The sequence below is a fragment of the Procambarus clarkii genome, chromosome 24 (assembly GCF_040958095.1).
Source record: "Procambarus clarkii isolate CNS0578487 chromosome 24, FALCON_Pclarkii_2.0, whole genome shotgun sequence".
NCBI classification, from domain to species: Eukaryota; Metazoa; Arthropoda; class Malacostraca; order Decapoda; family Cambaridae; genus Procambarus; species Procambarus clarkii.
The window spans coordinates 41,956,789-42,100,967 of NC_091173.1; the positions used below are offsets into that span (position 1 = coordinate 41,956,789).

General features: G+C 43.8%; 3 protein-coding genes across 3 annotated transcripts; 2 read left to right on the forward strand and 1 right to left on the reverse strand.

The window, feature by feature from the left end:
- Positions 1 to 26,029: 26,029 nt before the first annotated feature.
- Positions 26,030 to 68,492, forward strand: LOC138368047 (uncharacterized). The gene is made up of 6 exons (XM_069330345.1): positions 26,030 to 26,054; positions 46,371 to 46,513; positions 47,562 to 47,652; positions 50,583 to 50,695; positions 52,507 to 52,641; positions 65,856 to 68,492. The coding sequence occupies exons 1-6, from the start codon at positions 26,030 to 26,032 to the stop codon at positions 68,490 to 68,492; spliced, it is 3,144 nt and encodes a 1,047-aa protein (XP_069186446.1).
- Positions 68,493 to 69,920: 1,428 nt separating this feature from the next.
- On the reverse strand, positions 69,921 to 83,717 carry LOC138368048 (homeobox-like protein HDP1). Its single transcript, XM_069330346.1, has 2 exons — positions 83,548 to 83,717; positions 69,921 to 70,725 (listed from the first exon to the last, which is right to left on the reverse strand). Exons 1-2 carry the CDS (start codon positions 83,715 to 83,717, stop codon positions 69,921 to 69,923), a joined length of 975 nt encoding a protein of 324 aa, XP_069186447.1.
- Positions 83,718 to 84,588: 871 nt separating this feature from the next.
- LOC138368258 (macrophage mannose receptor 1-like) lies at positions 84,589 to 95,532 on the forward strand. The gene is made up of 6 exons (XM_069330811.1): positions 84,589 to 84,829; positions 85,901 to 86,022; positions 89,678 to 89,842; positions 89,985 to 90,053; positions 90,458 to 90,616; positions 95,337 to 95,532. The coding sequence occupies exons 1-6, from the start codon at positions 84,825 to 84,827 to the stop codon at positions 95,387 to 95,389; spliced, it is 573 nt and encodes a 190-aa protein (XP_069186912.1). The 5' UTR covers positions 84,589 to 84,824; the 3' UTR covers positions 95,390 to 95,532.
- The last annotated feature ends 48,647 nt before the right edge of the window (positions 95,533 to 144,179 follow it).

Sequence of the window (144,179 nt, forward strand, 5' to 3'; positions counted from 1 at the left end):
GTGTGGCGCCACAACATGCTCCCACACCAGGTGTGACGCCACAACATGCTCCCACACCAGGTGTGGCGCCACAACATGTTCCCACACCAGGTGTGGCGCCACACCATGCTCCCATATCAGGTGTGGCGCCACAACATGTTCCCACACCAGGTGTGGCGCCACACCATGCTCCCATATCAGGTGTGGCGCCACAACATGCTCACACACCAGGTGTGGCGCCACACCATGCTCCCACACTAGTGTGACGCCTCCACGCTGCCCACAGCTTCAGCGTGCGGTTGGGACTGGACAGAGAACCCGGTGACGGGGGAGTGTTACCGCCTGGAGCTGGAGGAGCTGACCTTCGCTGACGCCCGCGCCGTGTGTCTGGAGCAGTGGTACGGCGAGGGACAGTCCTCGCCAGACCTCGTCTCCCTCTACTCTTCACAGGAGCAGTCATTTGTTTTCGGTGAGTTGCTTCTCCACTCCTGTGTTTACTGTGTTAGTGAGGACAATATCGTACACTTGGACGTGACTGTTGCACCAGTTAGTGGGGATAATATCGTACACTTGGACGTGACTGTTGCACCAGTTAGTGAGGACAATATCGTACACTTGGACGTGACTATTGTACCAGTTAGTGGGGACAATATCGTACACTTGGACGTGACTGTTGCACCAGTTAGTGGGGATAATATCGTACACTTGGACGTGACTGTTGCACCAGTTAGTGAGGACAATATCGTACACTTGGACGTGACTGTTGTACCAGTTAGTGAGGACAATATCGTACACTTGGACGTGACTATTGTACCAGTTAGTGGGGACAATATCGTACACTTGGACGTGACTATTGTACCAGTTAGTGGGGACAATATCGTACACTTGGACGTGACTATTGTACCAGTTAGTGGGGACAATATCGTACACTTGGACGTGACTATTGTACCAGTTAGTGAGGACAATACCGTACACTTGGACGTGACTGTTGTACCAGTTAGTGAGGATAATATCGTACACTTGGACGTGACTGTTGTACCAGTTAGTGAGGACAATGTTGTACACTTGGACGTGACTGTTGTACCAGTTAGTGGGGATAATATCGTACACTTGGACGTGACTGTTGCACCAGTTAGTGAGAACAATATCGTACACTTGGACGTGACTGTTGTACCAGTTAGTGAGGACAATATCGTACACTTGGACGTGACTGTTGTACCAGTTAGTGAGGACAATATCGTACACTTGGACGTGACTATTGTACCAGTTAGTGGGGACAATATCGTACACTTGGACGTGACTATTGTACCAGTTAGTGAGGACAAAGTTGAGTGTTGTACACGTAGATGTGACAGTAGCATAATGGTCTGAGTAGTGGGTTCGCAACCGAATGGTCCCGTGTTCGAGACGTTTGGGCATATTTTCTAATAATGTTCACCTAGCAGCAACTAGTTACCCGGGAGTTAGTCAGCTGTTGTGGGTTGCATCTGGAGAACGTCAGTAGTTAACCTAGTGGGACCTCAAGGAGTCTAATAGACTTCCTGGCCCCCTGGCAATGGGAAACCACACATAAAAATACCGCAGCAGGAATATACCTATTTCACTCTTATTATGAATAACGGAATTTACGTAATTACTAACGGGGTTAAACCTGATAACACATTGCTTTAGTAAAGGAAGGGAACTATTAGGGGAAAGCGCCAAGCCATTATGACTATATAGCACTTAGAAGAGATCAGGATTAAGCTTTGGGATGGGACGGGGGAAGGAATGGTGTCCAAGCACTTGGACGGTCGGGTATTGAACGCCGACCTGCATGAAGGAGAGACCATTGCTCTTCCATCCAGCCCAAGAGGTTGGTTGCTTTAGTAAAGGTAACGTTCACAAACCAACCAACAGGCACCGCACGAACGGTGTATCCCCTCCTGGCATAATAACATCACTTCATATCAAGAGAATAATTCAGCTATTTTAGTGACTCATGTTTGTGGAATAACTCCTATGTACACGAGGCTGGACCTTGCAGACCTGGTGGCTAGACAGGACCTGAGCCAGACGGGGCTGTGGATTGGCATGAAGAACGACATTGACGGCAACAGATGGATGGACGGAACACCCGGAGCTTACTTCAACTGGGCTGACGGTGAACCCAGCAGCTATGATTTCGACGAGAACTGTATTGGTAAGTGGTCCGTCTCACTGTGATGGTAAGTGGTCCGTCTCACTGTGATGGTAAGTGGTCCGTCTCACTGTGATGGTAAGTGGTCCGTCTCACAGTGCTGGTAAGTGGCCCGTCTCACTGTGATGGTAAGTGGCCCGTCTCACTGTGATGGTAAGTGGCCCATCTCACAGTGCTGGTAAGTGGCCCGTCTCACAGTGCTGGTAAGTGGCCCGTCTCACTGTGATGGTAAGTGGCCCGTCTCACTGTGATGGTAAGTGGCCCGTCTCACTGTGATGGTAAGTGGCCCGTCTCACTGTGATGGTAAGTGGCCCATCTCACAGTGCTGGTAAGTGGCCCGTCTCACAGTGCTGGTAAGTGGCCCGTCTCACTGTGATGGTAAGTGGTCCGTCTCACTGTGATGGTAAGTGGCCCGTCTCACTGTGATGGTAAGTGGTCCGTCTCACTGTGATGGTAAGTGGTCCGTCTCACTGTGATGGTAAGTGTGAAATTTTATATGAATGATTCTTGTACATCCGTTAACTTTAAACTGAAAGTCTAGATGGGCCTCTGGTGGAAGGGACTGTTTAGCTGACACATTAAGTGTAGTAAGCAGCTCATTCCCTACTCTAGAGACCATAGAAAAATCATGAGGCGCGAGCAAACGCCGAGACCTCAAAAGTTTGAGATCCCTATCACTAGGCCGTCGACCTCCGTCATTCGCTGGAGCGAATCTAACGGGTAGGTCACGGTACTCACATCAATATTCATTGATGTGTGGTGCTATGAATTCTGCTCGAGGCTCAAGAAGCAGTCTCAGATTAATAGCAATAACTTCAGGTAGCGTTGCAGAATATATGTAAGTCATTAATAGTGCGAGGTGTAACAAAAGACAGCGTTCAACTTTAACAACACAGTTTATTCAACAAGTACTAACACCTACAACAATGAAAATATCACTGACGTTACTCGAAATCCTTCTTGTGACACCTTTATGACAGCTTGACACCAGCCACGAGTATAACCACTGGATCCTGTCTGTAATTGCGTTGTGCTGGATAAATGAACTAACTTGAACAGTACTGAATGTTCATAGAGGATGCACTCAAGCAATAAGATACTAAGGCTATAATCACAAATTGCAACAACCACAAGGTAGGTTAGGAGACAAGTCTCCAGTAATCTCCCATCAGTTACTTTACGCTCTTTGCAGCCCTCCTGCAAGGCAGTTGCTATGCAATCAAACTAGTAGCCTTCAATGATATCACAATGACTAGTGGGGTTACTGGTAACTTCAGCAACCCTCTTTGTTAAACTCTTACGTTAACACCTCGTCTCTTGGACGATCAACAATCAATGACTAATTGATTACGTTAATACTGATTCTTGAGGTTATCTTGAGATGATTTCGGGGCTTTTTAGTGTCCCCGCGGCCCGGTCCTCGACCAGGCCTCCACCCCCAGGAAGCAGCCCGTGACAGCTGACTAACTCCCAGGTAGCTATTTACTGCTAGGTAACAGGGGCATTCAGGGTGAAAGAAACTTTGCCCATTTGTTTCTGCCTCGTGCGGGAATCGAACCCGCGCCACAGAATTACGAGCCCTGCGCGCTATCCACCAGGCTACGAGGCCCCTTATAGTGACAGTTACGGTAATTTACTGCCAACAGCAGTCAGCAACAACTACTTACGTTAACTTAACCTTGTCTCCCACAGGCAAGTCAAACTGTCACTCGTAATTCGAAATTACACTTGACTTGACCCATCAAGCATGCAGTGAGTAATTCCCTTAATTACTGTACTACGGAAAGATAATTAATTCCGGCACGAGTTACGTTATTCAATACTATATTCCCATTCGATTGTGTACTACAATTCTATGTCCAAAGTGTTATGAGGACGTCAATTACCCTTAACTGCCCTGAGCAATAAATTAGTATCTCACAGATCAATAATTATTTATACACGTATACATTACACTCATCACTGGCTCAACAGTTACAACATCAGCGAAGTGAATTCTCGTTAGGGTACTACTTACCCCGATTAACTCAGGTGACTAGTTAACTGTCCCATAAACCGATAACTAATCACTATGTCTACGTTACTTATTAATGACTTTACTCTCCTGAGAGTCAATCAAATTACCTGTCCAACTGACAGATACTAATAACAGGCATTACGTTAATGCAAACAATGTAGCCTTCGTGTGAGTCGATCAAACCCTGGTCAGAGTTAATTACCGTGATTTCCGTGAACCCTTAATTACCTGTCCAACTGACAGATAATTTGCAACAGACGGTTACTTAATGCAAGCCTTCAGCCCTTCCGGCGTTCCTACAACACTGACTTCGTCTTAAGTTTTTTTTTTATGTTTATTTTTACATGCAAAGCATGCAAATTAAATACAATAAAAACAACACAGAAAACAGAACAGAACAAATTAAAACAATAGACCACCGGCCAGAAGGGCCGACAGCACAGCACAACAAAACACAAACATGATAAATGCATAGAAAAATACAGCATACATCGAGGCACAAAACATAATACAATGGCAAACAAGCAAGCACAGTAACATCACAAAACAACACCTTCATAAAACAAAACATACATCAAGAGGCATAACAGGAAACATAACAGGACAATCACAATACATTCCAAACAAAACAAAGAACAAACACGTACAACAGGTAAAGCAATATGAAAACACCAGTGCAAACGTACAGCACAGAAACAATACAGGAAGCAAGTACGGGGTTGCCGGGCATAAAACACCCGCACGCAGTACCCCCAACAGCCGGACAGAGGACGGTATGTCCGATCTCAGTCGCATCCCGAGGGTCCGAATGTTGGTCTTCACACCCGATTACGTGCCAGACGACAGTGAGTTTATCCGCACACTGATGACGGAGCCGTACCTCTGGAAGAATCGCCGGAGGAGAGTCTCAGGAAACTCCATGGGGGCGCCATGAACACTGACATACGTCACAGCACCACTACGGTCTGAAATGGTCACAGACCCGGTGCCGTCCTGTAGCTGCAAAGTACGTCCCTCGTACCTCTGTAAGAAAGCACGGTACACCGCCTCACCCACAAACTTGATAATGACACAGTGAGCAGTGGCCAGCTCAATGCCATATACGTCCCCAACCGGGACACGAAGCATGTCACTCAATACCACATCCACCAGCGGGTAACCAGCACGGCCAGTAAACTCCAATCCGATGGAGTTTAACCGCACGACAGCGGGAATAGGGCCGCCCATCACAAAACACCACACGTCCCTACCACCAGGAACAGCAAGGAGGGTAGAGACTCCCACACCCCCTACTGGCGAAAACGTCAATCACCCCAAAACTGCCAGAGCGGGCAAACGACACGTCCACACCGCTCGGCAGCCCACAGGCAACTCCTACTTCGTCTTAAGTGGCTGATTGGACCCAATCCCGTGATCAGCAATCAGCTGTCCCTTGGAAGATAATTAACCCAAACATATCTACGTTAACTCAAACTGTCTTGCATGACAGTACCTCTACAAACAATGGGTGTTCCCTTGGTGACGTGACGTTAATTACCCTACTCAATTAACGCTCACTGAATCCTTCACTTCGATAATAACCAAATTTACATCCCAGTACTCGTCACACGGACGAGTTCACTCACGACGCAGTAACACAACACTCGGTGATCTAATAAACTATATTACAATCACAGCTCAACAATTGCAACCCGTTGCTATGACAATTACTGAAAACCCATTAATAACACACTTGGACTCGGGACACTATAATTATATATCGTACTTACTGACCTCTAGGAGCCGGTCGGCCGAGCGGACAGCACGCTGGACTTGTGATCCTGTGGTCCCGGGTTCGATCCCAGGCTCCGGCGAGAAACAATGGGCAGAGTTTCTTGCACCCTATGTCCCTGTTACCTAGCAGTAAAATAGGTACCTGGGTGTTAGTCAGCTGTCACGGGCTGCTTCCTGGGGGGTGGAGGCCTGGTCGAGGACCGGGCCGCGGAGACACTAAAAAGCCCCGAAATCATCTCAAGATAACCTCAAGAAAATCATCTCAAGATAACCTCAAGAAAATCATCTCAAGATAACCTCACCTGTTGCTCTCTGCTATTAAACGCTATGTGGAGCACTAAGGATATAATCACTCTCCTAATCAACTTGGAGAAGTGATTAACGATCCCACGGATCGATAATTAATCCCCATGAATTTACACTACTCAACAGAGCTCTCTCCAGACAGCGGCGTCAATCACTCTTCATCACAAATCCACCGAATTACGTTAAACAGGTCAGCAAAGTTTATATAAAAATTACACTTGTCACAGCCCAGAAACACACAATACGCATGTAAATAAACACACACTGGTAACACTTTTTTTTTGAGAGAGATATACAAGAGTTGTTACATTCTTGTACAGCCACTAGTACGCATAGCGTTTCGGGCAGGTCCCTGGAATACGATCCCTGCCGCGAAGAATCGTTGTTACAACCAAGTACGCATTTTACTGTTGCGTTAAACAGAGGCTACAGTTAAGGATTTGCGCCCAGCAAATCCTCCCCGGCCAGGATACGAACCCATGACAAAGCGCTCGCGGAACGCCAGGCGAGTGTCTTACCACTACACCACGGAAACTGTACGACACAATATTCTATGCCAGGAAATCTCCCAGGGTTACAACATTCTTACACTACCGTAACATGATGACCGGAACTGGATCTCCTGAAATGGCCTTCACATGTGGACTTAGGGAAATGTCATAAACATTTACATATAAGAAATGTAATAATACATAACCCCACACCAGTATGGAGTATAATAACTCTTGGACGGCCCTCACCTGTTGGACTTTATTAAACAACTGAATGTGTTTCCTGTGTGACCAAACACACACTCGTCTGCACACATACACTCAGTTCAAGCCCTTCCTTGACTGACAAGACGTTAAATAAGTGAAATCTCATGTGCTCTGCACTTCCTGTTCATCTATCAGGTGCTAAAAGGACAATGCTGGCGGACCCTTCTGACACGAATCAGGGTTAGAGATAATAATCACCAATACAACATAAGGGATACTTACTCAATTATACTGGCCAGCCTACAGACATACTACCCCATGTAAACATGAAGACTGAAGCACTGTAGTCTCGAAGATCAGCGGCGGAACGGCTCTGGCTAGGAGTAGCCTGTGCGGAGCACAACGCGGCTCGGTACAGTTTGTACCCACCTGCACTTGCTAGCTTCTTCCTTCTCTCAGGGCGGAGCATCGTGCTTGTCCGAAATGCCGGCAAATATGGCGAACGACAATGTCCAACACTAAGATCGAAATTCCCACGAGTTTCTAGTGGAAAAACTGCCATGAACACTGGCGAGTTACTCCTAGATATCTCAACTGCTCAGTGACTTAATAAACAGGATGATGACTGGGGATGAGGATTCACGACACAGTCCGTTACTCCTGCACGTGTGGTTTACCCACTGCTACATTTCCAGTCGTGTACACTTTCTTGTAATATACGCCAATACGAGGAGTTCCCGGATTCTGCTCATTCCCTACGGACACACGTCGGTATCGCGAGAATATAAAGTGTACTCGGATGCTACTGCCGACGGGTCCCTTTACTTAGCTTGCCGACTAAGCAAAGATTACGTCAAACACGGGCAGTAGCTTGATGCAGAATGGCGTCTTGGATCCAGGACGGGAAGATGCTGGCCTACTAACCAATCATAGAGTGGCGCACCTCGGCCTAAGGCCCTTAGCCAATCACGGCTTCCCCTCGCTTGCCACTCTGGGGAGACGTCACGGCAGACGGCTTGGTTCCCATGGGAACAGCCCGGGGTGGCTGCCTCTCACTCCTCTGGACTCACCCAAGCTAACAGTAAAAACTGCTACACTCTATAACTATTTCTACAAAGGGGGCACGGATGGAAGCTTGAGACTCAGACTCACTTGAGATGTGTCATAGAAATGTTAGAAAGTTTTCCTTTAGCGTAAGGGTAGTGAGTAAATGGAAAATATGATAGCAAAATAGGCCAAGAGTCATTGCATTACACAACCAACGGCTAGAAAAGCAGGATGCAAGAGCTAGAGCTCGATCCTGCAGGCACAAATAGGTAAATAGGTGAGAACACACACGCGTGCTAACCCATTTGTAACCTTGCAGAGATGTACTCAGACACGGGCAAGTGGAATGACATCGACTGCGCTCTCCGCTTTGCATTTATATGTGAGAAAAAAGGTAAGTGATATATTTTACAAAGTACTTGAGGTGATATATTTTCCAAAGTACTTGAGAGAGAGAGAGAGAGAGAGAGAGAGAGAGAGAGAGAGAGAGAGAGAGAGAGAGAGAGAGAGAGAGAGAGAGAGAGAGAGAGAGAGAGAGAGAGAGAGAGAGAGAGAAAGACAGAGAGAGAGAGAGAGAGAGAGAGAGAGAGAGAGAGAGAGAGAGAGAGAGAGAGAGAGAGAGAGAGAGAGAGAGAGAGAGAGAAAGAGAGACAGACAGACAGACAGACAGAGAGAGAGAGAGAGAGAGAGAGAGAGAGAGAGAGAGAGACAGAGAGAGAGAGAGAGAGAGAGAGAGAGAGAGAGAGAGAGAGAGAGAGAGAGAGAGAGAGAGAGAGAGAGAGAGAGAGAGAGAGAGAGAGAGAGAGAGAGAGACAGAGAGAGAGAGAGAGAGAGAGAGAGAGAGAGAGAGAGAGAGAGAGAGAGAGAGAGAGAGACAGACAGAGAGAGAGAGAGAGAGAGAGAGAGAGAGAGAGAGAGAGAGAGAGAGAGAGAGAGAGAGAGAGAGAGAGAGAGAGAGAGAGAGCGAGAGAGAGAGAGAGAGAGAGAGAGAGAGAGAGAGACAGACAGACAGACAGACAGATAGACAGACAGAGAAAAGTGAATGAATTAGTTAGTATTAACTGAATGTTGTGATACTTGATGTTGAGAATTAACCATTGAGAGTAAAGGTGACTAGTCGGTATAGTTCTATCTGTAACTGTGATCAATTATCAAGCCCATGAAGGTAATGGCTGTTAGTTGGAGTTAATGTACCTTTGCCCGCCCTCCTCCCTACCACGGGAGCCCAGATCCAGGTGACCATGCATCCGCCGGACACAACACCATCGCTGAGATAAACCAAAAATAATCAAAATATTAAAACTTTTGAGTTTCTCAAAAAACACATTTGTACAGAGCATCCTATACTAATTGGTGCTAATCAGGTCAAAGGGTACATATAGCAGGTCAATGGTTGAGCATCTCATCCTCTCCAGTTCTAACAACATCACAAAAATGATGTACTAAATTGTACTAAAATATTCTAAAAATGTACTACAACTGATGAAACGAACCTAACCTAACCGACTCGGAACAACGAATAGAAAACGGGACAGCCCGTCAATTTAGTGAGCCGCTATGATGAATGAGGATATATACGTCAAAAATCAGACGTACTGTTGGAGAGGACGGGTAGAGAGACAGGCGAGAAGTGACGTAACGAGGCATTATAATTCCTGCTAACACCCGTCAACACCTGCGGGCAGGAAACATGGAAAGTGTCACAACACCTGTGGAGTACCTGAGGTCACTACTATCCTTCACACTTGTTAAATGGAACAAAACAACAATATAAAATATGATATAATTGTACCACATTGGAACTACTTCATGTAAGCTCTCTACGGAACTATTGGTGTTGTTCAGTGTTATGGTGACAGGTGAGGGTCTTGTGGTGACAGGTGAGGGTGTTGTGGTGACAGGTGAGGGTGTTGTGGTGATAGGTGAGGGTTGTGGTGACAGGTCAGTGTGTTGTGGTGTCAGGTGAGGGTCTTGTGGTGACAGGTGAGTGTGTTGTGGTGTCAGGTGAGGGTGTTGTGGTGACAGGTGAGTGTGTTGTGGTGTCAGGTGAGGGTGTTGTGGTGACAGGTGAGGGTGTTGTGGTGACAGGTGAGGGTTGTGGTGACAGGTGAGGGTTGTGGTGACAGGTGAGGGTTGTGGTGACAGGTGAGGGTCTTGTGGTGACAGGTAAGGGTGTTGTGGTGACAGGTGAGAGAGTTGTGGTGACAGGTGAAGGTGTTGTGGTGTCAGGTGAGGGTGTTGTGGTTACAGGTGAGGGTGTTGTGGTGACAGGTGAAGGTGTTGTAGTGACAGGTGAGGATGTTGTGGTTACAGGTGAGGGTGTTGTGGTGACAGGTAAGGGTTTTGTAGTGACAGGTGAGGGTGTTGTAGTGACAGGTGAGGATGTTGTGGTGACAGGTGAGGGTGTTGTAGTGACAGGTGAGGGTCTTGTGGTGACAGGTGAGTGTGTTGTGGTGTCAGGTGAGGGTGTTGTGGTGACAGGTGAGGGTTGTGGTGACAGGTGAGGGTGTTGTGGTGACAGGTGAGGGTGTTGTGGTGACAGGTGAGGGTGTTGTAGTGACAGGTGAGGATGTTGTAGTGACAGGTGAGGGTGTTGTGGTGACAGGTGAGGGTGTTGTCGGAAAATCCGACACCATTTAATATCATACAGACAGATAAGAGCTGTGTTGTACAAACAAGTTACCCATAGAAAACGTAACTTGTAGTGGAATTACCGTCTAAAGAAAACGGGATATCATCACCACATACTATTATAATTCACCAGCTATTCTGCTGGGAATTATTCTTAAATACATTAGTCTTTGGACTTTACCATTATAAAAACATCTTATATAAATTAACTTAATTATCAATATTAAAGTAGAGTAAATGTGACCCTTCTATCACTTTCTGAAATCTGGACAAAGTAGGCCAGGCGTCAGAGAGGAAGGAGGGCAGCCATTGTTATTCGAGACCAGAGGCTCACACGGGAGCAAATTCGGCTCCTGTTAATTTTACTTGGACGTAGTGTTATGGATACCAAAGGTGTACCATTTGTCAACACGCTGTCAACAAATCAAGTTAAGTGTTCTTTCCGAAACCCATTATTTATCATTAGTGGCCATTAATGTCATTATATAGGGTGATCCGGTTAGATCACATGGAAGCCTCAAACTAAAGGTAATTAAGCCAGGTCTTCATGTTCCATGTACTGTTTTCTCTGATATACTTGTCATATATAGGTATCTGGCTTCACAGTTAGCGCCCTTTTGACAGGTCAAGACGAGGAAGAGTTTGTGCACCAGTTACTGGGTGATATGGAAGCTACCTCAAAGAGGATAATTTGGTGTCTACACCCTAGTTATACCTGGTGGACTAACCTGCTGTACTATAAGAGAAGGAACCTCATCAATGTATGTAGCTATTACTGTAATTTGATTGGCTGCATATGTGTAATATAAACCCCCCCTAATGTGTAGAGGATCGATTTGTGAGATTAAGAGATTATTGCAGAAATACAGTCCACTTAACATTATACAAATTGCTATCGAAGTATATAAATTAACGTAAATATAAATTCATATAAATTAAATAAATATAAATCTCACAGGTCGGTTCCCACATTATTTGGACCTTCGGAACCGGAATATTCGGTCCTATGAACCCACATTTGGTCATCTTAGTACCGGATGAACCAGTTAACCAGTGGATTCATTAAATATACTAGTGCAGTGTTATTTAAACAAAGCCAGCAGTCAAGACGGTAGCGTAGCCTCGAGGGAGCTCAGGAGCCTCCCTCAGCCCAGTTTAGCTTCGTCAGCGGTTTCATGCACACCCACAGATATTTGGTGGCGTGTTATTTCGTGAAATGACAGCGCTAATATAGAATCCAGCCAAATTAGTGACTGTGTCTTCGCGAGATTGTTCACGGATTTCGTGGTGTTACATTTCGCGAGAGATTATCTACGAATTTTGTGGACTTTATTTCGCGAGGTCACTAATAATATTTAATACTTCTAGATAATATTAGAAGTTTCATAGAGGCTAATTAAGAGGCTATTATCAATAATTGTGTATATTATTTCTCCAAATAGAGAATTATTTAATATATATTGCACTAGTGATCTCAATATAATATTTACTAATTGCCAACCCACAACAGGGTAGGATATTAACCATTGACTAGTTGAACTATTATCGTTCACCCTAGTCCCATTATTACCATAGTCAGTTGTACTATATTGAACAACCTAACACCATTAATGAATGGTGCAGACCCTATTTTGGGTGTAATTTTTTTCAACTCGAGTTGAGTTGTGTATATATAATAATTTACTTATGATCATTACACCTTTGAGTGATTAATTAGTGTCTCTACCATCCTAGGGTGATATAGAAGAGCTAACCTAAAGGTACTTCCAGTGACACTGGTTTATCACTTAAATCATTAGTGTGTATGATTGTATATATATATAATGTGTATTAATTTTAAGTGCTAACCTCTAGTAGAGGTAGGATTATTGCCTAGTGAGTGCAGAATTTACCCTAGGCTATCATTAGTGTTTGTTCAGTATTATGAACAGCCCAAGTACAAGCCCCACAAGGCTTCACCAACTAGCCAGTATGGATAATGCAGGGAGAATGAAAAGAACCCTTGCAGGTCTTAAAGGCCACTTAACAAGACAGATCAAGAAATGTGAAGATTTGTCACAACAATCTCAAGTTGATTATGCTGACCTGGAAAGCTATTATCAAGCAGCTGCAGGTAAATTTGAGCAAATCAAATGTCAAATAGCAGCATATGTGGCTGAACTTGCCAATACCAATTTATCAGAAACAGAAATAGACGACATTATGGTTGATCTTGCGAATTATGAAGATCACACTCAGGCCACGTTACAGCCTTATGTCAAATTAATTGCCCAGAACGAGGCAACAGCAACAACAACAACAGTTGCATCTAATACGAGTCAAGCAGAAGCTCGACTCCCTCCAATTAATTTACCCACTTTCTCAGGAAAAGATGAGGAAGATTGGGACGAATTTTGGAACAAATTCGTTGACCTTGTAGACTCAAAACAATCTTTACCAAAGAGTAGTAAATTCTCTTATTTGCAAGGCCAATTATCAGGTGAGGCTAAAACAGTAGTATCCCATCTGAGATTAACTAATGACGGCTATGATCTGGCAGTAAAACTCCTCAAGGATAATTATGCTGATCCAGAAGTAAGAACATCACATTTAGTTCATGAGCTGTTGCATTTACCCCCACCGGAGGCTTCAGCTGATTCACTCCAAGTCTTCAAGCTGGAGGTAGAATCATTGATCAATGCCCTCAGCCTGACAGCAGATACAAACGGGGCTGAGTGGGTCTTGAAAATAATTGTCCAGGAGAAAATACCTAGGGACATATTGAGACAAATGAGTGCTCATTACAATAAAAGTATCTTATCCATGAATGAAATATCTGAAGGTTTAAAGTCAGTAGTTCATCAATTACGAACACATGACAAATTAAAACCACCAAGTAAACCCTCAGAAACCAATAATAGTAAACCACAGAGTACCAAAGGTACTCCAAATCAATCTAGACAATATAATTCAACACCAAAGTGGAACAGTAGCAGTGTGGGCGTATATGCAGTGGGACCCTCCAAGCCTATAGTTACTGTGTCACCCAAGAACGTGACACCAAAGGGTACTGGAAGCTATGGAACATGTTTGTTCTGCAATGAGAAACATTCAATGTACCACTGCTCTAATTTTCCTGATAGTGACGCCCGTGTTGAGCGACTCAAGGATTTGCAACATTGCACGAGGTGCCTCAGGAAACATAACATCAAGGACTGTGATACCCAATTACACACCTGTAATAGGTGTAACAAAGGTCAGCACCATGCAGCATTGTGCAGAGACACCAAAACAACGTCTCCAAACCCCAAGGTGGAAGATAGCATTCCCACCACAGTACAGTACTGCAAGGTGCAACCAACAAAGAGTGTCCAATCGGCAAAGTCTAAAGGTAATACGACTTTGCCTACTGCCCAAATTACCATCCTGAATAAGAGGGCCAAGGTCCATACCCGTGGGTTGTTTGACCAAGGATCCCAGAGAACATATATCACTAAAAAGTTGGCAGATGAATTACAATTAAGGCCTGTAGCCCAGATGTCATTCAACATCTCAGGGTTTGTAACAGATGCAGGACCTCAAGTCTACCAGGTGGTACAACCATCAGTACGCTTAGGCAGGTACGTCTGTCGAGTACAAGCCATTGTGGTGGACAAAATACCAGTAGACCTACAAGTTCAAGGTCTGAGAGCAACAGCCAAATTCCTGAGAAATAGAGGAATAAAATTGGCAGATAATATTAAGTCTGATCACCTCACTGACTTGGCTGTCCTTGTGGGGACAGACTACTACCATCAATTCATCGGTAGCCCTACTAAATATCAGGGTATAACCATGTTAAACTCTGCAGGAGGTAAATTACTCTCAGGCCCAGTATCATGCCTGAGGAGACCTATGGCTGCAGATAAACAATACCAATAGAAATCTAAATTTGTCAGCTGATTATATTTCTCCAGTAGCATTATACTAAGGAGATTACAGCTGACTATAGTAACAGAGGTTGATGTTAGTATCATCATTTGAAGCTGAAGATGAGTTCATGAGGCTTCAGTGGCAAATCAGTGAACAGTAGCCTAAAACAGCTACAAGTCACTGCGACCAATGTCACTGAACCCACTGCAGTCTCAGAACCATACTTTACTTCAATGATGAGCTATTCAATCTTCTGAATCAATTAATTAAATTAAACCCCAGTAAATCTGATGACTGATTTGATACATTTATTATTTAATCAAGATGTATTCCATGGGCCTCAGTGTTTATATATCAGTGACCAGTTACCTGAAGAAACTTCAAGTTATATCTAATGTCACTGATCTCACTGCAGTCCCTGAATCATACTTGACTGTAGTACTTGATCACATTCAGTCTTCTGGGTTAAATAATATGTAATAAGGCTTGAATATTAGCCTTTCAAGAGTTGACAGGGAAATGAAATCGCATTAGACTTCTAACCCCTGCAACTCTAGTACGGGACATCCGTCCTGTACGAACAGACGCACAAATGTGTGATTACTAACTACTAACATCAAATTAATCTAATAATTCGAAGGAGGAGTATCGGTGTTCGTCTGTTCTAAAGAGGACTTCGACCCGTGAGCAGCCCCCTGGGGAATTATGTCGGAAAATCCGACACCATTTAATATCATACAGACAGATAAGAGCTGTGTTGTACAAACAAGTTACCCATAGAAAACGTAACTTGTAGTGGAATTACCGTCTAAAGAAAACGGGATATCATCACCACATACTATTATAATTCACCAGCTATTCTGCTGGGAATTATTCTTAAATACATTAGTCTTTGGACTTTACCATTATAAAAACATCTTATATAAATTAACTTAATTATCAATATTAAAGTAGAGTAAATGTGACCCTTCTATCACTTTCTGAAATCTGGACAAAGTAGGCCAGGCGTCAGAGAGGAAGGAGGGCAGCCATTGTTATTCGAGACCAGAGGCTCACACGGGAGCAAATTCGGCTCCTGTTAATTTTACTTGGACGTAGTGTTATGGATACCAAAGGTGTACCATTTGTCAACACGCTGTCAACAAATCAAGTTAAGTGTTCTTTCCGAAACCCATTATTTATCATTAGTGGCCATTAATGTCATTATATAGGGTGACCCGGTTAGATCACATGGAAGCCTCAAACTAAAGGTAATTAAGCCAGGTCTTCATGTTCCATGTACTGTTTTCTCTGATATACTTGTCATATATAGGTATCTGGCTTCACAGTTAGCGCCCTTTTGACAGGTCAAGACGAGGAAGAGTTTGTGCACCAGTTACTGGGTGATATGGAAGCTACCTCAAAGAGGATAATTTGGTGTCTACACCCTAGTTATACCTGGTGGACTAACCTGCTGTACTATAAGAGAAGGAACCTCATCAATGTATGTAGCTATTACTGTAATTTGATTGGCTGCATATGTGTAATATAAACCCCCCCTAATGTGTAGAGGATCGATTTGTGAGATTAAGAGATTATTGCAGAAATACAGTCCACTTAACATTATACAAATTGCTATCGAAGTATATAAATTAACGTAAATATAAATTCATATAAATTAAATAAATATAAATCTCACAGGTCGGTTCCCACAGGTGTTGTAGTGACAGGTGAGGATGTTGTGGTGACAGGTGAGGGTATTGTGGTGACAGGTGAGGGTGTTGTAGTGACAGGTGAGGATGTTGTGGTGACAGGTGAGGGTGTTTTGGTGACAGGTGAAGGTGTTGTGGTGACAGGTGAGGGTGTTGTGGTGACAGGTGAGGGTGTTGTGGTGACAGGTGAGGGTGTTGGGGTGACAGGTGAGGATTTTGTGGTTACAGGTGAGGGTGTTGTAGTGACAGGTGAGGGTGTTGTAGTGACAGGTGAGGGTGTTGTAGTGACAGGTGAGGATGTTGTGGTGACAGGTGAGGGTGTTGTAGTGACAGGTGAGGGTGTTGTAGTGACAGGTGAGGGTGTTGTGGTGACAGGTGAGGGTGTTGTAGTGACAGGTGAGGGTGTTGTGGTGACAGGTGAGGGTGTTGTGGTGACAGGTGAGGGTGTTGTAGTGACAGGTGAGGGTGTTGTAGTGACAGGTGAGGATGTTGTGGTGACAGGTGAGGGTGTTGTGGTGACAGGTGAGGGTGTTGTGGTGACAGGTGAGGGTGTTGTAGTGACAGGTGAGGATGTTGTATTGACAGGTGAGGGTGTTGTGGTGACAGGTGAAAGTGTTGTGGTGACAGGTGAGGGTGTTGTGGTGACAGGTGAGGGTGTTGTGGTGACAGGTGAGGGTGTTGGGGTGACAGGTGAGGATGTTGTGGTTACAGGTGAGGGTGTTGTGGTGACAGGTGAGGGTGTTGTAGTGACAGGTGAGGGTGTTGTAGTGACAGGTGAGGGTGTTGTGGTGACAGGTGAGGGTGTTGTGGTGACAGGTGAGGGTGTTGGGGTGACAGGTGAGGATGTTGTGGTTACAGGTGAGGGTGTTGTGGTGACAGGTAAGGGTTTTGTAGTGACAGGTGAGGGTGTTGTAGTGACAGGTGAGGATGTTGTGGTGACAGGTGAGGGTGTTGTAGTGACAGTTGAGGGTGTTGTAGTGACATGTGAGGGTGTTGTGGTGACAGGTAAAGGTGTTGTAGTGACAGGTGAGGGTGTTGTGGTGACAGGTGAGGGTGTTGTGGTGACAGGTGAGGGAGTTGTAGTGACAGGTGAGGGTGTTGTAGTGACAGGTGAGGATGTTGTGGTGACAGGTGAGGGTGTTGTGGTGACAGGTGAGGGTGTTGTGGTGACAGGTGAGGGTGTTGTAGTGACAGGTGAGGATGTTGTGGTGACAGGTGAGGGTGTTGTGGTGACAGGTGAAGGTGTTGTGGTGTCAGGTGAGGGTGTTGTGGTGACAGGTGAGGGTGTTGTGGTGACAGGTGAGGGTGTGTGGGTGACAGGTGAGGATGTTGTGGTGACAGGTGAGGGTGGTGTGGTGACAGGTGAAGGTGTTGTGGTGTCAGGTGAGGGTGTTGTGGTTACAGGTGAGGGTGTTGTGGTGACAGGTGAGGGTGTTGTAGTGACAGGTGAGGGTGTTGTAGTGACAGGTGAGGATGTTGTGGTGACAGGTGAGGGTGTTGTAGTGACAGGTGAGGGTGTTGTAGTGACAGGTGAGGATGTTGTGGTGACAGGTGAGGGTGTTGTGGTGACAGGTGAAGGTGTTGTGGTGTCAGGTGAGGGTGTTGTGGTTACAGGTGAGGGTGTTGTGGTGACAGGTGAGGGTGTTGTAGTGACAGGTGAGGGTGTTGTAGTGACAGGTGAGGATGTTGTTGTGACAGGTGAGGGTGTTGTAGTGACAGGTGAGGGTGTTGTAGTGACAGGTGAGGGTGTTGTGGTGACAGGTGAGGGTGTTGTAGTGACAGGTGGGGGTGTTGTGGTGACAGGTGAGGGTGTTGTGGTGACAGGTGAGGGTGTTGTAGTGACAGGTGAGGGTGTTGTAGTGACAGGTGAGGATGTTGTGGTGACAGGTGAGGGTGTTGTGGTGACAGGTGAGGGTGTTGTGGTGACAGGTGAGGGTGTTGTAGTGACAGGTGAGGGTGTTGTAGTGACAGGTGAGGATGTTGTGGTGACAGGTGAGGGTGTTGTGGTGACAGGTGAGGGTGTTGTGGTGACAGGTGAGGGTGTTATAGTGACAGGTGAGGATGTTGTATTGACAGGTGAGGGTGTTGTGGTGACAGGTGAAGGTGTTGTGGTGACAGGTGAGGGTGTTGTGGTGACAGGTGAGGGTGTTGTGGTGACAGGTGAGGGTGTTGTGGTGACAGGTGAGGGTGTTGGGGTGACAGGTGAGGATGTTGTGGTTACAGGTGAGGGTGTTGTGGTGACAGGTGAGGGTGTTGTAGTGACAGGTGAGGGTGTTGTAGTGACAGGTGAGGGTGTTGTATTGACAGGTGAGGGTGTTGTGGTGACAGGTGAGGGTGTTGGGGTGACAGGTGAGGATGTTGTGGTTACAGGTGAGGGTGTTGTGGTGACAGGTGAGGGTTTGTAGTGACAGGTGAGGGTGTTGTAGTGACAGGTGAGGATGTTGTGGTGACAGGTGAGGGTGTTGTAGTGACAGGTGAGGGTGTTGTAGTGACAGGTGAGGGTGTTGTGGTGACAGGTGAGGGTGTTGTAGTGACAGGTGAGGGTGTTGTGGTGACAGGTGAGGGTGTTGTGGTGACAGGTGAGGGGAGTTGTAGTGACAGGTGAGGGATGTTGTAGTGACAGGTGAGGATGTTGTATTGACAGGTGAGGATGTTCTGGTGACAGGTGAGGGTGTTGTGGTGACAGGTGAGGGTGTTGTGGTGACAGGTGAGGGTGTTGTAGTGACAGGTGAGGATGTTGTGGTGACAGGTGAGGGTGTTGTGGTGACAGGTGAATGTGTTGTGGTGTCAGGTGAGGGTGTTGTGGTGACAGGTGAGGGTGTTGTGGTGACAGGTGAGGGTGTGTGGGTGACAGGTGAGGATGTTGTGGTGACAGGTGAGGGTGTTGTGGTGACAGGTGAAGGTGTTGTGGTGTCAGGTGAGGGTGTTGTGGTTACAGGTGAGGGTTTTGTGGTGACAGGTGAGGGTGTTGTAGTGACAGGTGAGGGTGTTGTAGTGACAGGTGAGGATGTTGTGGTGACAGGTGAGGGTGTTGTAGTGACAGGTGAAGGTGTTGTGGTGTCAGGTGAGGGTGTTGTGGTTACAGGTGCGGGTGTTGTGGTGACAGGTGAGGGTGTGTGGGTGACAGGTGAGGATGTTGTGGTGACAGGTGAGTGTGTTGTGGTGACAGGTGAAGGTGTTGTGGTGTCAGGTGAGGGTGTTGTGGTTACAGGTGAGGGTGTTGTGGTGACAGGTGAGGGTGTTGTAGTGACAGGTGAGGGTGTTGTAGTGACAGGTGAGGATGTTGTGGTGACAGGTGAGGGTGTTGTAGTGACAGGTGAGGGTGTTGTAGTGACAGGTGAGGATGTTGTGGTGACAGGTGAGGGTGTTGTGGTGACAGGTGAAGGTGTTGTGGTGTCAGGTGAGGGTGTTGTGGTGACAGGTGAGGGTGTTGTGGTGACAGGTGAGGGTGTTGTGGTGACAGGTGAGGGTGTTGTAGTGACAGGAGGTAAGGATGTTGTGGTGACAGGTGAGGGTGTTGTGGAGACAGGTGAGGGTGTTGTGGTGACAGGTGAAGGTGTTGTGGTGACAGGTGAGGGTGTTGTAGTGACAGGTGAGGGTGTTGGTGTGACAGGTGAGGGTGTTGTGGTGACAGGTGAGGGTGTTGGGTGGTGACAGTTGAGGGTGTTGTGGTGACAGGTGAGGGTGTTGTGATGACAGATGAGGGTCTTGTAGTGACAGGTAAGGGTGTTGTGATGACAGGTGAGGGTGTTGTGGTGACAGGTGAGGGTGTTGTGGTGCCAGGTGAGGGTGTTGTAGTGACAGGTGAGGGTTGTGGTGACAGGTGAGGGTGTTGTGATGACAGGTGAGGGTGTTGTGGTGACAGGTGAGGGTGTTGTGGTGACAGGTGAGAGAGTTGTGGTGACAGGTGAGTGTTGTGGTGACAGGTGAGGGTAGTGGTGACAGGTGAGGGTCTTGTGGTGACAGGTGAGTGTGTTGTGGTGTCAGGTGAGGGTCTTGTGGTGACAGGTGAGGGGTTGTGGTGACAGGTGAGGGTGTTGTGGTGACAGGTGAGGGTGTTGTAGGTGACAGGTGAGGGTGTTGTAGTGACAGGTGAGGATGTTGTAGTGACAGGTGAGGGTGTTGTGGTGACAGGTGAGGGTGTTGGGGTGACAGGTGAGGATGTTGTGGTTACAGGTGAGGGTGTTGTGGTGACAGGTGAGGGTTTTGTAGTGACAGGTGAGGGTGTTGTAGTGACAGGTGAGGATGTTGTGGTGACAGGTGAGGGTGTTGTAGTGACAGGTGAGGGTGTTGTAGTGACAGGTGAGGGTGTTGTGGTGACAGGTGAGGGTGTTGTAGTGACAGGTGAGGGTGTTGTGGTGACAGGTGAGGGTGTTGTGGTGACAGGTGAGGGAGTTGTAGTGACAGGTGAGGATGTTGTAGTGACAGGTGAGGATGTTCTGGTGACAGGTGAGGGTGTTTGTGGTGACAGGTGAGGGTGTTGTGGTGACAGGTGAGGGTGTTGTAGTGACAGGTGAGGATGTTGTGGTGACAGGTGAGGGTGTTGTGGTGACAGGTGAATGTGTTGTGGTGTCAGGTGAGGGTGTTGTGGTGACAGGTGAGGGTGTTGTGGTGACAGGTGAGGGTGTGTGGGTGACAGGTGAGGATGTTGTGGTGACAGGTGAGGGTGTTGTGGTGACAGGTGAAGGTGTTGTGGTGTCAGGTGAGGGTGTTGTGGTTACAGGTGAGGGTGTTGTGGTGACAGGTGAGGGTGTTGTAGTGACAGGTGAGGGTGTTGTAGTGACAGGTGAGGATGTTGTGGTGACAGGTGAGGGTGTTGTAGTGACAGGTGAAGGTGTTGTGGTGTCAGGTGAGGGTGTTGTGGTTACAGGTGCGGGTGTTGTGGTGACAGGTGAGGGTGTGTGGGTGACAGGTGAGGATGTTGTGGTGACAGGTGAGTGTGTTGTGGTGACAGGTGAAGGTGTTGTGGTGTCAGGTGAGGGTGTTGTGGTTACAGGTGAGGGTGTTGTGGTGACAGGTGAGGGTGTTGTAGTGACAGGTGAGGGTGTTGTAGTGACAGATGAGGATGTTGTGGTGACAGGTGAGGGTGTTGTAGTGACAGGTGAGGGTGTTGTAGTGACAGGTGAGGATGTTGTGGTGACAGGTGAGGGTGTTGTGGTGACAGGTGAAGGTGTTGTGGTGTCAGGTGAGGGTGTTGTGGTGACAGGTGAGGGTGTTGTGGTGACAGGTGAGGGTGTTGTGGTGACAGGTGAGGGTGTTGTAGTGACAGGAGGTAAGGATGTTGTGGTGACAGGTGAGGGTGTTGTGGAGACAGGTGAGGGTGTTGTGGTGACAGGTGAAGGTGTTGTGGTGACAGGTGAGGGTGTTGTAGTGACAGGTGAGGGTGTTGGTGTGACAGGTGAGGGTGTTGTGGTGACAGGTGAGGGTGTTGGGGTGACAGTTGAGGGTGTTGTGGTGACAGGTGAGGGTGTTGTGATGACAGATGAGGGTCTTGTAGTGACAGGTAAGGGTGTTGTGATGACAGGTGAGGGTGTTGTGGTGACAGGTGAGGGTGTTGTGGTGCCAGGTGAGGGTGTTGTAGTGACAGGTGAGGGTTGTGGTGACAGGTGAGGGTGTTGTGATGACAGGTGAGGGTGTTGTGGTGACAGGTGAGGGTGTTGTGGTGACAGGTGAGAGAGTTGTGGTGACAGGTGAGTGTTGTGGTGACAGGTGAGGGTAGTGGTGACAGGTGAGGGTCTTGTGGTGACAGGTGAGTGTGTTGTGGTGTCAGGTGAGGGTCTTGTGGTGACAGGTGAGGGTTGTGGTGACAGGTGAGGGTGTTGTTGGTGACAGGTGAGGGTGTTGTTGGTGACAGGTGAGGGTGTTGTAGTGACAGGTGAGGATGTTGTAGTGACAGGTGAGGGTGTTGTGGTGACAGGTGAGGGTGTCTGTAGTGACAGGTGAGGATGTTGTGGTGACAGGTGAGGGTGTTGTAGTGACAGGTGAGGATGTTGTGGTGACAGGTGAGGGTGTTGTGGTGACAGTGTGAAGGTGTTGAGGTGACAGGTGAGGGTGTTGTGGTGACAGGTGAGGGTGTTGTGGTGACAGGTGAGGGGTGTTGGGGTGACAGGTGAGGATTTTGTGGTTACAGGTGAGGGTGTTGTGGTGACAGGTGAGGGTGTTGTAGTGACAGGTGAGGGTGTTGTAGTGACAGGTGAGGATGTTGTGGTGACAGGTGAGGGTGTTGTAGTGACAGGTGAGGGTGTTGTAGTGACAGGTGAGGGTGTTGTGGTGACAGGTGAGGGTGTTGTAGTGACAGGTGAGGGTGTTGTGGTGACAGGTGAAAGTGTTGTGGTGACAGGTGAGGGTGTTGTAGTGACAGGTGAGGATGTTGTGGTGACAGGTGAGGGTGTTGTAGTGACAGGTGAGGGTGTTGTAGTGACAGGTGAGGGTGTTGTGGTGACAGGTGAGGGTGTTGTAGTGACAGGTGAGGGTGTTGTGGTGACAGGTGAAAGTGTTGTGGTGACAGGTGAGGGTGTTGTTATGACAGGTGAGGGTGTTGTAGTGACAGGTGAGGATGTTGTATTGACAGGTGAGGGTGTTGTGGTGACAGGTGAAGGTGTTGTGGTGACAGGTGAGGGTGTTGTGGTGACAGGTGAGGGTGTTGTGGTGACAGGTGAGGGTGTTGTGGTGACAGGTGAGGGTGTTGGGGTGACAGGTGAGGATGTTGTGGTTACAGGTGAGGGTGTTGTGGTGACAGGTGAGGGTGTTGTAGTGACAGGTGAGGGTGTTGTAGTGACAGGTGAGGGTGTTGTATTGACAGGTGAGGGTGTTGTGGTGACAGGTGAGGGTGTTGGGGTGACAGGTGAGGATGTTGTGGTTACAGGTGAGGGTGTTGTGGTGACAGGTGAGGGTTTTGTAGTGACAGGTGAGGGTGTTGTAGTGACAGGTGAGGATGTTGTGGTGACAGGTGAGGGTGTTGTAGTGACAGGTGAGGGTGTTGTAGTGACAGGTGAGGGTGTTGTGGTGACAGGTGAGAGTGTTGTAGTGGACAGGTGAGGGTGTTGTGGTGACAGGTGAGGGTGTTGTGGTGACAGGTGAGGGAGTTGTAGTGACAGGTGAGGATGTTGTAGTGACAGGTGAGGATGTTCTGGTGACAGGTGAGGGTGTTGTGGTGACAGGTGAGGGTGTTGTGGTGACAGGTGAGGGTGTTGTAGTGACAGGTGAGGATGTTGTGGTGACAGGTGAGGGTGTTGTGGTGACAGGTGAATGTGTTGTGGTGTCAGGTGAGGGTGTTGTGGTGACAGGTGAGGGTGTTGTGGTGACAGGTGAGGGTGTGTGGGTGACAGGTGAGGATGTTGTGGTGACAGGTGAGGGTGTTGTGGTGACAGGTGAAGGTGTTGTGGTGTCAGGTGAGGGTGTTGTGGTTACAGATGAGGGTGTTGTGGTGACAGGTGAGGGTGTTGTAGTGACAGGTGAGGGTGTTGTAGTGACAGGTGAGGATGTTGTGGTGACAGGTGAGGGTGTTGTAGTGACAGGTGAAGGTGTTGTGGTGTCAGGTGAGGGTGTTGTGGTTACAGGTGCGGGTGTTGTGGTGACAGGTGAGGGTGTGTGGGTGACAGGTGAGGATGTTGTGGTGACAGGTGAGTGTGTTGTGGTGACAGGTGAAGGTGTTGTGGTGTCAGGTGAGGGTGTTGTGGTTACAGGTGAGGGTGTTGTGGTGACAGGTGAGGGTGTTGTAGTGACAGGTGAGGGTGTTGTAGTGACAGGTGAGGATGTTGTGGTGACAGGTGAGGGTGTTGTAGTGACAGGTGAGGGTGTTGTAGTGACAGGTGAGGATGTTGTGGTGACAGGTGAGGGTGTTGTGGTGACAGGTGAAGGTGTTGTGGTGTCAGGTGAGGGTGTTGTGGTTACAGGTGAGGGTGTTGTGGTGACAGGTGAGGGTGTTGTAGTGACAGGTGAGGGTGTTGTAGTGACTGGTGAGAATGTTGTGGTGACAGGTGAGGGTGTTGTAGTGACAGGTGAGGGTGTTGTAGTGACAGGTGAGGGTGTTGTGGTGACAGGTGAGGGTGTTGTAGTGACAGGTGAGGGTGTTGTGGTGACAGGTGAGGGTGTTGTGGTGACAGGTGAGGGTGTTGTAATGACAGGTGAGGGTGTTGTAGTGACAGGTGAGGATGTTGTGGTGACAGGTGAGGGTGTTGTGGTGACAGGTGAGGGTGTTGTGGTGACAGGTGAGGGTGTTGTAGTGACAGGAGGTAAGGATGTTGTGGTGACAGGTGAGGGTGTTGTGGTGACAGGTGAGGGTGTTGTGGTGACAGGTGGTGTTGTGGTGACAGGTGAGGGTGTTGTAGTGACAGGTGAGGGTGTTGTGGTGACAGGTGAGGGTGTTGTGGTGACAGGTGAGGGTGTTGTGGTGACAGGTGAGGGTGTTGTAGTGACAGGAGGTAAGGATATTTTGGTGACAGGTGAGGGTGTTGTGGTGACAGGTGAGGGTGTTGTGGTGACAGGTGGTGTTGTGGTGACAGGTGAGGGTGTTGTAGTGACAGGTGAGGGTGTTGTGGTGACAGGTGAGGGTGTTGTGGTGACAGGTGAGGATGTTGGGGTGACAGGTGAGGGTGTTGTGGTGACAGGTGAGGGTGTTGTGATGACAGATGAGGGTCTTGTAGTGACAGGTAAGGGTGTTGTGATGACAGGTGAGGGTGTTGTGGTGACAGGTGAGGGTGTTGTGGTGACAGGTGAGGGTGTTGTAGTGACAGGTGAGGGTGTTGTGGTGACAGGTGAGGGTTGTGGTGACAGGTGAGGGTGTTGTGATGACAGGTGAGGGTGTTGTGGTGACAGGTGAGGGTGTTGTGGTGACAGGTGAGAGAGTTGTGGTGACAGGTGAGTGTTGTGGTGACAGGTGAGGGTGTTGTGGTGACAGGTGAGGGTGTTGTGATGACAGGTGAGGGTGTTGTGATGACAGGTGAGGGTGTTGTGGTGACAGGTGAGGGTGTTTTATTTATATATAAAACATTTTATTATATTTATTTTATATAAAACATTTATTTAAGCCATATTTTTACAATTAATTGTTGCCTTAGTAACAGGAATCAATAGGCTTAATATTCAGCAAAATAAGACGACAATTGTTTAATAATATGTTTTGGTTGGATAAATGTAAGGATAAAATGTCATCTTACTCTCACTCATTCACTTACCACCAATCTCAAAAAAGACACATTGTTGATCCTGCGCATTGAGAGCGTCAGTTCTGTCTTGAGCCGTCATCTTGGTGAAGTTCTTACTGTCCATAGTAGTCCCGTCCGTCCAGTAAATGTTGTCATCCGGTTTACCTGTCCAAATCCAAATTACCTGTCAATTTACCAATCCACATTTCAGAGAAAGCTGTGTAAATGTTAATATTCTCTCTTTAAGTGTATGACACTTTAGTGAGAAGGTCTTCCTTATTCCTTACATGAGACAAAGTAATGAGGACTATGGCATATATCAGCCATAGAAATGGAAGATATATCGTGCCAAAGATGGGACTATATCTTTGTGGTTACCACTAAGTGAGTATTATCCTGGCAGTGACATTATCCAGCCGAGTGATCAACCCACTAAATTATATAATCACTCACTGTAAAGGCCAATCCAGAGCTGGTCTGACTCCGGGATGTGGCTGTAAAAGAAGGCGTCCTCCTGCTCAGTGTCGAGGACGACCAGGGCGGCACCGACGGCTTCGCAGGTACTCTTCGCGTCCTGCCACACCACCAGGTCCTCCACCTCCGTGTTGAAGTAGTAGCAGAAGTTCTCGAACACCTCCCAGCCCGGCAGACACGCGCCTGTGCTCACACAAATGTTCCGTTATGGTTGGGTCCTCGGTAAGTGTGTGTGTGTGTTCGCGCGCGCGGCGGAAGTGGGTACTAGCACTTAACTCAAAGTAATGATTGTAGTTGTTGGAAACAGACGAGAGCAAACTCCCAGAATCAAGCTGATAGCACAACTAACCTGTATCCGACAGCGCCCATCAAGCCAGGACCACCCTTGAAACCACATCAAGCCTGCACCACTTACTATACCACATCAAGCGAGCACACTTACTATACCACATCAAGCCAGCACCCTCTATACCACATCAAACCAGCACCACTTACTATACCACATCAAGCCAGCACCACTTACTATACCACATCAAGTCAGCACCACTTACTATACCATATCAAGCCAACACCACTTATTATACCACATCATGCCAGCACCTTCTATTACCACATCAAGCCAGCAACACTTACTATACAACATCAAGCCAGCACCCTCTGTACCACATTAAGCCAGCACAACCTACAATACCACATCAAGCCAGCACCACTTTCTATACCACATCAAGCCAGCACCCTCTATACCACATCAAGCCAGCACCACTTACAGTACCACATCAAGCCAGCACCACTTATTATACCACATCAAGCCAGCACCGTCTAACCACATCTAGCCAGCGCCACTTACTATACCACATCAAGCCAGTATCACCTATACCACATCAAGCCAGGTCCACCTACAATACCTCATCAAGCCAGTATCACCTTCTATACCACATCAAGACAGCACCACCTACAATACCACATCAAGCCAGCACCACTTATTATACCACATCAAGCCAGCACCGTCTATACCACATCAAGCCAGCACCGTCTATACCACATCAAGCCAGACCCACTTAATATACCACATAAAGCCGGGTATCACCTATACCACATCAAGCTAGCTCCACCTACAATACCTCATCAAGCCAGCACCACCTTCTATACCACATCAAGCCAGTACCACCTACAATACCACACCAAGCCCGCACCGCTTATAATACCACATCAAGCCAGCACCGTCTATACCTAATCAAGCCAGCGCCACTTACTATACCACATCAAACCAGTATCTCCTATACCAGTTCAAGCCAGATCCACCTACAATACCATATCAAGCCAGCACCACCTTCTATACCACATCAAGTCAACTCCACCTACAATACGTCATCAAGCCAGCACCACCTTGTATACCACATCAAGCCAGCCCCACCTTCTATAACACATCAAGCCAGAACCACATTCTATACGGCATCAAGCCAACACCACTTATTATACCACATAAAGCAAGCACCACTTTCAATACCATATCAAGCCATAACAACCCACTATACCACATCAAGCCAGCACCACCCTTTATACCACATCAAGCCATAACAACCCACTATAACACATCAAGCCAGCACCACCCTTTATACCACATCAAGCCACACACATACTGACACACCACACATGCTGACACACACCGCACATACTGACACACCACACACATATTGACACACACCACACACATACTGACACACACACCACACACACATACTGACACACACCTCACACATACTGACACACACCACACACATACTGGCACACACCACACACATACTGACACACAACACACACATACTGACACACCGCACATGCTGACACACACCACACACATACTGACACACACCACACATACTGACACACCACACACATACTGACACACCACACACATACTGACACACACCACACACATACTGACACACACACCACACACATGCTGACACACCACACACATACTGACACACACACCACACATTTTGCCCGAAACGCATTGCGTAATAGTGGCTTTAGGCATTGTATGTACTAGCTCTATCTATATATCAATCCATTAATGTAACATCACTTGTATGTATATACCTTACCTGAATAAACATCTGAATCTGAATCTGAATCTGAACTGACACACCACACACATACTGACACACCACACACATACTGACACACCACACACATACTGACACACACCACACACATACTGACACACACCACACACACATACTGACACACATCACACACATACTGACACACACCACACACATACTGACACACAACACACACACATACTGACACACACCACACACATACTGAAACACACCACACACATACTGACACACACCACACATACTGACACACACCACACACATACTGACACACACCACACACATACTGACGCACCACACATGCTGACACACACCACACACACACAATGACACACACCACACATACTGACACACCGCACAAGCTGACACACACCACACACACATACTGACACACACCACACATACTGACACACACCACACATACTGACACACACCACACATACTGACACACACACCACACACATGCTGACACACACCACACACACACTGACACACACCATACATACTGACACACACCACACACATACTGACACACACCACATACATACTGACACACACCACACATACTGACACACACCACACACATACTGACACACACCACACACATACTGACACACACCACACATACTGACACACACCACACACATACTGACACACACCACACACATACTGACACACACCACACATACTGACACACCGCACATGCTGACACACACCACACACATACTGACACACACCACACACATACTGACACACACCACACACATACTGACACACCGCACATACTGACACACACCACACACATACTGACACACACCACACATACTGACACACACCATACATACTGACACACACCACACATACTGACACACACCGCACATACTGACACACACCACACACATACTGACACACACCACACATACTGACACACACCACACATACTGACACACACCACACACATACTGACACACAACACACATACTGACACACACCACACACATACTGACACACAACACACACATACTGACACACACCACACATACTGACACACACCACACATACTGACACACCACACACATACTGACACAAAACACACATACTGACACACATCACACACATACTGACACACAACACACATACTGACACACACCACACACATACTGACACACACCGCACATACTGACACACCACACACATACTGACACACAACACACATACTGACACACACAACACACATACTGACACACACCACACATACTGACACACACCACACACATACTGACATACCACACACATACTGACACACAACACACATACTGACACACACCACACACATACTGACACACACCGCACATACTGACACACCACACACATACTGACACACAACACACATACTGACACTCACCACACATACTGACACACACCACACACATACTGACACACCACACACATACTGACACACAACACACTTACTGACACTCACCACACATACTGACACACACCACACACACACTGACACACAACACACATACTGACACACACCACACACATACTGACACACAACACATATACAGACACACACCACACACACACTGACACACAACAAACATACTGACACACACCACACACATACTGACACACACCACACACATACTGACACACACCACACACATACTGACACACACCACACACATACTGACACACCACACACATACTGACACACACCACACATACTGACACACACCACACACATGCTGACACACACCACACACATACTGACACACACCACACATACTGACACACACCACACACATACTGACACACACCACACACATACTGACACACACCACACACATACTGACACACAACGCACATACTGACACACACCACACACATACTGACACACCACACACAAACTGACACACACCACACACATACTGACACACCACACACATACTGACACACACCACACACATACTGACACACACCACACACATACTGACACACACCACACACATACTGACACACACCACACACATACTGACACACAACACACATACTGACACTCACCACACATACTGACACACACCACACACATACTGACACACCACACACATACTGACACACAACACACACATACTGACACACAACACACATACTGACACACACCACACACATACTGACACACACCACACACATACTAACACACAACACACATACTGACACACAACACACATACTGACACACACCACACACATACTGACACACACCACACACATACTGACACACACCACACACATACTGACACACAACACACACATACTGACACACACCACACATACTGACACACACCACACATACTGACACACCACACACATACTGACACAAAACACACATACTGACACACATCACACACATACTGACACACAACACACATACTGACACACACCACACACATACTGACACACACCGCACATACTGACACACCACACACATACTGACACACAACACACATACTGACACACACAACACACATACTGACACACACCACACATATTGACACATACCACACACATGCTGACACACACCACACACATACTGACACACACCACACATACTGACACACACCACACACATACTGACACACACCACACACATACTGACACACACCACACACATACTGACACACAACGCACATACTGACATACACCACACACATACTGACACACCACACACAAACTGACACACACCACACACATACTGACACACCACACACATACTGACACACACCACACACATACTGACACACACCACACACATACTGACACACACCACACACATACTGACACACACCACACACATACTGACATACAACACACATACTGACACTCACCACACATACTGACACACACCACACACATACTGACACACCACACACATACTGACACACAACACACACATACTGACACACAACACACATACTGACACACACCACACACATACTGACACACACCACACACATACTAACACACAACACACATACTGACACACAACACACATACTGACACACACCACACACATACTGACACACACCACACACATACTGACACACACCACACACATACTGACACACAACACACACATACTGACACACACCACACATACTGACACACACCACACATACTGACACACCACACACATACTGACACAAAACACACATACTGACACACATCACACACATACTGACACACACCACACACATACTGACACACACCACACACATACTGACACACACCGCACATACTGACACACCACACACATACTGACACACAACACACATACTGACACACACAACACACATACTGACACACACCACACATACTGACACACACCACACACATACTGACATACCACACACATACTGACACACAACACACATACTGACACACACCACACACATACTGACACACACCGCACATACTGACACACCACACACATACTGACACACAACACACATACTGACACTCACCACACATACTGACACACACCACACACATACTGACACACCACACACATACTGACACACAACACACTTACTGACACTCACCACACATACTGACACACACCACACACACACTGACACACAACACACATACTGACACACACCACACACATACTGACACACAACACATATACAGACACACACCACACACACACTGACACACAACAAACATACTGACACACACCACACACATACTGACACACACCACACACATACTGACACACACCACACACATACTGACACACACCACACACATACTGACACACCACACACATACTGACACACACCACACATACTGACACACACCACACACATGCTGACACACACCACACACATACTGACACACACCACACATACTGACACACACCACACACATACTGACACACACCACACACATACTGACACACAACGCACATACTGACACACACCACACACATACTGACACACCACACACAAACTGACACACACCACACACATACTGACACACCACACACATACTGACACACACCACACACATACTGACACACACCACACACATACTTACACACACCACACACATACTGACACACACCACACACATACTGACACACAACACACATACTGACACTCACCACACATACTGACACACACCACACACATACTGACACACCACACACATACTGACACACAACACACACATACTGACACACAACACACATACTGACACACACCACACACATACTGACACACACCACACACATACTAACACACAACACACATACTGACACACAACACACATACTGACACACACCACACACATACTGACTTACACCACACACATACTGACACACAACACACATACTGACACATGCCACACACATACTGGCACACCACACACGTACTGACACACACCACACACATACTGACACACCACACACATACTGACACACCACACACATACTGACACACCACACACATAATGGCACACACCACATACATACTGACACACAACACACATACTGACACACGCCACACACATACTGACACACCACACACATACTGACACACCACACACATACTGACACACACCACACACATACTGACACACCACACACATACTGACACACCACACACATACTGACACATACCACACACATACTGACACACACCACACATACTGACACACACCACACACATACTGACGCACCACACACATACTGACACACACATACTGACACACCACACACATACTGACACACACCACACACATACTGACACACCACACACATACTGACACACCACACACATACTGACACACACCACACACATACTGACACACAACACACATACTGACACACACCACACATACTGACACACACCACACACATACTGACACACAACACACATACTGACACACAACACACATACTGACACACACCACACATACTGACACACACCACACACATACTGACACACACCACACAGATACTAACTCACACTACACATGCTGACACACCACACACATACTGACACACACCACACTTACTGACACACACCACACACATACTGACACACCACACACATGCTGACTCACTACACACATGCTGACACACCACACACATACTGACACACCACACACATACTGACTCACCACACACATGCTGACACACCACACACATACTGACACACACACCACACACATACTGACACACCACACACATACTGACACACACACCACACACATACTGACACACCACACACATACTGACACACCACATATGCTGACACACACCGCACATACTGACACACCACACACATACTGACGCACCACACATGCTGACACACACCGCACATACTGACACACCACACACATACTGACACACACATACTGACACACCACACACATACTGACACACACCACACACATACTGACACACCACACACATACTGACACACCACACACATACTGACACACACCACACACATACTGACACACAACACACATACTGACACACACCACACATACTGACACACACCACACACATACTGACACACAACACACATACTGACACACAACACACATACTGACACACACCACACATACTGACACACACCACACACATACTGACACACACCACACAGATACTAACTCACACTACACATGCTGACACACCACACACATACTGACACACACCACACTTACTGACACACACCACACACATACTGACACACCACACACATGCTGACTCACTACACACATGCTGACACACCACACATACTGACACACCACACACATACTGACTCACCACACACATGCTGACACACCACACACATACTGACACACACACCACACACATACTGACACACCACACACATACTGACACACACACCACACACATACTGACACACCACACACATACTGACACACCACATATGCTGACACACACCGCACATACTGACACACCACACACATACTGACGCACCACACATGCTGACACACACCGCACATACTGACACACCACACACATACTGACACACCACACATGCTGACACACACCGCACATACTGACACACCACACATGCTGACACACACCGCACATACTGACACACCACACACATACTGACACACCACACACATACTGACACACCACACACATGCTGACACACCACACACATACTGACACACCACACACATACTGACACACACCACACACATACTGACACACCACACACATACTGACACACCACACACATGCTGACACACCACACACATACTGACACACCACACACATACTGACACACACCACACACATACTGACACACACCACACACATACTGACACACACCACACACATACTGACACACCACACATGCTGACACACCGCACATACTGACACACCACACACATGCTGACACACCACACACATACTGACACACCACACACATACTGACACACCACACATGCTGACACACACCACACATACTGATACACATCACACATACTGACACACATCACACATGCTGACACACACCGCACATACTGACACACCACACACATGCTGACTGTTAAGTACTCCTAGCAGAATACGTATATAAATTTAAAATAACTTGTTTTATTCTATTATGTCATTGCCTGTATATGTACACACATTGTGTTTTTGGTAAATTATCGTGTGGTGTGGCAGCGTCAGTGGAGACAGGAGCGCGTTTGCTTTGCGCACGTCTAGTACCTGTTAGATTTGGGAAAGCTGGCCCTGTTCAGTTTGGGAGTTCCAGATGTCACTTTTATTAAGTTTATATAAGTATTTATTTACTGTAATTAAACAGGTGGCATTATACTTATATATTTTGTAGGTAACTATTATCTGTAATTTGCATTCTTGTGTGTTTTGAGAACAAGTGGTTGTTCAGTTAGTTTTAAATATTAAAAAGTCCTTAATTTCCATCCCTCATCCTGGGATGAGGCAGACGGGAGAGAATTGTGGGTTGCGACGGAGCGAGAGTTCAGTAGCTTCGGGGGACCAGGAAGAGTAACATGTGGGAGATAAGTCTGTTACTTCTTGTTGTGCCATATTTTATTATACTATATTAGGAGAAGGACAATACCTTTTGTTTGTTGTATAAGTTAACTTGACCATCTGTGTTTTTATATTATACTGTCTTGAATATATATCTATATAATATTTTGTATCTATTCTTCAGTCCTAAAGGAAGATTTTTATTTATGTGCTCATTACTTATCAAGGGGTTATACTGGTGACCCGCTCTTGAGAACAGCAGTTTTCTCGTATCCCTAGACGTAATTAAAGCTTGGCTGCTGTAGGGTCACGTGCCGTAACGAACGATAGGTAACAAAGAGTTATGGGGGCCTGTCCGGGATATTGTTCCCACGTAACCTTAATTATGCTAATCTAACCTTGCCTTCCTAGGTACCAGTGTGTTAAGTGTCTGTGTGTTTTATAAGAACTATTCCATGTGCCAAGCAAGCTTTCCTGTGTGTCAAGTAACAACGTTTCATGATTTTGAGGTAAGTCATCCTATATATTTTGTTTGTGCAGTGAGGCCAAGCGAATTTTCAGTGTGGTGACAATTTTACAGTGAAGTGTAGTGCAGTGCCATTGTTTTTAATTATTGTTGTGAATCAAGTGCCAAGTGTTAGTAACGATGGAGGAGAAAGTTGCAGCATTGGTGGCTCACCCAGACTTTGAAAGGATTCAGAGCCTTAAAAAAGACTGAGTTAATACAAATGGCAAATCAGTTGGATTTGACCGCCAACAATAGAATGGTTAAAGCCCAAATATTGAAAGTCATTGTGACACATTTTGTTGAGAATGGGGAGTTAGATGAAGAAATTCTAGAAGAGTTAAAAGAGGAGTCGAGTGATCAGATGACGTTAAAGCGTCTTGAGTTAGAAGCGCAAATAGCCAATGCTAAGCTTGAAGCTCAAAAAGAACAGAGAATATTAGAACTTGAAGCTCAAAAGGAACAAACTAGGCAATTAGAGATTCAACAACAAATGGCTGACACTAACTTCAGGCTTGAATCACAGCGTATGGCAGCTGGGCATGGAAATACTAGTAATGTTTCAATAAATAGTGATAATAATCCCATCAGGACACATAAGTATATAGAGTTGCCCAAGTTCAATGAGGAGGATCCTGAGGTTTTCTTTGCCCATTTTTATAAAATTGCCATCAGTATGAACTGGCCAAGGGATCAGTGGGTAGCCATTATGCAGTCTCAATTTAAGGGGCGTAGTCAGGAGGTTTTCACATCCCTACCTGACGCTCATAGTTTTGAATATGAATTTGTAAAGAAAAGCATCTTAAATGCGTATCAGTTAAATCCAGAGGCACACAGGCAAAAGTTTAGAAACCTAAGGAGGATAAGTGATCAGACAATAGCAGATTTTACTCGTCAGAAGACGAATTTTTGCAACAGATGGTTAAAGTCACTTTCAGTCACTGACTTTGATGCTCTAAAGAATCTTCTTATAATGGAAGAAGTATTGTCATGTCTCCCAGACCAGTTGTCTACTTTTATGGCAGAACAAAAGAATGTAACAGACATTTATGAGCTGTCAAAGCTCGCGGATGAGCATGAGTTGTTGACTAAGGCCCAGTTTACGGCCACTTCACCTAAGTCTAGTCGTAGAGTAAATTATAATGCTCCCCGAACTCCTTATCAGAATCCATCCCGTCCTAGTGCTCCAGTTACTCCCATGAGCTCTTCTCTTACAAAACCTAACCCTGCTACTTCCTTGTCAGGAATGTCAAATAATAATAAGGTTATTTCTAAACCTACAGTTGGTTCTACCAATGTGTCCACTGTAAGGTCTTGTTCCCATTGTAAGAGAAAAGGCCATGGAATTAATTCATGTTTTATATTGCACCCTGAGTTACGACCAACTGGTCTCATTTATTGCAGAGGTGTGCAAAATAAACTTACTAATAAACATGTAACTGTAAACCCCAATTGGGTGAAACAGTATTCACCATATATGTCTTCAGGTGAAGTTTTGTGTATTAATGGGAAGTGGAAGCCAGTGGTTGTTCTTCGTGATACAGGTGCTTCCTAAACCATAATTTCATCCAGTATTCTTTCTGATGTTGAAAAGAAAGAGACAGGAAAGTTTGTTGTTCTTCAGAGTGTTGCAGGATGTAAAACTGTACCTCTAATAGACATTAATTTCAGATCCACCATTACACCAAGTTTATGCACTGTGGGTGTTAGTACACAGTTGCCCATCCCAGGTGTGGATGTTATATTGGGTAATGATGTGGCCATAAATCATGTTGTGGGTGAGATTGATCCCCGTTTGTGTAAACAGCCAGTTGCAGACCATGTTTATAGTGCCTGTGCTGAAGTTAGTTCTATGAATGAACCTGTTGTAGAAGATGGTTTTGTCCATTCTACCTGTGCTGATGTCAGTACTAATATAAATCCAGTTGTCAGTTCTGATGTTACTCAAGCATTTGTTCCAGTAACCAGTACCCCTTCAGTGGAGAAGTGGGATGTGGTTGTTCCAGATTCCTGTGTGGCCGACCTAGTTGTTGAGAGTAAGCCTGATACTATGACTCTGCTTTATTCCAATAAATTGGGAAAGGATGTCCATGTACCATTGTCTTGCCCGCTCACTACGAACGTTGTGCCAGGAGTTGAGAGAAACTTAAAAGCCACGACTCTGTATTCCAGCCAAGTGAATGGTTTAGGACAAGATGTCGGGTTGGCAGAAGTATTCCCGCTCACTCCAAGTTTCGAATCAGTTGTCGAGAGTAAGTCTGTTGTAGAGGCCCCGCCTCACCCTAGTCAAGGTGATAGTATAGGGGAGGAGGTCAAACTACCTGTTACTTGCCCGCTCGTTTCAGATTCCCTTCATTTAAGTGCTTTGAGTAGAACTGACCCTAAGATTTCAGAGAGAAGCAAGGAGACAGTCTGTACTGTAGATCCAGTTTTGGAGAGTGTGGGAAAGCAGCCAGAGGATCAGCTTCTGTTGAGTAGATGGAGACCCATTGAGCCTCCCTCTTCAGTTGTCTGTGAGGATGTGACCCAGCTTGGTAGTGATATTATTGATTGTGAGCAGACAGTACTCCAAGCAGCTCCAGAAGTCATGGGAGGAAATTTTGGTAAAATCATTGAGAGTGGTAAGGTAGCATTTGGATCTAAGTTGCGGAGTTGTGATTCTTATTCTATGTGGAGTAAGTATTTCTCATTGTGTACATTGAGTCAGAGTGTGTGTAGGATGTTGAAATCTACTTTTATTCTGCAGCCATTTTCTTGTGAAGTAATGGACTGTGGGACATCTTTGTCAAGCCTTGTGGTTGAGCAGAGAGAGTTTACTCAAGTAGGTTGTGCATCCAGTTCTGAGGAAGTGGTGAGTTATGCTAGAGCAGTGTCTCTATATTCAGATCCAGTTAATTTTGATGCACGAGTGATAAAAGTGTATGTTCCACTCAAGTGTGGTGTTGACTTTCAGAGTCATATTGGAGTTGACTTTCAGAGTCATATTGTGGGTGAAGGATTAAATCATACTGGGGAGCAGATGTTTGAGGCTCCAGGTGTGTATTTCAAGTTGGGGGATAAGGTTATCCTACCTAGAGTTAATCATTGTGAAGGGTTTCAGATTGTCCTTGGGTGTTTCCCAGGTAATCTGCTGTTCATCTTCAAGATGTTAAGACCCTTAAACCTCTTGGTTGATTGGTTGTCATCAGACGTAAATCACTTGGGAAGTGAGGGTGAGGGTTGTAAAGTTTTCGGCATGTTTTATTTAGTCTCTTGGAAGACTAGACGGTTGATGAACGTGTGTGTTGTGTTCAAGTTCACCATCAGGGGGTGTGAACTTGTCTTCGGAGTTATGATTGAGATATGGTGCCTAGGCATATGCCTGTTTTCTTTCACTGATCGTTATGACAGAGTTATGAGGCAATTGATTTCTGTGTTTCTTATGGATCATCTGAGTCAGTTCGATCAGGTAGTCTTTGCACTTATCTTGGGTTGTATTTCTTGGTTTGAAGGTCAAAGGTTTGCTAAGTCGGTGTCTTGTGTTTCGGAAGGTTCTATGAATGGGAAAGTTTTATACATAATTGTGAGGTTTAATGCTAATTTCTCTAATTTTAGTATCCATTGGGCGAGAGTATGTGTTCCACAGAGGATCAAGAGTGATGAAGAGCAGATGTCTGTGTCAGAGCATACCCAGGAGAAGTCCCAAATCTACTCAACATCCAGTCAGCTTCAATTAAGCAGTTCAGCTCCAGAAAAGGGGAGAAATGGAAAATGGAGTCTGTCTTGGAAAACTTCACCATGTGGAAAAGGGATCACATGGAAATATGGGACTGATCTTAGAGAAATAGTAGAAACAAATGAAAAGCTAAATTGCCGTGATAACTGTGTGAAAGCAGCTACCTTTATTGATAATTCTATTCATGCTACTAATGATACTGTTGTAGATAGGAGTGTGAAATATGATCTGAAACAAAGTGAAATAAATGAGATAGTACCTTGGAGAGATAAATTTGCATACTCCAGTGACACATATGTAGAACATAGTCATAAGACTGAAATTTCTGAGTTTCCTGTAAGACTATATTTGGAGTGTTTTCATTTTTGTCCAGAAATGTGTTCTAATTACTTTTACATGTTTGGTGTAATCAATACCATAAATCTCAAGTGTCATACATTTTACTTTGAAAAAATGCCATTGATCTTCAATCTATTGCATTTTTTTTCTTGGAGGTGGAAGTGTTACGTACTCCTAGCAGAATACGTATATAAATTTAAAACAACTTGTTTTATTCTATTATATCATTGCCTGTATATGTACACACATTGTGTTTTTGGTAAATTATCATGTGGTGTGGCAGCGTCAGTGGAGACAGGAGCGCGGTTGCTTTGCACACGTCTAGTACCTGTTAGATTCGGGAAAGCTGGACCTGTTCAGTTTGGGAGTTCCAGATGTCACTTTTATTAAGTGTATATAAGTATTTATTTACTGTAATTAAACAGGTGGCATTATACTTATATATTTTGTAAGTAACTATTATCTGTAATTTGCATGCTTGTGTGTTTTGAGAACAAGTGGTTGTTCAATTAGTTTTAAATATTAAAAAGTCCTTAGTTTCCATCCCTCATCCTGGGATGAGGCAGACGGGAGAGAAATTGTGGGTGGCGACGGAGCGAGAGTTCAGTAGCTTCGGGGGACCAGGAAGAGTAACATGTGGGAGATAAGTCTGTTTACTTCTTGTTGTGCCATATTTTATTATACTATATTAGGAGAAGGACAATACCTTTTGTTTGTTGTATAAGTTAACTTGACCATCTGTGTTTTTATATTATACTGTCTTGAATATATATCTATATAATATTTTGTATCTATTCTTCAGTCCTAAAGGAAGATTTTTATTTATGTGCTCATTACTTATCAAGGGGTTATACTGGTGACCCGCTCTTGAGAACAGCAGTTTTCTCGTATCCCTAGACGTAATTAAAGCTTGGCTGCTGTAGGGTCACGAGCCGTAACGAACGATAGGTAACACTGACACACACCACACGCATACTGACACACCACACATGCTGACACACACCACACATACTGACACACCACACATGCTGACACACACCGCACATACTGACACACCACACACATACTGACACACCACACACATGCTGACACACCACACACACACTGACACACCACACACATACTGACACACCAGACACATACTGACACACCACACATGCTGACACACACCGCACATACTGACACACCACACACATACTGACACACCACACACATGCTGACACACCACACACATACTGACACACCGCACACATACTGACACACCACACATGCTGACACACCACACACATACTGACACACCACACACATACTGACACACACCACACACATACTGACACACCACACACATACTGACACACCACACACATAATGACACACACCACACACATACTGACACACAACTCACATACTGACACACACCACACATACTGACACACACCACACACATACTGACACACACCACACACATACTGACACACCACACACATACTGACACACACCACACACATACTGACACACCACGCATGCTGACACACACAACACATACTGACACACACCACACACATACTGACACACCACACACATACTGACACACACCACTCACATACTGACACACCACACACATACTGACACACACCACACACATACTGACACACCACACACATACTGACACACCACACACATACTGACACACACCAATCACATACTGACACACAACACACATACTGACACACACCACACATACTGACACACACCACACACATACTGACACACAACACACATACTGACACACAACACACATACTGACACACACCACACATACTGACACACACCACACACATACTGACACACACCACACACATACTAACTCACACTACACATGCTGACACACCACACACATACTGACACACACCACACATACTGACACACACCACACACATACTGACACACCACACACATGCTGACTCACTACACACATGCTGACACACCACACACATACTGACACACCACACACATACTGACTCACCACACACATGCTGACACACCACACACATACTGACACACACCACACACATACTGACACACCACACACATACTGACACACCACATATGCTGACACACACCGCACATACTGACACACCACACACATACTGACACACCACACATGCTGACACACACCGCACATACTGACACACCACACACATACTGACACACCACACATGCTGACACACACCGCACATACTGACACACCACACATGCTGACACACACCGCACATACTGACACACCACACACATACTGACACACCACACACTGACACACCACACACATGCTGACACACCACACACATACTGACACACCACACACATACTGACACACCACACACATGCTGACACATGTTGGGGTTTCACCTCTCTTCTCTCTAGTCTGGGGTGAGCAATAGTTATGCTCAAGGTAACTCATTGTAGCCCTGCGGGTCTTCACTCGATCCTCACGGCGCCACTGCACGCCAGGAGAGTCTCCCAGTCAATCTTAACGGCCTCTTATTAAGAAAGAGTGAGAACACGACTCGTTCACATCGACTGTCGTGTGCCCTCCCCAACAATAGGGCTCTACGGTTATCCACAAGATCGCCAACTGGTGTTTTAGGTGGCCAGTAACACTATCAGTGGACTGGTGTATTCAGTGGTAGCCTTGGCAAGGTCACACTCAAAGATCAGGAATCAGGCAGGTACTTATTGTTATCACTATGTTTACCAGTATAATATAGCCACAAGATCAATGGAGGGGATGATAAAAACACAAAGAGAGTTTTGTATTTTACTTAAAATGTATGAAAGATGTCACAAGGCCACACAATAATCGATAAATCAACTGATCCTGACTCGGCCGGTAATTCCCACGGATATTATGCGATCACTAGAGGGCAACATTCTCCCCTCCTCATCAAGTGTCAAGAACAGCTGATCGCAATGGTCTCTCCGCGCGAACTTTGCTTGTTTTCTAGATTCACGCGCGCTGTTTCTTTAAACTTTCCAATATTACTAGAAACTCGCACACTCGATATTGGCTAAATAAACCGGATTACTCAGTTACACTGTACTCAGGCTCAAACAGTCTTTTCTACAATCAATGCTATAATGATTCACTGTAATGGCTTTACATTGTTCTTCACTCAACCATATATTATGAAATATTAACACTGGAGTTTTCAGTACTTTCTCTCGTGGGCGATAACGCAATAATTCACTGTACTCACAAACGATTATTCACTGAATGAACATAGACATATATATGGTATATAAATCAATCATCAATACATGGTAAATAAATAGTTTCTGGGCACATAGCCTAACCTCCAAATACTGGCATAATATTATTTATAATTTACCACTATATGTTCATATCAAAAATCTATAGAAAGATATACACAACACAGTAAATTTATCACTGGTTCCTGGTGCCTGTACACACCAATAATCAACATGAATATTACAAGTACTCTTGATAGTACTGTCTAGCACACTGGTGCTTTATCGTGACATGGGTGAGACTTGCTCACGACATATAAAATCCTCAGGCTAGATAATATAGCTGAATAACATTGCTAACTAAAGGGGAATGGGGAGGGAACTAGAAACACCTACTTCACCCTATCCTCCGATGAGAGTCGAGATGTAGCTCCTGGTCCTCGTGTCGGGAACGCCCCCACACTACACGTCGTCGTGTCCTACCAGAGCCTCTCGTCGTCCCACCGTTTAGCGCGTCGTCTCCGTGCCTCCTCACTGCAGGTCCGTCCTCCTTCTTGACTTCTTGAAGGTTGGAGTCGGTCTCCTGGCCGTCGTCTTCTCCCAGCAACGGCTGTCGCCTACGTCTCAGCTACAGTCGTCCGGTTTCCCCAAATAGTCCTCTCTTCCTCAGCTACCCAGTGGCTCTGTCTGCCACTACGCTGTCACGAACTGGTGAATCGCCACAGACGTCACTGCACGGCTTCACTGCTTCTTGCACAGCACCTGACTGGAGCACTTGTTGCTCAAATAACCGTCAATTCCCTCTTCTGGTTCAACACATGAACTAGGGAAGATTTCTCAGAGTACTGGCGGACTTCAGGTGACGCGTAAATCCACGGGAGCGGGAACAACTGTCCTACTGACAGGACCAACCGTCGCACGTCCGACCTCTATGACGTGTCGTGTCTGACTGCTGGCGCCAGCTCGGCGCGCTGGCCGGACCCCCTTCCTTCGTGACGTCACTTTCGCTACGGGAAGTTTTCGTTGGCTCCCGGTGCCACATTGCTGTCGGTGACCAATCCGGTGCCACTGACGTCACACGGTTTTGGCGGGAGATCAGGGAGGCCAGCGCCATCTTGGCTCCCTAAAGGGCCTAAACCACAGGCCAAAACATTACTATTTCACAAATTTCTCGGCTCTCCGAGAACACTTCACTCTCTCCCATATATCAAAGTGTAGCCTGCAACGTAGAGAACGCTTGGGAAAAGTAGACATGACTCTTACTGCAGGCGTGGGAGAATTATAAAGGGGGGGAACACCGTCACACACACCACACACATACTGACACACCACACACATACTGACACACACCACACACATACTGACACACACCACACACATACTGACACACCACACATGCTGACACACACCGCACATACTGACACACCACACACATACTGACACACCACACACATGCTGACACACCACACACATACTGACACACCACACACATACTGACACACACCACACACATACTGACACACACCACACACATACTGACACACCACACATGCTGACACACCCTGCACATACTGAAACACCACACACATGCTGACACACCACACACATACTGACAGACCACACACATACTGACACACCACACATGCTGACACACACCGCACATACTGACACACCACACACATGCTGACACACACCACACACATACTGACACACACCACACACATACTGACACACCACACATGCTGACACACACCACACATACTGACACACCACACATGCTGACACACACCGCACATACTGACACACCACACACATACTGACACACCACACACATGCTGACACACCACACACATACTGACACACCACACACATACTGACACACCACACATGCTGACACACACCGCACATACTGACACACCACACACATACTGACACACCACACATGCTGACGCACACCGCACATACTGACACACCACACACATACTGACACACCACACACATACTGACACACCACACATGCTGACACACACCGCACATACTGACACACCACACACATACTGACACACCACACACATACTGACACACCACACACATGCTGACACACCACACACATACTGACACACCACACACATACTGACACACACCACACACATACTGACACACACCACACACATACTGACACACCACACATGCTGACACACACCGCACATACTGACACACCACACACATGCTGACACACCACACACATACTGACACACCACACACATACTGACACACCACACATGCTGACACACACCACACATACTGACACACCACACACATACTGACACACCACACATGCTGACACACACCGCACATACTGACACACCACACACATACTGACACACCACACATGCTGACACACACCGCACATTCTGACACACCACACACATACTGACACACCACACACATGCTGACACACCACACACATACTGACACACCGCACACATACTGACACACCACACATGCTGACACACCACACACATACTGACACACCACACACATACTGACACACCACACACATACTGACACACACCACACATACTGACACACCACACATGCTGACACACACCGCACCAACTGACACACCACACACATACTGACACACCACACACATGCTGACACACCACACACATACTGACACACCACACACATACTGACACACACCACACACATACTGACACACCACACACATACTGACACACCACACACATGCTGACACACACCACACACATACTGACACACCACACATGCTGACACACACCACACATACTGACACACCACACATGCTGACACACACCGCACCAACTGACACACCACACACATACTGACACACCACACACATGCTGACACACCACACACATACTGACACACCACACACATACTGACACACACCACATGCTGACACACACCACACATACTGACACACACCAAACACATACTGACACACACCACACATACTGACACACACCAAACACATACTGACACACCACACATACTGACACACACCACACACATGCTGACACACACCACATGCTGACACACACCACACATACTGACACACACCAAACACATACTGACACACACCACACATACTGACACACACCAAACACATACTGACACACCACACATACTGACACACACCACACACATGCTGACACACACCAAACACTTACTGACACACCACACATGCTGACACACACCACACATACAGACACACACCAAACACATACTGACACACCACACATACTGACACACACCACACACATGCTGACACACACTAAACACATACTGTCACACCAAACACATACTGACACACCACACATGCTGACACACACCACACATACTGACACACACCAAACACATACTGACACACCACACATACTGACACACACCACACACATGCTGACACACACTAAACACATACTGTCACACCAAACACATACTGACACACCACACACCTCAACATAAAGCATACAGAGAGTAATGTGTGCCTGGTTCAACAGCCTACCTGACGGCGCTGGTGGGGGTCGAGCAGCAGGAGGTGTGGCTGGGGATGCAGTACATGGGAGAGTTCATATGGGTGGACCAGACCTCCGTCTCCTACACCAACTGGGCCTCGGGGGAACCCAACGGAGGACCAGACTGGGTGAGTCGACCACCATCCTCATTTCGTATCATATTGTTTCGAATATATATATATATATATATATATATATATATATATATATATATATATATATATATATATATATATATATATATATATATATATATATATATATATTATTCCCTCTTTCTGTCCGCTTTAGAATATTGTTCCACAAAGATATTGTTTTTTTATATGTAAAAATTGTCAGCCCCTTGGCCCTTCCTGGATCATTATCAAGGGATGAGAGGAGATGCCATTCACCCCTTGCTTGACGGGTGATCACCAACCCGGGAGACGCAACAGCTCTGCCACAACGACCTGATTGATCACGTCGCCCGGCGCCTAAACAAAAGTTAAATCACGACTTGATTATACGATTAGTGGTGTAATCTGGGTGGTAGTAAAGCTTACCCGCTTCGATAATGGTCCGGGACGACCCGAGACGTCGACTATTCTTGCAGTTTCAGAACTGTGGGTTTAGTGTCTACAATATGACGGGTTAATACATGCGTAGAGTGAGTGTAATGACCTCTCAGAGGGACATTACACGTCTTCATTATTGACCACACCTTCATCTGTCGCTTCAAATGTACTTTGTTTTGTGATTTATAAAAGTCATTTACATTTAAATGCAAATTAGGGTTTCAAGCACCTTCAGCTCCTGGGAGGCTCTCCTTGAGCTCCTGGGAGACTCTCCTTGGGCTCCTGGGAGACTCTCCTTCAGCTCCTAGAAGACTCTCCTTCAGCTCCTGAGAGACTCTCCTTGACCTCCTGGGAGACTCTCCTTCAGCTCCTAGAAGACTCTCCTTCAGCTCCTGAGAGACTCTCCTTGACCTCCTGGGAGACTCTCCTTCAGCTCCTAGAAGACTCTCCTTCAGCTCCTGAGAGACTCTCCTTGACCTCCTGAGAGGCTCTCCTAGAGCTCCTGAGTGACTCTCCTTGGGCTTCTGGGACATCTATGGTTATAGTCACATCATCATTATTGTTGTGGCTGTAATATAGCAGAAGACGAAGGCGACTTTCCCTGATCCTGCCTGTGTTGCAGAACCTGTGTGTGGACGTCTCCCCTGCAACAGGCCGCTGGAATGATGTCTCCTGCTCCGACCTCTATGGTTATGTCTGCATGATGAAGCAAGGTAGGTCTCTCACATGTATCATGATGAAGTAAGGTAGGTCTCTCACATGTATCATGATGAAGCAAGGTAGGTCTCTCACATGTATCATGATGAAGCAAGGTAGGTCTCTCACATGTATCATGATGAAGCAAGGTAGGTCTCTCACATGTATCATGATGAAGCAAGGTAGGTCTCTCACATGTATCATGATGAAGCAAGGTAGGTCTCTCACATGTATCATGATGAAGCAAGGTAGGTCTCTCACATGTATCATGATGAAGCAAGGTAGGTCTCTCACATGTATCATGATGAAGCAAGGTAGGTCTCTCACATGTATCATGATGAAGCAAGGTAGGTCTCTCACATGTATCATGATGAAGCAAGGTAGGTCTCTCACATGTATCATGATGAAGCAAGGTAGGTCTCTCACATGTATCATGATGAAGCAAGGTAGGTCTCTCACATGTATCATGATGAAGCAAGGTAGGTCTCTCACATGTATCATGATGAAGCAAGGTAGGTCTCTCACATGTATCATGATGAAGCAAGGTAGGTCTCTCACATGTATCATGATGAAGCAAGGTAGGTCTCTCACATGTATCATGATGAAGCAAGGTAGGTCTCTCACATGTATCATGATGAAGCAAGGTAGGTCTCTCACATGTATCATGATGAAGCAAGGTAGGTCTCTCACATGTATCATGATGAAGCAAGGTAGGTCTCTCACATGTATCATGATGAAGCAAGGTAGGTCTCTCACATGTATCATGATGAAGCAAGGTAGGTCTCTCACATGTATCATGATGAAGCAAGGTAGGTCTCTCACATGTATCATGATGAAGCATGGTAGGTCTCTCACATGTATCATGATGAAGCAAGGTAGGTCTCTCACATGTATCATGATGAAGCAAGGTAGGTCTCTCACATGTATCATGATGAAGCAAGGTAGGTCTCTCACATGTATCATGATGAAGCATGGTAGGTCTCTCACATGTATCATGATGAAGCAAGGTAGGTCTCTCACATGTATCATGATGAAGCAAGGTAGGTCTCTCACATGTATCATGATGAAGCAAGGTAGGTCTCCCACATGTATCATGATGAAGCAAGGTAGGTCTCTCACATGTATCATGATGAAGCATGGTAGGTCTCTCACATGTATCATGATAAAGCAAGGTAAATCTCTCACATGTATGATGAGGAAGCGAGGTAACTCTCTCATATGTATCATGCAAGTTTGCTTTAACGTTATTGTATTTATTTCTTGAACACTTGTGCGTTCTCTATCGCTGTAAGAAACTTATCGTTACAGGCAGTAGCTGATAATTAGAATGGTTTCTCCTCGTCGATGTTCATCCCAGCCAAGATACAGCAACGTTATTGGGTGTAAATTGACCGGGAATAATAGTTACTCCTGCCATTAACTATGGCAGAAACCGGTTTCTTTGCTGAACCAACTTTTTTTCAAAAAAACGCACATGTTTTCTCTAATGTAGCTGAAGCTATGACTTTCCTTGTTCATGTGCACTTGTGCTGACTAATGTAACCCAAACAATGACCTTCCATGTTGCTGTGCACTTGTGCTCACTAATGTAACCCAAACAATGACCTTCCATGTTGCTGTGCACGTGTGCTGACTAATGTAACCCAAACAATGACCTTCCATGTTGCTGTGCACGTGTGCTGACTAATGTAACCCAAACAATGACCTTCCATGTTACTGTGCACGTGTGCTGACTAATGTAACCCAAACAATGACCTTCCATGTTGCTGTGCACGTGTGCTGACTAATGTAACCCAAACAATGACCTTCCATGTTGCTGTGCACGTGTGCTGACTAATGTAACCCAAACAATGACCTTCCATGTTGCTGTGCACTTGTGCTCACTAATGTAACCCAAACAATGACCTTCCATGTTGCTGTGCACGTGTGCTGACTAATGTAACCCAAACAATGACCTTCCATGTTGCTGTGCACGTGTGCTGACTAATGTAACCCAAACAATGACCTTCAATGTTGCTGTGCACTTGTGCTGACTAATGTAACCCAAACAATGACCTTCCATGTTGCTGTGCACGTGTGCTGACTAATGTAACCCAAACAATGACCTTCCATGTTGCTGTGCACGTGTGCTGACTAATGTAACCCAAACAATGACCTTCCATGTTGCTGTGCACTTGTGCTCACTAATGTAACCCAAACAATGACCTTCCATGTTGCTGTGCACTTGTGCTCACTAATGTAACCCAAACAATGACCTTCCATGTTGCTGTGCACGTGTGCTGACTAATGTAACCCAAACAATGACCTTCCATGTTGCTGTGCACTTGTGCTCACTAATGTAACCCAAACAATGACCTTCCATGTTGCTGTGACCTTCCCGTGTGCTCACTAATGTAATGCGAACTGTCATACTCTGTTGAATCTGTCTCAATTGATCCCTGTTGATCAATTGATCTAAATTAATCACGTGTTTCCTGTTGCTTTAGTAAGTTTAATCGCCCAACTTTACGAAGTACAAGGAAAGTATTGATGTGCGAGATATCCGGACCAACATTGCAATGTAAATCTTGTTATCATTAAAATAGGTGAAACGTCACTTTATGATATATATATGATGCAATCATCAGGACACATATGAGGAACTTTGACAAGCCCCCGGCTTCCTGTCTTCGTCGAGGCCACTAGAGATATAGTGGCCCTCAGGTAAAGTTGTGTAAATAAGTGGCGTTCCACGTGCAATCTGTTATTCAGCAAGTCCACTACGGGCTCACCATAGCCCGTGCAACTTGCAACTTTTTGTTCCAAGAAGCTGATTCTAAAACAACAACAACACCAGTTTCTACAGTAATATTCAAGTTTTACTAATTCTATGGTAGTTGTCTCTTCAGCATTTACAATAATGAATGAAGAGCCATGGTTGAAGAGAATGACGAAGTTCTCTTAACAGACCCGAGCCTGGATGACCACCACCCGCCCCCGGCCTGCACCTCCCCCTACGACCAGTACATCGCCTACAACGACGGCTGCTACAGACCCTCCAACGTTACTAAGTCCTGGCAGGTGGGTACTTTCTCCATTTTCTGTCGTATGGAAGATGCTCAAATATGATATTTTGATTATTAGAAATTTAAAACAATTAAAACGGCTCAGTTTAGGAGTTTTGTAACCACAAGATCAACTCAATGAATACGTTTGCTAAGTTTCCCTAACTTGACTCTGGTGTTCCATAGAGTATTAAATTTAACATTCTTGTTATTTCATTGATTTATTATTTTATAAATGCAATAATTACTGTGAGAATATTAGTACGAACTGTAAGGAGGATTCTAGCCTATCCTCTGGGTTCGAATCCTAAGCAAACGCCTTCATCCAATATATCGTGACATTGTGAAAAGCATTGGAACGTGGGAGTCAAAATAATCTTCCAGAGTACCTACAAACTTCCACTGAAGACTAATCAGGGTTTCACACAATGACCTTCCATGTTGCTTGTAGCCATCCACTCTGGCATGTAGTCCAGGAATTCTACCTCCTTCGCTTCTCTTCAAATTCACAAATAAATCACATTAACCCTGATTTCACTTGATTAACCCTAATGAGGTGAAACGCTGATTAGGCTTCAGTGGACGCCTCGCGAACCCTCGTTGATTCAGTTGAATCCCAGGTTGCAATGTTTTCGCCCATGTCGTGGTGTAGTGGTTTAAGGCGTGTGCTTGGGAGCACACGTTCAAAGCCTACTCACGGCTCCTGTTGATTTTCCATTGATACTTCACGTTAATATTTCTTTATGCATCGCCATTCAGTATCTTTTACATTTACATGGCTGGTTTTCACATTTTTAAAAGAGCATTTTGATTTCACATTCTTGCCAGTCTTTCTCTCCCCCCCCCCCCCTTGTTCTCGAGAATTTTTTCGAACTTTATTTGGAACTGAAGTAATGTGTTGGCATTAACGGATTCGGCGGGTAGGTAGTTCCATGGGTTTAATCCCTATGGGTGAAAACAAAAACATCTGTTTCTGTCCTACATTGTGTCTTGAAGAACTTGAAGCTGTTGTCCCTTGTAGGTGTTACATTTGACCTTTTAAAGAAGTGGTCTGGATTAATATCCTCCAACTTATGAAGCATTTTAAAGGTTTTAATAAGATCCGCCGTCCAGCCTGGTTTGCAGTGTTGTTAGTCCTGTGGCCCTCATAGGTTCCTGAGGAGTTTATGTCAGGGGTCTTAGCAGGTTTGAAATCTAAACCATATTTCAACCTCTGAATACTTTCTCTGAGCCATGTCTTAAATAATATCTATGAGATAATCCACAACTGTAGAGATACTATGGTAGGACTGGCAAGACTTCCAATATTTGATCTCAAAACAAGTGATTGTTGTATTATAACCAAGCGTGTTTGTCCATCCGTTCCTGCTATACCATCGGCTGTCGTTTTCCTTATCCTGGGCATATTTATGAACTATTTCATCTTAGTGATCTTGAAGTTGTTCCTTATACACCAATAAAAGGTAGACATATGACATTGGTGCTTAGAGAAGAAGTTGATGGTGACAGGAACAGCAAGTAAATCATTTACACATTGTAGTGAACAGCAAACACATACATTATATGTAATAAAACATTTACAGAGGAATTAATGATGATTACAGTTTCGAGAGAAATACCATTAATTGGAGAGAACGTTAAACATCTCTTTTCTAACGAGTAAAATGTACACTGTGGGATGAAGGAAAGGGAACTATCAGGGGAAAAGCTCCAAGCCATCACGACTATATAGCGAACTCGAACAGAGACGGCTGATGTCTAACATAAAATTGTACTAATATTAATAATAATTCTAAATCAAATATTTATATATCTAATGTGTTTCAGGAAGCAGAGTCGACTTGTGTGAATGAAGGAGCTCACTTGGCCTCAGTCCATGACCTCGCTGAGGACGCCTTCATGTGGGTCCTGGCTCAAGAGATCTCTGTTGATGACGCATGGATCGGTTTCAATAATTTACAGGTACTGTACTTTTGTTTGAGTCCACCCTGTTATTGATTCAAGTTTCAATGAGCAAAAACTTGTGTGTCCTCTTGTCATATTTCAGTCCAGCATTATATTTATAAATAACAAATAATAAATAAATAAATAAATTTTGGCCATCGTCTTTTGTACGGTCACTGATGGTCGATAGGTTAAGGTACCATGTACACCAGTTAAATTGTGCTCCTGGCGGTCTGGGTTCGAGTCACTTCTGGGGTGTGGCGTTTTCATTCTCATGTATGCTTGGGGGACCATTTAAGCTTGTTTGCATTTGTGTTGCTCACGTGGTCCCACAAAGTGAGGTGATTCTATGAAATAACTATGCCCAAGATTACCATCAAGTGCCGTCGGGACGGTGGGGAAAATAGCCTCAGCTACCATCGTCTTTTGTACGGTCACAGTTGGTTGAGTGCTTAAGGTACCATGTACACCAGTTGAATAGTGCGCCTGGTTGTCTGGGTTCTGTCACTTTTAGGGTGTGGAGTTTGCAGTAAGATATATAATATGTGTGTATATCACGAAAGTAAACACGTGATTAAAAATGTGACAATGTCAGACCACGGAGGAAAAATGAAACAGGAATTTCCTTAAGTACTTTCGTATATTAATACATCTTCAGAAGGAGTGATTTTACAGATCGAGTGATGGTTATAAATAGGCAGGAGAGAATGGTGAAGTGAGGTGAGGTACAATACGTGGACAGCGCAGACGGCCCATTGGCCCATCAGATGCAGCCAATTGGCCCATCTGATACAGCACACATACACAGGCACAATACATAGATAATTATAGCAATAAAATGGTAAATATATACAATTAATTAGTGAGACAAATGCGTTCCAATGATCCTACTTAAATCGCCCTTTAACTGATCTATTAAAAATGGATCTAAGTTATATAGACCACTGCTAATATTCAAATTACTTTCTTTTGTGATCTGTATCAAAGCAGATTCAATTATGTTTCTGTTATAGGTGCTTTTACAATTTGTTATTGAAGAAGCACTCTCCCAATCAATTTGGTGAGCATTTTCTGACAAATGAACAAACAAAGCATTAGACAATTGGCCATGTCTTACAGAGTATTTATGTTGCGATATTCTACATTTTAAATCTTTAGATGTTTGGCCAACATAGAACTTATTACATTCTTTACAAGGTATTTTATAAATAACACAATTATCACTACGAGGGCTGTTCCTAACTAATAGCTTACCAACAGTGTTTTCGTAGCTAAACATTACATCTATATTAAAAAGTTTCAAGGCCTTGACAATATTCTCAAACCCAGAGAAATATGGTAAACATAACACATTCTTTGGGCGAATCCTTTCACTGCATACATTATTATAATATGTACGACGTGCTTTGTTACGGCAAACTTCCAAAAAATTCAGTGGGTAACAAAGCTTAAGACCAATCGAATCAATATTCTTAAACTCATCGTCTAAGAATTCTGGACTCACAACTCGAAGAGCTCTTAGATACATTGAAGAGAAAATTGACTTTTTCACATTGTATCTATGCCCTGAAAAATAATGAACATAAGATAAATTATTCGTAGGTTTTCTGTAAACACTAAACTTTAATGAAGAGTCTTCCCTATGAATAAGCACATCTAAGAATGGCAAACATTTATCAATTTCAGTCTCCATAGTAAATTTTATGGAGGTGACTTGGTCATTAAGTTTGGCTACAAATTCGTCTGTGTTGACATCTGAAGGCCAAATACACAAGATATCATCAACATATCTAAACCATGGAATGATTCCAGGAGTTATTTTTGAAACAAATTTCTTTTCGAAGAATTCCATGTACAAGTTTGAAAGCAATGGCGATAGAGGATTCCCCATTGCCATTCCAAAAGTCTGTAAATAATACTCATTATTAAAGGTAAATTTACATTCTATAATGCACAACTTAACAAGACATTCCCCAAGGGTGTGTGGCATTCCCCAAGGGTGTGAGGCAGCGGCTCATGCAGCTAGAGCCTACATTGCCAACATTACGGATGAAAAAGCCCTGATAAAGCTGGACTTCAAAAATGCTTTCAATCTGGTTAGAAGGGATGCAGTACTCAGTGCAGTTCATCGCCTTTTTCCTTCCCTCTACCCGTTTGTAAACTCATGCTATAGCAAGAATCTAACTCTGCTTTTTGGAGAACATGAAATTGAATCACAAGAAGGTGTCCAACAGGGTGACCCCCTTGCTCCTTTTCTTTTCTGCCTAGTTATCAAGGAAGTCACCGATAACCTGTCCAGTGAGCTCAACATTTGGTTTTTGGACGATGGTACTCTAGCCGGCTCCCCAGCCTCACTCTTGGACGACATAAGAATAATTCAGGAGCAAGGAGCAAGCCTAGGCCTCACTCTGAACCCTTCCAAGTGCGAAATAACCTCCACCAACCAGCACATAATAGAGCAAATAAAGGTTGTTTTGCCTGACATTCATACAACCAACCCTGAGGACAGCACACTCCTAGGTGCTCCTCTTGGAAGGAATGCCATCGACGGGGTCCTTGGTAAGAAGATCACTGACCTGAAGAGGATGAACGAGAGGATTGAAGACATCGATGCTCATGATGCACTTTACCTCATCACCAGATGCTTGTCCCTCCCCAGGCTGACCTACTTTCTAAGATGTTCGCCATCTTTCAACAATATTAAATTAGAAGAGTATGACAGCTTGCTGAAATCAACACTAGAAAAAGCCCTCAATCTTTCCCTCAGCGACTCACAGTGGAAACAGGCCTCCCTTCCTGTCAGACTCGGGGGCCTTGGCGTGCGCACAGCAACACAAATTGCTGTACCAGCGTTCCTGTCCTCTTCAGTGGGGTCTGACAACTTGGTGAAGGAAATCCTACCTGAGCACCTAGTTCAACAGGCAGGGGTACATGATCCCAGCTTCACAGACTGCACAACCAAATGGGTCCCTCTCGCAGGACCAGCACCCCAACCACCGCCTTCTGAAGCCCATAAGCAATCCAGCTGGGATCGCCCCATTGCCGACCAAGAAGCTGCGACTTTGCTAGAAGCTGCGACAACACCACATGACACTGCCTGACTTAGAGCTGTAGCAGCTCCCCATGCAGGTGATTTCCTATTAGCAACCCCAATGTCAGCAACCAGCACCCGTCTCACACCGCAGGCCCTCCGAATTGCCGTGGCTCTCCGCCTCGCTGCCCCAATCCACACCGAATACAGGTGTATTTGCGGCAAGGCAGAGGCCGACAGGTACGGACGGCATGGCCGTCAATATTGTAACTTTTTTTGTGTAATGACATTTTCAAATAAAGTTATATATATATATATATATATATATATAACTTGTGACGGTAACGCGTTGGTGTTCGGCTGTTTAAGGCTAGGGGTATGGCCTCGTCACATAGTTATAAAAAAAAATAGAAAAAACTGGAACTTCGTCTGTGGTAAGGTAAGGAGAAGACACACAAAACACAAGTAAACTTTAACAATGAAATTTTAATTACGTTAATTAAATCAAAACATGAATAAAATGCACAAACAAATTCTTATAATAAAATCAATCAAAATAATAAGAATAATTAAATGACACAATGAAAAGTTACGTTAAGGCAAAATAACAAGAAGTGCAATACCAAAGTAAATGGGAGATGCTGGAATATTGGCTTTAAGCCACCACTTCTCTCAGTACACGCTAGCGTCTAGCCGGGAGTAGTGGTGACAACGAGAGCACTGAACATTCTGAGGTAGGAGGTTGGGGCGACCCCAGACATCAAGTAGTATGGGGGGGCGAGTGCAAGTGCAGCCAGACCGGCGACCAATCAGCGGAGCCGGTAGCGATCAACATGTAGTTTGGTGGTTTGAGTCCGAACAGGTGGCTGACTGCATACGTTTTGCTCACCCTGGCAAGCCTTGCTGGTGTTGTTGTTGTTGTTGGACATGTCTTCCATAGTCGTTTTATATAATTTCGACGACGTAATTATGGAGGGAAGAGCAGGCTCAATCTCTTGAAGGAGATTATCGTCACAACTCTCCCCCGAAGCCTGCGGTTCTGGAAGAAGTACGTCGTTATGTGGTGGAGTAATGGATGGAGTCGCTTCTACTTCATAAACTCTGGAGAGGGCATCGGCTATGGTGTTGTCAGACTCTTGGTATAGCGTGTCTCCAGGTTGAATTTCTGCAGGTAGCAAGCCCATAGTAGAAGACGTTGAGATGAGAAGTGGGCGTGCTGCAGGAGGTGTAGGGTGGTGTGGTCCGTGTTGATGGTGGACCGAGCACTTTTCAGGGGTGGAGTGAAGTGCTGAAGCTTCAGGATGAGGAAGAGTAGTTCCTTGCCAATTGTTCCGTCGTTCCTTGTAGCAGGAGTCGCTGACAGGTGTATTCTTCTCGCCTCGTTGCTGCATCACGACACCACCATCGTCGGTACCATTGGCGTCGACATGGAGGATGAAGGGCTTATCTGACGAGGTGAGAGTGGAATTAGAAGAGGGCAAAGGAGCACGATTATTATCCTGAAAGCATTTGGGAAGATCATTAAGGATTTCGGAATTAGAAAGCGCTGACTCCTTGTCAGTGCTTTCGGGAGGAGAAGCTGGGAAGGTCTCACTGTGGATGTAGGGTTCTGTGAATGTGGAATAGTTAGTCAAGACAGTGGGAGGAGTACCATTATATTGCTTCAGGAGGTTGACGTGGCACAGCTGGGTCTTCCGCCGCCTATCTGGAGTCTCTATGACGTAAGTGTTGTTGCTTCTGCACTCTTTGACGCAGTAGGGTCCTGAAAATCGGTTTTGTAAAGGTGAACCTGGGATTGGGAAATAGGCAAGGACGAAGTCTCCCGGCTTGAATTTTCTTACTTTGCTGGTCTGGTCGTAATGAGTCTTCATTCTCACCTGGGCTTTCAATAGATTATCATGGGCAAAGCGGTGGACTCTTTCTAGAATGTGTTGAAGGTTTTGAAGAAACTGGGGCACATTCTGATGCTCACTGAAGGTGGCATCTCTGAGAGAGTCTTTGAAAGCCTTAAGGGGAGTACGGCACTTACGGCCGTAGAGCATCTCATAAGGAGATACTCCTAGGGACTCATTGGGGAGACTTCTGAAAATACACATTATTAGGTCAATATGCTTATCCAAATCCTTTGAGGTTTCACTACAAAACTTTTTCAAGAGTGCTTTGATGGTCTGATGACTACGTTCAAGAGAACCCTGTGAAGCAGGATGATAGGGGCTGGACAATACCTGTTTGATGTTGAACTCCTCCAGTGTCCTTTTGAAGAGATCACTGGTGAAGTTGGTGCCACAGTCACTTTGAATCTCCCTGGGAAATCCGTATTGAGTGAAGATCTTCAATAGATGTTTTATAACCGTAGCAGCCGTGATGTTCTTCACTGGAACTGCTATGGGAAATCTGGTGGTAGGACACAGGATGGTTAGGATGTAGGCGTTACCTGAACTGGTCCGAGGTAAAGGACCAACACAGTCTATTATGAGTCTGTGGAAAGGTTCCGCAGGCACCTGTATGGGAATCAGTGGTGCTCTGGGAATGCAGACGTTCGGTTTGCCTGCCATCTGACATGTATGACACTGTTTTACGTACTGTTTGACGTTATTTACCATACCTGGCCAGTAGTAGTCTTGACGAATCCCATGGTAAGTCTTGTTGAAGCCGTAGTGGGAGAATGCTCCGTGGGCCAGGTGTAGAATAGTGGGCCGCAGGCTGGTGGGAATCACAAGTTGTTCGATGTTGGCCCAATCGTCCTCCTCCTTCAGTTTACTGGGTCTATATCTGCGGTAGAGCAAGTCGTTCTCTAGGAAGAACCCAGGAATACTGTCGGGTTGAGTCTCAGCCTGGAAAAACAATGGTGTTAAAGTAAGATCTTCCCTCTGCAACTTACGGAACTCCAACTTGGTCAGATGCGGGGGGAGTTTCTGAGGGTCTTGAGGGACAGCGGTAGCAGTAGAGTCAGCTGGCTGTGGACGTGCGGCTTGTGCACGGGTGGTCACGAGAACCGGAGGAGAAACTTCATCACTCTCTTGAACCTCTGCTGGAACATACTCAAGAATAGGGTTTATTGGCACAGAGTTACACACCTGGGGTTTGTCCATGACGATCAGGTTGGTCGGTTGCAGGTCTTCTGCCAAGTCGTTGCCTAGGAGAAGTTGCACTCCAGGCATGGGAAAAGGCTTTTCCCTGACGGCGACTTGGACTTCCCCGTTCACGTAGGGACAATCCAGGTGGACTCTGGCGAGAGGGTATGGAGTGGTAGCAGTGAGGTCAGTGATGAAGACTGTTTCCCCGGTGTAGACTATGTTGGGCACAGCCGACTTCAAGATGATCGATTGTAGAGCCGCTGTGTCCCTCAAGATCTTCAATTTGAAACGTCCCTCCGGATTTGAACCGTTGGCAGAGACAGTTCCAGTATACAGGTGGTTACTGAAAAGAGAAAGATCATTAACATCAACACCAACATTCATCACAGGCTTACCGGACTTAGGAGGAGTTGGTTTGGGTCGTTGTTGGTCAGTGGTTCCCTTGTATTGAGACTTACCACACTTGTCTATGGTATGTCCATAGAGTCTACAATACTTGCAGTACAGTTGTGAACCAGCTTGATCGGGGCTCACCTTCTCGTAACTGTACCACGACTTCTTACTGGAGGATGGTTCGGGTGTCAGTCGGTGGATGAGGCTGTAAGTGTCAGCCGACTTAGCACACTTCAGGTAGTCGGTTTCTTCTTTATCTGCTAAGTAGAGGCGGACAGGAGGTGGCACACGTCTCAAGAATTCTTCAACAAGCATCAGGTTGACGAGTTCTGTAAAAGTAGAGACATGTGCTGCTTCCAGCCATTTCATGAAATACCTCCGTTTCGTGTTAGCAAACTCGAGGAAGGTAGTGGTACTTGCCTTCAGGTGGTCACGGAATTTCCTTCTATAACTTTCTGTGGAAAGTAGGTAGGCGTCCAACACTGCTTGTTTCAGAGTGTAGTAGTCATTCTCAGACGCCAAAGTACTGAGTGTGAATGCAGCTCTACCTGTAAGATGGACTCTGAGAAGTGTGGCCCATTGGTCGACAGGCCAACTGAGTTGATTAGCAAGGGTTTCAAAGGTGGTGAAAAACACATCAACTTCTGCTTCTACAAAGGATGGCATTAACTTACTTGCATGCGATATATTAAAACTGACGGGAAGATTGGCAGTAGCTTGCTGGCGTTGAGTGAAGTGTGAAGTTTCCAAGGCGATTTCGCGTTGACGACACTCTAGAGCCAGAGTCGCTTGTTGCTTGTCATGTTCGCGTTGTATTTCCAACTCGCGTTGTTTGGTTTCAAGCTGTACTCGTTCACGTTCACGGAGAAATGCGACCTCACGTTCGTGTTCTTCTCTCCTCAAAGCAGCCTCGCGTTCTTGTTCTTCCCTCCGTATGGCAGCTGTTCGTTCTTCAATCTTTGCCAGTTCTAGTTTGAGTTTCAGCGTTGCCAAGTCAGGTTTATCTGCAATATAGTAAGTTTCATGAGTTTCAGAGTCTATCTTACCTTGCTCTAAATAGTAATCCAGCAACAGGTTGTGTAGGTCATTTTTGTTGGCTTGGTAGGGCACTTCTAGTTGATACTCATGTGCAAGAGTTTGTAATTCAGTCCTCTTGGCACGACTTAAAGTCCCTATTTCACCTGCTGGATTTGCACGGAAAGTTTGGAGACGAAACATGGTGAAATTAGCAAATAAAGGTACACGAATATTCAATAGTGAAATGTCAGAAACAGGACAACGTGGCAACTGGTACCTATCCTGTGTGATCTTTAACAATTAACGTTAAGTGAAAGATATTAAATGATTAAATTAAATCAAGGGCGCAGGAAATCTTGTACCCGGTACTCATGTAAGAGAATAAGGGCAAGAAAATCCTACTAACAAATGAAACAAAGTTTCGAAAACAAATGAAACAGTTAAATGCTTCAAAAGTAAAATTGGTAGTCCAAGGATGTAGGCATACCTTGCCAAGTCTCTATAGGACATAAAGCAAGTTTTTCCCACTGAATTTAATATGATACTTACAGAATTAGCGAACTTTTGTGCTCTGAAAAAATAAGCTAATTCCCTACCGTTGTATGTATCATCATCTCTGACTGACGTGTAGGGGTGCGAGGTGTCAACTTGTGACGAGAACTGCTGCTGAGGTCCCAATTCAGCAACTAAAGTTCGAGCTAGAGGAACTATGGCCCTCTTTGTCCTCCTACAGTCAGATTGCAGAAGATTGGGTACTCTTGACCCGGGGCAGACCACAGTACCAGGGTACCAATATGATGATCTGTCAGAATGAGAAATATTCAAGGGACATAGATGGTAAACACGAGTAATAACACGGAGGGAGAGATGACCAATTAAGAGTATGACTGCGGCCTACAGTCACCACGTAATCCAAAGTTGTCTCACCTTCACTATATGTTACTCTCGTAATGCACAATACACCGCACCTTATAAAAAATGAAACTGAATATGAAAAATAGTAAAGCTACGTTAACAAAGTTAAATACGCTTACCATAAATTACCACTTGGCACCAGTACCTGAGTGAAGCTCCTAGGACAGGCCCCCATATAACTTGTGACGGTAACGCGTTGGTGTTCGGCTGTTTAAGGCTAGGGGTATGGCCTCGTCACATAGTTATAAAAAAAAAATAGAAAAAACTGGAACTTCGTCTGTGGTAAGGTAAGGAGAAGACACACAAAACACAAGTAAACTTTAACAATGAAATTTTAATTACGTTAATTAAATCAAAACATGAATAAAATGCACAAACAAATTCTTATAATAAAATCAATCAAAATAATAAGAATAATTAAATGACACAATGAAAAGTTACGTTAAGGCAAAATAACAAGAAGTGCAATACCAAAGTAAATGGGAGATGCTGGAATATTGGCTTTAAGCCACCACTTCTCTCAGTACACGCTAGCGTCTAGCCGGGAGTAGTGGTGACAACGAGAGCACTGAACATTCTGAGGTAGGAGGTTGGGGCGACCCCAGACATCAAGTAGTATGGGGGGGCGAGTGCAAGTGCAGCCAGACCGGCGACCAATCAGCGGAGCCGGTAGCGATCAACATGTAGTTTGGTGGTTTGAGTCCGAACAGGTGGCTGACTGCATACGTTTTGCTCACCCTGGCAAGCCTTGCTGGTGTTGTTGTTGTTGTTGGACATGTCTTCCATAGTCGTTTTATATAATTTCGACGACGTAATTATGGAGGGAAGAGCAGGCTCAATCTCTTGAAGGAGATTATCGTCACAATATATATATATATATATATATATATATATATATATATATATATATATATATATATATATATATTGTGACGATAATCTCTTTCAAGAGAGATTGGGCCTGCTCTTCCCTTCATAAGTACACAAGATAATATAGAAGATACGTCCAGCAAGTATCGCCAAACGTTTTGCCCAGAGAGCAAATCGTACCCAGCACACAGTGACACCTGCTAGCTACCACCGCCGTAACCAGGAAACTGCTCATCCTTTGCCTGCCTGTCGCTGATTGGCTGGTGTCCCGTCGCACCTGCCCTCCGCCCTCCACCACAAGTGGAGGGATTTGGCTGCTTCCCTGTAGGTGGCAGCGCCACCTGGTTGTGCAACACTGAGGTTAATGTAGGTGTTAGCCAGGGTTGATACGCACGTGTAGTCCCATACCAACTGCTTGCCAGTCTTCCAGGGGTTCACTGTGATACCATCCGGGCGACCAATAAGAGCATCAGAGTTACGGGGCGTTAGGTAACGGAGCTCTCTTTCAGCGGGGCATCCAGCTGTGGTGAGGCTCCTCTTGATGATGTCGTTAACTTCACTGTGCCTCGAGTGCCATCCCCCTGTGCTTTGGCAGAGTAGGCCATGGTGGCCGTACCTGTCAGCCACCACCTCGCCGCAAATACACCTATATCTGGTGTGGATTGGGGCAGCAAGGCGGAGGGCCACAGCAATTCGGAGGGCGTGTGGTGTGAGACGCGTGCCAGTTGCCGACATTGGGGTTGCTAACAGGAAATTCCCTGCATGTGGTGCTGCTACTGCTGTGAGGCGAGCAATGTCGTGTTGTGTTGTTGCAGCACCCAGGCACTCTGCAGCAACTTGGTCTACAATGGGGCCATCCCAGCTGGATTGCTTGTGGGCTTTTGGGGATGGTGGTTGAGGTGATGGGCCTGCACGAGAGGCCCACTCTGTGGAACAGCGTGTAAAATTGGGATCATGTACACCTGCCAGCTGATGTAAGTGGGCAGGTAGAATTTCCTTCACAAGGTTGTCGGATGCTGATAAGGAGGACAGGAAGGCTGGAACAGCGATTTGCGTTGCTGTTCGAACTCCGAGGCCCCCAAGTCTTACGGGAAGAGAGGCTTGTTTCCACTGTAGGTCATTAAGAGAGAGGTTAAGGGCTTTTTCTAGCATTGATTTCAGTAACCGGTCATACTCCCTTAGTTTTTGGCTACTGTAAGATGGTGAACACCTCAGAAAGTAGGTTAACCTGGGGAGGGACAGACATCTGGTGATGAGGTAGAGTGCATCATGAGCATCAATATCCTCAATCCTCCCATCCATCCTCTTGAGGTCGGCGATTTTCTTATCAAGGACCTCATCGATGGCTTTCAACCCCAGGGGAGCTCCTAGGAGTGTGCTGTCTTCAGGTTTAGTTTTATGGATATTTGGCAGAAAACCCTCTATTCTCTCTACGATGCCCTGGTTGGAACATATTATTTCACATTTAGAAGGGTTCAGGGTGAGGCCTAAAACTGCACCTTGCTCCTGGATTTTTCTGATGTCCTCCAGGAGGGAGTCTTGGGAACCAGCTAGGGTACCATCATCCAAGAACCAGATGTTAAGCTCGCTGGACAGGACCTCTGTGACTTGTTTGATGACTAAGCAGAAAAGGAGAGGAGCAAGGGGGTCACCCTGTTGGACGCCTTCTCGCGAGTCAATTTCATGTTCGCCAGAAAGTAGCTTAAGATCCATACTGTAGCATGAATGTACAAAAGGGTAGAGGGAAGGGAAATGACTATGAACCGCACGGAGTACAGCATCCCTCCACACCAAATTGAAGGCATTTTTGAAATCTAGCTTGATAAGGGCCTTTTCGTCTGTGATATTGGCTTATGATGATATATATAATATATATATATTATATATATAATATATATATATTATTATATACATATATATATAATATATATATATATATATTATATAATGTGTGTATATCACGAAAATAAACACGTGATTAAGAATGTGACAATGTCAGACCACGAAGGAAAAATGAAACAGGAAATTTCCTTAAGTACTTTCGTATATTAAATACATCTTCAGAAGGTCATTTTACAGATCGAGTGATGGGTATAAATAGGCAGGAGAGAGTGGTGAAGTAAGGTGAGGTACAATACTTGGACAACGCAGAAGGCCCATTGGCCCATCAGATGCACCCAATTGGCCCATCCGATGTAGCCCAATGGCCCATCTGATACAGCAGACATACAAGCATAATACATAGTTAATTATAACATAAAGAGGTAAATATATACAATAAATTAGTGAGACAAATGTTTTTCAATGATTCTACTTAAATCGCCCTTTAGCTGATCTATTATAAATGGATCTAAGTTATATAGACCACTGCTAATATTCAAATTACTTTCTTTGGTGATCTGTATCAAAGCGGATTCAATTATGTTTCTGTTATAGGTGCTTTTACAATTTGTTATTGAAGACGCACTCTCCCAATCAATTTGGTGAGCTTTTTCTGACAAATGCACAAACAAAGCATTAGATAATTGGCCATGTCTTACAGAGTATTTATGTTGCGATATTCTACATTTTAAATCTTTAGATGTTTGCCCGACATAGAACTTATTACATTCCTTACAAGGTATTTTATAAATGACGCAATTATCACTACGAGGGCTGTTCCTTACTAATAGCTTACCAACAGTGTTTTCGTAGCTAAACATTACATCTATATTAAAAAGTTTCAAGGCCTTGACAATATTCTCAAACCCAGAGAAATATGGTAAACATAACACATTCTTTGGGCGAGTCCTTTCACTGCATACATTATTATAATATGTACGACGTGCTTTGTTACGACAAACTTCCAAAAAATTCAGTGGGTAACAATGCTTAAGACCAATCGAATCAATATTCTTAAATTCTTCATCTAAGAATTCTGGACTCACAACTCGAAGAGCTCTTAGATACATTGAAGAAAAAATTGACTTTTTTACATTGTATCTATGCCCTGAAAAATAATGAACATAAGATAAATTGTTCGTAGGTTTTCTGTAAACACTAAACTTTAATGAAGAGTTTTCCCTATGAATAAGCACATCTAAGAATGGCAAACATTTATCAATTTCAGTCTCCATAGTAAATTTTATGGATCACTCGATCCATAAAATCACCATCACTCGATCTGTAAAATGACCTTCTGAAGATGTATTTAATATACGAAAGTACTTAGGGAAATTTCCTGTTTCATTTTTCCTTCGTGGTCTGACATTGTCATATTATATAATATATATATATATATATATATATATATATATATATATATATATATATATATATATATATATATATATATATATATATATATATATGTGGCGATCCAGAGGGTGTGGCGATCTCCCCTCAGTGTGGCAGTGTGGCGATTTCCCCTCAGTGTGGCGATCCAGAGGGGAAATGCTTGCTGCGTCCTCGGTTCCTGTCCAGAAGCGGAGGAGCTTCAAGAGATCCATAACCTTTAGGCATTTGTCTTGTATGTTTTGTAACCTTTAAATACACAATAAAGGAAAAAAAAAAAGAAAAAAGGGAAGGGGGTGGTAGGAGAAAAGCACACAGAAACTGTATTGGAGGGGACCCACATTCCCTCCAATGCGTTATGCGTGGTTTCCTCCGAGGCTATGGGTCCCCCTTCTTCCAGCCAGAGGTGGTACTCCCTTCCCTATTTTAAAAAATATATATATATATATATATATATATATATATATATATATATATATATATATATATATATATATATATATATATATGTATATTATATATATATTATATATATATATATATATATATATATATATATATATATATATATATATATATATATATAAATATATATATATAGAATAACCACATGTGAAAAATAGAAAATGCTTAACGCGTTTTCGGCTAATTCGCAGGGTGACGCTGACCAGCAAGGTGACGCTGACCAACAGGGTGACGCTGACCAGCAAGGTGACGCTGACCAGCAGGGTGACGCTGACCAGCAAGGTGACGCTGACCAGCAGGGTGACGCTGGCCAGCAGGGTGACGCTGACCAGCAAGGTGACGCTGGCCAGCAGGGTGACGCTGACCAGCAAGGTGACGCTGACCAGCAGGGTGACGCTGACCAGCAAGGTGACGCTGACCAGCAAGGTGACGCTGACCAGCAGGGTGACGCTGACCAGCAAGGTGACGCTGACCAGCAAGGTGACGCTGACCAGCAAGGTGACGCTGGCCAGCAAGGTGACGCTGACCAGCAAGGTGACGCTGACCAGCAAGGTGACGCTGACCAGCAAGGTGACGCTGACCAGCAAGGTGACGCTGGCCAGCAAGGTGACGCTGGCCAGCAGGGTGACGCTGACCAGCAAGGTGACACTGACCAGCAGGGTGACGCTGACCAGCAAGGTGACGCTGGCCAGCAAGGTGACGCTGACCAGCAAGGTGACGCTGGCCAGCAAGGTGACGCTGGCCAGCAAGGTGACGCTGACCAGCAAGGTGACGCTGACCAGCAAGGTGACGCTGACCAGCAGGGTGACGCTGACCAGCAAGGTGACGCTGACCAGCAAGGTGACGCTGACCAGCAAGGTGACGCTGGCCACCAAGGTGACGCTGGCCAGCAGGGTGACACTGACCAGCAAGGTAACGCTGACCAGCAAGGTGACGCTGACCAGCAAGGTGACGCTGACCAGCAAGGTGACGCTGGCCAGCAAGGTGACGCTGACCAGCAAGGTGACGCTGACCAGCAAGGTGACGCTGACCAGCAAGGTGACGCTGGCCAGCAAGGTGACGCTGGCCAGCAAGGTGACGCTGACCAGCAAGGTGACGCTGACCAGCAAGGTGACGCTGACCAGCTGGTGACGCTGGCCAGCAGGGTGACGCTGGCCAGCAAGGTGACGCTGACCAGCAAGGTGACGCTGACCAGCAAGGTGACGCTGGCCAGCAGGGTGACACAAGGCAGGAAGGGGACGCAAGCCAGGAAGGTGACACAAGCCAGGAAGGTGACAGAAGCCAGGAAGGTGACGGAAGCCAGGAAGGTGACACAAGCCAGGAAGGTGACACAAGCCAGGAAGGTGACGCAAGCCAGTAAGGTGACACAAGCCAGTAAGGTGACACAAGCCAGTAAGGTGACACAAGCCAGTAAGGTGACACAAGCCAGGAAGGTGACGCAAGCCAGTAAGGTGACACAAGCCAGTAAGGTGACACAAGCCAGGAAGGTGACACAAGCCAGTAAGGTGACACAAGCCAGGAAGGTGACGCAAGCCAGGAAGGTGACGCAAGCCAGTAAGGTGACACAAGCCAGTAAGGTGACACAACCCAGGAAGGTGACGCAAGCCAGTAAGGTGACGCAAGCCAGTAAGGTGACACAAGCCAGGAAGGTGATGCAAGCCAGGAAAGTGACGCAAGTCAGTAAGGCGACGCAAGCCAGTAAGGTGACACAAGCCAGTAAGGTGACGAAAGCCAGTAAGGTGACACAAGCCAGGAAGGTGATGCAAGCCAGGAAGGTGACGCAAGCCAGTAAGGTGACGCAAGCCAGTAAGGTGACACAAGCCAGTAAGGTGACACAAGCCAGAAAGGTGATGCAAGCCAGGAAGGTGACGCAAGCCAGTAAGGTGACGCAAGCCAGTAAGGTGACACAAGCCAGTAAGGTGACGAAAGCCAGTAAGGTGACACAAGCCAGGAAGGTGATGCAAGCCAGAAAGGTGATGCAAGCCAGGAAGGTGACGCAAGCCAGTAAGGTGACGCAAGCCAGTAAGGTGACACAAGCCAGTAAGGTGACACAAGTCAGTAAGGTGACACAAGCCAGTAAGGTGACACAAGCCAGTAAGGTGACACAAGCCAGGAAGGTGACACAAGCAAGTAAGGTGACACAAGCCAGGAAGGTGACGCAAGCCAGGAAGGTGACGCAAGCCAGGAAGGTGACACAAGCCAGTAAGGTGACACAACCCAGGAAGGTGACGCAAGCCAGTAAGGTGACGCAAGCCAGTAAGGTGACACAAGCCAGGAAGGTGATGCAAGCCAGGAAAGTGACGCAAGTCAGTAAGGCGACGCAAGCCAGTAAGGTGACACAAGCCAGTAAGGTGACGAAAGCCAGTAAGGTGACACAAGCCAGGAAGGTGAATCAAGCCAGGAAGGTGACGCAAGCCAGTAAGGTGACGCAAGCTAGTAAGGTGACACAAGCCAGTAAGGTGACACAAGCCAGAAAGGTGATGCAAGCCAGGAAGGTGACGCAAGCTAGTAAGGTGACGCAAGCCAGTAAGGTGACACAAGCCAGTAAGGTGACGAAAGCCAGTAAGGTGACACAAGCCAGGAAGGTGATGCAAGCCAGAAAGGTGATGCAAGCCAGGAAGGTGACGCAAGCCAGTAAGGTGACGCAAGCCAGTAAGGTGACACAAGCCAGTAAGGTGACACAAGCCAGTAAGGTAACGCAAGCCAGTAAGGTGACACAAGCCAGTAAGGTGACACAAGCCAGGAAGGTGACACAAGCCAGTAAGGTGACACAAGCCAGGAAGGTGACGCAAGCCAGGAAGGTGACGCAAGCCAGTAAGGTGACATAAGCCAGTAAGGTGACACAACCCAGGAAGGTGACGCAAGCCAGTAGGGTGACGCAAGCCAGTAAGGTGACACAAGCCAGGAAGGTGATGCAAGCCAGGAAAGTGACGCAAGTCAGTAAGGCGACGCAAGCCAGTAAGGTGACACAAGCCAGTAAGGTGACGAAAGCCAGTAAGGTGACACAAGCCAGGAAGGTGACGCAAGCCAGTAAGGTGACACAAGCCAGTAAGGTGACACAAGCCAGAAAGGTGATGCAAGCCAGGAAGGTGACGCAAGCCAGTAAGGTGACGCAAGCCAGTAAGGTGACACAAGCCAGTAAGGTGACGAAAGCCAGTAAGGTGACACAAGCCAGAAAGGTGATGCAAGCCAGGAAGGTGACGCAAGCCAGTAAGGTGACGCAAGCCAGGAAGGTGACGCAAGCCAGTAAGGTGACACAAGCCAGTAAGGTGACACACGCCAGTAAGGTGACACAAGCCAGGAAGGTGACGCAAGCCAGAAAGGTGACGCAAGCCAGGAAGGCTAACACACAGGCTACCACTCTCGAAAACAATTAATAGTGAAAAAATTTAACCTTTAATTTCTGTATATAGCAACCAGCCTTTCTGAAGCAACGACGCAATACACAAATACTTTCCTCCTGAGACCGTAAATACCCAGACAATATTTCAGCTTAAAACTCATCGGTAAACAAAATCCCCAGGAATGACTGGGAGGGAGCGTTTGACAAGCCGCCGGCTTCCTGACCGCGTCCAGGTCCCTAGGAGTATAGCTTTGAAAACTCATGTCAGTACATATAACCTATAAGCAGAGAATTATATAATTTTTGTCTGCGAATCTCGCGACATTAATTCTTCCTGCAGACTTAAGAGGCTTTCTAGGGACTGAAGCAGAGCAGACAGACACTCTAGGGAGAGCTGCTGTCAGTTCTCCTCACCTTTACAGCAGTTCTGTTGATGTCACCAACCTGTTTATGTCAGCAGTTCTGTTTATGTCAGCAACCTGTTTATGTCAGCAGTTCTGTTGATGTCAGCAACCTGTTTATGTCAGCAGTTCTGTTGATGTCAGCAGTTTTGTTTATGTCAGCAATTTTGTTGATGTCAGCTGTTTTGTTTATGTCAGCAGTTCTGTTGATGTCAGCAGTTTTGTTTATGTCAGCAGTTCTGTTGATGTCAGCAGTTTTGTTTATGTCAGCAATTTTGTTGATGTCAGCTGTTTTGTTTATGTCAGCAGTTCTGTTGATGTCAACTGTTTTGTTTATGTCAGCAGTTCTGTTGATGTCAGCAGTTTTGTTTATGTCAGCAATTTTGTTGATGTCAGCTGTTTTGTTTATGTCAGCAGTTTTGTTGATGTCAGCTGTTTTTTTATGTCAGCAGTTCTGTTGATGTCAGCTGTTTTGTTTATGTCAGCAGTTCTGTTGATGTCAGCTGTTTTGTTTATGTCAGCAATTTTGTTGATGTCAGCAACCTGTTTATGTCAGCAGTTCTGTTGATGTCAGCAGTTTTGTTTATGTCAGCAATTTTGTTGATGTCAGCTGTTTTGTTTATGTCAGCAGTTCTGTTGATGTCAGCAGTTTTGTTTATGTCAGCAGTTCTGTTGATGTCAGCAGTTTTGTTTATGTCAGCAATTTTGTTGATGTCAGCTGTTTTGTTTATGTCAGCAGTTCTGTTGATGTCAGCTGTTTTGTTTATGTCAGCAGTTCTGTTGATGTCAGCAGTTTTGTTTATGTCAGCAGTTCTGTTGATGTCAGCTGTTTTGTTTATGTCAGCAGTTCTGTTGATGTCAGCTGTTTTGTTTATGTCAGCAGTTCTGTTGATGTCAGCAGTTTTGTTTATGTCAGCAGTTCTGTTGATGTCAGCTGTTTTGTTTATGTCAGCAGTTCTGTTGATGTCAGCTGTTTTGTTTATGTCAGCAGTTCTGTTGATGTCAGCAGTTTTGTTTATGTCAGCAGTTCTGTTGATGTCAGCAGTTTTGTTTATGTCAGCAATTTTGTTGATGTCAGCTGTTTTGTTTATGTCAGCAGTTCTGTTGATGTCAGCTGTTTTGTTTATGTCAGCAGTTCTGTTGATGTCAGCAGTTTTGTTTATGTCAGCAGTTCTGTTGATGTCAGCTGTTTTGTTTATGTCAGCAGTTCTGTTGATGTCAGCTGTTTTGTTTATGTCAGCAGTTCTGTTGATGTCAGCAGTTTTGTTTATGTCAGCAGTTCTGTTGATGTCAGCAGTTTTGTTTATGTCAGCAGTTCTGTTGATGTCAGCTGTTTTGTTTATGTCAGCAGTTTTGTTTATGTCAGCAGTTTTGTTTATGTCAGCAGTTCATTTGATGTCAGCAGTTCTGTTGATGTCAGCTGTTTTGTTTATGTCAGCAGTTTTGTTTATGTCAGCAGTTCTGTTGATGTCAGCTGTCCGTTGATGTCAGCTGTCCATTGATGTCAGCTGTCCATTGATGTTAGCAGTCTGTTGATGTCAGTAGTTCGTTTATATCAGCTGTCCGTTGATGTCAGTAGTCCGTTTATATCAGCTGTCCGTTGATGTCAGCAGTCCGTTGATGTCAGCTGTCCGTCGATGTCAGCAGTCGGTTGATGTCATCAGTCCGTTGATGCCAGCAGTCCGGTGATGTCAGCAGTACGTTGATGAAGACAGTCCAACAACAAGAAGGCAGTGCGCACAATATCAGAGAGTAATGTAGCATACCTGGAGTGTCCAGGTATGCTCCAACGTTGAAGTAACGTTGCTCCAACATTGAATTAACATTGTTCTAACATTGCTCCAACGTTAAAGTAACGTTGCTTCAACATTGAAGTAACGTTGCTCCAACGATGAGGTAACGTTGTTCCAACATTAAAGTAACGTTGCCTCAACGTTTAAGTAACGTTGTTCTAACGTTTTTCAACGTTGTTCGTGGATAGTGTGGCCACTGCTATAGTGTCATATCACTACCTCACCAGAAATGTTACTTTCGTTTTTACTTTCATAAAATGAAAAGTATTACTGTAATACTTTGATATACTCAGGAATTATTAATATTATATACAGTCACTGATGTCTAATATTGACTTTAACGAGTCAATATTAGTTTGTGTATTGTCATGATGCAAAGTTCTCACGATTTCTCACACTCTGTCAAAAATGTAATTGTTGTGTCTACCTGGATACACTTGAGCTTACGCAACTCACCTAAGCTATCCATGCACAAGCTTAACAAACTTCAACTTTACGGTGGTTTAATTTTGACTAAAACCCGGCAGTTTTGATGTTGCGATCAGTCCCGTTAATAATGTAATGAATTAAGTGAGATTACTTGTCATATTCCTCACTAAATGTTTTCTGAACTGGCACCAGGTGTCATATTCCTCACTAAATGTCTTCTGAACTGGCACCAGGTGTCATATTCCTCACTAAATGTCTTCTGAACTGGCACCAGGTGTCATATTCCTCACTAGATGTCTTCTGAACTGGCACCAGGTGTCATATTCCTCACTAGATGTCTTCTGAACTGGCACCAGGTGTTATATTCCTCACTAGATGTCATCTGAACTGGCATCAGGTGTCATATTCCTCACTAAATGTCTTCTGAACTGGCACCAGGTGTCATATTCCTCACTAAGGCCGGCCACACACTTGCAGTTTTAACTGACAGTTATGACTGTTCAGTTATAACTGTCACAGTTCAAACTGACGTCAGTTAAAAATGAAATGCACACACACACACACACAGTTCAATCCCTCAGTTTTACCCTGGATTCCGAGGAGTACGATCTTGCCGCTCTTGGTGTATTCTTTGTAATGCATTTCCTCTCAGAACTAATATTTTGAAGCCATTCAGGCAAGGATTATTAGATTCGGCCAAAAAAGAGGTTTTTAACTATCGATTATCTCGAGCAAGGCATATTGTAGAGAATGTTTTTGGGATACTTGCTTCACGCTTCCGTATTTTTCAGTGCCCAATTAATTTAGAACCAGAGAATATTGAGAAAGTAGTAATGGGTACTTGTGCATTGCATAACTTCTTGATTGAACAACAATCTAGTACATACGCCCCTGTGAACCTTATGTATCAAGAAAATAATAATGATGAATCTGTTATTTCTAGTGGCTGTGTCGGAAAATCCGACACCATTTAATAATCATACAGATAATAGCTGTGTTGTATAAACAAGTTAACCCATAGAAAACGTAACTTGTAGTGGAATTACCGTCTAAAGAAAATGGGATATCATCACCACATACTATTATAATTCACCAGCTATTCTGCTGGGAATTATTCTTAAATACATTAGTCTTTGGACTTTACCATCAGAAAAACATCTCATATAAATTAACTTAATTATCAATATTAAAGTAGAGTAAATGTGACCCTTCTATCACTTTCTGTCATGTGGACAATGTAAGCCAGGCGTCAGAGTGAGGAAGGAGGGGAGCCATTGTTGTGTCACCTCCGAGACGTGTGGAGCAAATTTGGCTCCTATCATATCTGGACAATGTCGGCCAGTAGCGTCAATAGTATGGAGTGTTAGAGAGCCATTGTTGTGTCACCTCCGAGACGTGTGGAGCAAATTCGGCTCCTATCATATCTGGACAATGTCGGCCAGTAGCGTCAATAGTATGGAGTGTTAGACATTATTGAGACCAGAGGCGCAGGGAGCAAATTCGGCTCCTGTTAATTTTACTTGGACGAAGTGTTATGGAAACCAAAGGTGTACCATTATCACACGCTGTCAACAAATTCAAGTTAAGTGTCTTTCCGAAACCCGTATATCTATCATTAGTGGCCATTAATGTCATTGGGTAGGGTTTCCCGGTTAGATCACGAAATCGCCTCATACTAAAGGTAATTAAGCCAGGTCTTTAAGGTTCCATGTACAGTGTTTTCTCTGATATAGCTTGTCATATATAGGTATCTGGCTTTACAGCTAGCGCCCTTTTGACAGGTCAAGACGAGGAAGCAAGATTTTGTGCACCAGTTACTGGGTGATGGAAGCTACCTCAAAGAGGATAATTTGGTGTCTACACCCTAGTTATACCTGGTGGACTAACCTGCTGTACTATAAGATAAGGAACCTTTTCAATGTATGTAGTCTATTACTGTAGTTTGATTGGCTGCATATATATTTAATTAATATAAACCCCCCCTAATGTGTAGAGGATCGATTTGTGAGATTAAGAGATTATTGCAGAAATACAGTCCACTTATCATTATACAAATTGCTATCGAAGTATATAAATTAACGTAAATATAAATTCATATAAATTAAATAAATATAAATCTCACAGGTCGGTTCCCACATTATTTGGTCATCTTCGAACCGGATGACGGATTATTTGATCCTATGAACCCACATTTGGTCATCTTAGTACCGGATGAACCAGTTAACCAGTGGATTCATTAAATAACTAGTGCAGTGTGATTTAAGCAAAGCCAGTCAAGACGGCGGTGTTGACTCGTGCGAGTTCACGAGCCCCGCTCAGTTCAGATCAGCTTCGTCAGCGGTTTCATGTACACCCACAGATTTGGTGGCGTGTTATTCTGTGAAATGACAGCGCTAATATAGAAGCCAGCCAAATTAGTGACTGTGTCGCGAGATTGTTCACGGATTTCGTGGTGTTACATTTCGCGAGAGATTATCTACGAATTTTGTGGAGTTTATTTCGCGAGGTCACTAATAATATTTAATACTTCTAGATAATATTAGAAGTTTCATAGAGGCTAATTAAGAGGCTATTATCAATAATTGTGTATATTATTTCTCCAAAATAGAGAATTATTTAATATATATTGCACTAGTGTTCACAGTATAATATTTACTAATTGCCAACCCACAACAGGGTAGGATAAAACCATTGACTAGTTGAACTATTATCGTTCATCCTAGTCCCATTATTACCATAGTCAGTTGTACTATATTCAATAACCTAACACCATTAATGAATGGTCCAGACCCTATTTTGGGTGTAATTTTTATCAACTCGAGTTGAGTTGTATATATAATAATTTACTTATGGCCATTACACCTTTGAGTGATTAATTAGTGTCTCTACCATCCTAGGGTGATATAGAAGAGCTAACCTAAAGGTACTTCCAGTGACACTGGTTTATCACTCAAATCATTAGTGTGTATGATTGTATATATATAATGTGTATTAATTTTAAGTGCTAACCTCTAGTAGAGGTAGGATTATTGCCTAGTGAGTACAGAATTTGACCCTAGGCTACCATCAGTGCTTGTTCAGTATTATGAGCAGCCCAAGTACAAGCCCCACAAGGCTTCACCAACGAGCCAGTATGGATAATGCAGGGAGAATGAAAAGAACCCTTGCAGGTCTTAAAGGCCACTTAACAAGACAGATCAAGAAATGTGAAGATTTGTCACAACAATCTCAAGTTGATTATGCTGACCTGGAAAGCTATTATCAAGCAGCTGCAGGTAAATTTGAGCAAATCAAATGCCAAATAGCAACATATTTGGCTGAACTTGCCAACACCAATTTATCAGAAACAGAAATAGACGACATTATGGTTGATCTTGCGAATTATGAAGATCAGACTCAGGCCACATTACAGCCTTATGTCAAATTAATTGCCCAGAACAAGGCAACAGCAACAACAACAACAGTTGCATCTAATACGAGTCAAGCAGAAGCTCGACTCCCTCCAATTAATTTACCCACTTTCTCAGGAAAAGATGAGGAAGATTGGGACGAATTTTGGAACAAATTCGTTGACCTTGTAGACTCAAAACAATCTTTACCAAAGAGTAGTAAATTCTCTTATTTGCAAGGCCAATTATCAGGTGAGGCTAAAACAGTAGTATCCCATCTGAGATTAACTAATGACGGCTATGATCTGGCAGTAAAACTCCTCAAGGATAATTATGCTGATCCAGAAGTAAGAACATCACATTTAGTTCATGAGCTGTTGCATTTACCCCCACCGGAGGCTTCAGCTGATTCACTCCAAGTCTTCAAGCTGGAGGTAGAATCATTGATCAATGCCCTCAACCTGACAACAGATACAAACGGGGCTGAGTGGGTCTTGAAAATAATTGTCCAGGAGAAAATACCTAGGGACATATTGAGACAAATGAGTGCTCATTACAATAAAAGCATCTTATCCATGAATGAAATATCTGAGGGTCTAAAGTCAGTAGTTCATCAATTACGAACACATGACAAATTAAAACCACCAAGTAAACCCTCAGAAACCAATAATAGTAAACCACAGAGTACCAAAGGTACTCCAAATCAATCTAGACAATATAATTCAACACCAAAGTGGAACAGTGGCAGTGTGGGCGTATATGCAGTGGGACCCTCCAAGCCTATAGTTACTGTGTCACCCAAGAACGTGACACCAAAGGGTACTGGAAGCTATGGAACATGTTTGTTCTGCAATGAGAAACATTCAATGTACCACTGCCCTAATTTTCCTGATAGTGACGCCCGTGTTGAGCGACTCAAAGATTTGCAACATTGCACGAGGTGCCTCAGGAAACATAACATCAACGACTGTGAGACCCAATTACACACCTGTAATAGGTGTAACACAGGTCAGCACCATGCAGCATTGTGCAGACACCAAAACAACGTCTCCAAACCCCAAGGTGGAAGATAGCATTCCCACCTCAGTACAGTACTGCAAGGTGCAAACAACAAAGAGTGTCCAATCGGCGAAGTCTAAAGGTAATACGACTTTGCCTACTGCCCAAATTACCATCCTGAATAAGAGGGCCAAGGTCCATACCCGTGGGTTGTTTGACCAAGGATCCCAGAGAACATTTGTCACTAAAAAGTTGGTAGATGAATTACAATTAAAGCCTGTAGCCCAGATGTCATTCAATATCTCAGGGTTTATAACAGATGCAGGACCTCAAGTCTACCAGGTGGTACAACCATCAGTACGCTTAGGCAGGTACGTCTGTCGAGTACAAGCCATTGTGGTGGACAAAATACCAGTAGACCTACAAGTTCAAGGTCTGAGAGCAACAGCCAAATTCCTGAGAAATAGAGGAATAAAATTGGCAGATAATATTAAGTCAGATCACCTCACCGACTTCGGTCTCCTTGTAGGGACAGACTATTGTCATCGATTCATCGGTAGCCCTACTAAATATCAGGGCATAACCATGTTAAACTCTGCAGGAGGTAAATTACTCTCGGGCCCAGTATCAAGCCTGAGGAGTCCTATGCCTGCAGATAAACAATACCAATAGAAATCTAAATTTGTCAGCTGATTATATTTCTCCAGTAGCATTAAACTAAGGAGATTACAGCTGACTATAGTAACAGAGGTTGATGTTAGTATCATCATTTAAAGCTGAAGATGAGTTCATGAGGCCTCAGTGGCAAATCAGTGAACAGTAGCCTAAACAGCTACAAGTCACTGCGACCAATGTCACTGAACCCACTGCAGTCTCAGAACCATACTTTACTTTAATGATGAGCTATTCAATCTTCTGAATCAATTAACTAAATTAAACCCCAATAAATCTGATGACTGATTTGATACATTTATTATTTAATCAAGATGTATTCCATGGGCCTCAGTGTTTATATATCAGTGACCAGTTACCTGAAGAAACTTCAAGTTATATCTAATGTCACTGATCTCACTGCAGTCCCTGAATCATACTTGACTGTAGTACTTGATCACATTCAGTCTTCTGGGTTAAATAATATGTAATTAGGCTTGAATATTAGCCTTTCAAGAGTTGACAGGGAAATGAAATTGCATTAGACTTCTTACCCCTGCAACTCTAGTACGGGACATCCGTCCTGTACGAACAGACACACAAATGTGTGATTACTAACTACTAACATCAAATTAATCAAATAATTCGAAGGAGGAGTATCGGTGTTCGTCTGTTCTAAATAGGACTTCGACCCGTGAGCAGCCCCTGGGGAATTATGTCGGAAAATCCGACACCATTTAATAATCATACAGATAATAGCTGTGTTGTATAAACAAGTTAACCCATAGAAAACGTAACTTGTAGTGGAATTACCGTCTAAAGAAAATGGGATATCATCACCACATACTATTATAATTCACCAGCTATTCTGCTGGGAATTATTCTTAAATACATTAGTCTTTGGACTTTACCATCAGAAAAACATCTCATATAAATTAACTTAATTATCAATATTAAAGTAGAGTAAATGTGACCCTTCTATCACTTTCTGTCATGTGGACAATGTAAGCCAGGCGTCAGAGTGAGGAAGGAGGGGAGCCATTGTTGTGTCACCTCCGAGACGTGTGGAGCAAATTTGGCTCCTATCATATCTGGACAATGTCGGCCAGTAGCGTCAATAGTATGGAGTGTTAGAGAGCCATTGTTGTGTCACCTCCGAGACGTGTGGAGCAAATTCGGCTCCTATCATATCTGGACAATGTCGGCCAGTAGCGTCAATAGTATGGAGTGTTAGACATTATTGAGACCAGAGGCGCAGGGAGCAAATTCGGCTCCTGTTAATTTTACTTGGACGAAGTGTTATGGAAACCAAAGGTGTACCATTATCACACGCTGTCAACAAATTCAAGTTAAGTGTCTTTCCGAAACCCGTATATCTATCATTAGTGGCCATTAATGTCATTGGGTAGGGTTTCCCGGTTAGATCACGAAATCGCCTCATACTAAAGGTAATTAAGCCAGGTCTTTAAGGTTCCATGTACAGTGTTTTCTCTGATATAGCTTGTCATATATAGGTATCTGGCTTTACAGCTAGCGCCCTTTTGACAGGTCAAGACGAGGAAGCAAGATTTTGTGCACCAGTTACTGGGTGATGGAAGCTACCTCAAAGAGGATAATTTGGTGTCTACACCCTAGTTATACCTGGTGGACTAACCTGCTGTACTATAAGATAAGGAACCTTTTCAATGTATGTAGTCTATTACTGTAGTTTGATTGGCTGCATATATATTTAATTAATATAAACCCCCCCTAATGTGTAGAGGATCGATTTGTGAGATTAAGAGATTATTGCAGAAATACAGTCCACTTATCATTATACAAATTGCTATCGAAGTATATAAATTAACGTAAATATAAATTCATATAAATTAAATAAATATAAATCTCACAGGTCGGTTCCCACATTATTTGGTCATCTTCGAACCGGATGACGGATTATTTGATCCTATGAACCCACATTTGGTCATCTTAGTACCGGATGAACCAGTTAACCAGTGGATTCATTAAATAACTAGTGCAGTGTGATTTAAACAAAGCCAGTCAAGACGGCGGTGTTGACTCGTGCGAGTTCACGAGCCCCGCTCAGTTCAGATCAGCTTCGTCAGCGGTTTCATGTACACCCACAGATTTGGTGGCGTGTTATTCTGTGAAATGACAGCGCTAATATAGAAGCCAGCCAAATTAGTGACTGTGTCGCGAGATTGTTCACGGATTTCGTGGTGTTACATTTCGCGAGAGATTATCTACGAATTTTGTGGAGTTTATTTCGCGAGGTCACTAATAATATTTAATACTTCTAGATAATATTAGAAGTTTCATAGAGGCTAATTAAGAGGCTATTATCAATAATTGTGTATATTATTTCTCCAAAATAGAGAATTATTTAATATATATTGCACTAGTGTTCACAGTATAATATTTACTAATTGCCAACCCACAACAGGGTAGGATAAAACCATTGACTAGTTGAACTATTATCGTTCATCCTAGTCCCATTATTACCATAGTCAGTTGTACTATATTCAATAACCTAACACCATTAATGAATGGTCCAGACCCTATTTTGGGTGTAATTTTTATCAACTCGAGTTGAGTTGTATATATAATAATTTACTTATGGCCATTACACCTTTGAGTGATTAATTAGTGTCTCTACCATCCTAGGGTGATATAGAAGAGCTAACCTAAAGGTACTTCCAGTGACACTGGTTTATCACTCAAATCATTAGTGTGTATGATTGTATATATATAATGTGTATTAATTTTAAGTGCTAACCTCTAGTAGAGGTAGGATTATTGCCTAGTGAGTACAGAATTTGACCCTAGGCTACCATCAGTGCTTGTTCAGTATTATGAGCAGCCCAAGTACAAGCCCCACAAGGCTTCACCAACGAGCCAGTATGGATAATGCAGGGAGAATGAAAAGAACCCTTGCAGGTCTTAAAGGCCACTTAACAAGACAGATCAAGAAATGTGAAGATTTGTCACAACAATCTCAAGTTGATTATGCTGACCTGGAAAGCTATTATCAAGCAGCTGCAGGTAAATTTGAGCAAATCAAATGCCAAATAGCAACATATTTGGCTGAACTTGCCAACACCAATTTATCAGAAACAGAAATAGACGACATTATGGTTGATCTTGCGAATTATGAAGATCAGACTCAGGCCACATTACAGCCTTATGTCAAATTAATTGCCCAGAACAAGGCAACAGCAACAACAACAACAGTTGCATCTAATACGAGTCAAGCAGAAGCTCGACTCCCTCCAATTAATTTACCCACTTTCTCAGGAAAAGATGAGGAAGATTGGGACGAATTTTGGAACAAATTCGTTGACCTTGTAGACTCAAAACAATCTTTACCAAAGAGTAGTAAATTCTCTTATTTGCAAGGCCAATTATCAGGTGAGGCTAAAACAGTAGTATCCCATCTGAGATTAACTAATGACGGCTATGATCTGGCAGTAAAACTCCTCAAGGATAATTATGCTGATCCAGAAGTAAGAACATCACATTTAGTTCATGAGCTGTTGCATTTACCCCCACCGGAGGCTTCAGCTGATTCACTCCAAGTCTTCAAGCTGGAGGTAGAATCATTGATCAATGCCCTCAACCTGACAACAGATACAAACGGGGCTGAGTGGGTCTTGAAAATAATTGTCCAGGAGAAAATACCTAGGGACATATTGAGACAAATGAGTGCTCATTACAATAAAAGCATCTTATCCATGAATGAAATATCTGAGGGTCTAAAGTCAGTAGTTCATCAATTACGAACACATGACAAATTAAAACCACCAAGTAAACCCTCAGAAACCAATAATAGTAAACCACAGAGTACCAAAGGTACTCCAAATCAATCTAGACAATATAATTCAACACCAAAGTGGAACAGTGGCAGTGTGGGCGTATATGCAGTGGGACCCTCCAAGCCTATAGTTACTGTGTCACCCAAGAACGTGACACCAAAGGGTACTGGAAGCTATGGAACATGTTTGTTCTGCAATGAGAAACATTCAATGTACCACTGCCCTAATTTTCCTGATAGTGACGCCCGTGTTGAGCGACTCAAAGATTTGCAACATTGCACGAGGTGCCTCAGGAAACATAACATCAACGACTGTGAGACCCAATTACACACCTGTAATAGGTGTAACACAGGTCAGCACCATGCAGCATTGTGCAGACACCAAAACAACGTCTCCAAACCCCAAGGTGGAAGATAGCATTCCCACCTCAGTACAGTACTGCAAGGTGCAAACAACAAAGAGTGTCCAATCGGCGAAGTCTAAAGGTAATACGACTTTGCCTACTGCCCAAATTACCATCCTGAATAAGAGGGCCAAGGTCCATACCCGTGGGTTGTTTGACCAAGGATCCCAGAGAACATTTGTCACTAAAAAGTTGGTAGATGAATTACAATTAAAGCCTGTAGCCCAGATGTCATTCAATATCTCAGGGTTTATAACAGATGCAGGACCTCAAGTCTACCAGGTGGTACAACCATCAGTACGCTTAGGCAGGTACGTCTGTCGAGTACAAGCCATTGTGGTGGACAAAATACCAGTAGACCTACAAGTTCAAGGTCTGAGAGCAACAGCCAAATTCCTGAGAAATAGAGGAATAAAATTGGCAGATAATATTAAGTCAGATCACCTCACCGACTTCGGTCTCCTTGTAGGGACAGACTATTGTCATCGATTCATCGGTAGCCCTACTAAATATCAGGGCATAACCATGTTAAACTCTGCAGGAGGTAAATTACTCTCGGGCCCAGTATCAAGCCTGAGGAGTCCTATGCCTGCAGATAAACAATACCAATAGAAATCTAAATTTGTCAGCTGATTATATTTCTCCAGTAGCATTAAACTAAGGAGATTACAGCTGACTATAGTAACAGAGGTTGATGTTAGTATCATCATTTAAAGCTGAAGATGAGTTCATGAGGCCTCAGTGGCAAATCAGTGAACAGTAGCCTAAACAGCTACAAGTCACTGCGACCAATGTCACTGAACCCACTGCAGTCTCAGAACCATACTTTACTTTAATGATGAGCTATTCAATCTTCTGAATCAATTAACTAAATTAAACCCCAATAAATCTGATGACTGATTTGATACATTTATTATTTAATCAAGATGTATTCCATGGGCCTCAGTGTTTATATATCAGTGACCAGTTACCTGAAGAAACTTCAAGTTATATCTAATGTCACTGATCTCACTGCAGTCCCTGAATCATACTTGACTGTAGTACTTGATCACATTCAGTCTTCTGGGTTAAATAATATGTAATTAGGCTTGAATATTAGCCTTTCAAGAGTTGACAGGGAAATGAAATTGCATTAGACTTCTTACCCCTGCAACTCTAGTACGGGACATCCGTCCTGTACGAACAGACACACAAATGTGTGATTACTAACTACTAACATCAAATTAATCAAATAATTCGAAGGAGGAGTATCGGTGTTCGTCTGTTCTAAATAGGACTTCGACCCGTGAGCAGCCCCTGGGGAATTATGTCGGAAAATCCGACACCATTTAATAATCATACAGATAATAGCTGTGTTGTATAAACAAGTTAACCCATAGAAAACGTAACTTGTAGTGGAATTACCGTCTAAAGAAAATGGGATATCATCACCACATACTATTATAATTCACCAGCTATTCTGCTGGGAATTATTCTTAAATACATTAGTCTTTGGACTTTACCATCAGAAAAACATCTCATATAAATTAACTTAATTATCAATATTAAAGTAGAGTAAATGTGACCCTTCTATCACTTTCTGTCATGTGGACAATGTAAGCCAGGCGTCAGAGTGAGGAAGGAGGGGAGCCATTGTTGTGTCACCTCCGAGACGTGTGGAGCAAATTTGGCTCCTATCATATCTGGACAATGTCGGCCAGTAGCGTCAATAGTATGGAGTGTTAGAGAGCCATTGTTGTGTCACCTCCGAGACGTGTGGAGCAAATTCGGCTCCTATCATATCTGGACAATGTCGGCCAGTAGCGTCAATTGTATGGAGTGTTAGACATTATTGAGACCAGAGGCGCAGGGAGCAAATTCGGCTCCTGTTAATTTTACTTGGACGAAGTGTTATGGAAACCAAAGGTGTACCATTATCACACGCTGTCAACAAATTCAAGTTAAGTGTCTTTCCGAAACCCGTATATCTATCATTAGTGGCCATTAATGTCATTGGGTAGGGTTTCCCGGTTAGATCACGAAATCGCCTCATACTAAAGGTAATTAAGCCAGGTCTTTAAGGTTCCATGTACAGTGTTTTCTCTGATATAGCTTGTCATATATAGGTATCTGGCTTTACAGCTAGCGCCCTTTTGACAGGTCAAGACGAGGAAGCAAGATTTTGTGCACCAGTTACTGGGTGATGGAAGCTACCTCAAAGAGGATAATTTGGTGTCTACACCCTAGTTATACCTGGTGGACTAACCTGCTGTACTATAAGATAAGGAACCTTTTCAATGTATGTAGTCTATTACTGTAGTTTGATTGGCTGCATATATATTTAATTAATATAAACCCCCCCTAATGTGTAGAGGATCGATTTGTGAGATTAAGAGATTATTGCAGAAATACAGTCCACTTATCATTATACAAATTGCTATCGAAGTATATAAATTAACGTAAATATAAATTCATATAAATTAAATAAATATAAATCTCACAGGTCGGTTCCCACAGGCTGCGATAGTTTACAATCAAATATGATTACACTAAATCGCCGTAGTGGAAATATTTCTAATGACGCAACGATTTATTTGAGGCATCAATATTTATTTGATGCCTCAACCTTCTTTTTCTCCTTGCGATAAGCGCTTCTCAAACTATTAATTTTCATCAAGACTGACTTCTTAGTGGCACCAGGCTCAAGTTCCTCCAACGTCTTTACTAATTTGCTATAGGCAACATCTTTCTTTGTGCGGTCATGATACTCTTCACTTTTAACTTGCCACAGGCAAGGTTCAGATCGATAGAGTTCAGTGAATTCAACAATCACTTGGTTTTGTTTACATGCCATCTCAAACTGCACTCACCGCTACCACCTGTAGAAATGAGAAGTTGAGAACTGTACAGTTACGAATCCCCACACACGCTCAGTTCAGTTACTCCTTTCAGTTAAAAATATGGAATATTGCATTTGTTGCAGTTTAACTGTACAGTTCTGTTGAACTGACGAAATGGCAACTGAGATACCCACACACGTGCAGTTTTAACTGACAGTTTTAACTGAACAGTTACAACTGTCAGTTAAAACTGCACGTGTGTGGCCGGCCCTAAGGTCTTCTGACCTACCAACAGGTGCCATATTCCTCATCTTCTGCCTTCCAATACATTTGCTTTAAAAGTATTTGTGATTTTCACAGCACTATAGTTATGAAACAATAACGCTTAAGTCCACAACGATACTGAAGTTCCCGTCAAATGGTCTCCGCGAGGTGACCAGTGTATCGTGTGGACATACAGTGACGTGAGTCAGCCACCCACACAGGCCAGCAGCCACTTGTGTCTCCAAGCATCTTTACCTTATTAGTTCATCATTTTATGGAAATGCTCCAAGAAATTTCACGTGTAAAATCATTAATTAATACATTTTAGAAGCCTAATGCAGTCGGGTTCGTTCTCGACACACAATCAAGAATTTCGGGTTCGTATCCCGGGCGGGACAGAAATAGTTGGGCACATTTCCTTTTGCCCAATGCCACTGTTCACCTAGCAGTGTGTAGAAACTCCGGAGTTATTCAGCTTTTTGTGAGGTTGCATCCGGGGCGGGGTCAGTAATTCGGCCTTGATGGGGGGGAGGGAGGAGCTCGATAAAAGCCTAACGTGTATGCATACACTCTGGCTTCCTGTCCCCCGACACAGTGAATAATTAATTATTATTAATGTATCTTTATTGCATGTTCAACACGTAATAAGTTGCTCATTTAAATGCTAGATTATCTAAGGCTATTCACAGTCTTTAAAATGATGGAAATTTGTTAGTAATTGTTTGAGTGTGTCAGGGACGGTGCCGACCCCAGACCCGCCTCTCACCGGCCGCTGTCCTGACTCCCGCTGGCTCGACCTTGGTGGCGGCTACTGCTATCTCTTCATCAAGGACCTCAAGTCCTGGAGTGATGCCAATATGGGGTAAGTAAGGCTCCGGGATCCTCCTCCTCCACCCAGGCACTATAATCATGTTGATATGAAGAAAATAAGGCTCCTAGATCCTCCTCCACCCAGGCACTATAATCGTGCTGATATGGGGTAAATAAGGCTCCTTGATTCTCCTCCATCAGGTACTATAATCATGCTGATAAGGAGTAAATAAGGCTCCTTGATCCTCCTCCATCAGGTACTATAATCATGCTGATATGGAGTAAGTATGGTAACTGGCTACACTTACATTTTGCACATTTTAGAGGTGATGAAATCTTTCATTATATATGACTTGATGAGAGAGCACGAGATTAGTTCATTTCTTAGAACACTGTGATAACCACGACAATAACCTCGGAACTCACAGTTCCTGCGACGGCGCTGGAACCAATCGTATTGGCGTATGCCTTTCCATTGGAGACTTTCAGCGTCGTGGAGAGGGGGAACCTGCTGCCTGGGTAACAGCTTCTCTCACGAATCAACCTACCCTGGCTTTGCGCCCTGGTGAGGCCACTCCAGACCGACAACCAGAGCGCAACTCCATAGTCTCCTGAGACTGATGGATGCCTACTACTATAATCCACAGTAGAAATTAACAAAGATAAAATAATACCACAATGAAAGGAGACGTTGATCTTATGTGATCTCCGGCAAATTTTATTGTTTTATATGGAATAATTAACCTCAAACACAGGGAACCACAACGTTACCAGACGCCTCTGGCTAGCTGTTTTAATGCTGCTGGAAAAATCCACTAATTAACTAGTAACTGGCCTGAACATGAAAGAGATTAAGATCACTTATATAAAAGGTGTCTAACAATACTCACTCCTATAAGTACTATTACTTCGGTAGCAAAATACTTTTCGTGAAGTAGCAGTAGTAAGTAGTTACTTAAGTAGCAGTAGTAAGTAGTTACTTAAGTAGCAGTAGTAAGTAGTTACTAAGTAGCAACAGTAAACAATATTACTTAGGAAAGCAGATGTTGATGCTGGCAAAGTGAGCCCTTCTCTAAAACGTTAATATTATTATTATAGAAGTAAGTATTGTACCTCTTCACAGATGCTTGCAGGAGGCTGCCAACCTAGCATCAGTCCATTCAGAACAGGAGATGAAGCTCATCACCATGGCAACCAAGAATATGCAATTTCCACTGTGGATTGGCCTTGTGCAGAAGTCACATGGTGAGTTTGGTCATGATGTTGCAGGAGACTTTATACTGACCTAACCTAACCTAACGTAACCTTACCTTAAGGACTTCCGCCCCATTACCCTCACGAGTTGCCTCTACAGACTCTTTAAACATAAGGTCAATGTCCGTCTGATATGGTTCTTGGAATATTATCACCACCTCTCCCCTTCTCAATTTGGCTTTCGCAAGTACCGCAGCACTACTGATGTCTTGGTGTCTTGGAGGTCTATATTCGTACTGCTTTTGCTGCGAAGACCTCTGTTTTTGCTGTCCTCTTTGACCTGGAAAAGGCATACGACACCACCTGGAGATACCATATTCTGTCCCAACTTCGTTCTTTTAACCTTCGTGGTAATCTCCCTCTCTTTCTCCAAAGCTTCCTTTCTAGTCGTTCCTTTAGAGTGAGGCTTGGTACCGCTCTCTCTCTGCCTCTTCGGCAATACGAAGGTGTACCCCAAGGTAGTGTTCTAATCACTACTCTTTACCTGGTTGCCCTCAATGGTCTTCTTTCCACCCTTCCCTCTGGCATCTTTTTCGCTCTTTATGTTAACGATCTTACCCTCTGCTGTCGAAGTGATAATTCGCCTTTCCTTCAACTGCAGCTTCAACTTGTGATTGATGCTGTGTCTTTCTGGGCCTCCAATCATGGCTTCAAGTTCTCTACAACTAAAACTTGTGCTGTGACTTTTACTCGGAAGCAGGTCGTTCTGTGTCCCCCCCCCCCTCCCTCTTTATGGTCATCCCCTATTGTACAAAGATTCTGCTAAGCATTTAGGGCTAATCTTTGACACTCTTTTGTCTTGGTTGCCCCATATCTTTTACCTTCGAGTTGAATGCTCTAAGGCCCTTAACTTACATAAGGTCTTGTCCCATACTTCTTGGGGAGCGGATAGGCGCACGCTCCTCTCTTTACATTCCTCTTTGGTGCTGTCTAAACTCGATTATGGTTGCCCTGCCTACTCGTCTGCTCCTCCTACTCTTCAACGTCTTGATGCTCTGCACCATACTGGGTTACGCTCAGCTCTGGTGTCTTTCGTTCGATTCCTTCCATATGCCTGTATGTTTAAACTGGCGTCCTGTCTCTACAGGATCACCGTGATTGCTACTGTCTTCGCTATCTTGCACGGTCCTTACAACATCCTCACTTATGTCGTACTCTGACCTCTACCCCTCCTGTGGTTCCTGTTCCTTCTTCATCACCTACCTCTTTCTGTATGGTTGTCTCGCTTACAAGATTCTCTTTCAGTTCGTGCTACCAATATTTCTCCTCGTGGCCTTTCGCCCGTGCCCCCGTAAAGGGGTCCTCCTAATCCAGTCCATCCTGTAGTAGTCGAAAGTCAACATTGGCTGTTTTTTATCACCAGTAGATTTAAGACAGTGGAGTTTTGCTGGGTTCCCAGCCATATTGATGTTTCTTTAAATGAGCGTGCAGACGCTGCCGCTAAGAGAGCTATCTGCACTTGTCCCATCTCTTGTAAAGGTGTTTCTTATTCCAACTTTTACCCAGTTATTCATTCCTCAATCCTTGCCCGTTGGCAGGGGTCGTTGGTCTTGTGTTATTGGTAACAAACTGCGTCCTCTTAATAGTAGTGTGTCCCCGTGGCCTTCCTCCTACCAGTGTAACTGGTGGTGGGAAACGGCTCTGGCATATTGGCCATACACGCTTTACTCACGGACACTTAATGGAGCGCCGCCCTGCTCCTTATTGTCCAAACTGCATTGTCCCTCTTACATTCGAGCATATCCTTGTTGAATGTCCGGACTTCCAGGACGAGCGTATGTCTTGCTTCCGACCGTCCCTCACGATCACTTGTCCTTTGATAGAATTCTTGGTGAATCGGATACTTTTGATATTGTTCGCCTTATGTGCTTTTGTTCTCATATTGGCATCCTTAATGATATTTAGCGACCTCTGATTATTCCTCACATTTGATGGTGCAAAGCCTTCCCGGCTTGGTGCCTTCTTTTGATAATTACTTAATTACTTGTTTTATATTAATATATTATTATGGTGACCCATAGCCTCGGAGAAGAGAATTAAAGGTATTAAGACAACCTGCATATTCACCCTGAACACTGTGTCCTATACATCGCATTTGGAACGTAACAATTATTTTATATTTGGTCAACGAGATATTTTGAGATAAATGGCACTGCAGTGAAGGAAAGACAATAAAAACTTGAGTAAAGTCTTTCTTTATGAGAAGCATCAAGCAAATAGTGATTTGCGACAATTTCATCACAGCAGACTTTGGTTGGAGCTGTAACATGGGGGGGGGGGGTTATTCGTTCTGTACTTTAGTCTCTCCGTTCTCTCTCTACCCCTCTCTTTACCCGTATTCTACTTTAAATCTCCATACCAAGGGACCCCAAAACTTTTACTTGAACCAACCCCACGCCACGTGGTCTTAAGACGATTGACCGACTAAAGATTCTACAACCCGTATGATGTGAAATAGACTTCTAGCAAAGCTCTAGAGTCGCCTTCGCTGCCACCACCAGACCAGTAACACTGAGCAATGACTGAGGTCTGGATCGATAATGCTAATCAATAACTTTGGGGCTTGATCCCCACTAGTAATATATGGGAGGGTTGTCTTTTTACGTTAAGTGTGGAATTAATTAACAATCAAAGGGAATAATGAGTTCTTAATCTTTGTTAGGTTTTGCGGCCCAACGAAAACTTGGCCTCGTGGGGGACCACGTGACAAGGACGCGAGACATTGGAAACATGAAATGGAAATTAATAGAAATGCAACTTACTAAATAATTAATTTATTCAAAATCTAAAACAAAAACTAAATAAAAGCACTCCCTATCATTAACACTCCCTACTTTGGGAATGAGTTGACCTATTCCCTATAACAACACTCTAAGCAACTCTACCTTGAATGCGACCAGTGGTGGACTGCTGGTCTGGGGAAAGGTGGAGTGGACACCTTCCCTGTGTTGCTCCGGATCCCACACTGTCCTTCCCACATGCTTCTCCACCCAGATGCCCAGATCTGTATCCTTCCGCCTCGTCTAAGTTACTTGCAAGGCTTAAGTTAACAACTAACCTCTGTTGCACTGAATGATCCAGATTGGTTGAATTATTTTAACTGAAGTTAATTACAGAAGCATCTTAGGGAAGAGCTATTCCCAATTACAAAATGGCTATTTGACCTTTGAGAAATAGTGGACATGGAAACTCTGATGACCTGTGACCGCTGAGGTCACTCAAATTGTTCCGCGCCGAGGTCTAGTCACGGCTCGTGACGTCACTGATGGTGACTTAACTCATTCTTCTAGCAATCAGGGTACTCTTAATACTATAACCAGGAATATTATACAATTTGAATGAAGACTAATTTCTCTAAATAAGTGAATTCTGTAAAATAATTCATTATACAAAGCTGAATAAGGCGGCAATTATTTTCACCGCCAATCCCCCCAGGGAATGCTTCCGGGTCACCAGGTGGGTCCAGCTCCACCAGGTGGGTCCCATGCGTAGATACAACATTCTAGATCATTCCTACAACAGCTAGTTTGTGAGATATTTTGAGATAAATGGCACTGCAGTGAAGGAAAGACAATAATAACTTGATAAAAGTCTTTCTTTGTGAGAAGCATCAAGCAAATAGTGATTTGCGACAATTTCATCACAGGAGACTTTGGTTGGAGCGATTGCACTGGCTTCGACTTCACCAATTGGCAAGATGGTCAGCCTAGCAGCGAGGAGGAGCAATGCACAGAGGTCAGCCAGACCTCTGGCCTCTGGAACGATGGCATCTGCTCAAACCTAAGATATTCCATTTGTAAAATTTTAAAAAGTAATTGTATTACACTGTCTATTTCGCATAACTTCGAATACAATTTTATCCTCTAATATGGCCTATAGCACAAGCTAAATCAATATAATGACATAATTGGGGTGTTTGGTGAAGGATATTCATTACTACTTCTCCTTCGCAGTCCAAGACCATGACCCAACGAGCAATAACAATCCTACTCCAGCTGTCACCACTGACTCTCCAGGCAGAGGTAGGCTACACCTAGCTAACATATATTACTGCTCTGCCTCATACGTTTCCTCATAAAAAGGGAGGTTTTAAATCATTTTATGCTGTGAAACCTATATAAAGCAAAATATAATGAACTACGAATGTAGTAAATTTAATTATAACACTCTGAAATTAGAATTAGTTTTTGACTCCCCCGCTCACCTCACTCCTAACCAGACCCCGCCTCATCTCACTCATGTCCAGACCCCCCTCTCACCTTACTCATGTCCAGACTCCCCCTCACTTCACACATGTCCATAACCCCCTCCCCTCCTCACTTCACACATGTCCAGAACCCCCTCCCCTCCTCACCTCACACATGTTCAGAACCCCCTCCCCTCCTCACCTCACACAAGTCTAAAGTCTCCTCCTACCCTCACACAGGTGGCGGAGGTCTGGGTGCAGGTGGCGTGGCTGGTATCGTCATCGCCGTCCTCTTCCTGGTGGCGGTCGTGAGCTTCGTTGGCTACAGCTTCGTCCAGAAGTCAAAGAAAGTTCAACAACCTGGAATTTTGAGCTTCAGCAACACGTTATATTCTGCAGGTAAGTTTTCTGCATCGCTTTATAACGTAAATCAATGCTTCATTCTAAATATTTGCTCTATGTAGAAGGAGCACAAACAGTCGCATACATTCACAAACACTTCGGCCATAACATTACGATAAATCACTAACTCCGAACATTTCCTTTTAGTCTAGCACACTCATTGGCTAGAATATTTCCACTCCATAAAAGTGATCTCACTGACATTAATAACTTTAGACCATTATCAAGCCTGCCCACCTAGCGCAAAATGTTTGAAAAAGGTAATGAATAAACATTTTTACTCCCTCCTAGATAAACATAATATACTGAGTTCTTAAAAATCAAGTTTTATAGACGCGAAATAATCAACGAATCTTTAATTAATATCCTTGACTTGATATAAGCAGCTATTGAGAAAAATTAGTACCCTAAGGGTCTATTTGTTAACCAGCGTAAGGTTTTTGTCACAATACAGAATTTACATAAATGTACATAATTTAGAACTTTTATAAAAAAACTCACTACTTCTTCTCTTACAATTATATCCTCCTTTATGAATATATTTAAACAGTTAATTCATATCAAATAAGCAGGCGATGAGTCACAATAACGTGGCTGAAGAATGTTAACCAGACCACACACAAGAAGGTGAAGGGACGACGACGTTTCGGTCCGACCTGGACCATTCTCAAGTCGATTGTCATGGACATTCTCACAATCGACTTGAGAATGGTCCAGGACGGACCGAAACGTCGTCGTCCCTTTACCTTCTAGTGTGTGGTCTGGTCAACATATTAAATAAATTTGATTATAACCCATATATACTTATTCATAAGCTGCATCTTGATCTAATATACTCAATAATATGATAATAATATTTTCTCCTAAATTATCTTATAATGACGGAATACAACTGATTTTCTATAACAAGTAAAATAATGCGTGTGTTGTATCGTTTATAAAACAGGTTCCTCTGACTAGACTAAAACACCCCAATTTTTTTTAACTTAAATAACATAACTTGCAATATTCTTGCTCTTATTAATTAAATTTAAGTGTACGAGGGTAACTAATTATAATCCATACCATAACTTTTTAAGCTTCACCACCTTAACTCTTAAATAAACCTTTGTATATTTCATAACCAAATTTCACTCTTTATAAGCATAAACTCTCATTTAAAATTAATTTATTAACTTTCACTAATATACTTCATTCAGCTTCCAAGTATAACCGCAACTGCTGGCGCAAGATTTTATCAAACCTTCTATAATTTACTAACTCAACAATTACCCTATTGTTAATATTAAATATAGCACACTCATTCTACCCCACTTTAAGCAAAATACATTCCACTAAAATTTGCATATATATATATTAAATAATTATATAACAAAGTCCAAAGCAAAAACCAAACTTTGTAAAACTCCGCTCACCTAAATTCCAATCCTCTAGTCATTAACTACTCCGAGGTTTAAGATATTATTATATTAGTATAAACCAAATAGAGGTATTCCACTGTTAATGGAAAAATTGAAATTATTTCCTATTAAGGAAATTTACTGGCTAAGAAAAAGCTTCTAACTTATTTCTTGAGCAGTTTAATTCCGTTCAAATTTCATATATGTACATGTGTTAATAGCACAAGAAGTTTTGATCCTCTAAGATTTAGTGGAACTCCATTATACATAAATATATTCACAAATCCTAACCCTAAAATAAAACACCTTCACACTAGTATTAACTTACTCCTATCTCTTACAATAAAAACCATTTAAACTGCATATAATATACTTATATACACATCTATATACATTTAATGTTCATATAAACTTATTCATGTTGATATGTTCATAATTAATTGTAGTATTTCATTTCATATCATCTTAAATTTTAATATTATAGTTTTCATTCAATTATTGCATAATTACATAAAGTATTAGGAGGAGCTTCATCTGATACATCTTAAAATATAAGGGGAATGGAGTCAGAAACCTAAAGAAGAGAAATTCATTATCAAAAATATTGAGGAAGATAATCTTCCTCAATATTTTTCTAATGAAAATTTAGATTAATATAGAGATCTTATAATGTAAAATTATGCTGTCATATACGATATATATTTTTATTATTTAAGTAAAATAATATATTGAAAAGTCAGGCTTGCGCTCTCCCCCTCAAAATGATTTTTTTTACCTAATTACAAAGAATTTAACAGCCCCTCTTATTTTAAGAATTCTTCTCATAATTCCATTTTTTAGAGGATTAGACTGATTGCGCTTCCCTAGTGAATTCATTTATTAAAACATTGCTAAAATAGTTCTAGTTTATAGGAGTTTCCATTGATTTGCTTAAAATACATATATATTATTTTTAGAAATACATATGTACATCAGGCTACCTCTTTTCATTTCTTTAAGATTCTAGCGTCTAAGTTTTTCTGTATCTTAGTTTTATTTATCAGGATATCAATATTATATAGAACAGCGTTAATAGGGATATCTTAAAGCATAAAGAGAAGATAGTCGCAAGCCTAAATGTGAAGAACTTAGCACGAGAAAAAATGTTTGAAAAGAGTACTTTTCTAACTAAGAGTACTTTTTTTCAACATTTTTCTCGATTGGAAGCCTTAAGACTGATATAAAGAGAAATTTAGTATAAGATTGCGTTCTCCTTATACGACATTTATTTTTGTCATGTACACAAAGTAATATATTAAAGAGTCAAGCTTGTGCTACCCCCTCAAAATGAAAAATACATATTTTTACCAACTTTTTTGGATAAAATTATACTCCTTTTATTTTAAGAATTTTTATTATAATCTATTTTGTTAATCTTTCAGCCCCCCCCCACACACACACATACACACATAAAAAGGGGTGGGGGCAATTGTTAGAAGAAATTCTTCAACGTTACAGTGAAAATGTTATATGTTAACACCTTAAAAACAAATAAGAGGTATCTACACCATCATTTAGGCCGAGACTAAACGCAACCTTCGAGTTCTAATTAAAATTAGTCTAACCGACACCATATGAGTGCATATCATAAATCATAATTGACTATATCTCTATTCGCTTCACTCAAGCTAAGGTTTCCTCAACATCAAGAAACTGTCGTGGTAAGGTGCCCTTATCCTAACATACCAGGGGACCCAAAACAGAAAACGGGACAGTATGTCAACTTCGCGAGCAGCGACCATTTTCCAGTATGACAAACGTTGGCCTCAGGTATTTCCCAATACCTAAGGAACATAAGGTATACGTCAAAATGTGGCGTTCTATCAGGAAGACGGGTTGCACAGTAACCACAATCATTCAGTTTTTTTCTCTCAAACTGCACCTCTCTTGAACCATGGGTCACTCCCTTCAGTACTTTAAATATTTTCTGTGGCCTCTGTGAACGAGACCACAGCTCCCACACTGCCAATTAACACTGGCGTTGCACAGGGCAGTATACTTGCTCCACTCCTCTTATTCACTTACATCAATGATCTACCAAACGTTACTCAACACCTGAACCCAATTTTATTTGCTGATGACACAACATTTTTTCAAATGCTAACCCACGTATTTGAGTGCCAGTAAACTCGGCAATCGTAGAAGTCCTTCTACGTATTTCCCAGTACGTAGAAGTGTATATTAATGGCTGACTGCGTATATTAATGGCTGGCTGCGAATAGTCTCACCCATAACTGCATCTTGTATAATAAATTAATCTAGGCCTTTCACCATTATTGCCTAAAATTTGCACATCATTTGCTAAATTTTCCTGAACAATTGATGTTGGTTTAGTTCTCGTTTAGTATTAAACATTTACCTCATTAACCATAAAATAATTAAACTCAATTATTTATAATTTACACCCGAAATGTTTTGTGAGTTGGTGACGTCATTAAATATATTTTCTATAATAATTAATTAACCACTATCATATTTGTCTGTATATTTTCTAATAATAATTATTATTATATACTAAATATGCAGCCTATCTTCCTATATAAGTAGTACTTATAGTAACGATGAGTATAGTATATATGCCGACGTATAACGCAATTAGAATGTAGAAATCGGTACTATTGAATTTGAACAAATCTGGAAAGATTTTATATTTTTGTTGCACAGACAAACTAACCTAACTTTCCTAGGCCTAGTACACGATATCTTAGGCCTGATATAGTACATATGTGTGCTATACTAGGCCTAGGAATATTTATATTTTTTTAGCTTATTTTTTTCGGACCATAAAGTGAATAGTATAAAATTCTGCTAATTGCTTAGTACGTCAATCGTTGCACTATGGTATTCATAGCTACTAAAACTACTATCTAAACAAGAGGATGGGTTGAAATATAGCTGCTAGTAATATGAGAGAACTAATTAAGAGGTTTAGCCTCTGTTTTTTTTTTTTTAATAATTTTGTATGCATTCTTCGCGGTCTTTATATATATAATCTTTCTGGAAGATAATATAACCTTTCTGGAAGATAATATAATCTTTCTGGAAGACAATATAATCTTTCTGGAAGATAATATAATCTTTCTGGAAGATAATATAATCTTTCTGGAAGATAATATAATCTTTCTGGAAGATAATATAATCTTTCTGGAAGATAATATAATCTTTCTGGAAGATAATATGATCTTTCTGGAAGATAGTATGTATTGATCAGCCATGACCACACGCAGACAGTCACATAACATCAAGAGACTCACCACAAAGTGTACTGTCTCCCTCAGATGAAAGAGGACAAGTTAATATGAACACCACCAATGGCATTTCTGAAGCCTAAGACAGTGAGAGCACGAGGCCGCCAGCTCTACCCTCAAGTGACTGTAGTGGCAGCATGGAGTAGCAACACAGCTTGGGTGGAGGCCGCCTGAAAGTAACTTAAGTGAAAGAATGATAAGTGATGTGAACTATATTCCAGCAATATATTTTGGAAATGTAGCATCTAGGTACAAGCACATGTATTAGTATAACAATATATTTATGATGTTCCCTAAGGTAAGAATTAGTATTGCAGTCATCTCTGTTGTATGCCTCTGTGAAATTTTAAATTGCTAATCATGAACTTAATAAATAATAATCAATAATTTCTCAAATATATACAAATATTATTTTTACGCTAAACTGTGCTCTTTAATCTATAATCTGGAAGAAGTTATTGTATATACTTTTCGCAAGGAAGTATATTTTCTTTTTGTGACGAAATTTGTGTAATAATGAAACACAAACCCTATTTTCTTTTATAAATACAAATTAATCACACGCATACCTCCACACACACATATATATTATATATCTGTAGGTGATACTGTCAAAGGCTCGAGGCCAGACGCTCAGGGATAGCATTACCCAACTTTTCAAGATGACACATGGGCAGTATGTGATTGTCATAGGCTTGTCGAGGTCATCCACATTACCCCTCCTCCTGCAAGAAATATTGTGGGGTAAGGTGAAGGGGGAGGGAGGATCGAAGCTTATATGAAAAAGTATCACCAACTTCAGACTTCATGATTCACGAAAATCTTGGGGGGGGGGGGGGGAAAGGTCGCTAGTGATGCTGGTATTTCTTACATTTCTAAGTCTGAGTTAACCTTGGGACACCTTCATTATAATTTTCCAGCTGTACCTCCCCAGTCAAACTTCCTGTCCCTGATAATGTTGTCCTTGGGCCCGACCTCTACAGGCCTTTGGCACTCCAACAGCTCCTGACGGCTGAGTGGACAGCACTCGGGATTCGTAATCCTAAGGTTCAGGGTTCGATTCTCGGCGAAGGCGGAAACAAATGGGCATAGTCTCTTTCCCCCTGATGATTCTGTTCACCTAGTAGTAAACAAGTACCTGAGAGTTAGACAGCTGCTTTCTTTGGATATGTTACAAAAAGGAGGCATAGTCGAGGACCGGGCCGCGGGGACGCTAAGCCCTGAAATAATTTCAAGATAACCCCCCACGGCTCCTCCGCCCATGTGTCATCTTGTAAGCGTGGATGAGGCTAGCACCAAGAGCCAGCCCTTAACCTCACACAAACTGACAGTCTCTCACGGATATAGATGTATACTCTACTGTATTTGTGTCACTGACCTTCTCCCTCTGCAGTATTTTCTACGTTGATATCATTCAGTGGCTGAAAATAGTGGTCAATAAAATGTCTGTGTTTGGATCAGTGGTCAGAATGTAAATGTAAGATATATTTAGCACATTAATTATTTTGTATAACATATATGTGCTCTATTTGGAAAGTATAAATACATAAATCATAATACATGGATATATAGATCTGACTCATCGAGTTGTACTGTCTACATGTAATGTAGACATGTTTGTCAATTTAAAATAAAGTCTTGTGTATAGAAATTCTTAGGATTAATTCTCCGGCAAAATGTTATCTGAATATTATTTTTACAAATCTGTAACATTTCCTCCACAACAATCATAAACAACAGGCGCAAGACAACATAATATTAGAAGCTTTACTCATTATATATGATATAGAGTACAACTTGTATATCATATATAACATGATGTACACTTAGTACTGTTAGGGGTGTGCAGGCAGTATGGCTGAACACCTCGAACAAGGACCAACAATGTCATAATATGCTCAACTCGCGACAAAGTCGGCAGCTATGTATCTTGAAGGGCCCAGATGACACTCATGTATCCACATCTCTCCTGTGGTATCTGCACCTGGCGATCTACCATTCACCATTTTACAGGAATTTTGTAATATATTTCACTGAAATATTGCAAATAATCATCTCTGTAATAAAAGGTCTTCTTCACATGTGATTGAGAATAATTGTGTAATTTAAAACAAATTATAGCCAGAACAGCTGAAGGAGGTGTTCCATTGTCAGTGTTCCCAAGCAACGCAAACATTAAGACAAACCAACAGTCACAAAGTGTTCTTCAACTTTGCATTGCCAAACTACCGATATATTTTATCTGATACTAACACTCATCATTTTAACAGAAACTTGGCTTGACTATACCCAACTCTACAACTTAGCTGGTTATAAAGCCATTCATAACTGCAGGCCTAATAAAAAAGGAGGTGGCACAGCAATATATTACAAAGATACCTTCATCTGCAATAGTATCATTAGTGATAGAGACGACTATTGTGAATACACCTTTGCCAAGTTCTCCAGTAAATCCCTTAAATCCTCCCTGACTATCGGTGCCATCTATAGATTTCCTAATACCAACGTAGCTTCATTCTCAGACAACGTAAGGAATCTTATCATAAATAACAATCTCAACAAAAATCACATCATTCTGGGAGGTGATTTCAATATTGACCTGGGTCTTCAAAACAACCCTCAAGTTGACTATTTCCGTAACAGCATGCACTCCTGTATGCTAATCCCCACAATCACCAAGCCCACCCGAGTCACTCAAACATCTGCCACTACCCTGGATCACCTATGAACTAATATAACAGCTTCCCTTTCATCTGGGGTAATCTATGTTAGAACAACTGACCACTATCCTACCTTCCTCATAGCAAACATGGACACAATACCTCCAGAAAACAAGAAACTCTCATTCAGGCTACACAGTGAATCAGCTTTAGGCAATCTCTCTAATGCACTTCACAATATTAACTGGGAATCTGAATTCAATAATACACAGGATATAAACTCATTAACTAACCTCTTTCTCTCCAAAACTCTAAGCCTCTACAACACTCACTGTCCCCTCCTTACCAAACAAGAAACTGACAAAAGAAAAAACAATCCGTGGCTCACAAGTGGCATAATCAAATCAATCAACAAAAAATATGAATATAAAAAGAAATTTAGGATTGGCCTAGTTACAAAGGAAGTAGTTAAAATGTACTCATCAGTGCTTACCAGTATTATAAGAAAAGCCAAACTTTCATATTTTGAGACTAGATTCAAAGAAGCAAAAGGCAATATGAAAAGCACATGGAATACCATCTCTAATATCCTAGGAACAAAACAACACTCCCACAACCAGATAACACTCTCTAAGGATGGCTTTACACCATCAACTGATTTAGAAATGGCAAATGAATTTAATAGCTTCTTTTCATCGGTTGGTGCTAACCTTGCCAGTAAAATCCCACAGACTCAGACACATATCAACACACATCTCTCAGGCAGCTATCCAAACTCTCTTCTACTTTCACCAGTCAGCCCGACAGATGTTGTGTCCATCATACACTCACTAAAAACCAAAGCTGGGAACATCAGTGAAATTCCATCCATTGTATACAAGAGAGCCTCCCAAGCCCTTGCGCCACCTATAGCTCTGCTGTTCAACAAATCCCTTGAGTGTCATACCTTCCCTGATATTATTAAAAAAAGCAAGAGTAACGCCAGTTCATAAAGGAGGTAATCCGGCAGACATAAACAATTATAGACCAATATCAAACCTACCCATACTATCAAAAATATTTGAAAAAATTATCTACAAACAGCTCTACTCCTATCTCGTAAAATTCGACATTCTTAGCCCCTGTCAGTTTGGCTTCCGCTCCCAAAAGAGTGCCAACGATGCAATTATTAGTCTTCTTGATATAATTTACTCAGCCCTTGACAAAAATGAGTTTCCGATTGGACTCTTTATTGACCTGAGAAACGCCTTTGACACTGATAATCACAATTACCTCTTACGTAAACTCCATCATTATGGAATCCGAGGCCATGCACTGGACTATATCCAATCCTATCTTAGTGATAGACACCAATGTGTAACCATCAATAATATAACCTCTCCCACTCTACCAATAACCGTTGGAGTGCCACAGGGCAGCATCTTGGGACCTCTCCTATTTCTTATATACATCAATGATCTGCCTAATGTCTCTAACATTCTGAAACCTATTTAGTTTGCTGGTGATACTACCCTCATCTACTCTAACCCCAACCCACATACACTAAATAATGTTGTTAATAATGAACTAAAAAAATTCCACTTATGGATGTCAACCAATAAACTAACACTTAACATAGAAAAAACCTACTACATCTTATTTGGAAGCAAATCTACAAATGCAATTCAGCTTCAGATAGATAATGTAAACATTAGCAATAAAAATGATGAAAAGTTTCTTGGCCTATTCCTAGACAAGAGACTCAACTTCAGCACCCACATACAACACATAACTAAGGAAGTCTCTAAAACAGTTGGGATGCTCTCCAAAATCAGATATTATGTACCTAACTCTGCTTTCATCTCTCTATATTATGCACTAATCTATCCCTATCTTAATTATGGTATCTGTACATGGGGTTCAACCACTGCAAACCACCTCAAGTCCATCATCACCCAGCAAAAATCTGCTATCAGAATAATAAATTCTGCTTTCAGACAACACTCAGCCCCCTTATTCCTTATTTAACTCCCTTAACATGCTAAACATAATCTCACTCCCCAAATTTTCTTGTGTCAATTACATTTACAAAACCATGTTCTTAAACGCAAATCCTGCTCTGAAACTCTCCCTGGACAGATGTAATAGGACCTATTATCACCACACCAGAAATAAATATCTCTTTGATATCCCCAGAGTCAAACTTAATCTCTGTAAACACTTTATGCAAATAAAGGGACCCAGTCTATGGAACTCACTCCCTAATGAATTGAAAAGCTGTCCAACTTTTGCGTCATTCAAAAACAAAACTAAAAAGTACCTAATCTCATCTGCATAGTTTTTTTTACTTCGTTGCTTTAAAATTGCACTGTATCTATTGCTACCCAATCTCCCTATCCTTATGTACCTAATCCGAACATCTTTACCATTGTGATCATTGCTGTCTTCTTATATGTGCTATCAATCTGCTGTACGGTGTCTGTTAATCTTGTTTAAATTACCAATCAAGTTGTCATTGTAATCAACCAGAGCTTTAATATACCAATGTGCTTTAATATATTTACTATTCTCTCTCATCTCATTTTTTTTCTTGCAATGTATCTGTTATCATTTTATTAATTCTAACAGTTACCTACTTAAAATTATCTGTTAGAATAAGGACCTGCCCGAAACGCTGTGCGTACTAGTGGCTTTACAAGATTGTAAATACTATGCTATGTATTCTCTCTAACCCAATGTACCTTCTTGTATATAAATAAATAAATAAATAAATAAATAACATCTATCAACAACAGGCGTCAGGCTCTTGATCATCATCCTTTCACCAAGTTTATTTAAAGCTGTTAACTCTTCATATTGTGTTGAGGAGACCAATTCAATTCAATTCAATTTTTTTATTTATTATGCACCCTATACCCATCCCGTGGGTGGTGGTGAAAAGGGTTACAAAGGCTCATAATGGGTTCAGGAACTGAACTACATAGTTCGTTTAGATAAGCAAGTGACAATCTTTTCAAGCTAGTTACACAATTAGTAATTTTACATTAACATGTACATATATATACAATCATTTACACAAATATTTATTTATTTATTTGTTTATTTATTTATTTATACATATACAAGAAGGTACATTGGGATTGTGAGGATACATAGCATAGTAATTACAATCTTGTAAAACCACTAGTACGCGCAGCGTTTCGGGCAGGTCCTTAATCTAAGAAAATTTTAAGTAGGTAAATACTTGCAAAATTTATAAAAATGATAACAGTTACATAGCAAGAAAAAAAATAAAAGATGAGAGAAAATTGGAGGTATAATAAAGTACATCGGTAGCTCAGATTGATTGCAATGACAGCTTGAATGGTAGTTTAACAAAAATTAGTAGGCACAATACAGCATATGGTTAGCACATAAAAGAAGACAGCAATGAACACAATGATAAAGTTGTTTGGGTTAAGTACATAAAGATTGGGAGATTGGGTAACACTAGATACAGAGTAAATTTAAAGCTCAGTGTAGGACACTACGAAGATGAAATTAGGTACTTTTTGTTTTTGTTTTTGAATGAGGCAAAAGTTTGACAGCTTTTCAATTTACTAGGGAGTGAGTTCCATAGACTAGGTCCCTTAATTTGCATAGAGTGTTTACACAGATTAAGTTTGACCCTGGGGATATCAAAGAGATATTAATTTCTATTGTTGTGATACTGGGTCCTATTACATCTGTCCAGGGAGAGATATACAGAGAGAAATACATATCAATATACATTTTATGTCACACGTGATTCAATAAAAGGCACACAACAGTCACTATACAAAGCACTTTACATCTTCAGTGAGTCACACAGTTACTAGTCTTGCTGCACACCCACCCAACTGGGCGGCAGCTTTACACTCACGTGTATGCATTACCTACAGTAACCAAATGTTGGATACTTTGCTAAGATTCCCGGCAGTACATCATTATGAATAAAGTACTTACACATTTCTTGGACACCATTGATGGTGTTATATCTGATTTCCGCGATTTTTTCATATTCCATTATATAATGACGCAAAGTATGGGAATAGTTCTGCTGACAGAGTTTACATATAGTCAGATCTACATCAGCAGATGTTACAAACTCCCAGAGGTACTTGTAGCCGAAAAAGTCTACTAACCTTATTGGATGACTGTTATGAGGGCAGGTGGTCATACTGAGAAGGGCCAATAGCTAAAGTCAAGGAGTTCCTAAAATATGGAAATAGGTAGGCCTGGCCCCCAAGGAAGAATATTCCAGCAATGAATACTTGTTTTAAAGTACTGTCGTTTGTTTAAAAACTGTCGTCTAAGGTCAATCACCTATTCCACTTCAACATGATGAAAGGATACTCCTAAACTTTATCCTTATTTATTAAACCCTCTAATAACCCCCATATACAAAAATATAATAAATACTTTACCACTCTACTTTACGTTAAATCCTTGCACCCACGTAGGCAGGGTGCAAGACTTACAATCTTCAACTTGGGTAAAGACTACTTTTCCTGAAGGGACACTTGTAAACACTTAAAATTAGCACTTGTAAACTTTAGCACACATGGTTTCTGTAGCCACCCTTGAGTAACACTTAGGGTTCTATAACACTGACTTAGAGAACACAAATAAATAGATTCAAAACACCTAGCTAATGGCATGGTAATACTATAACAGATACTTAGTAGTGCGTGTGATAGAGAATAAGGTGGGAGAAGAGAGGAGGAGGAGAAGAGAGCCCACAGGGTAGTGTATTATCACCACTAAGACCGGCCAGAGAAGGCTGATGCAGGAACTCCCTCAGCCTTCCATGACTGCTGCCGAACGGGTACTCAACTGATCGTATGGTAGCGATCATCACAAGTATTCCCAGACCCTCATTTCATTGTTACTTTACCAGTTCAAATAATAGCTAACAATTAGCTTTATATTATATTTAATAATCAACAAGCACAGAGTCTGCCTGCTCTGTGAGCACCAAGATTCTTCTTACGTCTGGCAGGGAAGACGGAAACAAAGACGCATCAGGGATATCGAAGTGCCCTGAATATAAGTGACTGTTAATTAACTATCCCTCTTAACTAATCCAATTCTATGAATTAATGTATAAATAATTATTTAGAACTCAAATTGACCTCTGGCTTCCAAATAGTAACCCAGGGTCGTAACAATGATCCATAGACATGGGGTTTTTCCTGCATAACAGAATCATGATAGATGGAGGAACTGGTGTGACTTTCACTTTTCCTCACGTCTTCAAGATTTTGTTGGTGTTTCCGGAATATTACTGCCCTCAGACTGCTTAAAGGCAGTCCAAGATGGATAATCAATTCCCTCTTTATGATCAAATGTTTTGGCTAACTCATCAGTTCTATCGTGCATTCGGAAACCAATATGGGAAGGAATCCACAAGAGACAAACTCAAACAGGAGACTCCATCATTGATTATTTCACCGTATATGTGTCTAGCTTCAGTGATAAGCATGTCACAGTTATGCCTTAGGGAGGTGAGGGCAATCAATGATGACAAGGAGTCATTTACAATTAGCGAGTCAACTTTGGATTCATATACCCGCTCGAGTGCAAGGATTATGGCAAGCAATTCTGTTTGAAGAGTGGAGGCCCAGTTATTTATACACGCTCCACACTCATAGAAGAAGGAACCATATCTCGCTGTCACAACAACTGCGCTTCCAGCTGCACCATGGGACTGGTGCAAGGAGCCTGGTTATCTGACTAAAGCACCAATTTGGCTTAAGGCTCTCTGACTAAAAGAGCCTTAAGGCTCTCCTTAGTCATCTCTACTGAGATGACTAAGCCTAGTTTTTGACATGTGTGCATTACAGAATTCAGAACATTTTGGCTGTTGGTATACCCATTGATGTAGATCAGTATTTCATCCGCATAGCTAATGATGTGTTCGCTGGGCCCCTGAGTTACTGAGTTTAGAAGTGCATCATTAATTATTGCGCTTTGCGTAATAATGGCTTTAGGCATTGTATGTACTAGCTCTATCTATAAATTCATCAAAATTTGTATCACCCCTTGTATGTATGTACTTTACCTAAATAAACATTTGATTTGATTTGATTTGATTTGAACACATTGAACAGAGTAGGACGGAGGACACCTCCCTGTGAAGTGCCAAGTTCAAAATCTCTCGTTACACTCCTATGCCCTTGGAACAGTACAGATGACTTCCTGTTGAATAGATAGCCTCTTATCCACCGTAGAAGCCAGCCTCCAACATTAATTTTAGGAAGTTCGCACAGAATGACGTGTCGGTTAGCAATATCAAATGCTGACTTAAGATCTATGAACGTGGTATATGACCTATCAGTATGCATTGTGAGGAAGGCGGTTATACAGTAATGTACACTCTTTCCATGCGTGAAGCCATATATCTGGGGAGACAACATGTTACTAATTCTGTACAGGAGACAGTTTAGAACCATCCTCTCAAGACACTTACAGATACAACTAGTGAGGGAGATTGAGCGAAAAGCACTCTGCTGATTAGGCTTAGGAATGGGAATAATAAGGTTATTGGTCTATAACTTTGGAAGCTCCCCAGTTACATAGCTCATATTATACAATTCAAGCAAGGGATTCCCAGAAAATAGCAGAAGCGTACGCAGATGCCGTAAGTAACTCCATCCTCCCCGGGTGATGTAGCTTTGCCTTTATGTCGAGCAGAGTCTCGTTCGTATTCAGTAAAAAGCATGTCACAGTCATCCTCTTGATGAAACGAAGTCAAGGAGCCTTGCTCTACCAACATATCTATTATTTAATTCATTGTGTGTGTGGGGTAGAGAAAGACTGTCAAAGCTGGAAGTCGTGGCCCAAGCATCAACAAGCTCATTTGCTCCGTGCAGAAGATTATGGTGCGAGATCTCTGCAGCATTTTTCCCTTTGATCTTGCTGATATCCTTCCATGCCCGGCTTAGTGGCGTGTGAGAATTGAGACCACTGACAAACGTTTCCCAGTCTGTCTGCCTCAGCTATACCATACGTTCCCTGGCCTCAGCCAGAGCCGTTTGAAAGAGCCTAAGCATTTCAGCAGTGCGGGTCCTGTTATAAGCTAATCCAATTCTTCTGGCATTGTTTTGGAATCATTATAATACTTGGCCCTCTCCTCTTTCTCATCTACATTAATGACCTTCCAAATGCCTCCCAACACCTCAAACCAATTCTATTTGCTGACGACTGTTGGGATCGAACTGTCGACAACCCAACACATTTAATTTAGGTTTATTCTGAGTGTTTATCTTATGTTTCGTTGTAATATAATGGGGTACATTAATTTGATCAGGAGTCAGCCTCAGCCGGACCTATTGTCAGGTGCGACACACTTTGTGCTGAGGTCTGATAAAGGACAAGAAAATAAGTCTGTATAAATACTTCATCATGGATATATATCTCGATCCAAATTATATACAATATATTACATGTATATATATTAAGGCATTGTACATAAGTACAGGTTTTATATATACATATATACATATATATATATATATATATATATATATATATATATATATATATATATATATATATATATATATATATATATATATATATGTCGTACCTAGTAGCCAGAACGCACTTCTCGGCCTACTATGCAAGGCCCGATTTGCCTAATAAGCCAAGTTTTCCTGAATTATTATATTTTCTCAATTTTCTTTCTTATGAGATGATAAAGCTACCCATTTCATTATGTATGAGGTCAATATTTTTTTATTGGAGTTAAAATTAACGTAGATATATGACCAAACCTAACCAACCCTACCTAACCTAACCTAACCTATCTTTTTCGGTTAGGTTAGGTTAGGTAGCCGAAAAAGTTAGGTTAGGTTTGGTTAGGTAGGTTAGGTAGTCGAAAAACAATTAATTCATGAAAACTTGGCTTATTAGGCAAATCGGGCCTTGCATAGTAGGCAGAGAAGTGCGTTCTGGCTATTAGGTACGACATATATATATATATATATATATATATATATATATATATATATATATATATATATATATATGAGAGAGAGAGAGAGAGAGAGAGAGAGAGAGAGAGAGAGAGAGAGAGAGAGAGAGAGAGAGAGAGAGAGAGAGAGAGAGAGAGAGAGAGAAAGAGAGAGAGAGAGAGAGAGGGGGGGGGGGCACTGCGACCATGAAATGGTCGTCTCTTGTCCGATTGTTCTTCACACTTATAGATCATCCACTTTTCCGTAATTAGGACCACTATTCGGACACTGTGTGTTACCTCAACGCCTCTAACTATCAATGACGGTGCCTTCCACGACCTCAGAGACGTTTACCATGCCGCTAGGTCCTCACGTCCGTTTCCTTTGGTGAGGGTGGAGCATACTGGAACAGTTGGGCCAGTTGGTCAAACATCCGAAAGTGACGACAGCATGTTGACTGAATGGAGGGGAGTAGAGGTCTCTTTCTCCACATGCTCCGGCCAGCACTCGTTACCTCGCCCGGTGGTTCTGATTGGCTAACAGAAATTCCCGCCACCGGACGAGCGATACCATGCTGACCGTTAACGACCTCCATGGTTGTTAACCTCGTTCTTCCTGTAATAATGAACGTATGACTATTAAATAATCGTGCCTTTATGCGACGAAATAACACGATACGATATTTCGTAACACGACACAACCTTCATTTACTCCAGTCCTGACCTCCTTGCTCTAAATGCCACAGTAAATACTGAGCTAAATAAAGTCCATCTTTGGCTAACTGCCAACAAACTCACCCTTAACATTGACAAAACTTTCAATATTCTGTTTGGGAATAAATCCTCTAATCAAATAAACCTCAAAATAAACAATACCCAAATTTGTAACAAATTAGATGGCAAATTCCTTGGCATTCTCATTGACCACAAGCTGAATTTCCAGGGACACATTCTAAATATATCAAAAAAAAGTTTAAAAAACTGTTGGCATTCTTTCTAAGATCAGATATTATGTACCCCGCACTGCCCTGGTGACTCTCTATTACTCCCTCATCTATCCATATCTCAACTATGGTATTTGTGCTTGGGGTTCTACTACCCAAAATCATTTACGTCCTCTAATTACTCAACACAAAGCTGCTATTAGGACAATATCCAACTCTGGCCCCAGACATCACTCGGTACCCCTACTCAAATCTCTGAATATGTTAGACATTAAGTCACTGCACATTCTCTCATGTGTATTATACATATATAAAACGCTAAACTGTAATGCCAATCCTGATCTCAAAAGCTTCATAGAAGGTTGTAACAGAACCCATGAGCACCACACCAGAAATAAATACAGCTTTGATATTCCTAGAGTACGACTTAATCAAACTAGAAATGCTCTATAAATCAAGGGACCCAGAATGTGGAATGACCTTCCCAACCATGTTAAAGACTGTACCTCTCTCAACCAGTTTAAGATAAAAACGAAGTTATACCTAATAAATTCCCTGTAACCTACCTTACCCTTCTATTGTCAACCAATGTCTGTTTTTTTAAAGAGCGCTGTTTGTCGACAGAATTGTATTTGTGCTGCTTTTTCAGCTATGTTTTCATTTTATTCTTTATGCTCAATTAGTATTAAGCTTTAGTCATTTAAGTTTTTCATGCCCGAAACGCTTTGCGTAATAGTGGCTTTAGGCATTGTATGTACTAGCCCTATCTATAAATCCATCACTCTTTGTAAAATCTCTTGTATGTATGTACCTTACCTAAATAAACATTTGATTTGAATAAGCATAATTGCTATGACCAGTGTAATTTGGGCTACGTGGCCTGGAAGATGGATCAGGTGATTCTATTAACTGTTCGATAGTACCTGTGAGTTCATTGCTAAAAGCTTCAACTGAAGGAGGTTCAAATGAACTGTACCATTCTGACACACGAGCAACAAAATTGTCTCGTTGATCGATGGGCACAGCCAGCCTCTTCCGCTTGAACATTCCGCCGGAGTGGATAGAGCTTCCGATGCCTACATTGGCTAATATGGGCAGATGATCAGATGCCATATCTGGCACTATTGACGAGGCGCAAACGGTGTAGGAGACACACACAGAAATCACAATATAGCGTGATGCATCAAATGAATGCAGGGTTTCATTTCATCTCTCTCCTGCAGAAAGGCTGCAGGGTCCAGGTAAGGGCAGTCGAACTTTTGGTTGCAATTCATTTAACCATGTCGTAGCGCAGTCGATTAAGGCAACGTCTGAGATGCTCTCGGATTTAGGTTCGAACCCTCGTCACGGCCCTTGTGGATTATTCATCCGGGTTAGGAGACGTTGAAACCGAGACATAGACCTTGAATACCTCCATAGATATGCGTCGGTTCAAGGTCACCCACAAGCTGTGCATCATCGTGACTACCTAATAGTGAAAATAGTTGGCTGCCATTACGATTACTGAACTGCAAATTACCAATATTTTTATGTGTAGCGTTATAATCACCTATAATGATGGTAGGCTCAGTTTGAATAAAGATAGGAAGGTCAGTATAATTAAACTTATCACTAGGAGCATACTGGTTGCAGATATTGAAGGCAGAGTTCCCCACGTTGATCCTCACACCGTGATACTGAAGCCCTTCGGTTGACTTGGCTGGGAGTGGTTGGTGAGGAAGGGACTTCTTAACATACAAAATACAAGAGTGACTGGATTTAAGGTTATAGACAGTAAAGGAGGGTAATTTAGAGGGTTGGAGACCTGGTGGGAACCCAGCACTCCTGAAGGCAGACGACATCAATGGGCTCGGTCGTCACTTTGTGGTGGAGGTCAGTGTTATGGAAAAGGTATGTAGTTGTACTGAGAGGGCCACTAGCACTAATCAAAAGAGTTCCTAAAATAGTGGAGATTAAAGGCCCGGCCCCCAATAAGAATATAACCAGCACTAAATTACTAATTTTAAAGTAAATACGACAGTCTAGTGGTAGACCAACACTCCACTTCAACAGGATGAATAGAAACTCATATTTGAGTACATATTTATTAAACCCTCTAATAACCCCCATATACATTAACACAAGTATTCTCTTTACCACTCTATCTTACGTTAAATACCTTGGTCCACATGAGCAGGATATAAGGTTTACAATGGCAACTAGGGTAAAGACTTCTTGGCAAGGGACACTAGCAAGGACTCTAGGTAGCCTGGTACCACTTGAGCACACGTGGTTCCACTGAGACCCCCTAGAGTAACTTAGCAATATAAACACTAGTTTAGACTATACACATTACTGCACACTTATGCCAGAAAACGTACATGTAACACGGTACTTATCTTGTAGAACTTAGACACAGGATAAGGTAAGGGAAGAGGAGGAGGAGTGCAAATAGAAACACACAGGAGAGTTATGTCCACCACCACACAGCCAGCCAGAGAGACTTTAAACAGCCTCTCTGCTCCCTTATAAATGCTGCCGGAAAGTGATGCCTAGGTGATCGTACAGCCACAACAATACAAATCTTCACCGACCTTCATTACTAGTTACTTTAACAATTCTAAGGGTAGCTGATACTTAGTTCAATATTATATTTAATAGTCAACAAGCTGAATCTGAATGCTCTGTGAGAAACAAGATTCATCTTACGTTTGGCAAGGATGACGGGAATACTGCAGAACCAGGCTTTAAAGGGTCCTGCATGTAAATGTTATTTAATTTAAATATCCTTCTTACATGATCCAATCCTATGAATTAATGTATAGTAATTATTTAGAACGAAAATTGACCTCTGGTTTTCATTTAATGAACCCAGGGTCATAACAATCTTCCCCCCTTCAGATAAAAAAAATGTGGCTACTAGAATAGTAGGCATATTTTTGTAAGAGCATACAGAGAATAAAAAGGAAAATCTATGCAAGAAAAGAAAATCATCCAAAAACAAAAATTTCTCTGCAAGAAAAAGCACAAAGGAATTCTCTGAAAGAAAACACACACAAAAATAAATTTTCTGAAAGAATAAGAACACACAAAAAGGAATTCTCTGAAAGAAAAAGCACATAAAAGAAAACGAGGAAATAAATATAAAAATGACACGGAATATTTACTGTCACAGGAGAACCTAAAAAAAAATAACTAAAGCATGACAGTTTGTATATAGCATCCTGTGGTTCAGATGAATGTTATTCAGGTAACTGGGACAGCGCATCAGCTATCAGGTTGAGTCGGCCCGGTAGGTGGATAATGGAAAGATTGAAGTCCTGTAGATACAATGCCCACCTGAGATGCATTTATTTTTCTCCTTCATCTGGTTTATGAACATTAGTGGGTTATGGTCCGTGTACACTTCCACTATATTACCTGTTAGATATACTTCAAACTTTTTACATGTTAACACTAGTGCCAATGCTTCTTTTTCTACCACTGAATAATTGCGTTGCACCTTGTCAAATTTCACAGAGTAATAGTATACTGGGTGGTCCACTTGATCATCCCCAGTTTGCAACAAAACTGCACCAGCACCCGAATCAGATCAACGTGAATTTTAAACGGTCGGTCGAACCTTGGACTAGCGAGCACTGGGGCGGAAGCTAAGATCAATTTCAAATTTTTAAATGCCTCTGCACAGTCTGTTGACCACTTAAATTTAACGGCCTCTCGCAACAAGTCCGTGAGAGGAGTGGCGACACTGGAAAAGTTCTGACAAAAGCGTCGGTAGTACGCACGCATACCGATAAACCATTGCACTTGCTTTTTAGACTGGAGCACAGGATACTCCAGAATGGCACTGAATTTATCTTGCCGAAATAACGCTTTTCCTTGGCCCACTTCATAACAGAGATACGTCACTGTGCCTTGGCAAAAATGACACTTTTTTGCATTTAAAGTTAGATTTGCACTTTTCAAAACTGTGAACAACTGGCATAACCTAGCTATGTGGTCAGCCCAATTGCTATCAAAAAGCACAATGTCATCTAAATACGCCCGACAATTTGGCACCTTTGCGAGCAGAGAGTTCATTAGCCTTTGGAACGTTGCAGGGGCATTACGCAATCCGAATGGTAACACTTGATACTAGAAGACACCATCGGGTGTTATGAACGCCGTTAGTTGCTTGGCACGCTCGGTGAGCGGGATCTGATAATATCCCAGGAATAGAACCAGTGAAGAGCAGAGGTGCCATAGGCACAATTAGAGAACACTGTATGAACATCAGAGGTCCACGGTTCTTCAACGTCCTACCAGCGAGCATTAGAAATATTACAGGAACAACCGTGGACATCTTCAAGAGGAAACTAGATTGTTTCCTTCAAGGAGTGCCGGACCAACCAGGCTGTGGTGGGTATGTGGGCCTGCGGGCCGCTCTTAGCAACAGCCTGGTGGACCAAACTCTCACAAGTCAAGTCTGGCCCTGAGCCGGGCTTGGGGAGTAGAAGAACTCCCAGAACCCCATCAACCAGGTATCAGTGCCAAGCAACTAACGGCGTTCATAACACCCAATGGTGTCTTCTAGTATCAAGTGTTACCATTCGGATTGCGTAATGCCCCTGCAACGTTCCAAAGGTTAATGAACTCAACCAGGTATCCCCTTGAGAGATCGAATTTCGAGATGTAAGTGGCGTTTCCGATCTCGTCGATGCAGTCTTCTAGGAGGGGCAGCGGATAGGCATCCACAATGGTCACCTTGTTGAGCTGTCGATAGTCGATGCATAATGGCCAGGAGCCATCTGGTTTTGGGACCAAAAGGCAGGGCGAGCACCAAGAGCCCTGGCTCAGCCGGATGAGGCTGTGCTAGAGCAGAAAGTTGACTTCGTTCCGCACAATGGCCTTTTTTTCCGGACTCATCCGATAGGGTTGAAGACGAATGGGGGTGTAGTCCATCAACTATACATCATGGTAAATGGCATCAGTCTAGGTCGGGACCTCCCCGAACAGACTGGAAATTTGTCAAGTAATGACTGCACCTCTTCACGTTGGGCCATCTACAAATGGGACAGTCTCTCCTCCACAGCATTCACAGAACTAGAATTATTGAGAATGAGATTAGTTGGGTCCCCAGAACAATCATCCCCTTCCTGACTGGAAAAGGAAACATTGGTTAGAGCGACGGGCCTGGAGCCCTTGTTGGAACTTCTTCAGACGGTTCAAGTGTATGAGCATCGCCTGGTTACACTTGTCAGAGTGCCTCACTTTGTATGTGAGATCCCCAACCTTTTCTGTCACAATATAGGGGCCTGCGTACCTGTGAGACATATTGTTCCCTAGTCGAGGCTTTAATACCAGGACAGGGTCACCAGGCTGAAATACCCTCAACTTAGCCTTAGCATTGTGTCTTTCTTTCATATTTTCTTGGGACTTCCCAAGATACTTTAGTGCAGTCACTGAGTCTCTGGTGATGTTGCACAAAGAAAGCGAACCTTCGGGTCAACGTTATGTTCCCTAACAGATTCTCCTGTAACATTTGCAAGGGTCCACAAACCTTATGGCCAAAGACTAACTCAAAAGGAGAACAACCCAGTGAATTTTGTAACCCCTCTCGAGCAGCAAACAAAACATAAGGCAGGTTCTCATCCCAGAATCTATGGGCTGTTAGCAATCGTTCGTTACGGCTCGAAACCCTAACACAGCCAGACCTTTAATGTCTAGGGATACTACAACTGCTGTTCTCTAGAGCGGGTCACCAGTGTAACCCCCTAATTGGTACAAGGCACAAAATGATACGATTTCTCCCTTAGGACTGAAGAAATATACATATAAATTTTAATATATATATATATTAATAATATAATCAATATTATATAAAGTACAGATGGACCAATATTTCACTATTAAAGCAAAAAATCAAAATACTGTCACTTTCTCTCCCAGAATATATATCTACCCATGACAAAACATAGAATCTCAGACTTATCTCTCACAGATGATATCCCTTCTGGTCCTTGGAAGCTACTGACCTACTAAGCGACAGGACTATAAATCATAGCATCTGCCCCGCGAAAATTGCCAAAGTTACAAGTATTTATAAAACTTACATGGAGCAATATATTGTGACAAGAGTAATCTTAAACTAACTTAGTAATTGATCAGAATAACATGTATAACAGAGATGAGGTTATTATTACATCATGTAGTAATTAAAATAAAACAAACAAAAGGAAATGTTGGCACGCCCACCAGCAACTGACTCCCACGAAACACTTGCCAACTAATGTTCAAACAATTATAATTCACCTACTGTTACCCACTTATGATCATTACAAATCATTACTATCCCACGGGAAACCCGAGCACACAAAGAAAAAAACAAATCAATACATGGTACGTAGGGCCTAACTCCAACATACAACAATGTAATATATAAATACACAATTTGTATACAATTATCAATGTACATATATTACGCATATATAAATGTAAGCATATATAAATGTTCAAATTAATTTATTTAATTATGTATCTTAGAGAGGTACGGAACACTTCCACCTCTAAGAAAAATAAATGCAATGGATTGAAGATCAATGGCATTTTTTCCAAAGTAAAAATGTATGACACTTGAGATTTATGGTATTAATTACACCAAACATGTAAAAGTAATAAGAACACATTTCTGGACAAAAATGAAAACACTTCCAATATTTTCTTACATGAAACTCAGAAATTTCAGTCTTATTACTATGTTCTACATATGTTTCACTGGAGTATGCAAATTTATCTCTCCAAGGTACTATCTCATTTATATCACTTTGTTTCAGATCATATTTCACACACCTATCAACAACATTATCATCATTAGCATGAATAGAATTGTCAATAAAGGTAGCTGCTTTCACACAGTTATCACGGCAATTTATCTTTCTATCTGTTTCTACTATTTCTATAAGATCAGTCCCGTATTTCCATGTGATCCCTTTTCCACATGGTGAATTTTTCCAAGACAGACTCCATTTTCCATTACTCCCTTTTTCTGGAGCTGAACTGCTTAATTGAAGCTGACTGGATGTACAGTAGATTTTGGACTTCTCCTGGGTATGCCCTGACAAAGACATCTGCTCTTCATCACTCTTTATCCTCTGTGGAACACATACTCTCGCCCAATGGATACTAAAATTAGAGAAATTAGCATTAAACCTCACAATTATGTATAAAACCTTCCCATTCATAGAACCTTCCGAAACACAATACATCAACTTAGCAAACCGTTGACCTTCAAACCAAGAAATACAACCCCAGATAAGTGCAAAGACTACCTGATCGAACTGACACAGATGATCCACAAGGAACACAGAAATCAATTGCCTCATAACTCTGTCATAACGATCAGTGAAAGAAAACATGCATATGCCTAGACACCATATCTCAATCATAAATCTCAAGACAAGTTCACACCTCCTGATGATGAACTTGAACCCAACACACACTTTCATCAACCGTCTAGTCTTCCAAAAGACTAAATAAAACATGCCGAAAACTTGACAACCCTCACCATCACTTCCCAAGTGATTTACGTCTGATGACAAACAATCAACCAAGAAGTTTAAGGGTCTTAACATCCTGAAGATGCACAGCAGATTACCTGGGAAACACCCAAGGACAATCTGAAACCCTTCACAATGATTAACACTAGGTAGGATAACCTTATCCCCCAACTTGAAATACACACCTGGAGCCTCAAACATCTGCTCCCCAGTATGAATTAATCCTTCACTCACAATATGACTCTGAAAGTCAACTCCAATATGACTCTGAAAGTGAACACCACACTTGAGTGGAACGTACACTTTTATCACTTGTGCATCAAAATAACCTGGATCTGAATATAGAGACACTGCTCTAGTATAACTCACCACTTCCTTAGAACTGGATGCACAACCTACTTGAGTAAACTCTCTCTGCTCAACCACAAGGCTGGACAAAGATGTCCCACAGTCCATTACTTCACAAAAAAATGGCTCCTGCAGAATAAAAGTAGATTTCAACATCCTACACACACTCTGACTCAATGTACACAATGAGAAATACTTACTCCACATAGAATAAGAATCACAACTCCGCAACTTAGATCCAAATGATACTTTACCACTCTTAATGGTTTTACCAAAATTACCTCCCATGACTTCTGGAGCTGCTCGGAGTACTGTCTGCTCACAATCAATAATAACACTACCAAGCTGGGTCACATCCTCACAGACAACTGAAGAGGGAGGCTCAATGGGTCTCCATCTACTCAACAGAAGCTGATCCTCTGGCTGCTTTCCCACACTCTCCAGAACTGGATCTACAGTACAGACTGTCTCCTTGCTTCTCTCTGAAATCTTAGGGTCAGTTCTACTCAATGCACATAAATTAAGGGAATCCGAAGCGAGCGGGCAAGTAACAGGTAGTTTGACCTCCTCCCCTATACTATCACCTTGACTAGGGTGAGGCGGGGCCTCTACAACAGACTTACTCTCGACAACTGATTCTAAACTTGGAGTGAGCGGGAATACTTCTGCCAACCCGACATCTTGTCCTAAACCATTCACCTGGCTAGAATACAATAGAGTCGTGGCTTTTAAGTTTCTCTCAACTCCTGGCACAACGTTCGTAGTGAGCGGGCAAGACAATGGTACATGGACATCCTTTCCCAATTTATTGGAATAAAGCAGAGTCATAGTATCAGGCTTACTCTCAACAACTAAATCGGCCACACAGGAATCTGGAACAACCACATCCCACTTCTCCACTGAAGGGGTACTGGTTACTGGAACAAATGCTTGAGTAACAACATCAGAACTGACAACTGGATTTATAATAGTACTGACATCAGCACAGGTAGAATGGACAAAACCATCTTCTACAACAGGTTGTTCATTCATGGAACTAATTTCAGCACAGGCAGAATAATCATGGTCTGCAACTGGCTGTTTACACAAACGAAGATCATTCTCACCTACAACATGATTTATGGCCACATCATTACCCAATATAACATCCACACCTGGGATGGGCAACTGTGTACTAACACCCACAGCGCATAAACTTGGTGTAATGGTGGATCTGAAATTAATGTCTATTAGAGGTACAGTCTTACATCCTGCAACACTCTGAAGAACTACAAACTTTCCAGTCTCTCTCTTTTCCACATCAGAAAGAATACTGGATGAAATTCTGGTTTGGGAAGCACCTGTATCACAAAGAATAACCACTGGCTTCCACTTCCCATTAATACACAAATCTTTACCTGAAGACATATATGGTGAATACTGTTTCACCCAATTGGGGTTTACAGTTACATGTTTATTAGTAAGTTTATTTTGCACACCTCTACAATAAATGAGACCAGTTGGTCGTAACTCAGGGTGCAATATAAATCAGGAATTAATTCCATGGCCTTTTCTCTTACAATGGGAACAAGATCTTACAGTGGACACACCGGTGGAACCAACTGTAGGTTTAGAAGTAACCTTATTATTATTTGACATTCCTGACAAGGAAGTAGCAGGGTTAGGTTTTGTAAGAGAAGAGCTCATGGGAGTAACTGGAGCGCTAGGACTGGATGGATTCTGATAAGGAGTTCGGTAAGCATTATAATTTACTCTACGACTAGACTTAGGTGAAGTGGCCGTAAACTGGGCCTTAGTCAACAACTCATGCTCATCCGTGAGCTTTGACAGCTCATAAATGTCTGTTACATTCTTTTATTCTGCCATAAAAGTAGACAACTTGTCTGGGAGACATGACAATACTTCTTCCATGATAAGAAGATTCTTTAGAACATCAAACTCAGTTACTGAAAGAGACTTTAACCATCTGTTGCAAAATTTCGTCTTTTGACGAGTAAAATCTGCTATTGTCTGATCACTTACCCTCCTTAGGTTTCGAAACTTTTGCCTGTGTGCCTCTGGATTTAATTGATACGCATTTAAGATGCTTTTCTTTACAAATTCATAATCAAAGCTATGAGCGTCAGGTAGGGATGTAAAAACCTCCTGACTACGCCCTTTAAATTGAGACTGCATAATGGCTACCCATTGATCCCTTGGCCAGTTCATACTGATGGCAATCTTATAAAAATGTGCAAAGAAAACCTCAGGATCCTCCTCATTAAACTTGGGTAACTCTATATACTTATTCATCCTTATGGGATTATTATCACTATTTGTTGAAACATTACTAGTATTTCCATGCCCAGCTGCTATACGCTGTGTTTCAAGCCTTAAGTTAGTGTCAGCCATTTGTTGTTGAATCTCTAATTGTTGCTTCTTTGCGGCTTCTAGTTGCAACTGTGCCATAACCTCTAAACGCCTAGTCTCAAGCTCCCTCTGCTGAGCTTCCACCTCTAATAATTTCTGTTGCTTTTGAGCTTCAATCTCTCTTTGACGAGCTTCAACCTCTAATATTTTCTGTTCCTTTTGAGCTTCAAGCTTAGCATTTGCTATTTGCGCTTCTAACTCAAGACGCTTTAACGACATCTGATCACTCGACTCCTCTCTTAACTCCTCCAGAATTTCTTCATCTAACTCTCCATTCTCAACAAAATGCGTCACAATGACTTTCACAAGTTGGGCTTTAACCATTCTATTGTTGGCTGTCAAATCCAACTGATTTGCCATTTGTACTAACTCAGACTTTTTTAGGCTCTTAATTCCCTCAAAGTCTGGATGAGCCAACAACGACACCACTTGACTCTCCATCGTTACTAACACTTGGCACTTGATTCACAACAATAATAAAACAATGGCACTGCACTACACTTCACTGTAAAATTGTCACAACACTGAAAATTCGCTTGGCCTCACTGCACAAACAAAATATATAGGATGACTTACCTCAAAATCGTGAAATGTTGTTACTTGACACACAGGAAGGCTTGCTTGGCACATGGAATAGTTCTTATAAAACACACAGACACCTAGCACACTGGTACTCTAGGAAGGCAAGGTTCGATTAGCACAGTTAAGTTTAAGTGGGAACAATATTTCCCGGCACAGGCCCCCCATAACTCTTGTTACCTATCGTTCGTTATGGCTCGTGACCCTACAACAGCCAAGCTTTAAGTCTAGGGTTACTACAACTGCTGTTGTCTAAAGCGGGGCACCAGTGTAACCCCATGAATGATAACAGGCACAGAATTAAAAGTATTTCTCCCTTAGGACTGAAGAATTATACATATAACTTATAATATATATATTCAGCATACTCAATACAGTATAATATAAAACACAAATGGTCAAGTTAACTTATACAACCAAACAAAAAGTATTGTCTCTCACATAATATAATAAAATACGAATATGGCACAGTATGAATGTTACAGACTTAACTCTACAAAGATGTGATCTCTCCTGGCCCGTATCATCTACTGACTACTTGGCTGTCGCTACCCATAATCCTCTCCCCCTCTGCCTCATCCAGGATGAGGGATGGGAACTAAAGACTTTTTAATATTTAAAACTAATTGAACAACCACTTGTTCTCAAAACACATAAGAATGCAAATTATATATAATAGTTACTTGCAAAATATATAAGTACAATGCCACCTGCTTAATTACAGTAAATAAACAATTATATAAACTTAGTAAAAGTGACATCTGGAACTCCCATAACTGAACCGGTCCAGCAATTCTAATTTCCCGAATCTAACAGGTATTAGACGTGTGAAGAGCAACCGCGTTCCTGTCCCCACTGACATTGCCACACCACACAACAATTTACAAAAATATAATATGTGTACTTATATGATGAAATGGAATAGAATAAGTTTATTTAAATTTATATACGTATTCAGCTAGGAGTACGTAACACACTGCGTCGTGGCTCCTCCAGTCTGCCCCTCACTGCCGTTCGCTCATCCACTGAGCTTACTTTATTCACGTTTCTGTGTGGAGGGAGTGCGGTCTGCAGCCTCTTCACCGCCCCAGGCGTTTGTACAGCTGCTCCTCGCCACTCCTCCACACGCATCATCAGGCTTAGTCGGAGGTCCTCGTCGGGGTTTTCCACGACTTCCGACGACCTCTCTGCACTCTCGCCCTTGTTGTCGTCGTCTCTGGCGACGTTTCCCCTGGCGAAGTCGGCTTCCTCACTACCATCTGGAACGACCGATACCTCACCTGGCAGGGTTGTACCGCTGCTTGCAACATAGGCACTCCTGGCCCAATCGGGTTGTATCCTGCCTCCTCCGAGGTCATTACCTAGCACCATCTGTACATGCTCTAGGGGTAACTTAGGGGCTACAGCTACTATAGCTTTCTCGACTCCGCAGTCGGCAATCAGCCATACTTCGTGAAGTGGCAACTTGTATTCCTCCCCCACACTGCGTATCCTCACCACTCCCACAGGTGAATCATTAAATTCCTTGGGGAGAATACTCCTGGTTACCATACTTATGTCAGCACCCGTATCTCGAGGAACAGCAACCTCCACTGGGTCTGACTTTCCAAACTTCACGTTGGCCCCGAAAACGAAGGGATGTTCACCCAACTTCATTTCCCAACCATTCACGTTGGGTCCACTATAATATGGGGTGTGAACAAACACTCTCTCCCTCTTCCAATATTAGTCCTATATTCCTTTGGTGCTCCTCACACTCGCGGGCATAATGTCCTCTCACACCACAGTTGAAACATCGGCTGCCTCCCCTGGGCGGCCACTCGCCAGTCCCCCTGGCAGTAACACTTGCAGACGTTCCCTGGGTCCTCCTTGGACTCCCTGTCGTCGTGTCCGGGACTGCAGCACTTGCTCCCGAGCTAGGTCCACTGCTCACAGCTTGGGGCTTCCTCCCCGCGTCCCTTGAGCTCTTGAACTGGGTTACCTCATTGGGCACACTACTCTTGGGAGAGTCCCCACCCGTCCTCGCTCTTCCTGAACTCCAAAAGTTCCCTCCCGACCTGGGGTAAGGCGAGTGTCTGGGTGGCCCCTCCCTCCTGAGATGTAGTGCCTCCTCCAGCATGTCGGCTCGGTCCGCTGCAGCCTTCAGGTCCTTAATACCTGCTTCTCTCACCCTTACTCGCAACTCAGGATGGAGCACCGACATAAACTTCTCCATCACTATCAGTCGTTTGATATCATCCGCCGACTCCACTTCCTCCGCCTTCAACCATCGTAGGAATTTCCGTTCCATATCCCTGGCGGTCTCGGAGTAAGACTTCCCCGACGCTCTCGTACACTCTCTGAACCGCTTCCGGTACATCTCCGGAGTCAGCCGGAATGAGTGGAGCACCGCATTCTTAATCTCGTCGTAACTAGTACACACCTCTAAGTCCAGCATGTTGTAGGCTACCCGGGCCTCACCAGTCAACCTGCCCTGGAACAGAGCAGCCCAATCATCTTCCGGCCACTCCTTCAGAGTTGCTACCCGTTCAAAGTGTTCGAAGAATGCCTCAGCTTCTTGTGGTTCGAACTTAGGTAAGTCACGTTCCCTAACCTTGAGGTCATCCCGCCGTGCAGGTAGTGAGGGCAGACCACGTTCAACGCGATGCAATTCGACTTCTTTCTTTGCCTTTATCTCCTCCAGTCGCAGTTGTCTCTCTCCTTCTTCTCGCTGAAGCCGAGCTTCTCGCTCCTCTCGCTGCAGCTCAGCTGCACGTTCCTCTCGCTGCAGCTGCAGCCGTGCTTCTCTCTTCTCTCATCGCAGCTGGGCTTCCAGTTGCATCTTCATTATTTCCAGTTGCAGGCTCCTCTTACTACAGCTGGACCTTCCACTGCTCCCATGTTCACTGTGAATTCCCTCCTAACTGGTAGGCGCTTGGGGTGGCTCTAGTCGGGACGGTTCACCTTGCGACGGCTCTCCTCGGGATGGCTCCTCTCCCGTCGCCTCCTCTCGAGCTGTGAGCTGTGCCATGATCTCTATCCTTCGCTCCGCTACCTTAGTCGTCCTCAACCTGATCCCAAAGTGGATTGCCACTTGTTGGAGCAGGGCCTTGGTACACTCTTCCAAAATTCTCTCGTCCCTTGTGTCAATAAATTTCTTTACTTTGTCCTCCTCCATCTCTATATTATTGAGCATACACGACAGCACAGACAAGTTAGTAGGCACTAATTTCACCGTTTCAGTCCCTTAGCTGGTTAGGTAGCAGTACCACTGAATTCACTGGCCACACTGTATTTGTACCCTGGCAACACTTGTCTTGAAATTTGGGCCACACTGTAGCTTGATCCACGCTTCCTGGCGAAGTTCCCAGTTCTTGGCTACCGGGGTTCGAATCCTGGCAAGGTCGCCAGTTCTCTGTCACAGGGGGTGGGCCGGGGCTCTGCTAGCAGTCAGCTGCTAGGGGCTCAGAAGGCTGGATACTCAGCCCCTTTGACTCCCTGGATTCACCGGAGTCTCCTTGGTCACACAAGAGAGGACCAACAAAGCCCACCTCCGCAGGTCTTTGCTTCCACCACAAAAAGGGGGGTGCCACTGATTCACCCTGGAAGCCCTTCAGTCAAACACGGGGAAACTGCTGTTAACAGTTTTGGCCTAGACCCGTGGAGGAGTGAAGGAAGACTCAGGCTTACCTCATAACAATAACCTCCCTGAGTCTTGCCTGCCAGACAAAAAGGTTGCAGGAACTCTTTTTCCCACCTGTTCTCTATCTTCTTCTTAACAAGGTCGCCAGCTGGGTTATTATATCTGCACCCCAGCAATGCAGTTCAGTGGGTGTATTATATATTGTTTGTAGCCAGAAGATTGCTACTCCCATAGATCTGCTTCTAGACTGTTGGCCCAGGGTACTCTCCCAGGAAGGTCTATGTGGCTTTACCTCTCTCTAGCCACCACGTTACTAGTTGCCACCATTCAGGCACTGATACTGATCGGATGGCTAAGGGTACACTTTTATATAGGTCCGTGCTGCTTTACCACTCTCCAGGCAATAAGAACTTCTATAGAGAACGTAGTGTTCCCTAGGTGGTACTATGATAACCTTCGTATATGCTCATAGAGAAATATTATAAATGGAGGCACACTTAAACACAGTGATAAAATGTGTGAATTTACTGACGCAAATTACATGAACACACATACAATCACAAGTTATACATGAATATGAAAATAAGGATAATAAGTCTGGAGATCGTCAGCCTCTTCTTCCACGACCTCCAACACTCCTTCAACTGGGCAGAAAGACAGGAGTCCCACACTCTCTCACAGGAGGGCCTCTTCACCACGTCGGCACCTCTTCTTCACTGTCCTGCCGTCCATACACACTGTCCCCTCTGACAGTCCTGGACACAAGCTGCCTTGCACCCTATTCTACTACTAAAGTATTAATGTCCTATTGCCACATAAGTAAATATTGTGGCCTAACTAGCCTACTCACACAAGGGGTAATGGGATGGAAAAATGATCTACCTTACATTCCTGGTTTACGACGCCTGTTCCTCGATGGTGTGAGGTTCCCACGCTTCCTGAGTCGATCCTTGACGATCCAGGAACGTTCCACAGGTCTTCAGGTGTCGTGGAGCCTTCGCGTCGTCGCCGTTCCAATCCCTGAGATTCAGCTACCCCAATCCTGGTTCATCGATGGGCACTGAGCTAACCACTATTTTCCCACACTCGCCCCTTCCACAAGGCGTTGCTCCTTGTCCTAGGTATGGTGTCGTCCTTCCAAAATCCTCAGTGGATGTGACCCGGTCACAGCTAGGCTTGCCCGCCACACCTTTCCAGGCCCTCAACGTCCAGCGTCGCCGCCCAGCGTCGTCGCCGAATATTTTCCAAGTTTGGCACTCTTTTGCTCAATAAACTTGGTTCCTTTTTGCTTCCCAGAAGCGCAGGGTCTCCAATACGTGAGATGGGCTGCGATAGCCAGCTCTAATCTACTAAGAAAGGCTTGTAGAGCCTCAAATCCTTGAGAGCTGACCGAGGTGCGTCCTCTCGCTTCCAAGGTCAGGTCAACTCTGACGCTGACGCTGCCCGGGGCACTCGGTGACGTCACGGCGGGCCCTGATTGGTCGCCGCGACCTAAGTTGGCCAATCCGCGATCGGCTAGTGTCCCTTCCAAAACGTAATATCTGCATTAGGGGATACTCTTTCATTTTATATCAGGGCGCCAATTTCCCCTTACTTACAACTTATAATGTAACTTTCTCCCTTAACTGGCAGCCGGTCTGGTCGCCACATATATCAATAGACTCCCTGAACCTATAGGAATATATATATATATATATATATATATATATATATATATATATATATATATATATATATATATATATATATATATATATATATATATATATATATATATATATATATATATATATATATATATATATATATATATATATATATATATATATATATATTCCTATAGTAGCCTAGTCGGATAGAACATGTTCCTAATCCGGATAGATCTGCGTTCGAGCCTGTTGGAAAGGTTGCAAGTACAGGGCACAGATTTCTCTGTGTGTCCCCTCCTGTAGGAGCATCAGTTTCGATAGATTCTCTAAATAGCTGAAGATTGATTGACTTTGTATTGTATTGATTGTATTTATATCTCATAAACAAAGACTAAAAGTCTTTGAAAATGTAATAAGTTATTACGAAACACGTTCAAGTGACGTGTCAGACTAGAAATAAAAATAAATTTTGGAGAATTGATTTTTCAATTACCATCAACAGTGAAAAGAAACATAAGAAAGATCGAGAAAATTCGTGTTAGAATTATTAATCTTACTTTTTCGGTCATATATAATAATATATATATATATATATATATATATATATATATATATATATATATATATATATATATATATATATATATATATATATATATATAAATATATATATATATATATATATATATATATATATATATATATATATATATATATATATATATATATATATAAATATATATATATATATATATATATATATATATATATATATATATATATATATATATATATATATATATATATATATATATATATACCTAATGTCCCGCAACTCTGATGAGCCTGTCGGTCGCCCAGACGGAATTACGGTGAACCCCTGGAAGAATGGTAGACAGTTGGTGTGGGACTACACTTGCGTTTCAACTTTAGCCAATACCTATGTTGACTTCAGTGCTACACAAGCAGGTGGAGCTGCCAATCACCGGGAAGCGGCCAAGTCACGTAAATACAGAGACCTTGAGCACCACTACAATTTTGTCCCCATTGCCTCAGAGACACTTGGTGCCTGGGGTAAAAGTGCTGCTAGCTTTTTGAAGGAGTTGGGGTCTAAGCTAATCGAAACAACTAGAGACCCTAGAGCTGCCAGTTTTCTTTTTCAGCGCCTTAGTGTGGCAATCCAGAGAGGAAATGCTCACTGCATTCATGGTTCCTGCCCGCCATCTGAGGAGCTGGAGGAGCTGTTCAACTTGTGACAAACAGCCTTGTACCCTGCATGTAATCAATATTGTAACTTTTTTTGTGTAATGTCATTTTCAAATAAAGTTATATATATATATATATATATATATATATATATATATATATATATATATATATATATATATATATATATATATATATATATATATATATATATATATATATATTGTGACGATAATCTCTTTCAAGAGAGATTGGGCCTGCTCTTCCCTTCATAAGTACACAAGATAATATAGAAGATACGTCCAGCAAGTATCGCCAAACGTTTTGCCCAGAGAGCAAATCGTACCCAGCACACAGTGACACCTGCTAGCTACCACCGCCGTAACCAGGAAACTGCTCATCCTTTGCCTGCCTGTCGCTGATTGGCTGGTGTCCCGTCGCACCTGCCCTCCGCCCTCCACCACAAGTCGATGTCTGGGCTGCAGTGCTCCAGTATCGTCAGAATATCTCAGTGCTCCAAGCAGTTGACATCTCTCGCTGGTAGACTAAGCCTTGGCTTTCGTGTACTAAGGGAGGTGGCAGCTCGAAGCCAGTATTCCAGCACCACTAATATTTATTTTGCTATCACTGTAACTCACTTGTCTTAACGTAACTTTTCATTTGCCAGTGATTATTCATATTATTTTGTTTGTTGACTTGTCTTTCATATTTTATGTGCTTAACTTTATTCATGTCTTGTTTTTCTAAAGTAATTAAAATTTCATTGTTAATTTACTTGTGTTTTGTGTGTCTTCCCATTACCTTACCACAGATGAAAGCTCCAGCTTTTCTCTTTTTTTTCTATAATGTGACTAGGCCCTGCCCCTAGCTTTTGAAACAGCCGAACACCAACGCTTTACCGTCACAATATATATATATATATATATATATATATATATATATATATATATATATATATATATATATATATATATATATATATATATATATATATATATATATATATATATATATATATATTACCTAGTAGCCAGAACGCACTTCTCAGCCTATGTTACGGCCCTCTCAGGACGCAACGGGGTTCTTACTCCGATGTTATTAGAGTAAGTTGTATCCGGCCCCAAGCCAGTAGTGGCTTTCAAGGGATACGATCCGTGACGCAAGTAACTTAAAGGGGAAGGGAAATAAAGTTAAGAACTTAAGATTATAATTACCATCACCAATAAATAATATATAAAAAGAGTACACAGGGGGAGGGGTATTAACACTATACAGGGGAATTATTCACATAATTGTCTTCTGAAGACTCTGGATCCACGCTCTCGGTGCTAAGTCCTCGGTGCTTTTTTGTGGCCTCACAACGAATCCTCTGAGAAGTTGAGCCTACCCTGGCCACAGGTCAGCCAAAACACAGGTCCACTGGGGGCACCACCGTGGAGGCCATCAACCACACGTCCAGCAGGTCTGCTGGCAGGTTCCGGATCAGCAAGGCTGGTCAGGCCACTCCACGAACGATATAAGGGTAACGCCCTAGACAGGAGCCTCGTGTGATACCACAAATCACTCTCCTATCCTCAATACCCCAGTGGATAATCGTCTCCAGCAGTCGGTCCCGGGTAATCCTTCTACTGCCACTCCACTGGCAGGGTAACACCACAGTGTTCTTCCGGGGGACGACTTCACAGCTGCTGCAGCAAAGCACAAGGTATGGAGATGGCTGCCTTGGGTAGACTGCCTCAACTTCCATCACAGCAGTCCCAGGTCGACTCTGTAAGCAGACACGTCATCAATACCAGGGACACACTAAGGCACCTCACTTACAGGCTCAGACACAAACGCCCACCTATCCACTCCATAGATGGCGCTGGTGTCTGAGCACCACCTCACCAGAGGTCAGCAACGGCTGTGTTGAGCGCTGAACCAGACTGGAAACTGGCCCTCGAGGCCAGTACACGTCGTCCTCACCAGGTGTCGTCGTCCGTTTGGAGGGGGTTTCGGGAGCTGACCCACAGATGGCGCGGTCGTCACTGCTCCGGGCTCGGACGCTGGATCCGGGTTCGTAACACCTCCCCGCCAAAAAGAATTTGGTTTGGGGTTTTATAAAAAGAAACACAAACCAAATTAGTACGGCGACACAACTCCAAATGGACTCACTTACTCTATACTTACTCTGGAATAGCGAGGCTGTCTTGTCCACAGAACCGTACCACTGGGGAACTCTCGCACAAAGGAAACTTGCAGATGTAAGGCAATGTCCTGCCTGGCGTAATCTTCCACGTCTCCACTGCGATGTCAAGCAGGGGCATCATCTCACCTCCCTCGAGTAAGAATCGGTGTAGACACGATGAGGGGCGACTCGACACTTCCCTGTGTCGTGGCACCGATGATGGCTGATCACAGACGGCATTTCTGGTACCGGTCCGACGGTCCTTCAGGGAGACAGGAACCTGGAATACAGGGGTCTGATAATTCAGAGTGACAGCGACAGCGGGTAAAACAGTACTTACAGCATACTCCTCTACTAGGTCCACACCTGGTCCCAACAGAGCTGTTCGTACGTCGCAGATGGTATTCGCTCTGCCACCGTCAGGTCGACCAACGTTCCGCATAACGCTGCATTGAGGCTCAGCTATCACGCGAGGGGTGTCAACCTGTCGGAAACAGTCACTCACATTATCATATCTCGTACCTCCTGTATCAACCATCACCTTCCAGGTCCCTTCTTCGACTGCACTACTCACTGTGCACGTCTCCAATCCCTGGGACCTCTTCCCGATGTTCAAGGGAGCCATCATCCTTCGGGTCGTCCACTGATCCTTACCGAGACCACACACGAGAATAAAACAAAATACTGCTAGGAAACATTTGGTCACCTGAGGGATAAGCTTCCTGAGCTTGAAATGTCCATAGCCGGCTACATCCATTAGCCTGGTTTGGACCAAAGAGGGCACTAGACCTTTCGAACACACCTCACATACCTCTGACGTCTGGGGAATCTCTGGCCGGTTCAATGAACGTTGTACCTTGCCATACCGCAAGTACACATCCGCCTTCGCTCCAGACTCGTTGGTATCCGTGGGTGCCTGCACACAAGGCCTCTCTTCTTGCTCAGGTACTTCTGCCATTGTAACCTCATGTTCCTTGTCGAGAGAAAAATCAGGAGACACTGCTAGAACGTTCTCAATCTGTAGGCGAGAGGACAAATTACACTTACTTAAATCCGGGTCTGTCTTTACCTGGATATTACCATTGCCCGCCGTTACCTCCGACCTTGCTGTTTCGGTAGACTCGTCCGCGACCTTGGGAAGATTGGTGTTCCAATCTGTCACCAAGTCGTTGGCTAGTACCACGTCAATCCCAGCCACAGGGAGGGTATCGACTACTGCCAACGCACATGTGCCGCTGAAGTAAGGCGAGTCGAGATGTACCGGCACTAAGGGGGCGATGTACTGCGTCCTAGGAAACCCAAACAGGACAACCTCTTGTCTCCCATCCACACTCACTCCCTCGGGTAACGAGTCTCTCACGATCAGGGACTGGGCTGCTCTACTATCTCTGAGCACTACTACAGATCTACCAGTGTGACCACTCGTTACATATCCGCTTGAAGTGTGAGGGGCAAACAAACTTGGTCCTTCCTGCGTTGCCGTCGACTGGCTTCCTGCTGGTGGTGTAACGCAGCTCATCAACATCACCTCCCTTCGTGCGCCGCCACCTCTTCTGCCTCGGCACATAGCAGCTACATGCCCTTTCTGCCCACAAGTCCAGCACACCATATTCCTCCTCGGACTCCGGTGTTTCGGACTACTAGGACTCGTCCTTCGAGGGCTACTTGGGGGCGTCTTCTTAGCGCTTTGTGGGACGGGTCTTTCCTCTTCGTCATGAGGTCTGTCAAACCGGCGTTGGTAATGCCTTGGGACGTACTTAGCAGAAGGCCTGTGCGTCAAGATGTATTCCTCAGCCATAGTGGCTGCCGCACTCAAGGTCTCTACCTGCTGTTCCTCTAAGTACGTCTTCAGGTCTCCAGACAAACAATCCTTGAAGTCCTCTAGCAGTATAAGCTGCTCGAGGTCTTCTTTGGTCTCCACCTTCCGAGAGGCACACCATTCCTGAAAAAGTCGCTCCTTGATTGTGGCGAATTCGGTGAAAGTGTGCTCTGAGGTCTTCTTCAGGTTTCTGAACTTTTGCCTGTAAGCCTCAGGTACCAATTGGTACGCCATGAGCACAACCTTCTTCACCTTGTCGTAATCGCCGGAGTCGTCAAGGGATAACGTAGAGTAGGCGATTTGGGCCTTCCCAGTCAAGACTGACTGTATCATAATGGCCCAATTCTCCTTGGCCACTCCAAAGAGGCAGCGACTTTCTCGAAGGCTGCAAAGAACTTCGAAACTTCCCTCTCATTGAATTTGGGGACCATTTTGATGTTTCTTACCGGATCGAAACCGCTGGTGTCCGTTGTTGGCCTCCGACCACCGCCTAATCGCAATACTTCTAGTTCATGTTGTCTCTGTCTTTCCTTTTCTTCTCTCTCTCGCTCTTCTTTTTGTCTTTCTCGTTCTTCTCTTTCCCGCTTCTCTTCTCTCTCTCGCTCTTCTCTTTCTCGTTTCTCTTCTCTCTCTCGCTCTTCTCTTTCTCTCTCTCTCTCTCGCTCTTCTTTCCTTTCTTCTAATTTTAAACGTCTCATCGCCATTTCTTTATCTTTCAATTCTCGTTCTAATTCTAACTTCTTCCATTCAATTTCTCGATTAATTTCCAAGGCACACATTTTGACAGTTAGCAAGCTTATATTCAGCTCACCTGCATCACTGTCAATGTCACTACCTTTATCTTCCTTTTCCATGGAAGCTATTTCCTCACCTTCCTTTGTACTAGGAGTCTCGCCTTCCTGTTTCTCCTCTGCCTTCAGGTGCCGGTGAACCTTGGACAAGATCACCACACGGGAATCACTGGCACGGATCTTGATCTCCAGGTAGGCGCTCACTAGTACAAGCTCTGGTTTGCTCAGATATTTTAATCTGGCAAGACAGTCCTCTCTGTTCAGAAAAGCCTGCACATCGTCCAGATCATCGATGGTAGCTTTCTCTGCCATTGTCACCAATGGAACACTTAACTAGCACTTGACACACCGCTTACACGTTAACACTTAACGCACCGAGCACAGTTCTACGTCAATATTGCACTTTATCGCACCAAACACTGCACTTGCCAATATTGCACGTAATCACTTCGGGCACCGCACTACGCAATATCGCACTTAATCACAGCGAACCCTTCGCTCTACAATATTGCACTGAATCACTGAGCACCGCACTAGTCACTATTGCACTTAATTGCTTAGTCACAGCGAGCACCGCACTGCACAATATTGCACTTAGTCACTCTTGAGCACCGTACAGGACATATAACGTCACAATCGTCACACACAGGGGGAATTATATACAGGGATTACGACACTTCACCACCCCTGTCAAACATACTTAACAAGTGGACGGATCCCGCTGGGGATGCCAAATATGTTACGGCCCTCTCGGGACGCAATGGGGTTCTTACTCCGATGTTATTAGAGTAAGTTGTATCCGGCCCCAAGCCAGTAGTGGCTTTCAAGGGATGCGATCCGTGACGCAAGTAACTTAAAGGGGAAGGGAAATAAAGTTAAAAACTTAAGATTATAATTACCATCACCAATAAATAATATATAAAAAGAGTACACAGGGGGAGGGGTATTAACACTATACAAGGGAATTATTCACATAATTGTCTTCTCCTGAAGACTCTGGATCCACGCTCTCGGTGCTTTTTCATGGCCTCACAACGAATCCTCTGAGAAGTTGAGCCTACCCTGGCCACAGGTCAGCCAAAACACAGGTCCACTGGGGGCACCGCCGTGGAGGCCGTCAACCACACGTCCAGCAGGTCTGCTGGCAGGTTCCGGATCAGCAAGACTGGTCAGGCCACTCCACGAACGATATAAGGGTAACGCCCTAGACAGGAGCCTCGTGTGATACCACAAATCACTCTCCTATCCTCAATATCCCAGTGGATAATCGTCTCCAGCAGTCGGTCCCGGGTAATCCTTCTACTGCCACTCCACTGGCCGGGTAACACCACAGTGTTCTTCCGGGGAACGACTTCACAGCTGCTGCAGCAAAGCACAAGGTATGGAGACGGCTGCCTTGGGTAGACTGCCTCAACTTCCATCACAGCAGTCCCAGGTCGACTCTGTAAGCAGACACGTCATCAATACCAGGGACACACTAAGGCACCTCACTTACAGGCTCAGACACAAACGCCCACCTATCCACTCCATAGATGGCGCTGGTGTCTGAGCACCACCTCACCAGAGGTCAGCAACGGCTGTGTTGAGCGCTGAACCAGACTGGAAACTGGCCCTCGAGGCCAGTACACGTCGTCCTCACCAGGTGTCGTCGTCCGTTTGGAGGGGGTTTCGGGAGCTGACCCACAGATGGCGCGGTCGTCACTGCTCCGGGCTCGGACGCTGGATCCGGGTTCGTAACAGCCTACTATGCAAGGCCCGATTTGCCTAATAAGCCAAGTTTTCCTGAATTAATATATTTTCTCTAATTTTTTTCTTATGAAATGATAAAGCAACCCATTTCATTATGTATGAGGTCAATTTTTTTTTATTGGAGTTAAAATTAACGTAAATATATGACCGAACCTAACCAACCCTACCTAACCTAACCTAACCTATCTTTATAGGTTAGGTTAGGTTAGGTAGCCGAAAAAGTTAGGTTAGGTTAGGTTAGGTAGGTTTGGTAGTCGAAAAACAATTAATTCATGAAAACTTGGCTTATTAGGCAAATCGGGACTTGCATAGTAGGCAGAGAAGTGCGTTCTGGCTACTAGGTACGATATATATATATATATATATATATATATATATATATATATATATATATATATATATATATATATATATATATATATATATATGTATATATATATATATATATATATATATATATATATATATATATATATATATATATATATATATATATATATATATATATATATTATTAAATATGACCGAAAAAGTAAGATTAATAATTCTAACGCGAATTTTCTCGATCTTTCTTATGTTTCTTTTCACTGTTGATGGTAATTGAAAAATCAATTCTCCAAAATTCATTTTTATTTCTAGTCTGACGCGACACTTGAACGCGTTTCGTAATAACTTATCACATTTTCAAAGACTTTTAGTTTACACACACACATCTATTACTTGCAAACAGAGTTCTTACTTATGCTATGATTTATACAGCTTGTTCAATCCTAACCTAACCAACCCAACCAACCAACCTAACCAACCAACATAACCAACCCAACCAACCCAACCAACCAACCAACCCAACCAACCTAACCAACCTAACCAACCAACCTAATCTAACCAACCAACCCAACCTAACTAACCAACCAACCAACCAACCTAGGCAACCTAATCTAACCAACCAACCTAACCTAACCTAACCAACCAACCAACCTAACCAACCAACCTAAGCTATCTAACCTAACCAAGCAACCTAACCAACCAACCTAAGCTATCAAACCTAACCAACCAACCTAACCTAACCAACCAACACAACTAACCTAACCAACCAACCTAACCAACCAACCAACCAACCTAACCTAACCAACCTAACCAACCATCCTAACCAACGTAACCAACCAACCTAATCAACCTAACCAACTTAACCAACCAACCTAACCAACGTAACCAACGTAACCAACCAACCTAACCAACGTAACCAAACTAACCAACCAACCTAAGCAACGTAACCAACCTAAGCAACGTAACCAACCAATCTAAGCAACGTAACCAACCTAACCAACGTAACCAACCAACCTAAGCAACGTAACCAACCTAACCTAAGCAACCTAACCTAAGCAACCTAACCTAAGCAACCTAACCTAACCAACCAACCTAACCAACGTAACCAAACTAACCAACCAACCTAAGCAACGTAACCAACCAACCTAAGCAACGTAACCAACCTAACCAACCAACCTAAGCAACGTAACCAACCTAACCAACCAACCTAAGCAACGTAACCAACCTAACCTAAGCAACCTAACCTAAGCAACCTAACTTAACCAACCAACCTAACCAACCTATCCTCCCTTCTTATTATCTGACACGAACCTTAGGTTCGTTGCAGAGTCCATGAGTGTCTGTGTGCGTGTCCGTGTGAGTGTCCGTGTCCGTGTATCCAAGGGGTTTTGGGTCCAGGAAGCTATTTGTGTCGACCCAAATTGCCTCTCTTCTCCCCACCTGAAATCCAGGTGGATTGAAAGACCTGCCCGAGGTCAGTGGATCCAGGTATCCGTCCGTGAGCCCCCGGACTTCAACCCTTCCCCACATTCCAATTGGTCGGTCAATCAATCTTCGGCTATCCAGAGAATCTATCGAAACTGATGCTCCTACAGGAGGGGACACACAGAGAAATCTGTGCCCTGTACTTGCAACCGTTCCGACAGGCTCGAACGCAGGTCTATCCAGATTAGGAACTTGTACTATCCGACTAGGCCATGCTGGAGTTGCCTTCTGAATCAAATTTGGCACTTGTATTTATATCTCATAGCAAGGTTAGTTAGTATCTATTTATCAACAGTTGCAATGATTGACATGCGAAGTTGTTAATTTGTGTTGACAGTTAGAAATACCTAACAGCTTTGTTTGATAAGGTTGCAGTCCAGTGAGGCAGTTTCATGAATGAATATTGGAGAATTTAGGCTAACTGACATGTGTGTGTGTGTGTGTTTAAAAGTATGTATTAATTAATAATTAGTGTGGTGTTTCCATATGAGTTTGTGAATGGTAAACAAGCAATGCAATATCTAATATGTGCTATTTTAGGCCTCGTTCTGTAAAATACATGTTTTACTAGGGAAGGAAAATCCGGTTTGTTTTATTCCTCGTTTTATTTCAAGAATAAATAGTACATAGGCGAAGGAACGAAGGTTTTGGCTGGTTAAAAATAGCGTTGTGGCCGCCATTTTCTGTGTTGGGCCTTGGGGGGGGGGGTTATTGATGGGGCTGTGTGGGGGGTAGGGGTACGGCGGCAGAAATTGTCGGGGGGGGGGGGGAAGGGAGGGCGGAGGGTTGGCAGTTAGGTATTTAAATTTAATTTTGTAAGATAGGTTAGGTGGTGTAGCTACCTGGTGATGGTAGTGGTGGAGCTACCTGGTGATGGTAGTGGTGTAGCTACCTGGTGATGGTAGTGGTGGAGCTACCTGGTGATGGTAGTGGTGAAGCTACCTGGTGATGGTAGTGGTGGAGCTACCTGGTGATGGTAGTGGTGGAGCTACCTGGTGATGGTAGTGGTGGAGCTACCTGGTGATGGTAGTGGTGTAGCTACCTGGTGATGGTAGTGGTGGAGCTACCTGGTGATGGTAGTGGTGTAGCTACCTGGTGATGGTAGTGGTGGAGCTACCTGGTGATGGTAGTGGTGGAGCTACCTGGTGATGGTAGTGGTGGAGCTACCTGGTGATGGTAGTGGTGTAGCTACCTGGTGATGGTAGTGGTGGAGCTACCTGGTGATGGTAGTGGTGGAGCTACCTGGTGATGGTAGTGGTGGAGCTACCTGGTGATGGTAGTTGTGTAGGTACCTGGTGATGGTAGTGGTGGAGCTACCTGGTGATGGTAGTGGTGGAGCTACCTGGTGATGGTAGTGGTGTAGCTACCTGGTGATGGTAGTGGTGGAGCTACCTGGTGATGGTAGTGGTGGAGCTACTTGGTGATGGTAGTGGTGGAGCTACCTGGTGATGGTAGTGGTGTAGCTACCTGGTGATGGTAGTCGTGGAGCTACCTGGTGATGGTAGTGGTGGAGCTACCTGGTGATGGTAGTGGTGGAGCTACCTGGTGATGGTAGTTGTGTAGGTACCTGGTGATGGTAGTGGTGGAGCTACCTGGTGATGGTAGTGGTGTAGCTACCTGGTGATGGTAGTGGTGGAGCTACCTGGTGATGGTAGTGGTGGAGCTACCTGGTGATGGTAGTGGTGGAGCTACCAGGTGATGGTAGTGGTGTAGCTACCTGGTGATGGTAGTGGTGTAGCTACCTGGTGATGGTAGTGGTGGAGCTACCTGGTGATGGTAGTGGTGGAGCTACCTGGTGATGGTAGTGGTGGAGCTACCAGGTGATGGTAGTGGTGTAGCTACCTGGTGATGGTAGTGGTGGAGCTACCTGGTGATGGTAGTGGTGGAGCTACCTGGTGATGGTAGTGGTGGAGCTACCTGGTGATGGTAGTGGTGTAGCTACCTGGTGATGGTAGTGGTGGAGCTACCTGGTGATGGTAGTGGTGGAGCTACTTGGTGATGGTAGTGGTGGAGCTACCTGGTGATGGTAGTGGTGTAGCTACCTGGTGATGGTAGTGGTGGAGCTACCTGGTGATGGTAGTGGTGGAGCTACCTGGTGATGGTAGTGGTGGAGCTACCTGGTGATGGTAGTTGTGTAGGTACCTGGTGATGGTAGTGGTGTAGCTACCTGGTGATGGTAGTGGTGGAGCTACCTGGTGATGGTAGTGGTGTAGCTACCTGGTGATGGTAGTGGTGTAGCTACCTGGTGATGGTAGTGGTGGAGCTACCTGGTGATGGTAGTGGTGGAGCTACCTGGTGATGGTAGTGGTGGAGCTACCAGGTGATGGTAGTGGTGTAGCTACCTGGTGATGGTAGTGGTGTAGCTACCTGGTGATGGTAGTGGTGGAGCTACCAGGTGATGGTACTGGTGTAGCTACCTGGTGATAGTAGTGGTGTAGCTACCTGGTGATGGTAGTGGTGGAGCTACCTGGTGATGGTAGTGGTGTAGCTACCTGGTGATGGTAGTTGTGTAGCTACCTGGTGATGGTAGTGGTGGAGCTACCAGGTGATGGTAGTGGTGGAGCTACCTGGTGATGGTAGTGGTGTAGCTACCTGGTGATGGTAGTGGTGGAGCTACCAGGTGATGGTAGTGGTGTTGCTACCTGGTGATGGTAGTGGTGGAGCTACCAGGTGATGGTAGTGGTGTAGCTACCTGGTGATGGTAGTGGTGTAGCTACCTGGTGATGGTAGTGGTGGAGCTACCAGGTGATGGTAGTGGTGTAGCTACCTGGTGATGGTAGTTGTGTAGCTACCTGGTGATGGTAGTGGTGGAGCTACCTGGTGATGGTAGTGGTGGAGCTACCTGGTGATGGTAGTGGTGGAGCTACCAGGTGATGGTAGTGGTGGAGCTACCTGGTGATGGTAGTGGTGTAGCTACCTGGTGATGGTAGTGGTGGAGCTACCAGGTGATGGTAGTAGTGTAGCTACCTGGTGATGGTAGTGGTGGAGCTACCTGGTGATGGTAGTGGTGTAGCTACCTGGTGATGGTAGTGGTGTAGCTACCTGGTGATGGTAGTGGTGGAGCTACCAGGTGATGGTAGTGGAGGAGCTACCTGGTGATGGTAGTAGTGTAGCTACCTGGTGATGGTAGTGGTGGAGCTACCAGGTGATGGTAGTAGTGTAGCTACCTGGTGATGGTAGTAGTGTAGCTACCAGGTGATGGTAGTGGTGTAGCTACCTGGTGATGGTAGTGGTGTAGCTACCTGGTGATGGTAGTGGTGGAGCTACCAGGTGATGGTAGTTGTGTAGCTACCAGGTGATGGTAGTGGTGGAGCTACCTGGTGATGGTAGTTGTGTAGCTACCAGGTGATGGTAGTGGTGGAGCTACCTGGTGATGGTAGTGGTGGAGCTACCTGGTGATGGTAGTTGTGTAGCTACCTGGTGATGGTAGTTGTGTAGCTACCTGGTGATGGTAGTGGTGGAGCTACCTGGTGATGGTAGTGGTGTAGCTACCTGGTGATGGTAGTAGTGTAGCTACCTGGTGATGGTAGTGGTGTAGCTACCTGGTGATGGTAGTGGTGGAGCTACCTGGTGATGGTAGTTTTGTGGCTACCTGGTGATAGTAGTGGAGGAGCTACCTGGTGATGGTAGTGGTGTAGCTACCAGGTGATGGTAGTGGTGGAGCTACCTGGTGATGGTAGTGGTGTAGCTACCAGGTGATGGTAGTGGTGGAGCTACCTGGTGATGGTAGTGGTGTAGCTACCTGGTGATGGTAGTGGAGGAGCTACCTGGTGATGGTAGTGGTATAGCTACCTGGTGATGGTAGTGGTGGAGCTACCTGGTGATGTTGGTGGTGCAGCTACCTGGTGATGGTAGTGGAGGAGCTACCTGGTGATGGTAGTGGTGCAGCTACCTGGTGATGGTAGTGGTGGAGCTACCTGGTGATGGTAGTGGAGGAGCTACCTGGTGATGGTAGTGGTGTAGCTACCTGGTGATGGTAGTGGTGGAGCTACCTGGTGATGGTAGTGGAGGAGCTACCTGGTGATGGTAGTGGTGGAGCTACCTGGTGATGGTAGTGGTGGAGCTACCTGGTGATGGTAGTGGTGGAGCTACCTGGTGATGGTAGTGGAGGAGCTACCTGGTGATGGTAGTGGTGTAGCTACCTGGTGATGGTAGTGGTGTAGCTACCTGGTGATGGTAGTGGTGGAGCTACCAGGTGATGGTAGTGGTGTAGCTACCTGGTGATGGTAGTGGTGGAGCTACCTGGTGATGGTAATGGTGGAGCTACCTGGTGATGGTAGTGGTGTAGCTACCTGGTGATGGTAGTGGTGGAGCTACCTGGTGATGGTAGTGGAGGAGCTACCTGGTGATGGTAGTGGTGTAGCTATCTACATCTGTGTGTGTGTGTACTCGCCTGTTTGTGTCTGCAGGATCGAGCATTGACTCTTGCATACCGCCTTTCGTGCATTGGTTGTTTACAGCAATGACAATAGTCATGAATAGTATTGGCTTCCACAACCTGTTCCTGAAGTACATTCTATTTTTCCACTACTCTCACGCTAAAAGAAAACTTCTTAATAATATCCCTGTGACTCATCTGAGTTTCCAGCTTTCACCCATGTCCCTCTAACTCTATTACTATTCCGTGAGAACATTTCGTCCCATTTCACTCTGTCAATCCCCCTGAGTACCTTATACGTTCCTATCAAGTCCCCCCTCTCCCTTCTTCTTTCTAGTGTCGTAATGCACAGTTCCTTCATGCGCTCCTCCTACCCCATCCCTCGTAACTCTGGGACGAGTCTCGTTGCAAACCTCTGAACCTTTTCCAGTTTCCTTATATGCTTCTTCAGATGGGGACTCCATGATGAGGCGGCATACTCTAAGACTTGCCTCACGAAGGCAGTGTAAAGCTCTCTAAATACCTCTTTTCATAGGTTTCTGAATGATGTTCTAACTTTTGCCAGTGTAGAGTACACTGCTGTCGTTATCCTATTTATATGTGCTTCAGGAGATAGATTAGGTGATATGTCCACCCCCAGGTCTTTTTCTCGCGTCGTCACAGGTAAGCAGTTCCCCTTCATTGTGTACTGTCCCTTTGGTCTCCTATCACATAGTCCCATTTCCTTAACTTTACATTTGCTCGTGTTGAACTTCAGGAGTCATTTCTCTGACCATCTCTGCAACCTGTTCAGGTCCTCTTGGATGATCCAGCAATCATCATCTGTCACAACTCTTATCGTCAACTTTGTGTCATCCGCGGACTTTGACATGTAGGACTGTACAACTGTAAACATGTCGTTAACATAAATTAGAAATCCACTGATCCCTGAGCTACTTCACTCGTTACTGTTCGCCAGTCCGACTTCTCACCCCTTACCGTAACTCTTTGGCTCCTTCCAGTTAGGAAATTCCTTATTTATGCTAGGACCTTTCCTCCCATTCCCGCTTCCCTCTCGAGTTTGAAAAGCAGTCTCATGTGCGGTACTGTATCAAAGGCTTTTTGGCAGTTCAGAAATATGCAGTCTACCCAACTATCTCTGTCCTGTCTTATCCTCGTGATATTATCATAGAATTGCAGAAGGTTTGTTAAGCATGATTTCCCTTTCCAGAACCCATGTTGATGTTTGTTCACATACCTAACATTCTCCAGGTGTGCAACCACTCGTAGCCTAATTATTCTTTCCAGTATTTTACAGGGGATGATTGTCAGTGATATAGTGATGTGTGTGTATATATGTGTGTACTCACCTATATGTACTCACCTATATGTGCTTGCAGGATCGAGCATTGACTCTTGGATCCCGCCTTTCTAGCTATCGGTTGTTTACAGCAATGACTCCTGTCCCATTTCCCTATCATACCTAGTTTTAAAAGTATGAATAGTATTTGCTTCCACAACCTGTTCCCCAAGTGCATTCCATTTTTCTACTACTCTCACGCTAAAAGAAAACTTCCTAACATCTCTGTGACTCATCTGAGTTTCCAGTTTCCACCCATGTCCCCTCGTTCTGTTATTATTACGTGTGAACATTTCATCTATTTCCACTTTGTCAATTCCCCTGAGTATTTTATATGTCCCTATCATATCTCCTCTCTCCCTTCTTTTCTCTAGTGTCGTAAGGTTCAGTTCCTTCAGCCGCTCTTCATATCCCATCCCTCGTAGCTCTGGGACAAGCCTCGTCGCAAACCTCTGAACCTTCTCCAGTTTCTTTATGTGTTTCTTCAGGTGGGGGCTCCATGATGGCGCGGCATACTCTAAGACGGGTCTCACGTAGGCAGTGTAAAGCGCCCTAAAAGCTTCCTCATTTAGGTTTCTGAATGAAGTTCTAATTTTCGCCAGTGTAGAGTACGCTGCTGTCGTTATCCTATTTATATGTGCCTCAGGAGTTAGATTAGGTGTCACATCCACTCCCAGGTCTCTTTCTCGAAACGTTACAGGTAGGCTGTTCCCCTTCATTGTGTACTGTCCCTTTGGTCTCCTGTCACCTGATCCCATTTCCATAACTTTACATTTACTGGTGTTAAACTCCAGTAGCCATTTCCCTGACCATCTCTGCAGCCTGTTTAAGTCCTCTTGGAGGATCCTACAATCCTCGTCTGTCACAACTCTTCTCATTAATTTTGCGTCATCTGCAAACATTGACATGTATGATTCCACTCCTGTAAACATATCATTTACGTAAATTAGAAAGAGGATTGGTCCCAGCACCGATCCTTGAGGTACTCCACTTGTTACTGTTCGCCAGTCCGACTTTTCGCCCCTTACCATTACCCTCTGGCTCCTTCCTGTTAGGTAGTTCTTCACCCATACTAGGGCCTTTCCGCTTACTCCTGCCTGCCTCTCAAGTTTGTATAGCAGTCTCATGTGCGGTACCGTATCAAAGGCCTTTTGGCAGTCAAGAAATATGCAGTCTGCCCAGCCTTCTCTGTCCTGCCTTATCCTTGTTACTTTATCATAGAATTCTAAAAGGTTTGTTAGGCATGATTTCCCTGTCCAGAACCCATGTTGGTGCTTGTTTACAAACCCAATGCTCTCCAGGTGCTCAACAAGTCTTAGCCTAATTATTCTTTCAAGAATTTTGCAGGGGATGCTTGTCAGTGATACGGGTCTGTAGTTAAGTGCCTCCTCCCTATCACCCTTTTTGAAAATCGGTACGACATTTGCCTCCTTCCAGCAACTGGGCAATTCTCCCGACATAAGTGACTCATTAAAGATCATTGCCAGAGGCACGCTGAGACCCTGCGCTGCCTCTTTGAGTATCCACGGTGATACTTTGTCTGGTCCAACAGCTTTATTTGCATCCAGTGTTGTCAACTGTTTCATTACATCCTCTGCTGTCACCTCTATATCCGATAGTCTTTCATCTTGGGTAATCTCTTCTAACAATGGGAGCTGCTCAGGCTCGGTTGTGAACACTCCATGGAATTTTGCATTCAGTACCTCGCAGATTTCCTTGTCGCTTTCTGTATATGCCCCTTCTGTTTTCCTCAGTCTTGTCACTTGGTCATTTACCGACATCTTCCTTCTTATATGGCTATGTAGTAATTTTGGTTGCTTTTTCGCTTTGACTGCAATATCGTTCTCATAATTTCTTTCCGACACTCGTCTTATGTTAATGTAATCATTCCTAGCTCTGTTACATCTAATCCTGTTGTCCTCTGTCCTTTGTCTTCTGTACTTCCTCCACTCCCTCCTGCTTCTCACCTTTGCTTCCTGACACTGTCTATTAAACCATGGGTTATTATATTCCCTCCTGCTTTTTTCCTTTATTGTTGGAATAAATCTATCTTCAGCCTCCTTGCATTTCAATATGACTTGGTTCATCATACCTTGCACTGTTTTTCCTCTAAGTTCTTCCTCCCACTGCACTTCTCCCAGGTAGTCCCTTATCCTTCTGTAGTCCCCTTTTCTGTAATCAAGTCTCCTTTCCCGGACCTCTTGTCCTTTGGTCACAATTTTAAGCTCCATCATGTAGTCAAAGACTAGGACACAATGGTCACTAGCTCCTAGTGGTATTTCATGTTCCAACTGCTCGATGTCTTCTACATTCTGAGTGATAATGAGATCTAATAGGCTGGGCGTATCCCCTCCTCTTTCCCTAGTATCTTCTTTCACATGCTGTGTTAGGAAATTCCTGTCAATAACGTCTACCAGCTTCGCTCCCCAGGTCTCCTCCCCGCCATGGGGATTCCTCGTTTCCCAATTTATCTCTCCGTGATTTAGGTCCCCCATGACCAGCAGCTTCGCTCTCATTCTATGCGCTAAAGTTGCTGCCCTCTGCAGTTCATCCATACATGTCTTGTTGCTGTCCTCGTACTCCTGCCTGGGCCTTCTACTGTTTGGTGGGGGATTGTAGAGTACCAAGATTACAATCTTCTTCCCATCCACTGTCAGAGTTCCATGTATGAAGCTTGTGCTTTCATTGGTACCCGGATTTTCCAGCTCATCAAACTTCCATTTCCGCTTTATTAGTAGTGCCACTCCTCCTCCCTGTCTCTGTGTCCTTTCTTTTCTTATCACCTGGTACCCCTCTGGAAAGATTGCATCCGAGATCATGCCATTTATTTTAGTTTCCACTATTGCCACTATGTCTGGGTCTGCCTCACTAACTCTTTCTTTTATCTCTTCTGCTTTATTGGCTACCCCATCAGCATTGGTGTACCAAACCTTGAGACTCTTCTTGGAAACTCGGGTGTCAGAGTTCCCCCTTTCACCAGGGGTCTGGGGGGAACTGTGGGGTGTCTGGGGGGCAAGTGGGGGCTGTGGGGGTGAGTGGGGGGGTGCTAGGGGGGTGCCTGGGAGTGCCTGGTAGGCGAATGGGGTCTGGGCATCTAGGGGGGTAGGAAGGGCATAATGGGTCTGAAAGTTAGGGGTCTGAATAGCATAGGGGGGTTGAGAAATAGAGTGAGACTGAGAGTCAGATAGAGGTTGAGAGGTTGGGGGGAAGAGGGATACAGAGGGCGGAGAGCTGAGATGAGAATGGAGCATGGGTGCTGGGAGTGGAAGAGAGGGTATATTAGTTAGGGGGGAATCGGGGGTAGGTGGGGGTTTTGGGGTAGAAGAGGGGAAGAGGGAGATGGGGGAAGGTGTTAGGGGGTCACAAGGTGAGGGGGTTAAATGTGGGCTGGAGGTGCATAGGAGGGGTGAGGGTTGGGTGGGGTTTGGGGGTGAGTGGAAGAGGGGTGCAGTGGAAGCTGGGATGGAGTAGATGGAATTGAAGTCAATGGGGTAGAAGGGGCAGGGGAGTGGGAAGGGGTATTTGGGGAGGGGGGATGGGAAGGTGGGTTTGGGGAGGGCATGGCTTGACCCACTGGGGTCGCTGACAAGTGTGATGTAGCAGGGGCAGGGGAATCGTTGTGGAGGTGCAAATGTGGAAGGGACAGGGGGGTTGTGGGAGGCTGAGGCAGGGGGGATGTATAGGAGGGCTGAGTTGGGGAGGATGCGACCTGGGAGGTGACCTGGGAGGTGCCCTGGGAGGTGACCTGGGATGTGACCTGGGAGGTGAGACTATTTCGGTGTCGTTGTTGCCATCTATTTTTGTGGGCTGTTTGCTCATCTTTCGTCATAAACCTCTCTATAAACACATTGTAATGGGTTTCACTTCCTCTGAGTAAATGCTTGCTCCTCATTATGTACTCCACTGCCTCCTCATTGGAGAATTGCACCAGAACAGGTCTATTCTTGGTACAATTGTAAGGTCCAACCCGTCGATTGATATCCACCTCTCGTTCTGCCATCTCTGCTCCAATACACCTCAATATCTCGTGCAATTCGTATTTTTCTGTTTCTATTCTCTCTTGTCTTGTTGGTGCCCTAGATTCGAATAATCCATGTATTATAATAGACCGTCTCCTCAGTAATTCATTGTCATGCTGGTAGCCTGTCCCCTGGGGATTCCCCATCCCAACCGCAGTCACTAACCCATCCCCCACTAATCCTCTGTCCTTAGCCATGCTGTTAATCCTTCCTAATTCGTTTGTGATACGAGCACATTCCCTCTCCCAGTCCTCTCTTCCCTTCCTAATCTCTTCCTGAACATAGAGCATAAATTCTTGTTTCTGCCTCTCTACCGCATCCTGTATTTGCTGAAATACCTCACTTTTAATCCCCTGGATTAGATCCTCCAACCAATCACTCCTTCTCTCTACAAATTTCCCTATTAATTTGTCTATAAATCTGTCCTCCTCCTCATCCCTGCTGGTGATTGACCTTGAACCCCTTCTAGTCATTGCAGTAACAATCCAGCCAAAAAGGCGCTCCTCAATACCTTGCACAATCTGCCAACACAATAGGTGAGTGAATCTCCAATCGTCGTCCCACGTGATGATAGAAGGGTTGCTGCGAGGTGAGGTCACGCGGTCAGAGGTCGGTGATGTCTGCTGCTTCCACACTGCACAGTATTTCCTCACTATTTTGAATTACGCTAATTAAACTGTTTTTCTTCACTACCTTATGGCTCTGGTCAAAACCCAAGGTTTTTTCATTCACTTGTACATTCACTTATAGTCTTTTTCACTTCGAAGTTGCCTGATTACCCCTCCCACTCCACTAGTGACCAGGAGCTCCGAACCCACGTCCACCCAACACGATGGTCACAAGACAAGTGTGTGTGTGTGTGTGTGTGTGTGTGTGTGTGTGTGTGTGTGTGTGTGTGTGTGTGTGTGTGTGTGTGTGTGTGTGTGTGTGTGTGTGTGTGTGTGTGTGTATATATGTGTGTGTATGTGTACTCACCTAGTTGTGCTTGCGGGGGTTGAGCTCTGGCTCTTTGGTCCCGCCTCTCAACCGTCAATCAACAGGTGTACAGATTGCTGAGCCTATTGGGCTCTATCATATCTACACTTGAAACTGTGTATGGAGTCAGCCTCCAGCACATCACTTCCTATTGCATTCCATTTGTCAACCACTCTGACACTAAAAAAGTTCTTTCTAATATCTCTGTGGCTCATTTGGGCGCTCAGTTTCCACTTGTGTCCCCTTGTACGTGTGTGTTCCTTGTGTTAAATAGCCTTGTGTGTGTGTGTGTGCGAGGGGGGGGGGGTTGGGTGTTTCGTGGGTTTCGTGTGGCAAAAAAAAAATCAGTTGATTGACCGTTGGGAGCGGGCCGGTAGAGCCAGAGCTCAACCCTCGTAAGCACAATTAGGTGAATACTCTCGGCCACTCGCTCGCAACACTTTGCCGTAGGTGGGGGGGGTGGGGGGGTGGAACAATAACACTTTGCCGTCGGGGAGAGGGAGAGACAATAACACTTTGCCGTGGGAGGAAGATATCACTTTGCCGTGGGAGGAAGATATCACTTTGCCGTGGGAGGAAGATATCACTTTGCCGTGGGAGGAAGATATCACTTTGCCGTGGGAGGAAGATATCACTTTGCCGTTAGGGGGGAACTTCCATGGCTGTTGGGGGGGGGGTACTACCACGGCCGTTGGAGGGATACTACCACGGCTATGATGGGGGACTACCACGGCCGTTGGGGGAGGACTAACACGGCCGTGTGGGGGAGGACTAACACGGCCGTGTGGGGGAGGACTAACACGGCTGTGTGGGGAGGACTAACACGGCCGTGTGGGGGGAGGACTTACACGGCCGTGTGGGGGGGGGGGGACTACCACGGCCGTGTGGGGGGGACTAACACGGCCGTGTGGGGGGAGGGACTACCACGGCCGTGTGGGG

Coding starts and splice junctions, on each gene's coding strand:
- LOC138368047 (XM_069330345.1), top strand. CDS start 26,030: ATGTTCCGTTATGGTTGGGTCCTCG. Junction 46,514..47,561: donor CCAACGGAGGACCAGACTGG/GTGAGTCGACCA, acceptor CCTGTGTTGCAG/AACCTGTGTGTGGACGTCTC. Junction 47,653..50,582: donor TGTCTGCATGATGAAGCAAG/GTAGGTCTCTCA, acceptor TTCTCTTAACAG/ACCCGAGCCTGGATGACCAC.
- LOC138368048 (XM_069330346.1), bottom strand. CDS start 83,717: ATGGCATGTAAACAAAACCAAGTGATTGTTGAATTCACTGAACTCTAT. Junction 70,726..83,547: donor GAGCCTGGTGCCACTAAGAA/GTCAGTCTTGAT, acceptor TGACATCAACAG/AACTGCTGACATAAACAAAA.
- LOC138368258 (XM_069330811.1), top strand. Junction 86,023..89,677: donor CCTTGTGCAGAAGTCACATG/GTGAGTTTGGTC, acceptor ATTTCATCACAG/GAGACTTTGGTTGGAGCGAT. Junction 89,843..89,984: donor CATTTGTAAAATTTTAAAAA/GTAATTGTATTA, acceptor TCTCCTTCGCAG/TCCAAGACCATGACCCAACG.